General features: G+C 55.1%; 7 protein-coding genes across 8 annotated transcripts; 4 read left to right on the top strand and 3 right to left on the bottom strand.

Annotated features, from left to right (window-relative positions):
• The first annotated feature begins 218 nt into the window (after positions 1 to 218).
• LOC141751765 (adenylate cyclase type 10-like) lies at positions 219 to 8,068 on the top strand. The gene is made up of 9 exons (XM_074609130.1): positions 219 to 267; positions 1,737 to 1,890; positions 2,597 to 2,789; positions 3,326 to 3,412; positions 3,849 to 4,132; positions 4,745 to 4,881; positions 5,562 to 5,687; positions 6,738 to 6,992; positions 7,638 to 8,068. Exons 2-9 carry the CDS (start codon positions 1,826 to 1,828, stop codon positions 8,066 to 8,068), a joined length of 1,578 nt encoding a protein of 525 aa, XP_074465231.1. The 5' UTR covers positions 219 to 267; positions 1,737 to 1,825.
• A 5-nt stretch (positions 8,069 to 8,073) lies between these two features.
• LOC141751637 (adenylate cyclase type 10-like) lies at positions 8,074 to 11,197 on the top strand. Of its 2 annotated transcripts, XR_012590041.1 has the most exons (6): positions 8,074 to 8,972; positions 9,366 to 9,464; positions 9,623 to 9,798; positions 10,409 to 10,631; positions 10,745 to 10,966; positions 11,072 to 11,197. XR_012590041.1 is itself a non-coding variant. In XM_074608773.1 (5 exons), exons 1-5 carry the CDS (start codon positions 8,697 to 8,699, stop codon positions 10,760 to 10,762), a joined length of 792 nt encoding a protein of 263 aa, XP_074464874.1. In that variant the 5' UTR covers positions 8,074 to 8,696; the 3' UTR covers positions 10,763 to 11,195. The 2 variants fall into 2 exon arrangements, 1 of the variants encoding a protein (XP_074464874.1); XM_074608773.1 differs by having other exon boundaries at positions 10,745 to 11,195.
• Positions 11,198 to 18,135: 6,938 nt separating this feature from the next.
• On the top strand, positions 18,136 to 37,521 carry LOC141751764 (adenylate cyclase type 10-like). The gene is made up of 27 exons (XM_074609129.1): positions 18,136 to 18,164; positions 18,643 to 18,731; positions 19,261 to 19,449; positions 20,583 to 20,687; positions 21,573 to 21,611; positions 22,013 to 22,156; positions 22,482 to 22,687; positions 23,127 to 23,220; positions 23,527 to 23,615; positions 24,185 to 24,376; positions 24,490 to 24,611; positions 25,203 to 25,279; positions 25,350 to 25,539; positions 26,373 to 26,425; positions 27,895 to 28,048; positions 28,755 to 28,947; positions 29,484 to 29,570; positions 30,004 to 30,287; positions 30,900 to 31,036; positions 31,717 to 31,842; positions 32,888 to 33,142; positions 33,788 to 34,402; positions 34,888 to 35,123; positions 35,517 to 35,615; positions 35,774 to 35,949; positions 36,560 to 36,782; positions 36,896 to 37,521. Exons 1-27 carry the CDS (start codon positions 18,136 to 18,138, stop codon positions 36,911 to 36,913), a joined length of 4,221 nt encoding a protein of 1,406 aa, XP_074465230.1. The 3' UTR covers positions 36,914 to 37,521.
• Positions 37,522 to 48,849: 11,328 nt separating this feature from the next.
• On the bottom strand, positions 48,850 to 53,374 carry LOC141751650 (adenylate cyclase type 10-like). Its single transcript, XM_074608786.1, has 3 exons — positions 52,833 to 53,374; positions 52,499 to 52,674; positions 48,850 to 51,888 (listed from the first exon to the last, which is right to left on the bottom strand). The coding sequence occupies exons 1-3, from the start codon at positions 53,010 to 53,012 to the stop codon at positions 51,588 to 51,590; spliced, it is 657 nt and encodes a 218-aa protein (XP_074464887.1). The 5' UTR covers positions 53,013 to 53,374; the 3' UTR covers positions 48,850 to 51,587.
• Positions 53,375 to 53,487: 113 nt separating this feature from the next.
• Positions 53,488 to 62,770, bottom strand: LOC141751763 (adenylate cyclase type 10-like). Its single transcript, XM_074609128.1, has 11 exons — positions 62,712 to 62,770; positions 62,432 to 62,621; positions 62,016 to 62,068; positions 60,393 to 60,546; positions 59,494 to 59,686; positions 58,872 to 58,958; positions 58,152 to 58,435; positions 57,403 to 57,539; positions 55,306 to 56,722; positions 54,322 to 54,660; positions 53,488 to 54,085 (listed from the first exon to the last, which is right to left on the bottom strand). Exons 1-9 carry the CDS (start codon positions 62,755 to 62,757, stop codon positions 56,271 to 56,273), a joined length of 1,596 nt encoding a protein of 531 aa, XP_074465229.1. The 5' UTR covers positions 62,758 to 62,770; the 3' UTR covers positions 53,488 to 54,085; positions 54,322 to 54,660; positions 55,306 to 56,270.
• A 569-nt stretch (positions 62,771 to 63,339) lies between these two features.
• LOC141751762 (adenylate cyclase type 10-like) lies at positions 63,340 to 77,355 on the bottom strand. The gene is made up of 10 exons (XM_074609127.1): positions 77,329 to 77,355; positions 74,576 to 74,683; positions 72,599 to 72,749; positions 66,344 to 66,382; positions 65,799 to 65,942; positions 65,268 to 65,473; positions 64,735 to 64,828; positions 64,340 to 64,428; positions 63,579 to 63,770; positions 63,340 to 63,465 (listed from the first exon to the last, which is right to left on the bottom strand). Exons 1-10 carry the CDS (start codon positions 77,353 to 77,355, stop codon positions 63,340 to 63,342), a joined length of 1,176 nt encoding a protein of 391 aa, XP_074465228.1.
• A 43,820-nt stretch (positions 77,356 to 121,175) lies between these two features.
• LOC141751761 (adenylate cyclase type 10-like) lies at positions 121,176 to 134,492 on the top strand. The gene is made up of 15 exons (XM_074609125.1): positions 121,176 to 121,704; positions 122,030 to 122,235; positions 122,675 to 122,768; positions 123,075 to 123,163; positions 123,733 to 123,924; positions 124,038 to 124,159; positions 125,925 to 125,977; positions 127,447 to 127,600; positions 128,307 to 128,499; positions 129,036 to 129,122; positions 129,559 to 129,842; positions 130,455 to 130,591; positions 131,272 to 131,397; positions 132,441 to 132,695; positions 133,341 to 134,492. The coding sequence occupies exons 2-15, from the start codon at positions 122,047 to 122,049 to the stop codon at positions 133,973 to 133,975; spliced, it is 2,610 nt and encodes an 869-aa protein (XP_074465226.1). The 5' UTR covers positions 121,176 to 121,704; positions 122,030 to 122,046; the 3' UTR covers positions 133,976 to 134,492.
• Positions 134,493 to 136,905: the final 2,413 nt, after the last annotated feature.

Here is a 136,905-nt window from a genome sequence, read left to right as displayed (position 1 = left end):
CCCACCGTGGCCGCTGGGCTTCTTTACGCTTGAAGCTGTCGTAGCGTGTCAGCTTGAACTTTGGCTGGGAAAGCGTGCAGGGGATAACAGCCTGCTCCAGAGAAAAGCCGGTACCCGAGGAGCACCTCCTTCCCTACCACGCCAGGCTGCTTCTCTAGGTCCCCTGGCTTCTCACCGTCTCATTGACTTGTGTTGTCTTTTCCCCTGCTTCTAGCATCTTTGGCGTGGGTCTTACCAAGAAGAGGTCGGAGTACGTCCCCTTGCTGGGTAGGTGGAGAACGCCTTGCTCTTCTGAAGCCCAGGTTCTTCCCCTTGGTAACTTTTAGTGCCTTGCTGGGAAGGGAGAGGCTTTTACCAGGGATGGTGTTGCCTGCAGCAGCCCTAAGAAAGCGCCGCCTGTCTTGGTCTCTGCTTGCTTGATATCTTTGGGTGGAAAACGAGGTGGGGCGCCTGCTGCTCCCTGCTGTCTTCCAGACCTGGTAGGAAGGTTGCTTTCAACTGTGGAGCTGCTCACAGCCTGGGGGCTAAACTGATCCCTGTCTTTGGGGTCAGGAAAGAGATTTCCTTCTGCCAAATCGATGGAGAGTTTTGACGGTGGGTTCTCCTCCTTGTACTCCTCAGAGCTGCTTTCTTGGCAGCATCTGGGCGAAGACACGGCAATGTCAGGAGGCAGGGGATGCCTGTATTCACTCGGGGTCTTGCCGAATGTTTTGGGCCCTGTTGTGGGTTAACCCCGCTTGGCAGCTCAGCCCCACAGAGCCACTCGCTCCCCACAGTGGGATGGGGAAGAGAATCGGAAGGGTTAAAGTGAGAGCACTGGTGCGCTGAGACACAGACAGCTTAATAGGGAAAGCAAAAGCTGCACACACGCCCAAAGCAAAATCAGGCATTCATTCACTGCTTCCCATGGGCGGGCAGGCGTCTTGCCATTTCGAGGAAAGCAAGGTTTCATCACGTGTGACAGTGACTTGGGAAGACAAATGCCATCACTCCGAACGTCCCCCCTTCCTCCTTTCCGCCGGATTTTCTTGCTGAGCACGGCGTTGTATGGTCTGGAATAGGCCTTTGGGCAGTTGGGGTCAGCTGTGGTGGCTGTGGCGGCTGTGCCGCCTCCCAGCTTCTTGTGCACCCCCAGACTGTTCGCCAGCGGGGCAGCATGAGCAATGGAAAAGGCCTCGACGCTGCGCAGGCGCTCTTCAGCCATAACTAAAACATGGTTGTGTTATCAACAGCGGTGTTTGGTCACAAATACAAAACATAGACCTGTACAGGCTATTGCTGAATAAAATTAACTGTAGCCCGGACCAAACCAGAACGGGACTGACGACGCTGCCTTAGCTACTGGGAGGTGCTGTGCAGCTCACGGCACAGCGAGGAGATGCTTTGAGTCTGTTTGGGACGCAGCTGCCTGAACCGGCTGCAGTCATCCCTTACAGTCTCGTGCTGGATCGCTGCGGGGAGTCGCATGGGGCCGTCAGAATCTCCGTGCCTGTGGGATAGGGGAGAGGGCGAGGGGGCTGCGCTGCGGGGCAGGCAAGCAGGTGGCCCCGTGACTGCTCTGAGGAAGGCAGAGGTGCCCAAGCGTGGACGAGCAGGTGGGAAGGAGGCCTGGGTGCCGGCAGGCTGGCCGATGTGGTAGCGGGGAGGGAAGCTGCGGTGGAGGGTGCCCGCAAAAGGGACGGCTCTTTGCTTTTCAGCACGCCCCCAGCAGCTCGTTCTCTGGTTTGTCTTCGCAGGTCGGAAGCAGGAGACTGACCTCTTTGTCAGCTGCTTGAACGCCTATAGGGATTCAGGCCAAAGGAACATCCTGGCGGTTGAGGGCACGATGGGCTGTGGAAAGAGCCACTTACTTGCTGAACTGGCCTCTCTAGGCCAGGATGCTGGCCACAGGTACAGGTTTTCCACCTGTAGCTTTGGGACACTGCCCCTGCCCATCCCCTGACAGCCGTGGAACGCTCCAGCCCCTCTGCCAGGGTACCTGGCCCTTGGACTGCAGCCTCCCGACAGAGCCTCCTGGAGACACTGCCTGGGAGCACCTGCGTGCTCCGCTCCCGCCTCTGCCTCTTTGGGGAGTTGGAGGTGGCTTCTGGAGCCACGGCCTTTCCTCCTTCACCCCTGGGTCAGGCGCAGATAGAAGGAAAGAGCCCAAGCTCAGTGCTTTTCATCCCACTCCAGACCCCAGAGACAGCAGGGCTGCCTGTCTCAGAAGCCCTGCTCGCCCTCGGCGTGTTTCCCAGGAGGAGCACGGGGGCCTGTGCTCTGGCAGGCAGACCGATAAGGTCTGGAGCCCAAAGGCAAACCCACCACTTGCTCCATTCTTGCCTCTCAGCCCCGTGAGTTCCTCTGCAGGGGGCACGTAGGGAGACCTAGGCCGGCGCTGCAGAGACACAGGCTCTGGACCCGGCTCTCCCGCTGGCTTGGCAGCAACTGCCCCTCTGTGCCCTTTCTCGTACGAGGAGGGAAAAGCTTGGCCTTCTGTGGGAAGCGCTTGGAGATGGGGGGCTGAAGAGCTCCCCCCAAAGGGCACCTCCGCCCCTCTTGTCTTAGAAGGCTGGGGCTGTGGGGAATCTCAGTGCCTTTTGCTTTTGCACCGCAGGGTGGTTGCCCTGGAACTGCTGGAGATCGACACGAGGCAGCCCTTCTCTGCCATCCACATGCTGATGGCCAGGGCCCTGGGCCTCCAGGACTGTGAATCGCGCGGCGACAGGCAGCGCGTGCTGAAGACAAAGCTGCAAGGGACAATCGAAGAGAGCAGCTACTGCCTCCTCAATGACATTTTCGGTGTCAAGGTGAGAGCCAGAGGCCCCTGTGGACGTTGAGAAGGCCTTCTCCTGAGCTTGTCTGGGTCTGACCTTGAGTGGGCACGCTGCTGGGAGTGCCTTAGCTCCGGGGTGGGCATTGCGGGGGTCACAGTGTGCATTTGCCATGCCTGGGCCCGGGGGGCTCCCTGTCTGTGGGGCTGGTGTCCTGCGCCGCATCCGCAGTGCCCGGTGCCTTGTTCGGCACCCTGGAAGTGGCACTGGAGAGAGGCTGTTCCTGACCTCGTGCCGAGGTCACCGCTGTGCGAGGGGTCTGCCCCAGCCAGCCCACGATTCCCACAGCCAGAGAACCGGCTCAGCCCAAGCCCCAGCTCTGCAGAGACCCTCAGCAGAGGGCCTTTGCTTTAGGCTCTGGGTGGAGTCCCCGCTGCGGCTCCCTGCCCCTGTGCTGGGCAGAGGTGAGGTGCTGAGGCTGTCAGAGACGGTGGGCTCTGCGGTCTTGCGTGCTGGGTAGGTGTGCCGAGCCCCGGAGCCGTGTTTCTCCCTGACTCTGCTTTTCTGGCCAGTTCCCCATTTCGGACAATGTTCGCGAGATGGATGAAACTCAAAGACAACTGGAATTGCACTCGACTCGGGTGAAAGTGCTGGAGAAGGTGAGCATTTCTCCTTCCTTCCCCCTGGGTCAGAGAAGGAAAAACCCTGCCGTCTGCGGGCTCTGTACCACTGAGGTGTGAGCAGGCAGGATGACTGCGCACCTGGGTCATGGCCTGTCAGAGCCCGAGAAAGCCCTCGCCCCCCCACTTCCCCCCGCAGCCCCACAAACACACCCGAGGACTTTCCTCCCGTAAAGTGTGCCCTGGAGGAGGAACAATGTCTTCTGGGTTCCCTTGCCCGAGCTCCCTCCTTCTGCAGGGCAAGTGATGTTAGGTATGACCCTCCAGTCTCAAAGAGTCAGTAAGCTTCCGAGCGGGAAAGTGGCTGGGGAGAGACTTCAGAGCATCCTCTCAAGAGACGGAGGCTAAATCTCGTCCCCTGCAAGACAGCTGAGAATCCACTGGATTCCCCTCAGAGCAACCTGCTTTTTTTCAGACCCTTACAGGAGATTTTGGCATATTTGTCATCGACAATGCCCATTTCATCGACCCTGACTCCTGGTTCATCATGTCACCCGTGCTCCAGAAGGTCTCCCTCTTCATGGTCATGAGCTTAGCCCCAGGCTACGAGATAACCGAGAGCTTTCGCAAAGCCGCAGCAGACAACGCCACGTCCCAGAAAATCACTTATCTTCATCTGGACAAGCTGAAAGCTTCAGTTGTGATGCAGAAAGTCTGCAAGGACCTCGGAGTGGTCAGCATCCCCAGGGATCTGGTGAGGTAAGTTGGAGGCAGGGGAGCTCTTCCTGAGGGCCTGAACCTCTGCTGACCGTGGTAGGGAATCAGGCCCCCAGGCAAGGGAGCGCAGGGCCGCTAGAAGCATCCCGGACTCTAGCGAGTGCCAGGCGTGGGCGGCTTGTTATGCCTCACCCTGGTGGGTGCGCGCTGAGAGCGGGCAACTCCCGAGACACCCAGCCTGGGAGGTGTCAGCCTTGGCTGCCGCACAGGGAGGAAGGGAGGAAGAGTCCTGAGCCCAGCTGTGTCTGGGTGTGAACAGAAAAGGCCTTGGTCTGGGTGGCTGGGCTGTGGGGGAGATTCCCCGGGGCAGAGGTCCATCCTCTCCAGGCTCCTGAGGAGAAGAAAGGCAGGGCTCGCTGCTCTGCGCTTTGGGCATTGTCCGCAATTCTTTTCCCGTGGACTTCGGCAAAGGCTGGAGGGTTCAGGGGGCACAAAATCCCAAGGCAGTGGGAGGACGATCCCTTTCCAAAGTGAGGCGTAGCTGTGATGAAGATGCTGGCTACCCTGGTATGCCTGAGTGACTGGCCGCCCAGCTGAACTGTGTTTCACCTTACTTTCCTTGTGCTGGTCCCCGACGGGTCTGCTCCTGTGCAGGTTCCTGATCCGAACCAGCTCAGGGATCCCATATTACTGCGAGGAGCTGCTGCGCTGCCTTCGTGCCAACGACATGCTCCAGTTCTGCACCCGGAGGCAGTCTGGAAAAGCAAAGGACAACTGGGAGAGCCTGATCAGTAAGCACCTTGGCTGCGACTAGCGAGTTGCTGTGGCGTGTTCTCCACAGCAGAGTCTTGCCCCGTTGTTCCCCCATGGCTCTGGGCAGAGTCAGATCTTGGTCTGGCGGAGGTGTGGGCTCCTGTGCGCCTTGCTGTTGGGACAGGCAAAGCAGGGGCAGTGAGTTCTGGTGGCTCGGAGGGACCTACATTCTTGGGGCGGGGGTTGTGGGGCTAAAACACAGGGGAAATCCTTCCGAAGCACATGTGCTTGTGGTGTTTCTTAGGCATTCCAATGGGCATGCAGTTTAGCTTGGCCAAAGGCTAGCTCACTTGAGAACAAACCCCAGCTTGAGGTGAGGGACGAGCCCAGGAAACTTGAATGCCAAACCATAAATCCCCACAAGAGTGCCGGTAACGGAAGAAAACGGTGGTAATGCCATCCGAGAGAGCAATGCCAGCCAGAGTGCCGCGGCCTTGGGAAGAGCCAGGACTGAGGCCACGTCTTGCATTAGCACCAGCAGTTTCCCTGGCTGGGAACTGGTGGGAACTGTTTTGCTCTGCTTCATGACCACCACATTCAGGGCAGGCACTGGACCATGTCAGGGGCGACTTGTCCCATCCCAAGTGAATCGTGAAGCGCTCGCGAGCTGCGAGTCGCTTTGCGAACTGCCTTATCGGTGCTCTCTTGCTCCGCCCAGCATCTGCAGCCGAGGCTTCATCCCTCGCAGCAACCTGGAGCTCCGAGGCGCGGAATGACGGGAGGGTCTGCCTCCTCAGGCCAGGCGTGACCCTGGAGAACACCGCGCTGCCCATCCCCTTGAAAGGTAAGGAGCCGAGCGCCGCTCTGCCGGCTGTCGGCTGTGCTGGGGCTCCTTCCCGGGGCACGGGCTGGAGGGAGGCCGGGCATCCGTGTGCTGCAGAGTCACCCTCTCAGCGTGGGGGCTCTGCTGGGAAGGCGGCTCCGGTCCCACCAGAAACAGGCCTGGGGCTGCAGGCAGCCGCTTTCCCCTCCTGTGAGCCTGCTGGCTGCTCTCCGTCAGCAGGTAGGAGAGAAAAGGTTATCCGTGCAACACTGAAATGGCTCCCTTTTCTCACCAAAACAAATACTTTGCTGGGAAAAGGCTTTGACTTGCCTCTGTCCCAACTTTGACGCAGCATCTGTGTTGCTGTTCTCTTTTTAAGTTCCCCAGCTAATGCTGGTCTCAAGGCACTTAATCCAAACCAAATCCTTCTCTTTTTTCTTCTTTTTTTTCGTTTTGTTTTGGTTTTTTGTTTTCTGCGGATCGGCATGGAAATCCTCCTGTAGCCAGGGGAGCTGGATGGGGGAGCTTTCAATGAGTGTCCCTCCTCTCTGGCCATAGACATTTGTTATGAACTGTGAAGAGACATCATGCTAAAGTATTCCTGCTGTGAAGTGGCTTTGTCCAAAAAAAAAAAAAAAAAAAAAGAAAACCAAGAGAAAGGAATAGTATTGTCTGGCCAAGTTAAGGCAAGCGTTGTGGGGAGCTCTGTGTCCACCTGTGATGTGGGGAAAAGTGGGGAAAGTTCTCTGTGTGTGCTGTTGGGCAAAAGCCTACTCCAGATCTGGTAGGGCACATCATGGGATGCGCATACCTGCTGGGTCCTGCCCTCCCTGCCCTCGGTGGGGGAGCATTTGTTTGAGCATCTGGCTTTTCCCCAGGCCTCATGGCCTGCGATTCCATCAGGAGCGGAGCCAGTTTGAAGATGCCTACCCTGGGTTGCGATTGCCCAGTAGGTGCAGCCGCAAGGAGAGGAGGCCAAAGTCTACCCCATCTCATGGGTTGAAACTTTCCAGCCTCTCCAGCCTCAGCATGGGGAAGAGGCAAGAGAGACGTGTTGTTTCTTCTTGACAGAGATTGCGCTGACTCAGCTGGATCGGATGCAGCCGCTGACGCGGATGGTTGTGAAGTTTGCAGCCATCATCGGGCCGGTGTTTACCACCCAGCTCCTGTTGCACATCCTTCCCACTGGCCTCAGGACCCATATGAATTCCTTGTTGGACGAGCTGGTGAGCGACAACATCCTGAGGTGGCTGAAAAACACAGAGGTGCCAGAAGATGTGCAAGATCCTACCGAGGGGCCAGCCACCTCTTCGCAGGTGGAGAGCAGTAAGTGGTAGCGGGCAGGTGGACAAGGGAGCTCCCAGCTGTGTCCCGGCAGGGCTCCCCAGGGCATGGTGCGCTTCCCCTGCTGTGAGGGGTGGCTGGGGCTCAGGCAGGCACGGCTCTTTGCGATGGGTTGTTCAAAGACCTTACGGGTCAGTCTCAAAGCCCGCTAGCTTTGCGCTGGAGGGAGGTTCCCACCAAGTGCCATCCCGAGTGCTGCTTGTAGCGCAGGCACGGGAGGGCGTGTGGAGCCCCTGACATCCTCTCCCAGCCACCTGATCAAAGATGCTCTCCAGGTTGCCCCGGGGCCCTTGACGGGCTTTTATTCAGCTTTGACTCCCCTGTGGCGCAGGAGGAAGCTCAGGAGGCTGGGGACTGCCTTGCCAAGAGCAGGGAGAAAGTGCTGGACGGGGCTTGCTTGGGCTGGTGGTGACATGCCCAGCTCCTGCCTGGAGCGCAGCTGAGCGCTGTGTCCGCGGGGCTGGGCTAGCGTCAGCAAGGCAAGCTGGGCCCTTTTGCCCCGTGCTGCAAGGCTCGGTGTGCAGCAGTGCTGGTTGGCTGGCAAGGGTGCACGCCAAGGCATGACTCTCGTGCCCCGGCTGCGACGGCCCTGAGCTGGGGCTGATGCCGAGGCCCTTTGCCTTGCAGGTGTGCAGAGGCCCTCTCCCAGCACGAGGACCGAGGAGCAGCAGCCTGGCGTCTTGGCCTTCTGCGTCCCGCTGCTGCAGAAGGCTGCGTATGAGCTGTGGCCCGAGAGGCAGCGAGTCGCCTTGCACGGCAAGTGTGCCGCCTTCCTGGAGCAGCACGCGCACAAATGCAGGAGCTGCGGCCAAGGGGAGTTTGTCGCCTTCCACCACTTCGCCGTCACCAGCAGCCAGGACGGAGGCAGCTGTCGGGACCCTGCCGACGGAGGCGACTCATGCAGCTGGGAGGCCTTGGTGCTGGCTGGAGAAGAGCTGAAGCAGGATAGGACCCACGCCACTGGGGGTACGCTGTGCACCGTGCTCCACAGCCCGGGCCCTCCAGGAGCCCAGGGGTGTATGCTGGGGATCGGCTGGGAGGAGGTCTGCCGGGGATGAGCCCAGGAGCTGAGGACAACCACCGCAGACTTTGCTCAGCGTGTCGGCACCCTCGCAAGGGTCCTTGAAGCCCAGTGGGAGAGCGAGAGCAGCTCTTCCCCTGGGGCAGGCGAGGAGGTGTCTAACCCCCTGTTTTCTTTGCAGATGCCGCAGAGCAGCAGGCTTTCACGGAGGCGGAAACCGGGTGAGCAGACAAGGGTTTGATTCTCTGTAAAGGCAGGGGCCTCAGGGGTCTCCAGAGGAGACCAAGGAAGCGCTGGCATTTGCCTGCCGGTTGTGACTCTAGCTTAAGGAAGAGGCTTTCTGTGAGGTGGGAGCTGGGAAGAGATGGCCACGGAGGTGAGACAGTGCTGGAGGAAGCCCGTGGGCTCCTAGTGATGGTCACACTACGCTGGAGCAGGCCTTGCTTTCCAGTTCCTCGAGAGGAGCGCTACAAAATCTGCAGGCGAAAAGCCACCACAAGGGAGCCGGGTGGTTTGCCTGGGGGAGGTGACAGAAAGCCCAGCTTGTCTTCTTCTCCCTGGCTACAAAGCAGCTGTAGGAGTCATGCCTGCCCGTGGGCTCGCGCTCCCTTTTGAACAAAGGGCTTTTGATGGCCTCTCTGTGGGGCAAAAGACCAGTGTAGGTGATGCCTGTGCATTCTTTGCTCTCTTCTTCCCCTGGGAACGGTGCTCTGACTAGTGTGGCGGAGCGGCTTCTGCCAGAGGGCGAACAGACAACTGAGCTGCCCGACGAGACCGACAGGCAGCACAACGGCACACACTGGTGTGAATGCCGAGCCATCGTGGAATCGGTGCTTGTGCCTTTGGCTCGCCACTACGTGGCAATGGGCGATGCCGACCGAGCCTTTTACTACCTTCTGGAGTGTGCTGCTGCCTACCTGCACGTCTCCAACAGCTACATGGTGAGTTGCCTCGCTCGCCAGCGCCCACCGTGCACGGAGTCCTCTCAGTCAGCTGGCTCTGGGCAGGACAACTTCACCGCTGCAATAGGGCATGCCTTGACGGGGCCTTGGAAGGGACATGCTGGGGTCAGAGCCTGACTTCTTCCTCCGGCTTGCCTCTTCTGTGGACGGAGACACAGGCCACCGTGCCCATAGCAGGAGGGGAATTAGCAGGGAGGGGATCTGAAGGAGCACTGGTGCCTGTGCTCTGAGCCGGCGTGACTGTGTTGGGGCGGGCATCAGCAGGGGGAGAAACGGGCCCTCTTAAGACAGATGCCAGAGGCAACAGGGGAGGACGAGGCCGGCCATGGGCTCTGCATCACGCTCGCCTGCTCTCTCTGTGCTTGCGCAAAGGCCCTCATGAAGCTGAACGAAGCGGAGGTCCTGAGGAAGATGAAAGCCACTGCGATAGCCTGCTTTGAAGAGGCCACCTTCTTCAGCCTCAAAGGGGAGGTAAAGAGATGGGGAGGTCTGGAGGGATGTCCTGGGGGATGGAGCTGGATGCTTTCCCCGGCTGCAGGGGCTATCCCTGGCATCACAAGCCACCGGCAGACTCCGGCAGTCTCTTGGCCGACTCGAGCAGATCAGGGTGTTTCCCTTTTCCTCTGCAGGTTTGCTGGTGTATGCAACGCCTTCAGCTGGCAGAGAAAATGATGAGGGAGGCTTTGAGCTTGCTCAGAAGGAACTTCCCCGAGACCTTCCTTGGCGCCTTTGTCAAGGCTCAGGTGGAAAAGTTGCCTTGTGTCGCTTACGTGAGAAGAGCAGCCTGCCTTCTGCAGAAGGGCCGGTAAGGAGCAGAACTGAGAACCCAGGGGAGGAAGAGCCATTTCCTACCTGGTCCCAGACCTGCCTGGGCTTGAGGCCACACGTGACCTGACGCACGGCCCTTACAGGACCGAGGGGTTAAGGAGCGATGTGCGGGTGGAATGGGGAACGACAGAGCCCCACACTCCCTCCCCCCTGCACGCTCCTTCCCCCCTGGGTAAAAAGCAGCTCACAGCCGGGGCTGTGCCTGCCGGCACGCGTCGACAGCGGCAGGGCCTTGGTGGTGGCTGGGGACAGAGAGCTGCAAACAGGGAGTAGAGGCTGACGAGGGGCAGGGGAAGGAGCAGTGGGTGGGGGTGAGGTGTGAGAGCGAGGAAGCTCAGAGGGCGATAACCCTTTTCTTGCCGGTTCCCAGCTTTGCTTGGGCCCCCGGGCGCTGTAGCGCCAACGCGCCCTCTCGAGCGGTCAGCTTCCCCTGGCGGCACTGCTTTGTTTGCCCCCTTCCTCTCCATCAGCTCCCTTTCCTCCCAGGAGGTGCGACTGGCTTGTCCGCCGCCCTGCTTTCCCCCAGCCCTGTCTGATTTAGCGCTGTACAGCGAGAGCCTCTGGGCCCAGCAGTTTCTCTCGTGCAGCAGGATGAAGAGGCTGGCCTGGCTGCTGCAGCAGAGCTGCTGCCTTTCCTTACTGGAGCGCCTCTTCAGCCTGGAGGGCACTTCCAGCGGACGGAGGTTCTCCCGCCTGGCAGCGCGCATGAAGGCCAACACGGACAGGGCGTTGGACTCCTGTTGGACAGCAGAACTCCCGCCACGCACAGACTTAGGACACAGACAGATGCCAGCACAGACGCAGACACAGGTACAATTGGGCACACAGGCACCGTACAGAGACCTTCACAGACGCCGGCACCAATACAGGCAGGGACACCCGTACTGATACCATCAGAGATACCACCGCCCATTCCGTTGCAGGTGCAGATGCCGTTGTAGAGGCCGTGGCAGACACAGATACCGCTGCAGACGCCCTTGCAGAAACCAGGTAGTCTTTCAGATGCAACTGCAGACGGAGATGCCATGGGAGAGACAGATGCCACACCAGATACCCTTTCGTGCGCCACTGCAGATGTAGACAAAACCGGAGTGCAGAGAGCATTGCAGATGCCCTTGCAGACAGAGGGAGCGTTGCTGATGCAGGTACCATTTCAGAGGAAGGCATCTTTGGGGATGCCGGTGCGGATGCAGATAAAATTGAAGATGGAAACGCAGATGGAGACCACGTTGCAGGTGCTGTCGTTGCAGGTGCTGTTGCAGGTGCAGTTAGCGTGGCAGATGGTTTTCTTAAACAGGGACCATTCAGGACAACTTTACCGACTTCTTCTGTCACCAGAGCTGTATATTTGTTTTCCAAATAAAATGGTTCTTATGAAAACTCAGGAGTTCTGTTCTCCGCCATACAACTCTGCAATGACCAAGTCAAGTGGTATCGCCAGAGCGTTTCAATCTACTAGACTTCAGGAGACATTGATTAGCATTTGTAAAGCAACTTGACAGTGTTTTGGAGGGCTACAAAAGTAGAATTTGTAATGGCATGTTGCAGTTCCTTCTTTGTTGGATGGAGGAGTCAATATTAGTACAATTAGCCACTTCCCATCGCAAGCAGTTTTGAAAGAATCCAGCGTGTTTTGAAAGAATCGGGGAAGGAAGGCACTTCCTTGTGTTTCAAGCCTCTTCTGTCAAGGTACATTGGTACTGAAGTTCAAAAATAAGCACACATATTATGTGAGTTATCTCTGAAATAAGTCCGTTCACTGACAGAGAGCCGCCACAGTTTCTATTGTAATTTCACCAAAGACACCAAAGAGTAAGACATTTGTCAATGTCAGGCAGAGTTTGCCTTTGGTGAAGCCGTGTTGGCTGTCACCAATCACCTCCCTATTTCCCATGTGCCTTAGTAGCGTTTCCAGGAGGATCTGCTCCATGACCTTGCCAGGCACAGAGGTGAGACTGACCGGCCTGTAGTTCCCTGGGTCTTCCTTTTTTCCCTTTTTGAAAATGGGCGTTCTGTTTCCCCTTTTCCAATCAGCAGGAACTTCACCAGGCTGCCACGACTTCTCAAATATAATGGAAAGAGGCTTGGCGACTTCATCTGACAGCTCCCTCAGGACCCGTGGATGGATTTCATCTGGTCCCGTGGACTTATGCACCTTCAGGTTCCTCAGATGGTCCTGAACCCGATCTTCTCCTACAGTGGGCGCTTCTTCATTCTCATAGACCCTGCTTTTGCATCCTGCAACTTGGGTGGTGTGGGTGGAGCCCTTGCTGGTGAAGGCCGAGGCGAGAAAGTCATTCAGCATCTCAGCCTTCTCCGTGTCCTGGGTGACCAGGTCTCCTGTGTGCTTCCTGAGAGGGCCCACACCTTCCCTAGTCTTGCCTGTACCCGTGACGTACTCATAGGAGTTTTTCTTGTTATCCTTGATGCCCCTAGCCAGATTTAACCAGGCTGGGAAGTTTTCAAGTGACGTCCCTGACCCCGGCCCCGGGGAGGCAGCATACCTCCCTGTCAAGAGGGTCTGCGCGGCATATTGGGCCTACTACTATAACCCGCCTCTTCTCCCTTGCAGAGGCAGTTTTTAAACTGGGGGTAGGCCTTGCTGGTCCCGGCATCTCTTCTGGTGTAGCCAGACCATCTTCCATGCCATCCATGGGCTGGCCTCCCTCCTCAAGAGCCTCATACCTGTTGTGCAGAGGCACCTGGTTGGGGGATGTGGGCAAGGAGGGAGTTCGCTTCCCTCCCCTCGTAGGGACTAGCCTCCATTCACTGGCCTCCTTTTGGCCACTGCCTTCAGTGGCAGGGCGAAGGGACCAGATCTCCTTCAGCTCGGGGTTTTTTTGGGGGCTCTTCTGGTTTTTGACTCAGGGACCCGGTCAGAGTCTGCTTCCACCAATCCATTCCTTTCTCACTCTCCCTGATGCTCCGCAGCCCTTCTGTTTCCTCTTTCAGCTCTGCTGCCAGGCTGAGCAGATCATCCCCCTGGTGGCACCTCACGCAGCTGTCACCTCTTCTACCACCCACCAGCCCTGGGAGATTAAGGCACTCTCTGCAGCCGGCGACCTGGGGGGCTGCGTGCTTCCAGGGGAGCTCAGTTGGTACGGCCACGTCTGCTCTGGCAGGTGCAGCAGATGCGGGAAGCTGCGTCCTTCAGTTGGAGACCATGGCTGACCTTCCCCCCCGAGCGTCCTGCGCCCTTCCACGCGAACTGATGCGCCATGCCCTGCCTGCCCGCCCTGTTCACCGCACTCCCTTGGGCCGCCTTTGAAGGGGCTGGGGGCTGGCCGCTGCTGCTGCAGGCTCACTTGCCTCAGCCAGTGACCGTTGGTGGCGGTTACGCCTCCTTTAAACCTGCCGCGGCTGCTGCAGGCTCCGCCCCGGCCTCGTCAGACGCTCTCGCATCAGCTGTCAGCTGCGGGCTCCCTGCGGGTCCCTGCCACTGCCCGGTCTTCTCCCGGCCTCAGAAAAACTCGGAAAAAGCCCCTTTTCGCCACCGTTGCCCGGCTCTGCTGCCGACGTGCCAGCACCGGAGCTGTTTGCCTCGGCGAGTGACCTGTGCTTGTAGGTTTGCTGGCTTAAACCCTGTTTTTCATTTTACTGAGCCTCCACTGCACCAAGTGAAATTAAATTTCCAGTCTTTCAAGTACTCTTGAGCGTCTCCCTGTGAAGCTGTGAAAGTTACTGCATTGCTCAAAGCAATGATGAGAAGCTCTCTGTGGTTCCAATTTGTAGCTACCACATGCTTGGTGACTTGACATTTCAAAAAATGGGTCTCAGCTGACCCATCCCCACCTGTTTGGCTTCTGAAGGAAAAACACTCATTTTTTAAAAACGCGACATGACGAGGAGAGTATCTTCTCCGTTGTTTTTGGTCCTAGATACAAACATTGGGCTTTTTGTCCTCGAGGTGAGACTGACCCGGAACATCCCACACAGAATCTCAAATACAAGGTTGCCGACTTCACGCCAAAGGCAATTAGCAAGAAAGAAATACAGTCTCCTCTGTTGACATTCGGGGACAGGTAGAGGAGAGTACTTCATTACTTACCAATGAAGTAATGAAGGAAAAAAACCCAAGGAACACAACACGCGTATTTATGCATGTATCATCACATACTCATCCTTCAGCCCTCGGGTTTGGGCTTTCTGATTCTCGGCACAGTGCTGGATGGTTTGTTTGCCGCACACTACGTTCTCCTCCTCCACAGGAATTCGTAGTTAGTACCAACCGTTTCATTACAGAACCAGAGCACAACACAGAGGGCAGTCAATAAGTAGCGGGTTTTGGTTTGTTACTTAGGATCATAGGTAAGGCATTCTTACCCATGGTAAGAATATAATAAGGTATAAAGAAGAGAACGGTATAACTTCCAAGAGAAATTATGATCTACCAAGGTATAGATATATATACATAGAAAAGTATATATATATCTCAATTAATGTGGAAACATTCTTTGTTTTTATGGGACTGTTGAATTGGGTCTCTAAAGAGTCTCTTCTATCCCTACGGGACAGGAGAACAGCATGAAAGGAATAGGTTAGGGAAAACTGTTTGGGTTTTTCCTGCCTCAGGCAAGGGCAAACCCATTCGTGGGACTGTTTTTGCTCAAGGACCTGGAGGTACTTGGTGGGTGATGCTGGAGAATGGGGAAGCTCAATGTGTACCCCAAGGAAATTCGACCCTGGGTGAGAAGACTTAATTCCGAGCTGTATGATATTAACCGTTATATGATGCTAACAGTGTTCTAGAAGTGTTCTTCAGGATAACACAGTAGTGATGAAACCTGAATGTTGTGGTTTGGCCTCAGACGGCAACAAAGAACCATGTGCCGCTCGCTCGGGCCTTCCCAATACAGGACTCTTGGGTTGAGACAAAGGCAGTTTAACAGAACGGCAAAGGGAACAAGCAAACAACAACAATCACACGGACAGAGGAATATACAAACACGATCACGGAACCGCCGCTCCCCGCCGCTCCCCGACCGGACCCGGGACGCCCCAGCCTGCTCCGAACGGTGACTTCCTACCCCCTCCCCGGGCAGCTCAGGGTGGGCATGGCTCACATGGCATGGAATACCAGGAAAAATTAACCCTATCCCCGCCGGAACCAGGACATTATCCACCCCTTATTCCATACCATCTATGCCATGCCCGGATCTTACAGGTTCCAATGAATTGCCACCACTTTCCCCTGTCATATATATATATACACACATATATATTCATGCGGATATAATGCCCTTAGTTTATGGGCCATCCCTCCAAAGCGTCCGTTGAGTTCTTTTAATCCATGGCTTTGGGCTCCACCTGTTAGAACAGTCTCTCAGGGCAGGTGAGATGCTGGGTGGTGCTGGTCTGTTGCATGCTGTATTTTCGGAGGTTGTGACTGGTGCACCCGGTGTGGCTCATGCACACAATCCGTGGGCTGAAGATGTAGATCTTGAGGAAGTTGCTGGGCGCCAGCTGCTGAGGTCAGTTCTTATCCCATCACCCCTGTGCCTTACTTGTAGTACAACTGATAGCAATTATAGTAATGAGCACATACAGTGAGAGTGTTACTTAGCAATTAACAGCACACAATTTGATTCATTGGCTATTCTCATCCAAAATCAGATCCCCATGAGGTATACGTCGGACTTCCCCATGCTGCCACATCACGCACCAAGTGCACCCAGGTCCTTGGGCAAAAGCAATCCCACGGATGGGTTTGCCTTTGCCCGAGGCAGGACTAACCCAGACTGTCTTCCCTAGCGTATTCTTCATGTGCACTACGGGGACTTCATCCCCTTCTACGGTACGTGGAAGTTTTGATTGGGCAGGGCCAGCCCCATTGGTAGATCCCCTGGTGTTAACTAGCCAGGTAGCTTTTGCTAGATGTGTATCCCAATGTTTTAAAGTCCCACCACCTATTGCTCTCGGTGTAGTTTTTAACGATCCATTGTATCATTCTAGCTTCCCGGCGGCTGGTGCGTGACAGGGGATGTGATATACCCACTCAATGCCATGCTCTTTGGCCCAGGTGTCTATGAGGCTGTTTCGGAAATGAGTCCCGTTGTCCGACTCAATTCTCTCTGGGGTACCATGTCACCACAGGACTTGCTTAGAAGAGCAAAAGGTGGTGGGCTGGCTGCCTGCAAAAGCAGCCCCACAGCCACAGCCTTCTGCGTGGAGGCAAGGGGGAGGAGTGGGAAAGGCTGCTCCACAACTTTTCAGCCCCCTGCCCTGAAAGCAAGGCTCTCGTGTGCAGGTGAAGGGGCTGGTGGAGTTCCTCTTAGAAAACCACTGGGGCCAAGATGTCTGGCCTTTCCAGTCCCTCAGCTGAGGAGTCGCCAGCAGCCAGGGACACATCCAGAGGTAGGAGGAGGGACTGAGGGTTCTCACAGCCAGAGCAGAAAGCTGGTGGAGGGCTTTGGGTGGGTTTTGCTTTAGGTGTTGTCCACTTCCCACAAGTCACTTGGCTACACAAGTTTTTGCTTTCCAGATTTGCCTTTGGAAGAGCAACGTGGCCCTGCTGGGGAAGGTGATGTAGAGCACCAGGCCAAAGCCTTCCTGGACGCACCACCCTCTCTGCTCGTCCTCCAGAAAGCAGCAGGGGTAGATGCGGTGAGAGGACGGGAAATGGCAAAGGTAGGGCAGGTCCACAAACCCTGGGACAAGGCGTCTCATCTAGGAGGAGGTTCCCGATGAGTTCAAGGAGCTGCTCTGCCTCTTCCTGATATTTTTGCTCTGTTGGATTTAGGTAGGGCGTCCCTTGCCACCTGCTAACGCCAACATTTCTGCTTTAGGCACCCGCCGCTTTGCCTCCAACTGCCCCAGAGACCACGGAAGATGCCCCAGGATGCGCACAAGAACTAAAGAGCCTTTCCCAGGAAAGATGGTTAAAGGAGTCAGCTTTGCTTCCATCAAGACGTGATGAATCCAGTTGATCCTGCCTTTACCTATCTAAACCCACTGGGGGATGGAAAGCTTTGCAGGCTCCCTCCAGGAAACTGAAAACCCAAAAGGAAGAGAGAAGAGGCCTGGGATGAGGAGAGGGAACGCTGGCAAGAAGAGGAAAGAAGGAAGAGTGCAAAAGATGGGGACGGAAAAAGAGGAGGGAGAAGCCCAGGTGTGTCCCAGGCTCTGCTACCCATCTTTCCCAGCCGGGGAAACTGCTCTAAGGCAGTCCAAGGGGCTGGCAAGGGAGGGCAAGGGACGGTGCTGCGCAGGGTTTGGGAAGAACTCCACGGCAGCTCCCCAGGGGCTCCCCATGGAGCCCTGCTGCGTGGCACAGGGGCACTGAGCACCTCTGCACACGCAGGGGCCTCTAAGGGCATTTCCATGGGGGATACGGTGCCAGAGCCATCCCCTCGGCAATGCCCGCAAGAGCTCTCTCTTCTGGGCTACAAACTACTCCTTGTCAACTCTGTTTCCCAAAGAAAGGGCAACCAAGTCCTGCCTTTGTGGGTTCATCAGTGCTTTCCGACTCTCGTTGTAGATGCCCATTTCCTTTCAGGAGCCGAACCCCTGCCATTCCTGGGCTCCCGCACCTCATGTCTGTCCACAATAAAAGGCTGTTTTCTCCCATCTGACTGCGCCTCTCGTCAGCTGTTCTGGAGTGAGAGCTCTTGTTTTGCGATGGTGCTTGTAAGCATCTGCTCTGCAACCGATTTGAGCAAAAGAGAGTAAAATCCTGTTCCCACTTGTAACCCTTGTGCTGCGTGTCCTTGCAAGTGGTTTTGGAGATGAAAAATCCATGGCATTTCAGGCTCATCATGATTTGACTCATTGGAAAGGAAGGAGAAGGGAAGGAAAAGGGGAAGGGGAAACAAAAGGGGAAGGAAAAAGGGAAGTAAAATGAGAAAGCAAAGGGGAGGGAAGGGAAGGAAAAGGTTGGACTGCTGTGCTGTGCTCCCATTGGTCGAATGTGGAGATTGACAGTGGCAGCGGGCCAATGGAGCGGTGCAACCCAAGAAGGAGGGGGCGGGCGATGGGGCAGCGGTGGCCAATGGGCGCCCGTCGTGGGCGGGCCGGCCCGGGGGAAAATGGCAGCCGGCTGGAAAGGGGAGCGGGGCGGTCGGGGCGGAAAGCAGGGCCCGGCGGGGGTGGGTGGTTGGGCCGGGCCCGGCCCGCGGGGCCGCTGCGAGCACGTGGTGAGGCAGCTGGAGCATGTGAAGGTGAGTGGGCGGCCCCGAGGGGTGGTGGAGGGGCCGGTAGGGCCCTGAGTGGGGCTGGGAGGGCTGAGGGGGGGCATTGACGGGTGGGAGGGGGGTGTCTGGGCCCGGCTCCCCGCAGGGTGCCTTGGTCCTGGGGGGTTTGGGGTGCGGTGCCGGCGATGGCGGAGAAATGGAGCCCGTCAGGGTGGTAAGAAAGCGATGCTCGGGCCGTGCTGGTGCCGCCCCGGAGGGACGCGGGGCCGGGCCCTCCGCAGTTTGCCAGCGCTCCCCGCAAAGTGTCGGTGGGGCCCTGGGTGTGCCGGGCTGTGGGGTGTCTGCTGTCCCTCAGCGTCGCCCAGGGGGGCTGCAGAGGGGGGCGAAGCAGAGAGGGGAAGCAGAGAGGGGGAGCCGGTTTGTGGCCTGACCCGGAGAGTGGGACTCCTGCTGCTGGGGCTGGCAAAGGGGCTGGCGTGGCTGGTTTTGGGGCTGAGAAAGAGAGGGAGTTGTGTGGCTTTGGGCTGAGGAAGAGGGCTGGAGATGAAATCCGCGCCAGGCCCCTTCTCTCTGCGCGGAGGATCTGTCCCAGCCCCGCTCCGGAGGGGCAGAGGTGAGGTGGGGGTCCCCCATCTCATCCCCCTTGGCTGGGTGTGACAAACAGGCTCATTTCTCCTCTCTTCTTTTCCCAGCGTCACCTTCTGCGGCACGGCAAGAAAACCCTGCATGGCTGATTCCGCTCACTGCTCAGGTAGTCGCATGCCTGGGGCGAGACACGTTGGTGAGTTCAGGGTCGCTACAGATCTTCCCCGTCAAAGCCGCAGAAAAGGCAAATTTGCTGCCAGTGCAGAAAAGCTGATGAGGAGTTTTGTGCTTGTTTTTGTGCGGCTATGTAGTCGTTTGAGGACCAAAGGCCTCCAAGAGAAGCGTTATAAAAACAGGTGTTTTTATTAATACTAAAGTGAGAAGTGTAGAGTAACGCGAGGAATGAGTGCATTTTTTATTAGCGTCGACAGCTCTAGATTCGCCAATAACAGCACTTCAAAAGCGCTCGTGTCCAGGGCGCTCTGAAAACCATTAACTAATTAATCCGGTGCCAAAGGCTGAGAAATCATTTCAGGAGCTCAAGTCTTGGGATGTTTAATGAAGTGAGATGGAGCCTTTCAAGTGGCGGTAACGTGATGCTGCTGGAGAAGTTGTTAGAGGAGAGCAATTAGTGCTTTCCTGGGAAATACGGGCCGTATTTATTACAGCACCTCACGTACGCATGCGTCTGTCCTGCCGCAGCTGTTCCCCCTGTCCTGCCGCAGCTGTTCCCCACTCGCCTTCCTCACTTCCTCTTCCTCACACTTTCAGGCACGTCAACATCGGCAACCAATTCCAAGCGGAGCTTCCCGACCTCCAGGACCCAGCCCGTTTGGAAGAGGAGGAAGAGGGAGCGTCGCTGGTCTGGAAACCCTGGGGCGACATCGAAACCAACCCGGAGACGCAGGAGAAAGGTTTTTCTAACGCTTCTCTTCCACTTTCACCCCACCCAGGGATATGATGGGTTGAAAATTCCACCTTTTTGGGATTCTCTCCCTCCTTTTCTTGCCCGCCTTCATGTTCGAGGGAAGGAGATGGCTGGGTTTTGGTGGGAGAGTGACTAAAGAATAACGGGCGATGCTCTCGGCAGCATCTTCCATGAAAAACAGGCGTTTGGAGCTGTCCCACCTCATCTGCGGCACCCTCGGGAGAGGGGAGTTTTCAAGTGCCTCAAGTCCTCATCTCTACACCTGGGAAGGCTTAAAAGCACCGAGACCGCTAATCCCACATAGGCTAGCTGGCTATGAAGTACATATTTTCCCAAATTCAGACAAGAGAGTTCTAGAAGTGCAGTTTTCCCCAGCATTACAAGAGAAGTTAGTGCTGTGTCGCTCACAGCAGGACACCGGATAATGGCGGTGACAGACGGAAGATGTCACTGCGAGCCAATTGTGATGCGTGAGGTGAGTTGCCGGGCAAGCGATGACCTGCAGAGGAGGCCACCGCCTGGTGACTGTGACCACCCCGGGAAGGCGGAGGGCTAGTCGCCCCGCACAGAGGCCCCGGGCTCAGTGTGCAGCTTGCACTGTGCAGTGAGGTCCTCGTCCTCCTCCCGGCTGGGCACGGCCGTCTTCTCCTGAGGTACCCCGTGTGCCACAGGGCGCTGACGATGGCTTCTGCCTGGGAGAGGAATCGTCACTACGGGGACCTGCAGAAAGCAGTCGCTTTCCTCCCCTCGCTCCTTGCTGATAGCTCCCTCAGGAGCAACGACACCGCTCAGAGTGTCCACGGAGTGCTGCTCTTTGCGGATATCTCAGGTGGGGGGAGCAGGGAGGAGCAGCCACGGACATGAGCCATGTGGGGACACAGCAGGCCCTTTGGAGCCCCTCAGACAGAGTGGTCATCTTGTCACTGCTGAGGTCTTCTGCTGGGATGCCCACAGAGAGCAGGATGGGTGACCTTGGGCGGTCCATCACGGCTGCCACCAGTGCGGAGCTGGCACGGGAAGGTGTCCCCTACAGGCTCTCGGGCCGGGCATCGCGGAAACTGCTGCCAGGTCTTTTGGCCCACATGGGCATTTCCTGATTTCTGGATGTCCCTGTTCCAGGTTTCACTGCGTTGACCGAGAAATTCGTGCAGAGGAGCGGCGTGGACAGAGGCACTGATGAGCTGGCGCAAACGCTCAATGAGTACCTGTGCGACATTTTGGAGGGTAGGAGCCGTGCTGCAGGACTGTGTGGCATCGGGCCGTGATGGTGGAGGGTGGAGGCAGCCTGGTCCTGCCTCCTTGGAAGGGCTGGGGCTTTCTGTGAGGAACAGCGAGCGCAGCCAGGGTCTGCTGGCGGGTCAGCACCAGCGCGGGTCCTTTCTGCTCCCCGCTGCGGCCGAGGAGGCACCCACTTTCTCAGCAGCCACCTCGGTGCCTCTGGCGTGAACAGCCGTCTCAGTGCTGCGTCAGGGCCCAGAGCAGGCTGAGGGCATCCAGCAAGTGCGCCAGGGTCTGGAGCGTCTGTGCTATGAGGAAAGTCTGAGAGAGCTGGGCCTGGTTTGCCTGGAGAAGAGAAGGCTTGCGGGGGGGACCTTAGAAACGTGCCTACAACCTGAAGAGAGGGTGCAAAGAGGACAGAGCCAGGTTCTCCCCAGTGGTGCCCAGAGTGGAACAGGAGGTTCCCTCTGTGCATCAGGAAACACTTTTCGACTGTGAGGGTGACTGAGCACTGGCAGAGGTTGCCCAGGGAGCTTGTGAAGTCTCCCTCCTTAGAGCTATTCGGAAACCATCAGCCACCGTCCTGGTCAGCTGGCTCTGTGCAGCCGGGCTTGAGCAGCGGGGTTGGACCAGATGGACCCCAGAGGTACCTTCCAGCCTTCACCTTTCTGAGGTCTGGTGGCATCTGGAGGCCCTGCCTCCCTGCCTGCTGTGCGGGTACAAGGGCTGTGACCACCGTGAGCCTGGGAGAGAGGCCGGAGCGGTGCTTTCCTGAGCTGTGCCCCACAGTGCACCCTTGCCCCGGTGCTCCCCCCAGGCAGAGGGCCTTGCTCGGTGGCTTCTGGAAGAAGGTGTCCACATGACTCTGCCTTTTCTTCCCTCTGTCCACAGAGTTCCTGATTTTTGGAGGAGACATCTTGAAGTTTGCTGGTAGGTTCTCGGGGCGATGACCTCGGGCACTGAGCTGTAGCATTTAACTCCCGTGGCGGCCGTTTGCTCTGCGCTCCTTCTCAAGAGGCTCTGTGCAGCGCCTTGAGCCAGCTCTTTGGCCACGCACGCACCCCTCCAGCAGTGCCCTCTCTCCAGTGCTGCAGCTGCAGAGGAGCGCTCGGGACAGGGGGTGTCACCGCTGCCAGCCGTCTGCTGCTGTGGCTGGCCCGGGATAGGAGAGGTGTCCCGGTGCCCAGGACACGGTCCTCCAGGACGATGGCCTCCCACAAGCCCATCTTCCTCCGCACGGCAGCTGGTTTCTGCTGTCTCTGCAGAACCAGACCGTAGGTCGGGGAGAGTCAGGTCTCGGCAGAGCCTTTACCTTCCCTCCCTTTCCCCAGGAGATGCTGTGCTGGTGCTGTGGAGAACACCACCCCAGGAGGTGGCCAGGACCATCAGCCTGGTGCTGCACTGTAGCCAGCAGATCCAGAAGAAGTACGGAAGACGTGACACAGATGTGGGGCAGAAGATCCAACTGAAGATAGGTACGGGCGCTGTGCCAGACGCAGCTGTGTGGCACTCTGCCATGCCACAGGGTGCTTCTGGTTTGCTGGGCTTCTGGGGCAGGCAGCTGGGGATGACGCCTGGCGCACTCAACACATTCTCAATGTCAACTCGGTTCGTCTATTTCTAGACGCCTGTTTTAGGGACTAGTGTCAGCGTCTCCCCGAGGAGGAGGGAGGATGCTTTACCCCTCCGTAACGCCCCTCTCCCCGCTGGGCTTCAGAGGAGCTTCTGAGCAGCCGAGATGCTGGGGGCTGTGGAGTTCCAAATGTTCCCTGTGTCAGTTCTGCTTCTCCTTCTCCCCAGGGATCTCTGCAGGGACCATGAGCCTCCCGGTTTTCGGAGATGAGAGCTGGCAACACTTCTGCATTTTTGGCCCGTGCCTGGCTGAAGTTCGTGACGCTGAAGAGGTTGCGGGTGCAGGTGAAGTTGTCCTCTCGGCCACCTGCTGGGAGCTCTGTGAGCAGCACCGGCTGAGGATCAAGCATCTCGCAGGCACAAGAGCTGTGCAGGCAGGTGGATGGGTTGGCCTCGAGAGCCATTCTGAGGGCCTGGGCCTGGCCATGAAGGAGGGAGGTGTTGGAAGGCTGAGGAGATGAATGTGGAGAGAGTTGTAGGTGGGAAAGCGGGCAGGCAGGGGAAGGTCTTGTCCTTCCATCTCAAGGGTAACCGTGGGCTGGGCTTTCTTGCTTTGAGGGGTCAGGAGGCGCTGGGAGGGTTTGAGCCCCAGCAGCAATGTCCTCTGTGGGCCATGGAGCTGTGGTTGCTTGGAGATGGGCATGCTTGGAGAATGGCTGTCCAGCTCCGGTGCTTCTGAGGAAGCACTGCTGTCCCATCCAGCCAGGTGGGCTACTTCTCCCCTTCTCTGGGCAGTGACGGTGGAGGGCAGGCTCTGTCCCCTGGGAGTCCTGGGGAGGCCAGTGGCAGTGCTTTCATTCTGTGTGTCTTCAGGTGACGGGCATGGATCCGATGCCTTGGTCCGAATGCCAAGACGCCTTACGCAAGCTCGTACAAGACCCAGTGAGACACCGCTCAAAAAGGGAAGGTGAGTGCCCACTTCCCCTTGCTCTGTGATTGTCCCGAAAGGTGGGGCTTTGCTGCTTCAGGGGCCAGAGAGGAACCACCTCCTCCCTCTTCCCTCTGTCCGTTAGCACTCAGGCTGTTGGGCCTCCCAGGGCGGTGGCTGCTGCCGCCTCCTCCTTCCAGGGGAGAGCTCTGCCCTCAGCATCTGGAGGTGGCAACATGAGCAAGCGCAGAAGACTCTTTCTCCCCCGGTTCCAGGGCCAGGCCCTGCTTTGCAACGGCTCGTAGTCCCATCCACCCAGCGACCACCTGCCTTTTCTCTCCTCAGGTGCCATGAGGCCTACTCTTCTCTTGCCCAGTGACCTGAACGCCAAGGATGTGCTTAGGAAGTACATACCAGTCGCTGCTCTCGGGAAGGTACGGCAAGGCCACCGCTGCTGGGGGCTGCATTTTCGGAGGGCAGAAGAAGTGGTGCCTTGCAGAGATGGAGCTCTTACGGGAACAGACCAATCAAAGAAAATGCGCCCTGCGATGACAACGCAGGGAAACTGAGCCCAGGGGCACCGGTGCCGCACCATTGTCTGCGTTGTCCTCAGAGAGACATGGGTGGCAGGAGGAGGACTCCTGTCCCTCTGTCTTTTCCGTGGCTATGGTTCTGGGTGTGCCGCGGACACGACGGTGGGATAAAGGGGAGATTCCCCTGAAGTCCCTGGAGCATCCCTGAGGGTCTCCCCTCATGTCCGTACCGGTCCCCAGATGGCGTGTTAGCGGAGCAGCCTTCTCTCCTTTGTCATTTGTGTTATGACTCGGCGTCTGCCTGCCGCAGGCTGGGCGGCCTGCCCGCCCTTTTGCACCGAGAGGAGGATTTATCCCTTCCTCTGCTATTACCCGCTATCGCCAGCACGCCTGCGCTCCCTCGGTACTGGTGTGGGCAGTAAGAGCCCGGGAGAGCAGGCTGGTGAAGCCGTCGTGCTCTTGTCTTCCAGCTCGATGCAGGACTGCCCATGGATCTCCTCTCTGAGCTACGGCCAGTCACCTGCATCTTTGTCCAGCTGCAGCTTGCTGCAGGTACCAGCTCGGTGCATCTCAGCACCGTCCTCAAGGAGGCCAGCAGGGTGATGCTAGAAATCCTCTCTCCTCACAAGGGCCACATCAACAAAGTCCTCCTGTGTGATAAAGTGAGTGGGGGGGAACGGTGGCCTCCCCCAGCGCCAGAGGGTGGGCAGTGAGCGCGAGGGAGAGACTCCCTCTTAGGCGCTGTAGCAACATGTTCCACATCTGTCCTGGGCAGGGCTGCACGTTCCTCTGCGTGCTGGGACTCCCTGGAAACAAGCTGCCCTGCGAGAGCCTTCACGCCCTGCAGAGTGCTCTGGAGATCTTCAACTCGTGCTCCACCATGCTCGAGGAAAGAGAGTGAGTGTGTGGCGGGGGTCGGCGGGGTGCATGCTGCCTGGGACGGCGCAAGGGGGCTTCACAGAAAGAGATGTGCCTTCTAGCTTGCTCTCCCTTGTCCCTGGCAGGAAGGAGGCAGTGCCCTGAGAGGTGCAGGCAACCCCTGGGCTCAGCCCACGGCAGCCAGACGGAGTCCCTCCAAGCACACTCTGCTGGCCACCGCGCTGGAAAGAGCCCTCGTGAGGGCCAGAGGCCGCTGCGGCCAGAGGCAGGCCCTTCTGGGCCACTGCCCCATGAACGGGGATGGGGCCCAGCCACCTGATCCCAAGTGGCTGTCATCGCCAGGCGGTGACATGGCGGGCGCCTTCTTCCCTCTCTCTTTGCTCACAAGAGGGCTGTGGCCCTGCACGTGCTCTGCCCCTGCCCCTTGTCCCTTGCAACCTGCAGATGTTGCACCCCTGAGCTCTCCACGTCCCCGAGACCCACGCTGGCAGGGCAGCACAGCCGGTGGCCCAGGCTGGCACCGAGGGGAGGTGTGGGAAGGGATGAAGCCAGGCGGGCAGGACTGCGCCTGGGGCGCTGCTCAAGCCCTGCTGTTTCTCTGTGTGCCAGGACAATGTCTGTGGCAGTTACCAGAGGGACGATGTTCTGCGGAGTCACTGGCCACCCGCTGAGACACGAATACACAGGTATTGGCCTGGAAGGGTGCCGCGGGGCTGGCGGCACGGGCCACACCGACGCGTGCTCTCTCTCTGGCAGTCTTTGGCCAGAAGGTGAACTTGGCTGCCCGGATGATGGTGCACTACCCTGGGCTGGTGTCCTGTGATGCAGTGACCTACGCCGCCTCCCGGCTGCCCGCTTCCTACTTCAAGGAGCTGCCGGAGAGAGAGATGAAAGGCCTCAGGCAGCCTGGCCCTGTCTATCAATACGTGGGGGTCACCGAGGAGAGGTGAGTGTCCTCTGAGACGGTCGGAAGCCCTGGCATGGCAGGCTTTTTGCCCCTCTCCCCTGCTGTCTCCAGCTGCTGAGAGAGCGGGAGTGAAACCAGAGGGATGGGGAAGGTTTGTCTGTCTTGGTAGACACAACCTGGCCTTGTGGGCTGGGTCTAAAGGGCTTTGGGCTGTGCTTTCCCTGCTGTGCTTGCTCCACCACGTGCCCTGGGAATGCTGACCCAAGGAGTTTTCTGTCCCAGCTGCTCCGAGCAGGAAGCTTTGGGCCAGTCTGGTCCCCATGGGGAAACGTGGACCATCGGGACACTCTTCCTCAGGTCTTCCTGCAGAAATCTCAGCTCTTCTGGGCCAGGATTTCACCTTCCCTTTAGAGGACGGTTTGATGGTTACCACTGCCGTCTCTTTGAGACTGCGGGAAGACTTGAGCCAAAGGTGCCAGGTGCTTGGCATCCCAAGCCCTTCAGGGACACAAGTCCCCCTTTCAAAGACGCTTGGTGTTCTTGGCCAAAGTGGTAAAGCTGTCTCCCAGCCAACAGCACGCCCTGGCTTCTTTCACATGTCTTCTCCTGTTTCTCTGGGTTTGGCCTCTGGGGATGGACTCTTGATATGTTCTCCTGTCCCACCGTGGCCGCTGGGCTTCTTTACGCTTGAAGCTGTCGTAGCGTGTCAGCTTGAACTTTGGCTGGGAAAGCGTGCAGGGGATAACAGCCTGCTCCAGAGAAAAGCCGGTACCCGAGGAGCACCTCCTTCCCTACCACGCCAGGCTGCTTCTCTAGGTCCCCTGGCTTCTCACCATCTCATTGACTTGTGTTGTCTTTTCCCCTGCTTCTAGCATCTTTGGCGTGGGTCTTACCAAGAAGAGGTCGGAGTACGTCCCCTTGCTGGGTAGGTGGAGAACGCCTTGCTCTTCTGAAGCCCAGGTTCTTCCCCTTGGTAACTTTTAGTGCCTTGCTGGGAAGGGAGAGGCTTTTACCAGGGATGGTGTTGCCTGCAGCAGCCCTAAGAAAGCGCCGCCTGTCTTGGTCTCTGCTTGCTTGATATCTTTGGGTGGAAAACGAGGTGGGGCGCCTGCTGCTCCCTGCTGTCTTCCAGACCTGGTAGGAAGGTTGCTTTCAACTGTGGAGCTGCTCACAGCCTGGGGGCTAAACTGATCCCTGTCTTTGGGGTCAGGAAAGAGATTTCCTTCTGCCAAATCGATGGAGAGTTTTGACGGTGGGTTCTCCTCCTTGTACTCCTCAGAGCTGCTTTCTTGGCAGCATCTGGGCGAAGACACGGCAGTGTCAGGAGGCAGGGGATGCCTGTATTCACTCGGGGTCTTGCCGAATGTTTTGGGCCCTGTTGTGGGTTAACCCCGCTTGGCAGCTCAGCCCCACAGAGCCACTCGCACCCCACAGTGGGATGGGTTAGAGAATCGGAAGGGTTAAAGGGAGAGCACTGGTGCGCTGAGACACAGACAGCTTAATAGGGAAAGCAAAAGCTGCACACACGCCCAAAGCAAAATCAGGCATTCATTCACTGCTTCCCATGGGCGGGCAGGCGTCTTGCCATTTCGAGGAAAGCAAGGTTTCATCACGTGTGACGGTGACTTGGGAAGACAAATGCCATCACTCCGAACGTCCCCCCTTCCTCCTTTCCGCCGGATTTTCTTGCTGAGCACGGTGTTGTATGGTCTGGAATAGGCCTTTGGGCAGTTGGGGTCAGCTGTGGCAGCTGTGGCGGCTGTGCCGCCTCCCAGCTTCTTGTGCACCCCCAGACTGTTCGCCAGCAGGGCAGCGCGAGCAATGGAAAAGGCCTCGACGCTGCGCAGGCGCTCTTCAGCCATAACTAAAACCTGGTTGTGTTATCAACAGCGGTGTTTGGTCACAAATACAAAACATAGACCTGTACAGGCTATTGCTGAATAAAATTAACTGTAGCCCGGACCAAACCAGAACGGGACTGACGACGCTGCCTTAGCTACTGGGAGGTGCTGTGCAGCTCACGGCACAGCGAGGAGATGCTTTGAGTCTGTTTGGGACGCAGCTGCCTGAACCGGCTGCAGTCATCCCTTACAGTCTCGTGCTGGATCGCTGCGGGGAGTCGCATGGGGCCGTCAGAATCTCCGTGCCTGTGGGATAGGGGAGAGGGCGAGGGGGCTGCGCTGCGGGGCAGGCAAGCAGGTGGCCCCGTGACTGCTCTGAGGAAGGCAGAGGTGCCCAAGCGTGGACGAGCAGGTGGGAAGGAGGCCTGGGTGCCGGCAGGCTGGCCGATGTGGTAGCGGGGAGGGAAGCTGCGGTGGAGGGTGCCCGCAAAAGGGACGGCTCTTTGCTTTTCAGCACGCCCCCAGCAGCTCGTTCTCTGGTTTGTCTTCGCAGGTCGGAAGCAGGAGACTGACCTCTTTGTCAGCTGCTTGAACGCCTATAGGGATTCAGGCCAAAGGAACATCCTGGCGGTTGAGGGCACGATGGGCTGTGGAAAGAGCCACTTACTTGCTGAACTGGCCTCTCTAGGCCAGGATGCTGGCCACAGGTACAGGTTTTCCACCTGTAGCTTTGGGACGCTGCCCCTGCCCATCCCCTGACAGCCGTGGAACGCTCCAGCCCCTCTGCCAGGGTACCTGGCCCTTGGACTGCAGCCTCCCGACAGAGCCTCCTGGAGACACTGCCTGGGAGCACCTGCGTGCTCCGCTCCCGCCTCTGCCTCTTTGGGGAGTTGGAGGTGGCTTCTGGAGCCACGGCCTTTCCTCCTTCACCCCTGGGTCAGGCGCAGATAGAAGGAAAGAGCCCAAGCTCAGTGCTTTTCATCCCACTCCAGACCCCAGAGACAGCAGGGCTGCCTGTCTCAGAAGCCCTGCTCGCCCTCGGCGTGTTTCCCAGGAGGAGCACGGGGGCCTGTGCTCTGGCAGGCAGACCGATAAGGTCTGGAGCCCAAAGGCAAACCCACCACTTGCTCCATTCTTGCCTCTCAGCCCCGTGAGTTCCTCTGCAGGGGGCACGTAGGGAGACCTAGGCCGGCGCTGCAGAGACACAGGCTCTGGACCCGGCTCTCCCGCTGGCTTGGCAGCAACTGCCCCTCTGTGCCCTTTCTCGTACGAGGAGGGAAAAGCTTGGCCTTCTGTGGGAAGCGCTTGGAGATGGGGGGCTGAAGAGCTCCCCCCAAAGGGCACCTCCGCCCCTCTTGTCTTAGAAGGCTGGGGCTGTGGGGAATCTCAGTGCCTTTTGCTTTTGCACCGCAGGGTGGTTGCCCTGGAACTGCTGGAGATCGACACGAGGCAGCCCTTCTCTGCCATCCGCATGCTGATGGCCAGGGCCCTGGGCCTCCAGGACTGTGAATCGCGCGGCGACAGGCAGCGCGTGCTGAAGACAAAGCTGCAAGGGACAATCGAAGAGAGCAGCTACTGCCTCCTCAATGACATTTTCGGTGTCAAGGTGAGAGCCAGAGGCCCCTGTGGATGTTGAGAAGGCCTTCTCCTGAGCTTGTCTGGGTCTGACCTTGAGTGGGCACGCTGCTGGGAGTGCCTTAGCTCCGGGGTGGGCATTGCGGGGGTCACAGTGTGCATTTGCCATGCCTGGGCCCGGGGGGCTCCCTGTCTGTGGGGCTGGTGTCCTGCGCCGCATCCGCAGTGCCCGGTGCCTTGTTCGGCACCCTGGAAGTGGCACTGGAGAGAGGCTGTTCCTGACCTCGTGCCGAGGTCACCGCTGTGCGAGGGGTCTGCCCCAGCCAGCCCACAATTCCCACAGCCAGAGAACCGGCTCAGCCCAAGCCCCAGCTCTGCAGAGACCCTCAGCAGAGGGCCTTTGCTTTAGGCTCTGGGTGGAGTCCCCGCTGCGGCTCCCTGCCCCTGTGCTGGGCAGAGGTGAGGTGCTGAGGCTGTCAGAGACGGTGGGCTCTGCGGTCTTGTGTGCTGGGTAGGTGTGCCGAGCCCCGGAGCCGTGTTTCTCCCTGACTCTGCTTTTCTGGCCAGTTCCCCATTTCGGACAATGTTCGCGAGATGGATGAAACTCAAAGAAGACTGGAATTGCACTCGACTCGGGTGAAAGTGCTGGAGAAGGTGAGCATTTCTCCTTCCTTCCCCCTGGGTCAGAGAAGGAAAAACCCTGCCGTCTGCGGGCTCTGTACCACTGAGGTGTGAGCAGGCGGGATGACTGCGCACCTGGGTCATGGCCCGTCAGAGCCCGAGAAAGCCCTCGCCCCCCCACTTCCCCCCGCAGCCCCACAAACACACCCGAGGACTTTCCTCCCGTAAAGTGTGCCCTGGAGGAGGAGCAATGTCTTCTGGGTTCCCTTGCCCGAGCTCCCTCCTGCAGGGCAAGTGATGTTAGGTATGACCCTCCAGTCTCAAAGAGTCAGTAAGCTTCCGAGCGGGAAAGTGGCTGGGGAGAGACTTCAGAGCATCCTCTCAAGAGACGGAGGCTAAATCTCGTCCCCTGCAAGACAGCTGAGAATCCACTGGATTCCCCTCAGAGCAACCTGCTTTTTTTCAGACCCTTACAGGAGATTTTGGCATATTTGTCATCGACAATGCCCATTTCATCGACCCTGACTCCTGGTTCATCATGTCACCCGTGCTCCAGAAGGTCTCCCTCTTCATGGTCATGAGCTTAGCCCCAGGCTACGAGATAACCGAGAGCTTTCGCAAAGCCGCAGCAGACAACGCCACGTCCCAGAAAATCACTTATCTTCATCTGGACAAGCTGAAAGCTTCAGTTGTGATGCAGAAAGTCTGCAAGGACCTCGGAGTGGTCAGCATCCCCAGGGATCTGGTGAGGTAAGTTGGAGGCAGGGGAGCTCTTCCTGAGGGCCTGAACCTCTGCTGACCGTGGTAGGGAATCAGGCCCCCAGGCAAGGGAGCGCAGGGCCGCTAGAAGCATCCCGGACTCTAGCAAGTGCCAGGCGTGGGCGGCTTGTTATGCCTCACCCTGGTGGGTGTGCGCTGAGAGCGGGCAACTCCCGAGACACCCAGCCTGGGAGGTGTCAGCCTTGGCTGCCGCACAGGGAGGAAGGGAGGAAGAGTCCTGAGCCCAGCTGTGTCTGGGTGTGAACAGAAAAGGCCTTGGTCTGGGTGGCTGGGCTGTGGGGGAGATTCCCCGGGGCAGAAGTCCATCCTCTCCAGGCTCCTGAGGAGAAGAAAGGCAGGGCTCGCTGCTCTGCGCTTTGGGCATTGTCCGCAATTCTTTTCCCGTGGACTTCGGCAAAGGCTGGAGGGTTCAGGGGGCACAAAATCCCAAGGCAGTGGGAGGACGATCCCTTTCCAAAGTGAGGCGTAGCTGTGATGAAGATGCTGGCTACCCTGGTATGCCTGAGTGACTGGCCGCCCAGCTGAACTGTGTTTCACCTTACTTTCCTTGTGCTGGTCCCCGACGGGTCTGCTCCTGTGCAGGTTCCTGATCCGAACCAGCTCAGGGATCCCATATTACTGCGAGGAGCTGCTGCGCTGCCTTCGTGCCAACGACATGCTCCAGTTCTGCACCCGGAGGCAGTCTGGAAAAGCAAAGGACAACTGGGAGAGCCTGATCAGTAAGCACCTTGGCTGCGACTAGCGAGTTGCTGTGGCGTGTTCTCCACAGCAGAGTCTTGCCCCGTTGTTCCCCCATGGCTCTGGGCAGAGTCAGATCTTGGTCTGGCGGAGGTGTGGGCTCCTGTGCGCCTTGCTGTTGGGACAGGCAAAGCAGGGGCAGTGAGTTCTGGTGGCTCGGAGGGACCTACATTCTTGGGGCGGGGGTTGTGGGGCTAAAACACAGGGGAAATCCTTCCGAAGCACATGTGCTTGTGGTGTTTCTTAGGCATTCCAATGGGCATGCAGTTTAGCTTGGCCAAAGGCTAGCTCACTTGAGAACAAACCCCAGCTTGAGGTGAGGGACGAGCCCAGGAAACTTGAATGCCAAACCATAAATCCCCACAAGAGTGCCGGTAACGGAAGAAAACGGTGGTAATGCCATCCGAGAGAGCAATGCCAGCCAGAGTGCCGCGGCCTTGGGAAGAGCCAGGACTGAGGCCACGTCTTGCATTAGCACCAGCAGTTTCCCTGGCTGGGAACTGGTGGGAACTGTTTTGCTCTGCTTCATGACCACCACATTCAGGGCAGGCACTGGACCATGTCAGGGGCGACTTGTCCCATCCCAAGTGAATCGTGAAGCGCTCGCGAGCTGCGAGTCGCTTTGCGAACTGCCTTATCGGTGCTCTCTTGCTCCGCCCAGCATCTGCAGCCGAGGCTTCATCCCTCGCGGCAACCTGGAGCTCCGAGGCGCAGAATGACGGGAGGGTCTGCCTCCTCAGGCCAGGCGTGACCCTGGAGAACACCGCGCTGCCCATCCCCTTGAAAGGTAAGGAGCCGAGCGCCGCTCTGCCGGCTGTCGGCTGTGCTGGGGCTCCTTCCCGGGGCAGGGGCTGGAGGGAGGCCGGGCATCCGTGTGCTGCAGAGTCACCCTCTCAGCGTGGGGGCTCTGCTGGGAAGGCGGCTCCGGTCCCACCAGAAACAGGCCTGGGGCTGCAGGCAGCCGCTTTCCCCTCCTGTGAGCCTGCTGGCTGCTCTCCGTCAGCAGGTAGGAGAGAAAAGGTTATCCGTGCAACACTGAAATGGCTCCCTTTTCTCACCAAAACAAATACTTTGCTGGGAAAAGGCTTTGACTTGCCTCTGTCCCAACTTTGACGCAGCATCTGTATTGCTGTTCTCTTTTTAAGTTCCCCAGCTAATGCTGGTCTCAAGGCACTTAATCCAAACCAAATCCTTCTCTTTTTTCTTCTTTTTTTTCGTTTTGTTTTGGTTTTTTGTTTTCTGCGGATCGGCATGGAAATCCTCCTGTAGCCAGGGGAGCTGGATGGGGGAGCTTTCAATGAGTGTCCCTCCTCTCTGGCCATAGACATTTGTTATGAATTGTGAAGAGACATCATGCTAAAGTATTCCTGCTGTGAAGTGGCTTTGTCAAAAAAAAAAAAAAAAAAAAAAAAAAAGAAAACCAAGAGAAAGGAATAGTATTGTCTGGCCAAGTTAAGGCAAGCGTTGTGGGGAGCTCTGTGTCCACCTGTGATGTGGGGAAAGTTCTCTGTGTGTGCTGTTGGGCAAAAGCCTACTCCAGATCTGGTAGGGCACATCATGGGATGCGCATACCTGCTGGGTCCTGCCCTCCCTGCCCTCGGTGGGGGAGCATTTGTTTGAGCATCTGGCTTTTCCCCAGGCCTCATGGCCTGCGATTCCATCAGGAGCGGAGCCAGTTTGAAGATGCCTACCCTGGGTTGCGATTGCCCAGTAGGTGCAGCCGCAAGGAGAGGAGGCCAAAGTCTACCCCATCTCATGGGTTGAAACTTTCCAGCCTCTCCAGCCTCAGCATGGGGAAGAGGCAAGAGAGACGTGTTGTTTCTTCTTGACAGAGATTGCGCTGACTCAGCTGGATCGGATGCAGCCGCTGACGCGGATGGTTGTGAAGTTTGCAGCCATCATCGGGCCGGTGTTTACCACCCAGCTCCTGTTGCACATCCTTCCCACTGGCCTCAGGACCCATATGAATTCCTTGTTGGACGAGCTGGTGAGCGACAACATCCTGAGGTGGCTGAAAAACACAGAGGTGCCAGAAGATGTGCAAGATCCTACCGAGGGGCCAGCCACCTCTTCGCAGGTGGAGAGCAGTAAGTGGTAGCGGGCAGGTGGACAAGGGAGCTCCCAGCTGTGTCCCGGCAGGGCTCCCCAGGGCATGGTGCGCTTCCCCTGCTGTGAGGGGTGGCTGGGGCTCAGGCAGGCACGGCTCTTTGCGATGGGTTGTTCAAAGACCTTACGGGTCAGTCTCAAAGCCCGCTAGCTTTGCGCTGGAGGGAGGTTCCCACCAAGTGCCATCCCGAGTGCTGCTCGTAGCGCAGGCACGGGAGGGCGTGTGGAGCCCCTGACATCCTCTCCCAGCCACCTGATCAAAGATGCTCTCCAGGTTGCCCCGGGGCCCTTGACGGGCTTTTATTCAGCTTTGACTCCCCTGTGGCGCAGGAGGAAGCTCAGGAGGCTGGGGACTGCCTTGCCAAGAGCAGGGAGAAAGTGCTGGACGGGGCTTGCTTGGGCTGGTGGTGACATGCCCAGCTCCTGCCTGGAGCGCAGCTGAGCGCTGTGTCCGCGGGGCTGGGCTAGCGTCAGCAAGGCAAGCTGGGCCCTTTTGCCCCGTGCTGCAAGGCTCGGTGTGCAGCAGTGCTGGTTGGCTGGCAAGGGTGCACGCCAAGGCATGACTCTCGTGCCCCGGCTGCGACGGCCCTGAGCTGGGGCTGATGCCGAGGCCCTTTGCCTTGCAGGTGTGCAGAGGCCCTCTCCCAGCACGAGGACCGAGGAGCAGCAGCCTGGCGTCTTGGCCTTCTGCGTCCCGCTGCTGCAGAAGGCTGCGTACGAGCTGTGGCCCGGGAGGCAGCGAGTCACCTTGCACGGCAAGTGTGCCGCCTTCCTGGAGCAGCACGCGCACAAATGCAGGAGCTGCGGCCAAGGGGAGTTTGTCGCCTTCCACCACTTCGCCGTCACCAGCAGCCAGGACGGAGGCAGCTGTCGGGACCCTGCCGACGGAGGCGACTCATGCAGCTGGGAGGCCTTGGTGCTGGCTGGAGAAGAGCTGAAGCAGGATAGGACCCACGCCACTGGGGGTACGCTGTGCACCGTGCTCCACAGCCCGGGCCCTCCAGGAGCCCAGGGGTGTATGCTGGGGATCGGCTGGGAGGAGGTCTGCCGGGGACGAGCCCAGGAGCTGAGGACAACCACCGCAGACTTTGCTCAGCGTGTCGGCACCCTCGCAAGGGTCCTTGAAGCCCAGTGGGAGAGCGAGAGCAGCTCTTCCCCTGGGGCAGGCGAGGAGGTGTCTAACCCCCTGTTTTCTTTGCAGATGCCGCAGAGCAGCAGGCTTTCACGGAGGCGGAAACCGGGTGAGCAGACAAGGGTTTGATTCTCTGTAAAGGCAGGGGCCTCAGGGGTCTCCAGAGGAGACCAAGGAAGCGCTGGCATTTGCCTGCCGGTTGTGACTCTAGCTTAAGGAAGAGGCTTTCTGTGAGGTGGGAGCTGGGAAGAGATGGCCACGGAGGTGAGACAGTGCTGGAGGAAGCCCGTGGGCTCCTAGTGATGGTCACACTACGCTGGAGCAGGCCTTGCTTTCCAGTTCCTCGAGAGGAGCGCTACAAAATCTGCAGGCGAAAAGCCACCACAAGGGAGCCGGGTGGTTTGCCTGGGGGAGGTGACAGAAAGCCCAGCTTGTCGTCTTCTCCCTGGCTACAAAGCAGCTGTAGGAGTCATGCCTGCCCGTGGGCTCGCGCTCCCTTTTGAACAAAGGGCTTTTGATGGCCTCTCTGTGGGGCAAAAGACCAGTGTAGGTGATGCCTGTGCATTCTTTGCTCTCTTCTTCCCCTGGGGACAGGTCCTCTGACTAGTGTGGCGGAGCGGCTTCTGCCAGAGGGCGAACAGACAACTGAGCTGCCCGACGAGACCGACAGGCAGCACAACGGCACACACTGGTGTGAATGCCGAGCCATCGTGGAATCGGTGCTTGTGCCTTTGGCTCGCCACTACGTGGCAATGGGCGATGCCGACCGAGCCTTTTACTACCTTCTGGAGTGTGCTGCTGCCTACCTGCACGTCTCCAACAGCTACATGGTGAGTTGCCTCGCTCGCCAGCGCCCATCGTGCACGGAGTCCTCTCAGTCAGCTGGCTCTGGGCAGGACAACTTCACCGCTGCAATAGGGCATGCCTTGACGGGGCCTTGGAAGGGACATGCTGGGGTCAGAGCCTGACTTCTTCCTCCGGCTTGCCTCTTCTGTGGACGGAGACACAGGCCACCGTGCCCATAGCAGGAGGGGAATTAGCAGGGAGGGGATCTGAAGGAGCACTGGTGCCTGTGCTCTGAGCCGGCGTGACTGTGTTGGGGCGGGCATCAGCAGGGGGAGAAACGGGCCCTCTTAAGACAGATGCCAGAGGCAACAGGGGAGGACGAGGCCGGCCATGGGCTCTGCATCACGCTCGCCTGCTCTCTCTGTGCTTGCGCAAAGGCCCTCATGAAGCTGAACGAAGCGGAGGTCCTGAGGAAGATGAAAGCCACTGTGATAGCCTGCTTTGAAGAGGCCACCTTCTTCAGCCTCAAAGGGGAGGTAAAGAGATGGGGAGGTCTGGAGGGATGTCCTGGGGGATGGAGCTGGATGCTTTCCCCGGCTGCAGGGGCTATCCCTGGCATCACAAGCCACCGGCAGACTCCGGCAGTCTCTTGGCCGACTCGAGCAGATCAGGGTGTTTCCCTTTTCCTCTGCAGGTTTGCTGGTGTATGCAACGCCTTCAGCTGGCAGAGAAAATGATGAGGGAGGCTTTGAGCTTGCTCAGAAGGAACTTCCCCGAGACCTTCCTTGGCGCCTTTGTCAAGGCTCAGGTGGAAAAGTTGCCTTGTGTCGCTTACGTGAGAAGAGCAGCCTGCCTTCTGCAGAAGGGCCGGTAAGGAGCAGAACTGAGAACCTAGGGGAGGAAGAGCCATTTCCTACCTGGTCCCAGACCTGCCTGGGCTTGAGGCCACACGTGACCTGACGCACGGCCCTTACAGGACCGAGGGGTTAAGGAGCGATGTGCGGGTGGAATGGGGAACGACAGAGCCCCACACTCCCTCCCCCCTGCACGCTCCTTCCCCCCTGGGTAAAAAGCAGCTCACAGCCGGGGCTGTGCCTGCCGGCACGCGTCGACGGCGGCAGGGCCTTGGTGGTGGCTGGGGACAGAGAGCTGCAAACAGGGAGTAGAGGCTGACGAGGGGCAGGGGAAGGAGCAGTGGGTGGGGGTGAGGTGTGAGAGTGAGGAAGCTCAGAGGGCGATAACCCTTTTCTTGCCGGTTCCCAGCTTTGCTTGGGCCCCCGGGCGCTGTAGCGCCAACGCGCCCTCTCGAGCGGTCAGCTTCCCCTGGCGGCACTGCTTTGTTTGCCCCCTTCCTCTCCATCAGCTCCCTTTCCTCCCAGGAGGTGCGACTGGCTTGTCCGCCGCCCTGCTTTCCCCCAGCCCTGTCTGATTTAGCGCTGTACAGCGAGAGCCTCTGGGCCCAGCAGTTTCTCTCGTGCAGCAGGATGAAGAGGCTGGCCTGGCTGCTGCAGCAGAGCTGCTGCCTTTCCTTACTGGAGCGCCTCTTCAGCCTGGAGGGCACTTCCAGCGGACGGAGGTTCTCCCGCCTGGCAGCGCGCATGAAGGCCAACACGGACAGGGCGTTGGACTCCTGTTGGACAGCAGAACTCCCGCCACGCACAGACTTAGGACACAGACAGATGCCAGCACAGACGCAGACACAGGTACAATTGGGCACACAGGCACCGTACAGAGACCTTCACAGACGCCGGCACCAATACAGGCAGGGACACCCGTACTGATACCATCAGAGATACCACCGCCCATTCCGTTGCAGGTGCAGATGCCGTTGTAGAGGCCGTGGCAGACACAGATACCGCTGCAGACGCCCTTGCAGAAACCAGGTAGTCTTTCAGATGCAACTGCAGACGGAGATGCCATGGGAGAGACAGATGCCACACCAGATACCCTTTCGTGCGCCACTGCAGATGTAGACAAAACCGGAGTGCAGAGAGCATTGCAGATGCCCTTGCAGACAGAGGGAGCGTTGCTGATGCAGGTACCATTTCAGAGGAAGGCATCTTTGGGGATGCCGGTGCGGATGCAGATAAAATTGAAGATGGAAACGCAGATGGAGACCACGTTGCAGGTGCTGTCGTTGCAGGTGCTGTTGCAGGTGCAGTTAGCGTGGCAGATGGTTTTCTTAAACAGGGACCATTCAGGACAACTTTACCGACTTCTTCTGTCACCAGAGCTGTATATTTGTTTTCCAAATAAAATGGTTCTTATGAAAACTCTGGAGTTCTGTTCTCCGCCATACAACTCTGCAATGACCAAGTCAAGTGGTATCGCCAGAGCGTTTCAATCTACTAGACTTCAGGAGACATTGATTAGCATTTGTAAAGCAACTTGACAGTGTTCTGGAGGGCTACAAAAGTAGAATTTGTAATGGCATGTTGCAGTTCCTTCTTTGTTGGATGGAGGAGTCAATATTAGTACAATTAGCCACTTCCCATCGCAAGCAGTTTTGAAAGAATCCAGCGTGTTTTGAAAGAATCGGGGAAGGCAGGCACTTCCTTGTGTTTCAAGCCTCTTCTGTCAAGGTACATTGGTACTGAAGTTCAAAAATAAGCACACATATTATGTGAGTTATCTCTGAAATAAGTCCGTTCACTGACAGAGAGCCGCCACAGTTTCTATTGTAATTTCACCAAAGACACCAAAGAGTAAGACATTTGCCAATGTCAGGCAGAGTTTGCCTTTGGTGAAGCCGTGTTGGCTGTCACCAATCACCTCCCTATTTCCCATGTGCCTTAGTAGCGTTTCCAGGAGGATCTGCTCCATGACCTTGCCAGGCACAGAGGTGAGACTGACCGGCCTGTAGTTCCCTGGGTCTTCCTTTTTTCCCTTTTTGAAAATGGGCGTTCTGTTTCCCCTTTTCCAATCAGCAGGAACTTCACCAGGCTGCCACGACTTCTCAAATATAATGGAAAGAGGCTTGGCGACTTCATCTGACAGCTCCCTCAGGACCCGTGGATGGATTTCATCTGGTCCCGTGGACTTATGCACCTTCAGGTTCCTCAGATGGTCCTGAACCCGATCTTCTCCTACAGTGGGCGCTTCTTCATTCTCATAGACCCTGCTTTTGCATCCTGCAACTTGGGTGGTGTGGGTGGAGCCCTTGCTGGTGAAGGCCGAGGCGAGAAAGTCATTCAGCATCTCAGCCTTCTCCGTGTCCTGGGTGACCAGGTCTCCTGTGTCCTTCCTGAGAGGGCCCACACCTTCCCTAGTCTTGCCTGTACCCGTGACGTACTCATAGGAGTTTTTCTTGTTATCCTTGATGCCCCTAGCCAGATTTAACCAGGCTGGGAAGTTTTCAAGTGACGTCCCTGACCCCGGCCCCGGGGAGGCAGCATACCTCCCTGTCAAGAGGGTCTGCGCGGCATATTGGGCCTACTACTATAACCCGCCTCTTCTCCCTTGCAGAGGCAGTTTTTAAACTGGGGGTAGGCCTTGCTGGTCCCGGCATCTCTTCTGGTGTAGCCAAACCATCTTCCATGCCATCCATGGGCTGGCCTCCCTCCTCAAGAGCCTCATACCTGTTGTGCAGAGGCACCTGGTTGGGGGATGTGGGCAAGGAGGGAGTTCGCTTCCCTCCCCTCGTAGGGACTAGCCTCCATTCACTGGCCTCCTTTTGGCCACTGCCTTCAGTGGCAGGGCGAAGGGACCAGATCTCCTTCAGCTCGGGGTTTTTTTGGGGGCTCTTCTGGTTTTTGACTCAGGGACCCGGTCAGAGTCTGCTTCCACCAATCCATTCCTTTCTCACTCTCCCTGATGCTCCGCAGCCCTTCTGTTTCCTCTTTCAGCTCTGCTGCCAGGCTGAGCAGATCATCCCCCTGGTGGCACCTCACGCAGCTGTCACCTCTTCTACCACCCACCAGCCCTGGGAGATTAAGGCACTCTCTGCAGCCGGCGACCTGGGGGGCTGCGTGCTTCCAGGGGAGCTCAGTTGGTACGGCCACGTCTGCTCTGGCAGGTGCAGCAGATGCGGGAAGCTGCGTCCTTCAGTTGGAGACCATGGCTGACCTTCCCCCCCGAGCGTCCTGCGCCCTTCCACGCGAACTGACGCACCATGCCCTGCCTGCCCGCCCTGTTCACCGCACTCCCTTGGGCCGCCTTTGAAGGGGCTGGGGGCTGGCCGCTGCTGCTGCAGGCTCACTTGCCTCAGCCAGTGACCGTTGGTGGCGGTTACGCCTCCTTTAAACCTGCCGCGGCTGCTGCAGGCTCCGCCCCGGCCTCGTCAGACGCTCTCGCATCAGCTGTCAGCTGCGGGCTCCCTGCGGGTCCCTGCCACTGCCCGGTCTTCTCCCGGCCTCAGAAAAACTCGGAAAAAGCCCCTTTTCGCCACCGTTGCCCGGCTCTGCTGCCGACGTGCCAGCACCGGAGCTGTTTGCCTCGGCGAGTGACCTGTGCTTGTAGATTTGCTGGCTTAAACCCTGTTTTTCATTTTACTGAGCCTCCACTGCACCAAGTGAAATTAAATTTCCAGTCTTTCAAGTACTCTTGAGCGTCTCCCTGTGAAGCTGTGAAAGTTACTGCATTGCTCAAAGCAATGATGAGAAGCTCTCTGTGGTTCCAATTTGTAGCTACCACATGCTTGGTGACTTGACATTTCAAAAAATGGGTCTCAGCTGACCCATCCCCACCTGTTTGGCTTCTGAAGGAAAAACACTCATTTTTTAAAAACGCGACATGACGAGGAGAGTATCTTCTCCGTTGTTTTTGGTCCTAGATACAAACATTGGGCTTTTTGTCCTCGAGGTGAGACTGACCCGGAACATCCCACACAGAATCTCAAATACAAGGTTGCCGACTTCACGCCAAAGGCAATTAGCAAGAAAGAAATACAGTCTCCTCTGTTGACATTCGGGGACAGGTAGAGGAGAGTACTTCATTACTTACCAATGAAGTAATGAAGGAAAAAAACCCAAGGAACACAACACGCGTATTTATGCATGTATCATCACATACTCATCCTTCAGCCCTCGGGTTTGGGCTTTCTGATTCTCGGCACAGTGCTGGATGGTTTGTTTGCCGCACACTACGTTCTCCTCCTCCACAGGAATTCGTAGTTAGTACCAACCGTTTCATTACAGAACCAGAGCACAACACAGAGGGCAGTCAATAAGTAGCGGGTTTTGGTTTGTTACTTAGGATCATAGGTAAGGCATTCTTACCCATGGTAAGAATATAATAAGGTATAAAGAAGAGAACGGTATAACTTCCAAGAGAAATTATGATCTACCAAGGTATAGATATATATACATAGAAAAGTATATATATATCTCAATTAATGTGGAAACATTCTTTGTTTTTATGGGACTGTTGAATTGGGTCTCTAAAGAGTCTCTTCTATCCCTACGGGACAGGAGAACAGCATGAAAGGAATAGGTTAGGGAAAACTGTTTGGGTTTTTCCTGCCTCAGGCAAGGGCAAACCCATTCGTGGGACTGTTTTTGCTCAAGGACCTGGAGGTACTTGGTGGGTGATGCTGGAGAATGGGGAAGCTCAATGTGTACCCCAAGGAAATTCGACCCTGGGTGAGAAGACTTAATTCCGAGCTGTATGATATTAACCGTTATATGATGCTAACAGTGTTCTAGAAGTGTTCTTCAGGATAACACAGTAGTGATGAAACCTGAATGTTGTGGTTTGGCCTCAGACGGCAACAAAGAACCATGTGCCGCTCGCTCGGGCCTTCCCAATACAGGACTCTTGGGTTGAGACAAAGGCAGTTTAACAGAACGGCAAAGGGAACAAGCAAACAACAACAATCACACGGACAGAGGAATATACAAACACGATCACGGAACCGCCGCTCCCCGCCGCTCCCCGACCGGACCCGGGATGCCCCAGCCTGCTCCGAACGGTGACTTCCTACCCCTCCCCGGGCAGCTCAGGGTGGGCATGGCTCACATGGCATGGAATACCAGGAAAAATTAACCCTATCCCCGCCGGAACCAGGACATTATCCACCCCTTATTCCATACCATCTATGCCATGCCCGGATCTTACAGGTTCCAATGAATTGCCACCACTTTCCCCTGTCATATATATATATACACACATATATATTCATGCGGATATAATGCCCTTAGTTTATGGGCCATCCCTCCAAAGCGTCCGTTGAGTTCTTTTAATCCATGGCTTTGGGCTCCACCTGTTAGAACAGTCTCTCAGGGCAGGTGAGATGCTGGGTGGTGCTGGTCTGTTGCATGCTGTATTTTCGGAGGTTGTGACTGGTGCACCCGGTGTGGCTCATGCACACAATCCGTGGGCTGAAGATGTAGATCTTGAGGAAGTTGCTGGGCGCCAGCTGCTGAGGTCAGTTCTTATCCCATCACCCCTGTGCCTTACTCATAGTACAACTGATAGCAATTATAGTAATGAGCACATACAGTGAGAGTGTTACTTAGCAATTAACAGCACACAATTTGATTCATTGGCTATTCTCACCCAAAATCAGATCCCCATGAGGTATACGTCGGACTTCCCCATGCTGCCACATCACGCACCAAGTGCACCCAGGTCCTTGGGCAAAAGCAATCCCACGGATGGGTTTGCCTTTGCCCGAGGCAGGACTAACCCAGACTGTCTTCCCTAGCGTATTCTTCATGTGCACTACGGGGACTTCATCCCCTTCTACGGTACGTGGAAGTTTTGATTGGGCAGGGCCAGCCCCATTGGTAGATCCCCTGGTGTTAACTAGCCAGGTAGCTTTTGCTAGATGTGTATCCCAATGTTTTAAAGTCCCACCACCCATTGCTCTCGGTGTAGTTTTTAACGATCCATTGTATCGTTCTAGCTTCCCGGCGGCTGGTGCGTGACAGGGGATGTGATATACCCACTCAATGCCATGCTCTTTGGCCCAGGTGTCTATGAGGCTGTTTCGGAAATGAGTCCCGTTGTCCGACTCGATTCTCTCTGGGGTACCATGTCACCACAGGACTTGCTTTTCAAGGCCCAGGATAGTGTTCCGGGCAGTGGCATGGGGCACAGGGTATGTTTCCAGCCATCCAGTGGTTGCTTCCACCATTGTGAGCACATAGCTTATTTGTTAGCTAGGCCTCTTCTAACTCTCTGAAATTAACAACACGTTGTGTCTGAAACGGTTCGTTCAGAGTGATAAGACAGTTTGTGCCACAGAATGGTGTGCACAGAGACTCTTGATTATACTTATTGCTATAACAACCAAGGTCAGCCGGCTGCAGAGTGTGCCTTCGCCTCTCGGGGCTGGTGGGTGGTAGAAGAGGTGACAGCTGTGTGAGATGCCACCAGGGGGATGATCTACTCAGCCTCAGTGCTTATTTTCAAACTTCAGTACCAATGTACCTTGAGAGAAGAGGCTTGAAACAGTGCCTTCCTTCCCCGATTATCTCCCCGATTATGCAGCACCCTCAGGGGGAAGAGATGGAAACCAGACCGGCAGACACTGCGGCTACTGCAACCCCTGTGACAGCCACTTCGACTACTCCAACCCCCGTAGCAGCCACTGCCACTGAACCAGGGAATGAACCCGTGCCAGTATCAGTTGCCCCCATACAGAAGAAGTACACGAAGAAATCAGTTCGCTTAGTAAGAGATGATGATGAACCAGGGTCATCACGAGAGCAGGAGGAAGAGGCAGAACCAGAGATAATTATTCGATCCCTATCCTTGAGTGATCTGCAGGATATGCAAAAAAATTTTAGCCAACTTTCAGGTGAGCACATTTTCACCTGGCTGCTCCGGTGCTGGGATAACGGGGCCAGTAGCCTGGAATTAGAGAGTAGGGAGGCCAGGCAGCTGGGATCCCTGTCTAGGGAAGGCAGCATTGACAAGGTAATTGGGAAAAAGACCCAAGCCCTCAGCCTCTGGAAACGACTCCTGTCAGGTGTGAGGGAGAGGTACTCCTTCACTGAAGATGTTGTATGTCAACCAAGCAAGTGGACTACCATGGAAACAGGTATCCAGTAACTGAGAGAATTAGCCGTGCGGGAGATGATTTATTATGACTTGGACAATGCAGACTTACCCACAGACCCTGATGAGGTGCAATGCACAAGGCCCATGTGGCAGAAGTTTGTACGGAGTGCACCATCATCATATGCCAACTCACTGGCAGTAATGGAATGGAAAGGTGAAGAGCGACCAACGGTGGATGAGGTGGCTGGCCGGCTCCGGCAATATGAAGAAAGTCTCTCTTCCCCCCTTGTCTCAGCTGTGGAGAAACTGTCGCGGAAGGTCCAGCAACTTGAAGAGAATATCTCCTACTCCCCACCTGTACAGGCCAGTGTCTCAGCTATTAGAAGCAGGCATTTCCCCACTCAAGAGAGAGAGTACAGAGGGTACACACCACGAGGCACCCTGTGGTTCTACCTGCGTGACCACGGAGAGGACATGAGGAAGTGGGATGGACAACCTACTTCGATCCTGCGGACATGGGTAGAGGAGTTGCAAGGAAGGACAACCACAAAAGGGGATCCCTCCAGGAAAAGTGCGGTCCCAGTTTCCAGTGGGACGTTCCCCAGACAGAGCAGAAGGCCTGATGTTGCTTCTGATCCTCTTGAAGGAAGTTCCAAGTCATTTATGCAAGAAGTGAGTAATGGATACTATGACCAGTATTAGAGGGGCCCTGCCTCCGGCCAGGTGGAGGAAAGGGACAACCGGGTTTATTGGACGGTGTGGATTCGATGGCCTGGCACATCAGACCCACAGGAGTATAAGGCTCTAGTGGACACGGGTGCAGAGTGTACTTTAATACCATCAAGCTATAGAGGGGCAGAACCCATTTGTATTTCTGGGGTGACAGGGGGATCCCAAGAGTTGACTGTACTGGAGGCGGAAGTGAGCCTAACTGGGAATGAGTGGCAAAAACATCCCATTGTGCCTGGCCCAGAGGCTCCATGCATCCTTGGTATAGATTACCTCAGGAGAGGGTATTTTAAGGACCCAAAAGGGTACCGTTGGGCCTTTGGCATAGCTGCCTTGGAGACGGAGGAAGTTAAACAGTTGTCTACCTTGCCTGGTCTCTCGGAGGATTCTTCTGTTGTGGGGTTGTTGAGGGTCAAAGAACAACAGGTGCCGATTGCTACCGCAACGGTGCATTGGCGGCAATATCGCATTAACCGAGACTCTCTGATTCCCATCCATAAGCTGATTCGTCAACTAGAGGTTCAAGGAGTGATCAGCAAGACTCGCTCACCCTTTAACAGTCCCATGTGGCCGGTGAGAAAATCTAATGGAGAGTGGAGGCTAACTGTAGACTATCGTGGTCTGAATGAAGTCACACCACCGCTGAGTGCTGCCGTGCCGGACATGGTACAACTCCAGTACAAACTGGAGTCCAAGGCAGCCAAGCGGTATGCTACGACTGATATAGTGAATGCATTCTTCTCAATCCCTTTGGCAGCAGAGTGCAGGCCACAGTTTGCTTTCACTTGGAGGGGCGTCCAATACACCTGGAATCGACTGCCCCAGGGGTGGAAACACAGCCCCACCATTTGCCATGGGCTGATCCAGACTGCTCTGGAACAGGGTGAAGCTCCAGAACATCTGCAGTACATTGATGACATCATTGTATGGGGAAACACAGCAGAAGAAGTTTTTGAGAAAGGGGGTAAAATAGTCTGAATCCTCCTGAAAGCTGGTTTTGCCATAACACGAAGTAAGGTCAAGGGACCTGCGCAGGAGATCCAGTTTTTAGGAATAAAATGGCAAGATGGACGCCGTCAGATCCCAATGGATGTGATCAACAAAATAGCAGCTATGTCTCCACCAACTAGTAAAAAGGAAACACAAGCTTTCTTAGGCATTGTGGGTTTTTGGAGAATGCATATCCCAGATTACAGTCTAATTGTGAGCCCTCTGTATCAAGTAACGCGGAAGAAGAATGACTTTAAATGGGGTCCTGAGCAATGACAAGCTTTTGAACAAATCAAACAGGAAATAGTCCATGCAGTGGCCCTGGGGCCAGTCCGGGCAGGACAAGATGTTAAAAATGTGCTCTACACCGCAGCCGGGGAGAACGGCCCTACCTGGAGCCTCTGGCAGAAAGCACCAGGGGAGACCCGAGGTCAGCCCCTGGGGTTTTGGAGTTGGGGATACAGAGGATCCAAAGCCTGCTACACTCCAACAGAAAAAGAGATATTGGCAGCATATGAAGGGGTTCGAGCTGCTTCGGAAGTGGTTGGCACAGAAGCGCAGCTCCTCCCAGCACCTCGACTGCCGGTGCTGCGCTGGGTGTTCAAAGAAAGGGTCCCCACCACACATCATGCAACTGATGCTACATGGAGTAAGTGGACTGCACTGGTCACACAGCGAACTCGAATGGGAAACCCCAGTCGCCCAGGAATTCTGGAAGTGACCATGGACTGGCCAGAAGGCAAGGATTTCGGAATGTCACCAGAGGAGGAGGTGACGCGTGCAGAAGAGTCCCCACCATATAATAAACTGCCAGAAAATGAGAAGAAATATGCCCTGTTCACTGACGGGTCCTGCCGGATTGTGGGAAAGCATCGAAAGTGGAAGGCTGCTGTGTGGAGTCTTACACGAAAAGTTGCAGAAGCCAGTGAAGGAGAGGGTGAATCGAGCCAGTTTGCAGAGGTGAAAGCCATTCAGCTGGCTTTGGACATTGCCGAGCGAGAAAAATGGCCAGTACTTTATCTCTACACTGACTCATGGATGGTGGCAAATGCTCTGTGGGGGTGGTTACAGCAGTGGAAGGCAACTGGCGGCACAGAGGCAAACCCATCTGGGCTGCTGACCTATGGCAAGATATTTCTGCCCGGATAGAGAATCTGGTTGTGAAAGTACGCCATGTAGATGCCCACGTACCGAAGAATCGGGCCACGGAGGAACATCAGAACAACCAGCAGGTGGATCGGGCTGCTAGGATTGAAGTGTCTCAGGTGGATCTGGACTGGCAACATAAGGGTGAACTATTCACAGCTCGATGGGCCCATGACTCCTCAGGCCATCAAGGAAGAGACGCGACATACAGATGGGATCGTGACCAAGGGGTGGACTTGACCATGGACACTATTGCACAGGTCATCCGTGAATGTGAGACATGCGCTGCAATCAAGCAAGTGGAGCGTTTGAAGCCTTTTTGGTATAGAGGACGATGGCTGAAATATAAATATGGGGAGGCCTGGCAGATTGATTATATCACACTGCCACAAACCCGTCAAGGCAAGTGCCATGTGCTCACAATGGTGGAAGCAACCACTGGATGGCTGGAAACATACCCTGTGCCCCATGCCACTGCCCGGAACACTATCCTGGGCCTTGAAAAGCAAGTCCTGTGGTGACATGGTACCCCAGAGAGAATCGAGTCGGACAACGGGACTCATTTCCGAAACAGCCTCATAGACACCTGGGCCAAAGAGCATGGCATTGAGTGGGTATATCACATCCCCTGTCACGCACCAGCCGCCGGGAAGCTAGAACGATACAATGGATCGTTAAAAACTACACCGAGAGCAATGGGTGGTGGGACTTTAAAACATTGGGATACACATCTAGCAAAAGCTACCTGGCTAGTTAACACCAGGGGATCTACCAATGGGGCTGGCCCTGCCCAATCAAAACTTCCACGTACCGTAGAAGGGGATGAAGTCCCCGTAGTGCACATGAAGAATACGCTAGGGAAGACAGTCTGGGTTAGTCCTGCCTCGGGCAAAGGCAAACCCATCCGTGGGATTGCTTTTGCCCAAGGACCTGGGTGCACTTGGTGCGTGATGTGGCAGCATGGGGAAGTCCGACGTATACCTCATGGGGATCTGATTTTGGGTGAGAATAGCCAATGAATCAAATTGTGTGCTGTTAATTGCTAAGTAACACTCTCACTGTATGTGCTCATTACTATAATTGCTATCAGTTGTACTACGAGTAAGGCACAGGGGTGATGGGATAAGAACTGACCTCAGCAGCTGGCGCCCAGCAACTTCCTCAAGATCTACGTCTTCAGCCCACGGATTGTGTGCATGAGCCACACCGGGTGCACCAGTCACAACCTCCGAAAATACAGCATGCAACAGACCAGCACCACCCAGCATCTCACCTGCCCTGAGAGACTGTTCTAACAGGTGGAGCCCAAAGCCATGGATTAAAAGAACTCAACGGACGCTTTGGAGGGATGGCCCATAAACTAAGGGCATTATATCCGCATGAATATATATGTGTGTATATATATATATGACAGGGGAAAGTGGTGGCAATTCATTGGAACCTGTAAGATCCGGGCATGGCATAGATGGTATGGAATAAGGGGTGGATAATGTCCTAGTTCCGGCGGGGATAGGGTTAATTTTTCCTGGTATTCCATGCCATGTGAGCCATGCCCACCCTGAGCTGCCCGGGGAGGGGGCAGGAAGTCACCGTTCGGAGCAGGCTGGGGCGTCCCGGGTCCGGTCGGGTAGCGGCGGGGAGCGGCGGTTCCGTGATCGTGTTTGTATATTCCTCTGTCCGTGTGATTGTTGTTGTTTGCTTGTTCCCTTTGCCGTTCTGTTAAACTGCCTTTGTCTCAACCCAAGAGTCCTGTATTGGGAAGGCCCGAGCGAGCGGCACATGGTTCTTTGTTGCCGTCTGAGGCCAAACCACAACATTCAGGTTTCATCACTACTGTGTTATCCTGAAGAACACTTCTAGAACACTGTTAGCATCATATAACGGTTAATATCATACAGCTCGGAATTAAGTCTTCTCACCCAGGGTCGAATTTCCTTGGGGTACACATTGAGCTTCCCCATTCTCCAGCATCACCCACCAAGTACCTCCAGGTCCTTGAGCAAAAACAGTCCCACGAATGGGTTTGCCCTTGCCTGAGGCAGGAAAAACCCAAACAGTTTTCCCTAACCTATTCCTTTCATGCTGTTCTCCTGTCCCGTAGGGATAGAAGAGACTCTTTAGAGACCCAATTCAACAGTCCCATAAAAACAAAGAATGTTTCCACATTAATTGAGATATATATATACTTTTCTATGTATATATATCTATACCTTGGTAGATCATAATTTCTCTTGGAAGTTATACCGTTCTCTTCTTTATACCTTATTATATTCTTACCATGGGTAAGAATGCCTTACCTATGATCCTAAGTAACAAACCAAAACCCGCTACTTATTGACTGCCCTCTGTGTTGTGCTCTGGTTCTGTAATGAAACGGTTGGTACTAACTACGAATTCCTGTGGAGGAGGAGAACGTAGTGTGCGGCAAACAAACCATCCAGCACTGTGCCGAGAATCAGAAAGCCCAGACCCGAGGGCTGAAGGATGAGTATGTGATGATACATGCATAAATACGCGTGTTGTGTTCCTTGGGTTTTTTTTCTTCATTACTTCATTGGTAAGTAATGAAGTACTCTCCTCTACCTGTCCCTGAATGTCAACAGAGGAGACTGTATTTCTTTCTTGCTAATTGCCTTTGGCGTGAAGTCGGCAACCTTGTATTTGAGATTCTGTGTGGGATGTTCCGGGTCAGTCTCACCTCGAGGACAAAAAGCCCAATGTTTGTATCTAGGACCAAAAACAACGGAGAAGATACTCTCCTCGTCATGTCGCGTTTTTAAAAAATGAGTGTTTTTCCTTCAGAAGCCAAACAGGTGGGGATGGGTCAGCTGAGACCCATTTTTTGAAATGTCAAGTCACCAAGCATGTGGTAGCTACAAATTGGAACCACAGAGAGCTTCTCATCATTGCTTTGAGCAATGCAGTAACTTTCACAGCTTCACAGGGAGACGCTCAAGAGTACTTGAAATACTGGAAATTTAATTTCACTTGGTGCAGTGGAGGCTCAGTAAAATGAAAAACAGGGTTTAAGCCAGCAAACCTACAAGCACAGGTCACTCGCCGAGGCAAACAGCTCCGGTGCTGGCACGTCGGCAGCAGAGCCGGGCAACGGTGGCGAAAAGGGGCTTTTTCCGAGTTTTTCTGAGGCCGGGAGAAGACCGGGCAGTGGCAGGGACCCGCAGGGAGCCCGCAGCTGACAGCTGATGCGAGAGCGTCTGACGAGGCCGGGGCGGAGCCTGCAGCAGCCGCGGCAGGTTTAAAGGAGGCGTAACCGCCACCAACGGTCACTGGCTGAGGCAAGTGAGCCTGCAGCAGCAGCGGCCAGCCCCCAGCCCCTTCAAAGGCGGCCCAAGGGAGTGCGGTGAACAGGGCGGGCAGGCAGGGCATGGCGCGTCAGTTCGCGTGGAAGGGCGCAGGACGCTCGGGGGGGAAGGTCAGCCATGGTCTCCAACTGAAGGACGCAGCTTCCCGCATCTGCTGCACCTGCCAGAGCAGACGTGGCCGTACCAACTGAGCTCCCCTGGAAGCACGCAGCCCCCCAGGTCGCCGGCTGCAGAGAGTGCCTTAATCTCCCAGGGCTGGTGGGTGGTAGAAGAGGTGACAGCTGCGTGAGGTGCCACCAGGGGGATGATCTGCTCAGCCTGGCAGCAGAGCTGAAAGAGGAAACAGAAGGGCTGCGGAGCATCAGGGAGAGCGAGAAAGGAATGGATTGGTGGAAGCAGACTCTGACCTCCCTGAGTCAAAAACCAGAAGAGCCCCCAAAAAAACCCCGAGCTGAAGGAGATCTGGTCCCTTCGCCCTGCCACTGAAGGCAGTGGCCAAAAGGAGGCCAGTGAATGGAGGCTAGTCCCTACGAGGGGAGGGAAGCGAACTCCCTCCTTGCCCACATCCCCCAACCAGGTGCCTCTGCACAACAGGTATGAGGCTCTTGAGGAGGGAGGCCAGCCCATGGATGGCATGGAAGATGGTTTGGCTACACCAGAAGAGATGCCGGGACCAGCAAGGCCTACCCCCAGTTTAAAAACTGCCTCTGCAAGGGAGAAGAGGCGGGTTATAGTAGTAGGCCCAATATGCCGCGCAGACCCTCTTGACAGGGAGGTATGCTGCCTCCCCGGGGCCGGGGTCAGGGACGTCACTTGAAAACTTCCCAGCCTGGTTAAATCTGGCTAGGGGCATCAAGGATAACAAGAAAAACTCCTATGAGTACGTCACGGGTACAGGCAAGACTAGGGAAGGTGTGGGCCCTCTCAGGAAGCACACAGGAGACCTGGTCACCCAGGACACGGAGAAGGCTGAGATGCTGAATGACTTTCTCGCCTCGGCCTTCACCAGCAAGGGCTCCACCCACACCACCCAAGTTGCAGGATGCAAAAGCAGGGTCTATGAGAATGAAGAAGTGCCCACTGTAGGAGAAGATCAGGTTCAGGACCATCTGAGGAACCTGAAGGTGCATAAGTCCACGGGACCAGATGAAATCCATCCACGGGTCCTGAGGGAGCTGTCAGATGAAGTCGGCAAGCCTCTTTCCATTATATTTGAGAAGTCGTGGCAGCCTGGTGAAGTTCCTGCTGATTGGAAAAGGGGAAACAGAACGCCCATTTTCAAAAAGGGAAAAAAGGAAGACCCAGGGAACTACAGGCCGGTCAGTCTCACCTCTGTGCCTGGCAAGGTCATGGAGCAGATCCTCCTGGAAACGCTACTGAGGCACATGGGAAATAGGGAGGTGATTGGTGACAGCCAACACGGCTTCACCAAAGGCAAACTCTGCCTGACATTGACAAATGTCTTACTCTTTGGTGTCTTTGGTGAAATTACAATAGAAACTGTGGCGGCTCTCTGTCAGTGAACGGACTTATTTCAGAGATAACTCACATAATATGTGTGCTTATTTTTGAACTTCAGTACCAATGTACCTTGACAGAAGAGGCTTGAAACACAAGGAAGTGCCTTCCTTCCCCGATTCTTTCAAAACACGCTGGATTCTTTCAAAACTGCTTGCCATGGGAAGTGGCTAATTGTACTAATATTGACTCCTCCATCCAACAAAGAAGGAACTGCAACATGCCATTACAAATTCTACTTTTGTAGCCCTCCAGAACACTGTCAAGTTGCTTTACAAATGCTAATCAATGTCTCCTGAAGTCTAGTAGATTGAAACGCTCTGGCGATACCACTTGACTTGGTCATTGCAGAGTTGTATGGCGGAGAACAGAACTCCAGAGTTTTCATAAGAACCATTTTATTTGGAAAACAAATATACAGCTCTGGTGACAGAAGAAGTCGGTAAAGTTGTCCTGAATGGTCCCTGTTTAAGAAAACCATCTGCCACGCTAACTGCACCTGCAACAGCACCTGCAACGTGGTCTCCATCTGCGTTTCCATCTTCAATTTTATCTGCATCCGCACCGGCATCCCCAAAGATGCCTTCCTCTGAAATGGTACCTGCATCAGCAACGCTCCCTCTGTCTGCAAGGGCATCTGCAATGCTCTCTGCACTCCGGTTTTGTCTACATCTGCAGTGGCGCACGAAAGGGTATCTGGTGTGGCATCTGTCTCTCCCATGGCATCTCCGTCTGCAGTTGCATCTGAAAGACTACCTGGTTTCTGCAAGGGCGTCTGCAGCAGTATCTGTGTCTGCCACGGCCTCTACAACGGCATCTGCACCTGCAACGGAATGGGCGGTGGTATCTCTGATGGTATCAGTACGGGTGTCCCTGCCTGTATTGGTGCCGGCGTCTGTGAAGGTCTCTGTACGGTGCCTGTGTGCCCAATTGTACCTGTGTCTGCGTCTGTGCTGGCATCTGTCTGTGTCCTAAGTCTGTGCGTGGCGGGAGTTCTGCTGTCCAACAGGAGTCCAACGCCCTGTCCGTGTTGGCCTTCATGCGCGCTGCCAGGCGGGAGAACCTCCGTCCGCTGGAAGTGCCCTCCAGGCTGAAGAGGCGCTCCAGTAAGGAAAGGCAGCAGCTCTGCTGCAGCAGCCAGGCCAGCCTCTTCATCCTGCTGCACGAGAGAAACTGCTGGGCCCAGAGGCTCTCGCTGTACAGCGCTAAATCAGACAGGGCTGGGGGAAAGCAGGGCGGCGGACAAGCCAGTCGCACCTCCTGGGAGGAAAGGGAGCTGATGGAGAGGAAGGGGGCAAACAAAGCAGTGCCGCCAGGGGAAGCTGACCGCTCGAGAGGGCGCGTTGGCGCTACAGCGCCCGGGGGCCCAAGCAAAGCTGGGAACCGGCAAGAAAAGGGTTATCGCCCTCTGAGCTTCCTCGCTCTCACACCTCACCCCCACCCACTGCTCCTTCCCCTGCCCCTCGTCAGCCTCTACTCCCTGTTTGCAGCTCTCTGTCCCCAGCCACCACCAAGGCCCTGCCGCCGTCGACGCGTGCCGGCAGGCACAGCCCCGGCTGTGAGCTGCTTTTTACCCAGGGGGGAAGGAGCGTGCAGGGGGGAGGGAGTGTGGGGCTCTGTCGTTCCCCATTCCACCCGCACATCGCTCCTTAACCCCTCGGTCCTGTAAGGGCCGTGCGTCAGGTCACGTGTGGCCTCAAGCCCAGGCAGGTCTGGGACCAGGTAGGAAATGGCTCTTCCTCCCCTGGGTTCTCAGTTCTGCTCCTTACCGGCCCTTCTGCAGAAGGCAGGCTGCTCTTCTCACGTAAGCGACACAAGGCAACTTTTCCACCTGAGCCTTGACAAAGGCGCCAAGGAAGGTCTCGGGGAAGTTCCTTCTGAGCAAGCTCAAAGCCTCCCTCATCATTTTCTCTGCCAGCTGAAGGCGTTGCATACACCAGCAAACCTGCAGAGGAAAAGGGAAACACCCTGATCTGCTCGAGTCGGCCAAGAGACTGCCGGAGTCTGCCGGTGGCTTGTGATGCCAGGGATAGCCCCTGCAGCCGGGGAAAGCATCCAGCTGCATCCCCCAGGACATCCCTCCAGACCTCCCCATCTCTTTACCTCCCCTTTGAGGCTGAAGAAGGTGGCCTCTTCAAAGCAGGCTATCGCAGTGGCTTTCATCTTCCTCAGGACCTCCGCTTCGTTCAGCTTCATGAGGGCCTTTGCGCAAGCACAGAGAGAGCAGGCGAGCGTGATGCAGAGCCCATGGCCGGCCTCGTCCTCCCCTGTTGCCTCTGGCATCTGTCTTAAGAGGGCCCGTTTCTCCCCCTGCTGATGCCCGCCCCAACACAGTCACGCCGGCTCAGAGCACAGGCACCAGTGCTCCTTCAGATCCCCTCCCTGCTAATTCCCCTCCTGCTATGGGCACGGTGGCCTGTGTCTCCGTCCACAGAAGAGGCAAGCCGGAGGAAGAAGTCAGGCTCTGACCCCAGCATGTCCCTTCCAAGGCCCCGTCAAGGCATGCCCTATTGCAGCGGTGAAGTTGTCCTGCCCAGAGCCAGCTGACTGAGAGGACTCCGTGCACGGTGGGCACTGGCGAGCGAGGCAACTCACCATGTAGCTGTTGGAGACGTGCAGGTAGGCAGCAGCACACTCCAGAAGGTAGTAAAAGGCTCGGTCGGCATCGCCCATTGCCACGTAGTGGCGAGCCAAAGGCACAAGCACCGATTCCACGATGGCTTGGCATTCACACCAGTGTGTGCCGTTGTGCTGCCTGTCGGTCTCGTCGGGCAGCTCAGTTGTCTGTTCGCCCTCTGGCAGAAGCCGCTCCGCCACACTAGTCAGAGGACCTGTCCCCAGGGGAAGAAGAGAGCAAAGAATGCACAGGCATCACCTACACTGGTCTTTTGCCCCACAGAGAGGCCATCAAAAGCCCTTTGTTCAAAAGGGAGCGCGAGCCCACGGGCAGGCATGACTCCTACAGCTGCTTTGTAGCCAGGGAGAAGAAGACAAGCTGGGCTTTCTGTCACCTCCCCCAGGCAAACCACCCGGCTCCCTTGTGGTGGCTTTTCGCCTGCAGATTTTGTAGCGCTCCTCTCGAGGAACTGGAAAGCAAGGCCTGCTCCAGCGTAGTGTGACCATCACTAGGAGCCCACGGGCTTCCTCCAGCACTGTCTCACCTCCGTGGCCATCTCTTCCCAGCTCCCACCTCACAGAAAGCCTCTTCCTTAAGCTAGAGTCACAACCGGCAGGCAAATGCCAGCGCTTCCTTGGTCTCCTCTGGAGACCCCTGAGGCCCCTGCCTTTACAGAGAATCAAACCCTTGTCTGCTCACCCGGTTTCCGCCTCCGTGAAAGCCTGCTGCTCTGCGGCATCTGCAAAGAAAACAGGGGGTTAGACACCTCCTCGCCTGCCCCAGGGGAAGAGCTGCTCTCGCTCTCCCACTGGGCTTCAAGGACCCTTGCGAGGGTGCCGACACGCTGAGCAAAGTCTGCGGTGGTTGTCCTCAGCTCCTGGGCTCATCCCCGGCAGACCTCCTCCCAGCCGATCCCCAGCATACACCCCTGGGCTCCTGGAGGGCCCGGGCTGTGGAGCACGGTGCACAGCGTACCCCCAGTGGCGTGGGTCCTGTCCTGCTTCAGCTCTTCTCCAGCCAGCACCAAGGCCTCCCAGCTGCATGAGTCGCCTCCGTCGGCAGGGTCCCGACAGCTGCCTCCGTCCTGGCTGCTGGTGACGGCGAAGTGGTGGAAGGCGACAAACTCCCCTTGGCCGCAGCTCTTGCATTTGTGCGCGTGCTACTCCAGGAAGGCGGCACACTTGCCTCGCAAGGCGACTCGCTGCCTCTCGGGCCACAGCTCGTACGCAGCCTTCTGCAGCAGCGGGACGCAGAAGGCCAAGACGCCAGGCTGCTGCTCCTCGGTCCTCGTGCTGGGAGAGGGCCTCTGCACACCTGCAAGGCAAAGGGCCTCGGCATCAGCCCCAGCTCAGGGCCGTCGCAGCCGGGGCACGAGAGTCATGCCTTGGCGTGCACCCTTGCCAGCCAACCAGCACTGCTGCATACCGAGCCTTGCAGCACGGGGCAAAAGGGCCCAGCTTGCCTTGCTGACGCTAGCCCAGCCCCGCGGACACAGCGCTCAGCTGCGCTCCAGGCAGGAGCTGGGCATGTCACCACCAGCCCAAGCAAGCCCCGTCCAGCACTTTCTCCCTGCTCTTGGCAAGGCAGTCCCCAGCCTCCTGAGCTTCCTCCTGCGCCACAGGGGAGTCAAAGCTGAATAAAAGCCCGTCAAGGGCCCCGGGGCAACCTGGAGAGCATCTTTGATCAGGTGGCTGGGAGAGGATGTCAGGGGCTCCACACGCCCTCCCGTGCCTGTGCTACGAGCAGCACTCGGGATGGCACTTGGTGGGAACCTCCCTCCAGCGCAAAGCTAGCGGGCTTTGAGACTGACCCGTAAGGTCTTTGAACAACCCATCGCAAAGAGCCGTGCCTGCCTGAGCCCCAGCCACCCCTCACAGCAGGGGAAGCGCACCATGCCCTGGGGAGCCCTGCCGGGACACAGCTGGGAGCTCCCTTGTCCACCTGCCCGCTACCACTTACTGCTCTCCACCTGCGAAGAGGTGGCTGGCCCCTCGGTAGGATCTTGCACATCTTCTGGCACCTCTGTGTTTTTCAGCCACCTCAGGATGTTGTCGCTCACCAGCTCGTCCAACGAGGAATTCATATGGGTCCTGAGGCCAGTGGGAAGGATGTGCAACAGGAGCTGGGTGGTAAACACCGGCCCGATGATGGCTGCAAACTTCACAACCATCCGCGTCAGCAGCTGCATCCGATCCAGCTGAGTCAGCGCAATCTCTGTCAAGAAGAAACAACACGTCTCTCTTGCCTCTTCCCCATGCTGAGGCTGGAGAGGCTGGAAAGTTTCAACCCATGAGATGGGGTAGACTTTGGCCTCCTCTCCTTGCGGCTGCACCTACTGGGCAATCGCAACCCAGGGTAGGCATCTTCAAACTGGCTCCGCTCCTGATGGAATCGCAGGCCATGAGGCCTGGGGAAAAGCCAGATGCTCAAACAAATGCTCCCCCACCGAGGGCAGGGAGGGCAGGACCCAGCAGGTATGCGCATCCCATGATGTGCCCTACCAGATCTGGAGTAGGCTTTTGCCCAACAGCGCACACAGAGAACTTTCCCCACATCACAGGTGGACACAGAGCTCCCCACAACGCTTGCCTTAACTTGGCCAGACAATACTATTCCTTTCTCTTGGTTTTTTTTTTTTTTTTTTTTTTGGACAAAGCCACTTCACAGCAGGAATACTTTAGCATGATGTCTCTTCACAATTCATAACAAATGTCTATGGCCAGAGAGGAGGGACACTCATTGAAAGCTCCCCCATCCAGCTCCCCTGGCTACAGGAGGATTTCCATGCCGATCCGCAGAAAACAAAAAACCAAAACAAAACGAAAAAAAAGAAGAAAAAAGAGAAGGATTTGGTTTGGATTAAGTGCCTTGAGACCAGCATTAGCTGGGGAACTTAAAAAGAGAACAGCAATACAGATGCTGCGTCAAAGTTGGGACAGAGGCAAGTCAAAGCCTTTTCCCAGCAAAGTATTTGTTTTGGTGAGAAAAGGGAGCCATTTCAGTGTTGCACGGATAACCTTTTCTCTCCTACCTGCTGACGGAGAGCAGCCAGCAGGCTCACAGGAGGGGAAAGCGGCTGCCTGCAGCCCCAGGCCTGTTTCTGGTGGGACCGGAGCCGCCTTCCCAGCAGAGCCCCCACGCTGAGAGGGTGACTCTGCAGCACACGGATGCCCGGCCTCCCTCCAGCCCCTGCCCCGGGAAGGAGCCCCAGCACAGCCGACAGCCGGCAGAGCGGCGCTCGGCTCCTTACCTTTCAAGGGGATGGGCAGCGCGGTGTTCTCCAGGGTCACGCCTGGCCTGAGGAGGCAGACCCTCCCGTCATTCTGCGCCTCGGAGCTCCAGGTTGCCGCGAGGGATGAAGCCTCGGCTGCAGATGCTGGGCGGAGCAAGAGAGCACCGATAAGGCAGTTCGCAAAGCGACTCGCAGCTCGCGAGCGCTTCACGATTCACTTGGGATGGGACAAGTCGCCCCTGACATGGTCCAGTGCCTGCCCTGAATGTGGTGGTCATGAAGCAGAGCAAAACAGTTCCCACCAGTTCCCAGCCAGGGAAACTGCTGGTGCTAATGCAAGACGTGGCCTCAGTCCTGGCTCTTCCCAAGGCCGCGGCACTCTGGCTGGCATTGCTCTCTCGGATGGCATTACCACCGTTTTCTTCCGTTACCGGCACTCTTGTGGGGATTTATGGTTTGGCATTCAAGTTTCCTGGGCTCGTCCCTCACCTCAAGCTGGGGTTTGTTCTCAAGTGAGCTAGCCTTTGGCCAAGCTAAACTGCATGCCCATTGGAATGCCTAAGAAACACCACAAGCACATGTGCTTCGGAAGGATTTCCCCTGTGTTTTAGCCCCACAACCCCCGCCCCAAGAATGTAGGTCCCTCCGAGCCACCAGAACTCACTGCCCCTGCTTTGCCTGTCCCAACAGCAAGGCGCACAGGAGCCCACACCTCCGCCAGACCAAGATCCGACTCTGCCCAGAGCCATGGGGGAACAACGGGGCAAGACTCTGCTGTGGAGAACACGCCACAGCAACTCGCTAGTCGCAGCCAAGGTGCTTACTGATCAGGCTCTCCCAGTTGTCCTTTGCTTTTCCAGACTGCCTCCGGGTGCAGAACTGGAGCATGTCGTTGGCACGAAGGCAGCGCAGCAGCTCCTCGCAGTAATATGGGATCCCTGAGCTGGTTCGGATCAGGAACCTGCACAGGAGCAGACCCGTCGGGGACCAGCACAAGGAAAGTAAGGTGAAACACAGTTCAGCTGGGCGGCCAGTCACTCAGGCATACCAGGGTAGCCAGCATCTTCATCACAGCTACGCCTCACTTTGGAAAGGGATCGTCCTCCCACTGCCTTGGGATTTTGTGCCCCCTGAACCCTCCAGCCTTTGCCGAAGTCCACGGGAAAAGAATTGCGGACAATGCCCAAAGCGCAGAGCAGCGAGCCCTGCCTTTCTTCTCCTCAGGAGCCTGGAGAGGATGGACCTCTGCCCCGGGGAATCTCCCCAACAGCCCAGCCACCCAGACCAAGGCCTTTTCTGTTCACACCCAGACACAGCTGGGCTCAGGACTCTTCCTCCCTTCCTCCCTGTGCAGCAGCCAAGGCTGACACCTCCCAGGCTGGGTGTCTCGGGAGTTGCCCGCTCTCAGCGCACACCCACCAGGGTGAGGCATAACAAGCCGCCCACGCCTGGCACTCGCTAGAGTCCGGGATGCTTCTAGCGGCCCTGCGCTCCCTTGCCTGGGGGCCTGATTCCCTACCACGGTCAGCAGAGGTTCAGGCCCTCAGGAAGAGCTCCCCTGCCTCCAACTTACCTCACCAGATCCCTGGGGATGCTGACCACTCCGAGGTCCTTGCAGACTTTCTGCATCACAACTGAAGCTTTCAGCTTGTCCAGATGAAGATAAGTGATTTTCTGGGACGTGGCGTTGTCTGCTGCGGCTTTGCGAAAGCTCTCGGTTATCTCGTAGCCTGGGGCTAAGCTCATGACCATGAAGAGGGAGACCTTCTGGAGCACGGGTGACATGATGAACCAGGAGTCAGGGTCGATGAAATGGGCATTGTCGATGACAAATATGCCAAAATCTCCTGTAAGGGTCTGAAAAAAAGCAGGTTGCTCTGAGGGGAATCCAGTGGATTCTCAGCTGTCTTGCAGGGGACGAGATTTAGCCTCCGTCTCTTGAGAGGATGCTCTGAAGTCTCTCCCCAGCCACTTTCCCGCTCGGAAGCTTACTGACTCTTTGAGACTGGAGGGTCATACCTAACATCACTTGCCCTGCAGAAGGAGGGAGCTCGGGCAAGGGAACCCAGAAGACATTGTTCCTCCTCCAGGGCACACTTTACGGGAGGAAAGTCCTCGGGTGTGTTTGTGGGGCTGCGGGGGGAAGTGGGGGGGCGAGGGCTTTCTCGGGCTCTGACGGGCCATGACCCAGGTGCGCAGTCATCCCGCCTGCTCACACCTCAGTGGTACAGAGCCCGCAGACGGCAGGGTTTTTCCTTCTCTGACCCAGGGGGAAGGAAGGAGAAATGCTCACCTTCTCCAGCACTTTCACCCGAGTCGAGTGCAATTCCAGTCTTCTTTGAGTTTCATCCATCTCGCGAACATTGTCCGAAATGGGGAACTGGCCAGAAAAGCAGAGTCAGGGAGAAACACGGCTCCGGGGCTCGGCACACCTACCCAGCACGCAAGACCGCAGAGCCCACCGTCTCTGACAGCCTCAGCACCTCACCTCTGCCCAGCACAGGGGCAGGGAGCCGCAGCGGGGACTCCACCCAGAGCCTAAAGCAAAGGCCCTCTGCTGAGGGTCTCTGCAGAGCTGGGGCTTGGGCTGAGCCGGTTCTCTGGCTGTGGGAATCGTGGGCTGGCTGGGGCAGACCCCTCGCACAGCGGTGACCTCGGCACGAGGTCAGGAACAGCCTCTCTCCAGTGCCACTTCCAGGGTGCCGAACAAGGCACCGGGCACTGCGGATGCGGCGCAGGACACCAGCCCCACAGACAGGGAGCCCCCTGGGCCCAGGCATGGCAAATGCACACTGTGACCCCCGCAATGCCCACCCCGGAGCTAAGGCACTCCCAGCAGCGTGCCCACTCAAGGTCAGACCCAGACAAGCTCAGGAGAGGCCTTCTTAACGTCCACAGGGGCCTCTGGCTCTCACCTTGACACCGAAAATGTCATTGAGGAGGCAGTAGCTGCTCTCTTCGATTGTCCCTTGCAGCTTTGTCTTCAGCACGCGCTGCCTGTCGCCGCGCGATTCACAGTCCTGGAGGCCCAGGGCCCTGGCCATCAGCATGCGGATGGCAGAGAAGGGCTGCCTCGTGTCGATCTCCAGCAGTTCCAGGGCAACCACCCTGCGGTGCAAAAGCAAAAGGCACTGAGATTCCCCACAGCCCCAGCCTTCTAAGACAAGAGGGGCGGAGGTGCCCTTTGGGGGGAGCTCTTCAGCCCCCCATCTCCAAGCGCTTCCCACAGAAGGCCAAGCTTTTCCCTCCTCGTACGAGAAAGGGCACAGAGGGGCAGTTGCTGCCAAGCCAGCGGGAGAGCCGGGTCCAGAGCCTGTGTCTCTGCAGCGCCGGCCTAGGTCTCCCTACGTGCCCCCTGCAGAGGAACTCACGGGGCTGAGAGGCAAGAATGGAGCAAGTGGTGGGTTTGCCTTTGGGCTCCAGACCTTATCGGTCTGCCTGCCAGAGCACAGGCCCCCGTGCTCCTCCTGGGAAACACGCCGAGGGCGAGCAGGGCTTCTGAGACAGGCAGCCCTGCTGTCTCTGGGGTCTGGAGTGGGATGAAAAGCACTGAGCTTGGGCTCTTTCCTTCTATCTGCGCCTGACCCAGGGGTGAAGGAGGAAAGGCCGTGGCTCCAGAAGCCACCTCCAACTCCCCAAAGAGGCAGAGGCGGGAGCGGAGCACGCAGGTGCTCCCAGGCAGTGTCTCCAGGAGGCTCTGTCGGGAGGCTGCAGTCCAAGGGCCAGGTACCCTGGCAGAGGGGCTGGAGCGTTCCACGGCTGTCAGGGGATGGGCAGGGGCAGCGTCCCAAAGCTACAGGTGGAAAACCTGTACCTGTGGCCAGCATCCTGGCCTAGAGAGGCCAGTTCAGCAAGTAAGTGGCTCTTTCCACAGCCCATCGTGCCCTCAACCGCCAGGATGTTCCTTTGGCCTGAATCCCTATAGGCGTTCAAGCAGCTGACAAAGAGGTCAGTCTCCTGCTTCCGACCTGCGAAGACAAACCAGAGAACGAGCTGCTGGGGGCGTGCTGAAAAGCAAAGAGCCGTCCCTTTTGCGGGCACCCTCCACCGCAGCTTCCCTCCCCGCTACCACATCGGCCAGCCTGCCGGCACCCAGGCCTCCTTCCCACCTGCTCGTCCACGCTTGGGCACCTCTGCCTTCCTCAGAGCAGTCACGGGGCCACCTGCTTGCCTGCCCCGCAGCGCAGCCCCCTCGCCCTCTCCCCTATCCCACAGGCACGGAGATTCTGCCGGCCCCATGCGACTCCCCGCAGCGATCCAGCACGAGACTGTAAGGGATGACTGCAGCCGGTTCAGGCAGCTGCATCCCAAACAGACTCAAAGCATCTCCTCGCTGTGCCGTGAGCTGCACAGCACCTCCCAGTAGCTAAGGCAGCGTCGTCAGTCCCGTTCTGGTTTGGTCCGGGCTACAGTTAATTTTATTCAGCAATAGCCTGTACAGGTCTATGTTTTGTATTTGTGACCAAACATCGCTGTTGATAACACAACCAGGTTTTAGTTATGGCTGAAGAGCGCCTGCGCAGCGTCGAGGCCTTTTCCATTGCTCGCGCTGCCCCGCTGGCAAACAGTCTGGGGGTGCACAAGAAGCTGGGAGGCGGCACAGCCGCCACAGCCACCACAGCTGACCCCAACTGCCCAAAGGCCTATTCCAGACCATACAACGCCGTGCTCAGCAAGAAAATCCGGCGGAAAGGAGGAAGGGGGGACGTTCGGAGTGATGGCATTTGTCTTCCCAAGTCACCGTCACACGTGATGAAACCTTGCTTTCCTCGAAATGGCAAGACGCCTGCCCGCCCATGGGAAGCAGTGAATGAATGCCTGATTTTGCTTTGGGCGTGTGTGCAGCTTTTGCTTTCCCTATTAAGCTGTCTGTGTCTCAGCGCACCAGTGCTCTCACTTTAACCCTTCCGATTCTCTAACCCATCCCACTGTGGGGAGCGAGTGGCTCTGTGGGGCTGAGCTGCCAAGCGGGGTTAACCCACAACAGGGCCCAAAACATTCGGCAAGACCCCGAGTGAATACAGGCATCCCCTGCCTCCTGACATTGCCATGTCTTCGCCCAGATGCTGCCAAGAAAGCAGCTCTGAGGAGTACAAGGAGGAGAACCCACCGTCAAAACTCTCCATCGATTTGGCAGAAGGAAATCTCTTTCCTGACCCCAAAGACAGGGATCAGTTTAGCCCCCAGGCTGTGAGCAGCTCCACAGTTGAAAGCAACCTTCCTACCAGGTCTGGAAGACAGCAGGGAGCAGCAGGCGCCCCACCTCGTTTTCCACCCAAAGATATCAAGCAAGCAGAGACCAAGACAGGCGGCGCTTTCTTAGGGCTGCTGCAGGCAACACCATCCCTGGTAAAAGCCTCTCCCTTCCCAGCAAGGCACTAAAAGTTACCAAGGGGAAGAACCTGGGCTTCAGAAGAGCAAGGCGTTCTCCACCTACCCAGCAAGGGGACGTACTCCGACCTCTTCCTGGTAAGACCCACGCCAAAGATGCTAGAAGCAGGGGAAAAGACAACACAAGTCAATGAGACGGTGAGAAGCCAGGGGACCTAGAGAAGCAGCCTGGCGTGGTAGGGAAGGAGGTGCTCCTCGGGTACCGGCTTTTCTCTGGAGCAGGCTGTTATCCCCTGCACTCTTTCCCAGCCAAAGTTCAAGCTGACATGCTACGACAGCTTCAAGCGTAAAGAAGCCCAGCGGCCACGGTGGGACAGGAGAACATATCAAGAGTCCATCCCCAGAGGCCAAACCCAGAGAAACAGGAGAAGACTCCCGCTCTCTCAGCAGCTGGAGACAGCAGGGGAGAGGGGCAAAAAGCCTGCCACACCAGGGCTTCCGACCGTCTCAGAGGACACTCACCTCTCCTCGGTGACCCCCACGTATTGATAGACAGGGCCAGGCTGCCTGAGGCCTTTCATCTCTCTCTCCGGCAGCTCCTTGAAGTAGGAAGCGGGCAGCCGGGAGGCGGCGTAGGTCACTGCATCACAGGACACCAGCCCAGGGTAGTGCACCATCATCCGGGCAGCCAAGTTCACCTTCTGGCCAAGGACTGCCAGAGAGAGAGCACGCGTTAGAGAGAGAGAGCATGCATCGGTGTGGCCCGTGCCGCCAGCCCCGCGGCACCCTTCCAGGCCAATACCTGTGTATTCGTGTCTCAGCGGGTGGCCAGTGACTCCGCAGAACATCGTCCCTCTGGTAACTGCCACAGACATTGTCCTGGCACACAGAGAAACAGCAGGGCTTGAGCAGCGCCCCAGGCGCAGTCCTGCCCGCCTGGCTTCATCCCTTCCCACACCTCCCCTCGGTGCCAGCCTGGGCCACCGGCTGTGCTGCCCTGCCAGCGTGGGTCTCGGGGACGTGGAGAGCTCAAGGGTGCAACATCTGCAGGTTGCAAGGGACAAGGGGCAGGGGCAGAGCACGTGCAGGGCCACAGCCCTCTTGTGAGCAAAGAGAGAGGGAAGAAGGTGCCCGCCATGTCACCGCCTGGCGATGACAGCCACTTGGGATCAGGTGGCTGGGCCCCATCCCCGTTCATGGGGCAGTGGCCCAGAAGGGCCTGCCTCTGGCCGCAGCGGCCTCTGGCCCTCACGAGGGCTCTTTCCAGCGCGGTGGCCAGCAGAGTGTGCTTGGAGTTGCCTGCACCTCTCAGGGCACTGCCTCCTTCCTGCCAGGGACAAGGGAGAGCAAGCTAGAAGGCACATCTCTTTCTGTGAAGCCCCCTTGCGCCGTCCCAGGCAGCATGCACCCCGCCGACCCCCGCCACACACTCACTCTCTTTCCTCGAGCATGGTGGAGCACGAGTCGAAGATCTCCAGAGCACTCTGCAGGGCGTGAAGGCTCTCGCAGGGCAGCTTGTTTCCAGGGAGTCCCAGCACGCAGAGGAACGTGCAGCCCTGCCCAGGACAGATGTGGAACATGTTGCTACAGCGCCTAAGAGGGAGTCTCTCCCTCGCGCTCACTGCCCACCCTCTGGCGCTGGGGGAGGCCACCGTTCCCCCCCACTCACTTTATCACACAGGAGGACTTTGTTGATGTGGCCCTTGTGAGGAGAGAGGATTTCTAGCATCACCCTGCTGGCCTCCTTGAGGACGGTGCTGAGATGCACCGAGCTGGTACCTGCAGCAAGCTGCAGCTGGACAAAGATGCAGGTGACTGGCCGTAGCTCAGAGAGGAGATCCATGGGCAGTCCTGCATCGAGCTGGAAGACAAGAGCACGACGGCTTCACCAGCCTGCTCTCCCGGGCTCTTACTGCCCACACCAGTACCGAGGGAGCGCAGGCGTGCTGGCGATAGCGGGTAATAGCAGAGGAAGGGATAAATCCTCCTCTCGGTGCAAAAGGGCGGGCAGGCCGCCCAGCCTGCGGCAGGCAGACGCCGAGTCATAACACAAATGACAAAGGAGAGAAGGCTGCTCCGCTAACACGCCATCTGGGGACCGGTACGGACATGAGGGGAGACCCTCAGGGATGCTCCAGGGACTTCAGGGGAATCTCCCCTTTATCCCACCGTCGTGTCCGCGGCACACCCAGAACCATAGCCACGGAAAAGACAGAGGGACAGGAGTCCTCCTCCTGCCACCCATGTCTCTCTGAGGACAACGCAGACAATGGTGCGGCACCGGTGCCCCTGGGCTCAGTTTCCCTGCGTTGTCATCGCAGGGCGCATTTTCTTTGATTGGTCTGTTCCCGTAAGAGCTCCATCTCTGCAAGGCACCACTTCTTCTGCCCTCCGAAAATGCAGCCCCCAGCAGCGGTGGCCTTGCCGTACCTTCCCGAGAGCAGCGACTGGTATGTACTTCCTAAGCACATCCTTGGCGTTCAGGTCACTGGGCAAGAGAAGAGTAGGCCTCATGGCACCTGAGGAGAGAAAAGGCAGGTGGTCGCTGGGTGGATGGGACTACGAGCCGTTGCAAAGCAGGGCCTGGCCCTGGAACCGGGGGAGAAAGAGTCTTCTGCGCTTGCTCATGTTGCCACCTCCAGATGCTGAGGGCAGAGCTCTCCCCTGGAAGGAGGAGGCGGCAGCAGCCACCGCCCTGGGAGGCCCAACAGCCTGAGTGCTAACGGACAGAGGGAAGAGGGAGGAGGTGGTTCCTCTCTGGCCCCTGAAGCAGCAAAGCCCCACCTTTCGGGACAATCACAGAGCAAGGGGAAGTGGGCACTCACCTTCCCTTTTTGAGCGGTGTCTCACTGGGTCTTGTACGAGCTTGCGTAAGGCGTCTTGGCATTCGGACCAAGGCATCGGATCCACGCCCGTCACCTGAAGACACACAGAATGAAAGCACTGCCACTGGCCTCCCCAGGACTCCCAGGGGACAGAGCCTGCCCTCCACCGTTACTGCCCAGAGAAGGGGAGAAGTAGCCCACCTGGCTGGATGGGACAGCAGTGCTTCCTCAGAAGCACCGGAGCTGGACAGCCATTCTCCAAGCATGCCCATCTCCAAGCAACCACAGCTCCATGGCCCACAGAGGACATTGCTGCTGGGGCTCAAACCCTCCCAGCGCCTCCTGACCCCTCAAAGCAAGAAAGCCCAGCCCACGGTTACCCTTGAGATGGAAGGACAAGACCTTCCCCTGCCTGCCCGCTTTCCCACCTACAACTCTCTCCACATTCATCTCCTCAGCCTTCCAACACCTCCCTCCTTCATGGCCAGGCCCAGGCCCTCAGAATGGCTCTCGAGGCCAACCCATCCACCTGCCTGCACAGCTCTTGTGCCTGCGAGATGCTTGATCCTCAGCCGGTGCTGCTCACAGAGCTCCCAGCAGGTGGCCGAGAGGACAACTTCACCTGCACCCGCAACCTCTTTGGCGTCACGAACTTCAGCCAGGCACGGGCCAAAAATGCAGAAGTGTTGCCAGCTCTCATCTCCGAAAACCGGGAGGCTCATGGTCCCTGCAGAGATCCCTGGGGAGAAGGAGAAGCAGAACTGACACAGGGAACATTTGGAACTCCACAGCCCCCAGCATCTCGGCTGCTCAGAAGCTCCTCTGAAGCCCAGCGGGGAGAGGGGCGTTACAGAGGGGTGGAGCATCCTCCCTCCTCCTCGGGGAGACGCTGACACTAGTCCCTAAAGCAGGCGTCTAGAAATAGACGAACCGAGTTGATATTGAGAATGTGTTGAGTGCGCCAGGCGTCATCCCCAGCTGCCTGCCCCAGAAGCCCAGCAGACCAGAAGCACCCTGTGGCATGGCAGAGTGCCACACAGCTGCGTCTGGCACAGCGCCCGTACCTATCTTCAGTTGGATCTTCTGCCCCACATCTGTGTCACGTCTTCCGTACTTCTTCTGGATCTGCTGGCTACAGTGCAGCACCAGGCTGATGGTCCTGGCCACCTCCTGGGGTGGTGTTCTCCACAGCACCAGCACAGCATCTCCTGGGGAAAGGGAGGGAAGGTAAAGGCTCTGCCGAGACCTGACTCTCCCCGACCTACGGTCTGGTTCTGCAGAGACAGCAGAAACCAGCTGCCGTGCGGAGGAAGATGGGCTTGTGGGAGGCCATCGTCCTGGAGGACTGTGTCCTGGGCACCGGGACACCTCTCCTATCCCGGGCCAGCCACAGCAGCAGACGGCTGGCAGCGGTGACACCCCCTGTCCCGAGCGCTCCTCTGCAGCTGCAGCACTGGAGAGAGGGCACTGCTGGAGGGGTGCGTGCGTGGCCAAAGAGCTGGCTCAAGGCGCTGCACAGAGCCTCTTGAGAAGGAGCGCAGAGCAAACGGCCGCCACGGGAGTTAAATGCTACAGCTCAGTGCCCGAGGTCATCGCCCCAAGAACCTACCAGCAAACTTCAAGATGTCTCCTCCAAAAATCAGGAACTCTGTGGACAGAGGGAAGAAAAGGCAGAGTCATGTGGACTTCCAGAAGCCACCGAGCAAGGCCCTCTGCCTGGGGGGAGCACCGGGGCAAGGGTGCACTGTGGGGCACAGCTCAGGAAAGCACCGCTCCGGCCTCTCTCCCAGGCTCATGGTGGTCACAGCCCTTGTACCCCGCACAGCAGGCAGGGAGGCAGGGCCTCCAGATGCCACCAGACCTCAGAAAGGTGAAGGCTGGAAGGTACCTCTGGGGTCCATCTGGTCCAACCCCGCTGCTCAAGCCCGGCTGCACAGAGCCAGCTGACCAGGACGGTGGCTGATGGTTTCCGAATAGCTCTAAGGAGGGAGACTTCACAAGCTCCCTGGGCAACCTCTGCCAGTGCTCAGTCACCCTCACAGTCGAAAAGTGTTTCCTGATGCACAGAGGGAACCTCCTGTTCCACTCTGGGCACCACTGGGGAGAACCTGGCTCTGTCCTCTTTGGACCCTCTCTTCAGGTTGTAGGCACGTTTCTAAGGTCCCCCCCGCAAGCCTTCTCTTCTCCAGGCAAACCAGGCCCAGCTCGCTCAGACTTTCCTCATAGCACAGACGCTCCAGACCCTGGAGCACTTGCTGGATGCCCTCAGCCTGCTCTGGGCCCTGACGCAGCACTGAGACGGCTGTTCACGCCAGAGGCACCGAGGTGGCTGCTGAGAAAGTGGGTGCCTCCTCGGCCGCAGCGGGGAGCAGAAAGGACCCGCGCTGGTGCTGACCTGCCAGCAGACCCTGGCTGCGCTCGCTGTTCCTCACAGAAAGCCCCAGCCCTTCCAAGGAGGCAGGACCAGGCTGCCTCCACCCTCCACCATCACGGCCCGATGCCACACAGTCCTGCAGCACGGCTCCTACCCTCCAAAATGTTGCACAGGTACTCATTGAGCGTTTGCGCCAGCTCATCAGTGCCTCTGTCCACGCCGCTCCTCTGCACGAATTTCTCGGTCAACGCAGTGAAACCTGGAACAGGGACATCCAGAAATCAGGAAATGCCCATGTGGGCCAAAAGACCTGGCAGCAGTTTCCGCGATGCCCGGCCCGAGAGCCTGTAGGGGACACCTTCCCGTGCCAGCTCCGCACTGGTGGCAGCCGTGATGGACCGCCCAAGGTCACCCATCCTGCTCTCTGTGGGCATCCCAGCAGAAGACCTCAGCAGTGACAAGATGACCACTCTGTCTGAGGGGCTCCAAAGGGCCTGCTGTGTCCCCACATGGCTCATGTCCGTGGCTGCTCCTCCCTGCTCCCCCCACCTGAGATATCCGCAAAGAGCAGCACTCCGTGGACACTCTGAGCGGTGTCGTTGCTCCTGAGGGAGCTATCAGCAAGGAGCGAGGGGAGGAAAGCGACTGCTTTCTGCAGGTCCCTGTAGTGACGATTCCTCTCCCAGGCAGAAGCCATCGTCAGCGCCCTGTGGCACACGGGGTACCTCAGGAGAAGACGGCCGTGCCCAGCCGGGAGGAGGACGAGGACCTCACTGCACAGTGCAAGCTGCACACTGAGCCCGGGGCCTCTGTGTGGGGCGACTAGCCCTCCGCCTTCCCGGGGTGGTCACAGTCACCAGGCGGTGGCCTCCTCTGCAGGTCATCGCTTGCCCGGCAACTCACCTCACGCATCACAATCGGCTCGCAGTGACATCTTCCGTCTGTCACCGCCATTACCCGGTGTCCTGCTGTGAGCGACACAGCACTAACTTCTCTTGTAATGCTGGGGAAAACTGCACTTCTAGAACTCTCTTGTCTGAATTTGGGAAAATATGTACTTCATAGCCAGCTAGCCTATGTGGGATCAGCGGTCTCGGTGCTTTTAAGCCTTCCCAGGTGTAGAGATGAGGACTTGAGGCACTTGACGCAGGCTGGCCCACAGCATTAGTTCATACCACGAAATAATTTCATACCATGAAATAATTTCATCCTTAGAGAGAGAGCTTTTTATTTTCGTCTCCTTCTAGATACAGAAATTAATATTATTTTTCAATAGCTATCAAAAGAAGAGCTTGTTCTCTATTTCAGTGCCTCACACCCAGAGTTACAGGTTTGAACGTTTTTTAAACACTGCGACCCCCGCCCAACTTCCAGACATTTTGGGGCCGTGACCCACCTCTTTTGGGGGGAACTCAGCATAACCCGCACTTCCCCCCTCGCCTGCTCCTCCGCCGTGTGGGCCGGGGGACGGAGAGACAGGGAGAGACGAGGTGGGCGGAGGGGGAATGGTGGGGGTGGCAGAGCCGGCAGTACCTGGCCATCCCGGCCACCGCCGTCTCGCCCCAGCAGGCCTTTGCCGCCGGCCAGAGCGGCCTGGAGCATCGGCGAGCCGTCCTGGCGCCGGAGAACATGGGCCACATTCTCTCGGCACTCGCTTTCCCACCCCGCCTCCAGAGCCAAACTGCTCAAAACTCATCCCTTTCTATGGAATTTAAAAAATCACTCAGCGCTGCAACATCCCACTTCTTTTTCTTTGTTGAAAAGGAAACAGCCCCCAGGTTTTCTGCTGAAAAACTCCCAGTCCTCCCAGCTGGCAGGGCTGCCGCTGACTCCAGCCTTACTGGGAGGCCCGTCTTCGTTTCCGGAAGGCAGCCGGTTTCCCTTTGGAATCGTTAAGGGCTAGATAAAAACGTTCCTTTGAGGTTTATTTTGAAAAATACAAGCCTTGAGAAGCCCAAGGAGAATGTTCCCACACGCCTTCTGCTTTGGGGACAGGAGTTTATCGAGGCCCAGACCTGAGGATTGGTCCTTTCAAGAGAAAAACAGAACCAAAATATAGATTATTTTTCTTTCCACTGGACATGAATATTCAGCAAAAATTAAACAAAGTCATCAAAATCTGGTGACTCGGAAACAAAAAAAATCAGCCTTTTTTATAATGTTGGGAGAGACAAGATGCCTTTCTTTCCATTTCCTTCCTTCAGCTAATCAAACCCTCCATGTTCCCTCCCAAATGCCATGTTAATTTATGCAAATAAGCACCAATTAATAAAATAAACATGCAACGGGTGCTTTAAATACGACCGAGATGCCTTGCCCAGAGCAAGGACTAGTCCCTGCAGAGAGCGAGCAACCAGTGCTCCCCCAAACTGACCGTCGAGTCACAAGGTCTCTCTTGTGTCTAGAGATCCAGCCGTGGTTGCTACCCGGTCGAAGGCTGCTGTTAAAAAAACTGTGGGCACCCAGACAGAGGCCCCACGCAAACATATGGGCAGCCAGGCCTCTGGCTGCAAAGAGTGCCGGAGCCTGGCACTCGCCATGGAGGGCAGCAGAGACAACACTTGTGTAAGACGTGAACAGGTAAATGATCTGCTCATTCTGGTGGCTGAGCTGAAGGAAGAAGTGGAGAGGTTGAGGAGTATGAGAGAATGCGAGAGGGAGAGTGACTGGTGGACCCGCTCCCGGAGAGAAAGGGAAGAGGGTGAGGCCCCACACAAGTCAGAGGACCCCCTCCCCTCTCGTCACCAGGCAATAGGAGGGGATCGCAGAGACGAGGGGGAATGGAAACCGGTCCCTGCGCGGGGAAGCAGGAGAATGCCCTCCCGGCCCCTCCCACCTTCCCAGTTACCTTTGCAGAACAGATATGAAGCCCTGCAGGAGGAACTGGCTGTTGGAGAGGAGGATGATACACCCAGGCCAGGAACGTCAGAAAGACCAAGTCGCCATGGACCCAGCATCACAGTTGGCTCCAAAAGGAAAAGCAGACGGGTCATTGTGGTGGGTGACTCTCTATTGAGGGGGGTGGAGGGGCCAACATGCCGTCCAGACCCACTTCACAGGGAAGTCTGCTGCCTCCCTGGGGCACGGGTCAGGGATGCGTTAGGCAAACTTCCGGCCCTAGTAAACTCCTCTGACTACTACCCCCTCTTAGTATTTCAGGTGGGTAGTGACGAAGTGGGTAGGAGGAGCCCAAAATCGATTAAAAGAGATTTTAGAGCCTTGGGGCGACGGCTTAAGGGGTCAGGAACACAAGTTGTATTCTCCTCTATCCCTTCAGTGGCAATCATGAATGAGGAAATTAACAGGAAGAGGCAACAGGTCAACTCGCGGCTCCGGGACTGGTGTTACTGGCAGGGCTTTGGGTTTTTTGATCACAGGCTGCTATATGAGTCACCTGGCCTGCTGGTGGCAGGTGGGACGCACCTGTCCCAGAAGGGGAAAAGAATTTTGGGGCAGGAGTTAGCAAGGCTCATTGACAGGGCTTTAAACTAGATATGAGGGGGGAAGGGGAGACAACTGGGCCTGTCAGGAATAAATCCAAGGGAGGCATGCCAGGGCTTGAAGGATGGTGGGCTAGCGAGGACTCTCACTCTGACATTTCATTGGAGAGAAGGGATAGACGCTTAGAAATCATGGAAGCACCTGAAAGGGGTCTGGTGGGAAATGGGGCCCACACTCGCAAAAAGGTGCTGGTGCATCTATACCAATGCACGCAGTATGCGCAACAAACAGGGGGAGCTTGAAGCCATGATGCACCAGGGAAACTATGACACGGTGGCTATCACAGAAACGTGGTGGGATGCCTCACATGACTGGAGTGCCACAATCGATGGCTACAAGCTCTTCAGGAGGGACAGACAGGAAAGGAGAGGTGGAGGAGTGGCCCTGTATATTAGAGAATGCTACGAGAGCTCAGAAATCGAGTATAGTGATGACGGGGTGGAGAGCGTTTGGATTAGGTTAAGGGCCGATAAAGCTGCTATCGCTGTGCGAGTCTGCTATAGACCTCCCAACCAAAGCAGTGAGGCGGACGAAGCTTTCTATAAGCAGCTGGGGGAAATCTCGCGATCACTTGCCGTTGTTCTTGTGGGGGACTTTGACCTCCCGGATATCTGCTGGGAATACAGCACAGCTGAGAGGGAACAATCCAGGAGGCTCCCGGAATGTGTGGAAGATAACTTCCTCACACAGCTGGTAAGTGAGCCCACCAGGGAAGGTGCCCTCCTGGACCTGCTTCTTGTGAAGAGGGAAGAACTTGTAGGGGAAGTAAAGGTTGGTGGCCGTCTAGGGCACAGTGATCGTGAGATGATCGAGTTTCTGATTCTTGAGGAAACAAGGCGAGGGGTTAGTAAAACTGCCACCTTAGACTTCCGGAGGGCAAATTTTGACCTGTTCAGAAGACTGCTGGACAAAGTCCCTTGGGAGGCTGCCCTGAAGGATATAGGAGCCCAGGAAGGCCGGACGTACTTCAAGAGAGAAGTCTTAAAGGCACAGGAGGAGGCTGTCCCTGTGTGCCGAAAAACAAGTAGGCGGGGAAGGAGACGGGCCTGGCTAAATAGGGACCTTTGGCCGGACCTCAAGAACAAAAGGAGAGTCTATGACCTCTGGAAGAGGGGGCAGGTCTCTCATGAAGACTGTAAAGATATAGCGAAGCTATGCAGGGAGAAAATTAGGAGAGCCAAAGCGCAGCTCGAGCTCAACCTAGCTACAGCTGTTAAGGATAACAAAAAATGTTTCTATAAATTCATTAACAACGAAGGGAGGATTAGGGAAAATCTCCCTCCCTTACTGGATGCAGAGGGAAACATAGTCACAAAGGCTGAGGAAAAGGCTGAGGTGCTCAATGCCTACTTTGCCTCAGTCTTTAGCAGTGGAACTAACTGTTCCCTGGGCACCCAGCCTCGTGAGCTGGGAGACAGGGAGGGGAACGAGGCCATCGCAATGAAAGAGGAAGTGATCTACGACCTGCTACGCCGCTTGGATGCGCACAAGTCTATGGGACCGGACGGGTTACATCCAAGAGTGCTGAAAGAGCTGGCAGACGTGCTCGCCAAGCCACTTTCCGTGATCTACCTGAAGTCATGGCTGACTGGGGAGGTCCCAATGTGTGGGAGGATTTTTAGTACAAAGGGGTCATCCTGTGAACACTCCAAGCACCGAAGAATTGTTAACAACTGTGTAGGCCTTGTAAGTTTGAAGGTTATGTGAAAACATTGTAGCGGTGTTAGAAATGCTGAGACAAACAAGATATGAGAAAGTGTGCTGAACTCAGCGTGCAAAATGCAGAACTTCGCCCAGGATATAGGAGGGGTGATTGTTCGCGTGGACAGATGTTTTAAGGCAATTATAATATGTTGCTTACTGCATGTACAGCTCATGCAACCAATCAGCAAATTGTCGGCGCGTGATGCGGAATCAGAATGTCTATAATAACTGAGCTATCTGTGCAATAAAGTGGCATTAACCTGATCATATTGGTCGTGGTGTTACTGTCCGAGCCTTCTGCGTCGACAAGTGGCGCCCGAACAGGGACCCTCAGATCGGTGTTGGGATCAGCGAATACCCGATGAGCAACCAACGGACGGAGGGGGCAGAAGAAGCCGGTCGATAGGTGAGTGCTGCCCCGGCACTCGGGAAGACGCTAGCGCATCAAGTTAGGGAATCTCACTCTGGCCAAGCGAGCGGCCGGGGAGGAGATGTGGTCTATGCACTCCAAAGAAGAAGAGGCGGTAGTTAAGCTCCTCCAACATATACTCTCTACGAGAGGACTGAAGTATGATACGCCTACCTTGAAGGCGCTCTTAGCATGGGCGCGGGATAAAGGACTTATCCCCACTGTTGCTGCCGCTTTTGCTCAAGATACGTGGGCTAAAATAGGAGCGGTGTTGTGGGATGAAGTAAGTAAAGGATCCAAGGAGGCACAGAAACTCTCCACCGTGTGGAGGTTAGTATCAGAGACTTTGAAAACAATGCAGGCAGAACGTGCTGCGGCCGCCTCTGCCTTTGCAGCATTAACACCCAGAGTTAAGGATGTTTCCCCCACGAGCCTTTCTTTTGGGGGATCGCCAGAAGCTGTCGTCCCTCAACCCCGGGGCTGCAGAATAACACCGGGGAATGTAGTGAGTCATGCCGTTACTGCCCCGAGCCAGCCTACTCCCGCTACAGACCCTCTTGAGATGCCTGTTTATGAAAGTGGAAAAGAGGAAGAAACTACGTTTCCTCCTCTCCCTCCCAAAGACACTGTTGTCGAAAGTACCGAAGGAGACCGCCCTGAGGATTCCAGGGATCAGCCAACGCCGTACCCTCCTCTGCCGCCCTCTACTCCGCCATCACCTGGCAGCAGCACTAGAGTACCACCTGGTGGACTGACAGACCTTCAGTTCTGGGAGTTGTTAAAAAAGTTGGAAGCGTTGGAAGCTCGTCTAGACGATCAATCCAGTTCACGAGCTCCTCCAGCTTACCCTGCTCCTTTGCCACTGCCTCATCATGCCTTGTCGTGGCCGCCATTGTCGGGATTTGAGGGGCATGGGGGAGCGGTAGGAGGGGAGGAAGGATTGAAAAACCGATGGAGGGGAGAAATTAGAGACGCGGCAATTGAGGGCGTGTTTCTTGAGCCTATGGCGTTTCCGGTGTTTGCTAATGCTGGGGGTGGAAAGGATTGGGAACCGTTTGATTGGAAATTGTTAAAGGAGGCGAAACAGGCTGTTAGTTAATATGGACTAGGCTCTCCCTATACTAGGGCTATAGTGGAGCATTTATTTACTGCAAATTTACTCACACCACATGATTCAAAGCAGATTTCTCAAATGTTGCTCACCCCTTCTCAGCAGTTGCAGTTTTTCAGTGTGTGGCAGAACCTATGTGATCAGGCTGCTGCCACCCGGCGTCCTCAAGGTGATCCTTTGTATGGGGTACAGACACAGATGTTAATGGGGACGGGACCTTACGTTCGAACTGACTGGCAAGCTAATTTTGCTGTGGAGGTTTTGCAACTCAGTCAACAGCTAGCTCACAGGGCTTTGTTGGGGATTAGAGGGGAAAAAAACCCTCCTGCTTTTACAAATGTTCGCCGAGGACCTACGGAGCCTTGTTCTGGGTTTGTTGATAGATTGCATGCAGCTATTTCTGCTCACCCTGACCTTGATGAGACCATGAAAGCTAAGTTTTTAGACTTACTTGCTTTTGATAATGCGAACGATAAAACCAAGAAAGCTCTTGGTACCCTACCTCGAGGCAGTACCACTGCTCAGCTGCTGGAAACAGCAGAACGGGTGCTTTCCCAAGAACAGGCTACGGTTATGGCTGCTGCTGTTGGAGCAGCGGTACGTCCGTTGGTGCAACAGCAATCAAAAGGAAAATGTAATAATAATGATAAGAAATGTTATAATTGCGGAAAATCAGGTCATTTTCGTAAAGAGTGCAGAAACGCAAGTAAGGGACAAGCGAGCGGGCAAGTAAGCTCCCCACGTCAGAGTGGAGGTAGATGGTGTGTGAATTGTCGAAGCGCCACCCATAATTCTGCGGAGTGTAGGCGATCGGGAAACCGGGTACCAAGCGCGATGCATCCTCCTCGCACTATGACACAAGTACAGGAGGCGGTATAGGGTGCCTGGACCGTTGCGCCACCGCCACTGCAGGAAGCGTGGGAATGGACCTGGCAACAGCAGTAGATACCACTTTAGTCACAACGGCGGTCACTCTAATTGATTCAGATCAACGAGGACCGCTGGGCCATGGACTGAGTGCTCTGTTAATTGGGCGCTCCTCCGTGTCCCGTCAGGGCATTTTTATTGTACCGAGCCTTATCGATGCTGATTATACAGGGATTATAAAGATTATGGTATATACGCTGACCCCCCCGATTACCATTCCTCAGGGGTCAAAAATTGCACAATTGATATTATTTCGATTAATGGTCCCGAGGTCGCTGCCAAAACAGAGGGGTGCCGGAGGTTTTGGCTCAACAGGGTCTCCTGATGTCTTATTAGCTATTGATATTGCACGAGGCAAGCCTGAAGAAAAGGTGGTTGTGACGCATCCTTCAGGAACGTCTATTACCCTGACTATGTTGATAGACACAGGTGCTGATGTTACGATTGTGCCTATTTCTAGCTGGCCATCAGCGTGGCCCCTTGCTCCTGCTGCGACGAGTGTAGTCGGGGTAGGGGGTCCACAAAGGACAATGATCAGCCAAACTTTAGTTTCTTTTACATTTATGGATGGAACCGTAGTCTCAGTCAAGACATACGTGATGCAGCTACCTGTCACCTCGATAGGTAGAGATGTGCTTTCTCAGCTTGGGGCTCGACTTGTGACATGGCCTTTTTAGGAGCGGTCACGGTCGAGCAGCCAACATTGAAGCTCACCTGGACCACTACAAGTCCTGTGTGGGTGGACCAGTGGCCTCTAAAAGAGGATCGGCTGCATATTGTTCAAATGTTAGTACAGGAACAGTTGGAGGCAGGTCATATTGTACCCTCAACGAGCCCTTGGAATACCCCTATTTTTACTATTCCAAAAAAAATCAGGAAAATGGCGCCTATTACACGATCTCCGAGCCATTAATGCGGTAATGCAGGAAATGGGGGCATTACAGCCAGGTTTACTATCACCTGCGATGATACCAAAAGAATGGAACTTGTTTATTGTAGATTTAAAAGCTCCTCTGATGCCATTGCTAGGCACCTCTACACAGGCTGAAGTTTGTCGGCAACTCTCACCAACTCAAGAAAAGGCTTTAGATTTCATTGTTCAAAAAATCATGACTGGGTGCGTGCAACGCTTAACAGGAGTTCCCCTACAATTGATTGTGATAAATTCTGGGTCTGGCAGAGAACATTTGATAGGTTTGTTAGTACAACAGGTCAATTGTACGGTGTCTATAATAGAATGGGGTTTTCTATCTTACCAACCTAAGAATACTGTCTGCACTCGTATATAAATGTTTGCAAACCTTATTATAAAGGGCAGACGTCGTATCGTTGACTTAACTGGACATGAGCCAGAGGTTATATATGTTCCGATTACCCAGAGTTATCTGGATTGGCTTCTCTCTTCCTCAGAGGTTTTACAATATGCATTAACGGATTTTTCCGGACAGATAACTAATGCCTACCCACCAATGAAACTTTTGCCATTAATTCGAAATCAAACTTTTGAAGAGACTCCACGACGTTCGAATTCTCCGGTGTCTGGACTCACGGTATTTACAGATGCCGGAAAGAAATCAAAAAGGGCGGTGGTTACCTGGTGCCTTAACGGACAATGGCACTCCAAAGTACTAAATGGTGTTTTACAAGATTCTTTACAGACTTTAGAACTACGGGCAGTGGTGTGGGCTTTTCAAAACTGGCAGAATGAACCGATTAATGTTGTTTCAGAGTCTATGTATGTGGTCGGTACTGTTATGAGACTGGAACGATCGATGCTTCGATCTCTTCGAAATTCTGTCTTATATCAGTTATTGTTACAATTGTTACATTTGTTAAATCAGAGAACGTATCCTTATTTTATAGTGCACATACGTAGCCATCAGCCTGATTATGGCCTGGCCATTGGTAATAATCGTGCTGACCATTTGGTTGCAGCAACCTGGGAGAACTGTCAAACCAACTTATTTGAACAAGCTCGAGTGTCTCATGAATTTTTTCATCAATTGGCTAGAGTATTAGCAAGGCAGTTTAATTTACCTATTTCTGAGACATGTGGTATTGTGCAATCCTGTCCGGATTGCCAAGGGACTGGTTTTGGGCTTGGCCTAGGCGTGAACCCACGTGGGTTGCATTCCTTGCAATTATGGCAAATGGATGTTACCCATGTTCCTGAATTTGGAGGGCTCAAATATGTCCATGTAAGCATTGACACCTATTCGCATGCCATCTGGGCCACAGCACAAACTGGAGAAATGGCCAAACATGTTATTAAGCATATGTGTGCAGCTATAGCAGTTTTGGGGGTACCCCAGGAAATTAAAACCGATAACGGACCTGCCTATGTTTCTCAACGATTTGCTAAATTCTGTACTCTATGGGGTATACGTAAACATACTGGAATTCCTCATTCTCCCACGGGACAGGCCATAGTCGAGCGTGCACACACTACGCTGAAGGCGCTTTTGCAAAAACAAAAAGGGGGAGAAATTACCTCTTCTTCTGCAGAACGCCTTGCAAAAGCTTTAGATGTATTGAACTGTTTGCGGTTAACTGGAGAACGTGACTCACCTCCAATAGTGATTCATCACATGTCATTACGGTCTGGTTTGCAAGCAACCACACCAGGACGGGTACAGTATAAGGACTGGCAATCAGGGCAATGGAAGGGTCCAGTGGAGATAAAAATGATTGGTCGCAGATATGCTTGTGTTTTGACAGATCAAGGTCCAAGATGGGTACCAGCACGTTGGATTAAGCCGTGGAGGGAACCTAAAATGCAAGAGAGTGGAACGCGAGACGGTGATATGACCACGTGAACTCACCACTCTGGCTCTCGCAGGCTTGGCAACTGTCATATGTCCAGCTTGTAGAGAGTGTGAACCGTGGGTTCTTTGCGAGTGTAATGAGTGCAAGAAACAGCTCTATCAACGTGCCGGATTAGCAGGGTTTTGGTGTTCGGCTTGCCTGGAAGTTCAGTATGCAAGGATACAACAGGCTGTTCGTATAGCCATTTTAACAGGGCATGACGTCGACGAGAATCATAATCGTCGGTTAGCTTGGGAAACACATTGTTGTGTGAGAGCAATTTGGAAGTATCAGGATAACTATGATCCTTTAGTAGTCAAGTGTAGCAAAGACGTTTTAATACCCCGCATTTGGAAGGTAAAACCGGAAGAGTGGGAGAAAACGAAGAAAAAGTGTGCAAGGCGATTTGGTTGGAAGCAAAAGGGAAAACCATAATGGCAACATGGGTTGGATAATTGGGATAATGATTATTGGTTTAGTGGGACCGGGAGTGGAAGGTATTACAAACATATCCCCTAGGCAGAACGTATGGGTAACATGGGCAAATCAGACAGGCAACTCGGCCTTTTGCTTATCCATGGCCACTCCATCAGATCCTTTCCGAACATGTTTGATTGGTTTTCCATTCCTGCGATTGGAGGATTTTGAAGGCTATGTATCCCAAGTCAATTTAACAAATAGTTTGCTGTTAGAATCAGAGCAGGTTAACGTCACTTGTAACCTGTTGTGAGGATCTGCAGACAGCTATTGGTGTCCAGAAGGAGTAGGACCCCTATTTCAAGGTCATCTCATTAATCATTTAAACCGATCATTTCCTCTCCCTTTGCAGGAATTGGATCTTTTGGGGTCACTTCCAGCAGTGGGACATCATGCTGGAAATAATACTGGCAGGCATATTGGCAACTTTAGCTTAGGATGTATCGAATTGGGAGGGCAAAATCCAGTATTATGTAGAGGTTATGGGTTTAATATGACAGGTGCTCTCACTGGTATGCAAAATGTTACTCCCACTGTTTCATTTATTAAGAGTAATTATTGTCAAAACGGAGGTGCTGACCTAGGACTGTCGTGTGGAGGGATTTGGAATAATGCATCTTTTCCTAAGCTACTTCCACCTGGGTATTTTTTGATATGTGGTGACCGAGCTTGGGGAGGCATCCCTAGTCGTTCAGTAGGAGGACCGTGTTATTTAGGCGGACTTACCTTGTTTGCTCCTGACAGGATTAGTCTTATTAGTCTTAGGAACCAGTCACGGCGATCGCGACGAATGATTACCGATTTTACCCCTGAGTGCAGTGACCGCATCGAGTTTTGGCATCGCCCGTCAAAAATTTTTGCAGGCTTTTTAGCTCCAGGTGTGGCTGCAGCCAAGGCTTTAACGGATCTAGAAAAGCTAGCCTGTTGGAGTATAAAACAGTTTAACCTGACTTCTGAGATGATTTCTGCTTTATTAACAGATGCTGATAGTATACGACATGCTGTGCTGCAGAATCGTGCTGCTATTGATTTTTTGTTAGCACAAGGCCATGGTTGTGAGGATTTTGAAGGGATGTGTTGTATGAATTTGTCTGATCGCTCACGCTCCATTCATGACCACTTAGCCCAGTTAGAGTACAATATGCATAAGCTCACTCAGGGTCATTCGTGGTTGGAGCAATTGTTTAATTCTTGGGGACTGGCTGGCTGGGTACAAGATTTCTTGAAACAGGGCCTTGTAATTTTGATTGTTGTAATAATATTGCTGATCATTTTACCTTGTTTGTTTTCTTGTCGACAAAGATCTTTAGAAGTGTCTATAGAAAAAATGTTTTCAGGTGCTTGGATTGTTCAAAAACAAAAAGGGGGATCTGTGGGAGGATTTTTAGTACAAAGGGGTCATCCTGTGAACACTCCAAGCACCGAAGAATTGTTAACAACTGTGTAGGCCTTGTAAGTTTGAAGGTTATGTGAAAACATTGTAGCGGTGTTAGAAATGCTGAGACAAACAAGATATGAGAAAGTGTGCTGAACTCAGCGTGCGAAATGCAGAACTTCGCCCAGGATATAGGAGGGGTGATTGTTCGCGTGGACAGATGTTTTAAGCCAATTATAATACGTTGCTTACTGCATGTACAGCTCATGCAACCAATCAGCAAATTGTCGGCGCGTGATGCGGAATCAGAACATCTGTAATTACTGAGCTATCTGTGCAATAAAGTGGCATTAACCTGATCATATTGGTCGTTGTGTTATTGTCCGAGCCTTCCGCGTCGACACCAATGGACTGGAGGGTGGCAAATGTAGCGCCCATCTACAAAAAAGGCAGAAAGGAGGATCCGGGAAACTATAGGCCTGTCAGTCTGACCTTGGTAGCAGGGAAGGTCATGGAGCAGATCATCTTGAGTGCCATTACAACTCATCTAATGGACAAGCAGGGGATCAGGCCTAGTCAGCATGGGTTTAGGAAAGGCAGGACCTGCCTGACAAACCTGATCTCCTTCTATGACAAGATGACCCGATTATTGGATGAGGAAAAGGCTGTGGACATTGTCTACCTAAACTTTCGAAAAGCATTTGACACTGTCCCCCATAGAAATGTCATGGAAAAACTGGCGGCTCATGGCCTGGATGAGCATACGATCTGCTGGATCAAGCACTGGCTGGATGGGCGGTCCCAAAGAGTGGTGGTCAATGGAGTTAAATCCAGCTGGCGGCCGGTCACAAGTGGTGTCCCTCGGGGCTCAGTGTTGGGACCGTTTCTGCTCAACGTCTTTATTGATGACCTTGATAAGGACATAGAGTGTATCATCAGCAAGTTTGCCGCTGACACGAAGCTAAGCGGGAGTGTTGATCTACATGAGGATAGGGAGGCTCTACAGAGAGACTTGGGTAGATTGGACCGATGGGCCAATGCTAACGGTATGAGCTTCAACAAGGCCAAGTGCCGGGTCCTGCACTTGGGCCACAACAACCCCATGCATCGCTACAGGCTTGGGGAAGTGTGGCTGGAGAGCTGCCTGGCAGAAAAGGACCTGGGGGTTCTAATTGACAAGCGGCTGAACATGAGCCAGCAGTGTGCCCAGGTGGCCAAGAGGGCCAATGGCATCCTGGCTTGTATTAGAAATAGTGTGAGCAGCAGAAGGAGGGAGGTGATTGTCCCCCTGTACTCAGCACTGGTGAGGCCGCACCTTGAGTATTGTGTCCAGTTCTGGGCACCTCAATACAAGGGAGATATCGAGGTGCTGGAGCGAGGGCAGAGGAGGGCAACGAAGCTGGTGAAGGGCCTGGAGAATAAATCTGATGAGGGCGATTGAAGGAGCTGGGACTGTTTAGTTTGAGGAAGAGGAGCCTGAGGGGAGACCTCATCGCTCTCTACAACTGCTTGAAAGGCCATTGCAGAGAGGTTGGTGCTGGTCTCTTCTCACAGGTAATTAGCAATAGAACAAGAGGGAATGGCTTCAAGCTGCAACAGGGTAGGTTTAGGCTGGATATAAGGAAAAAATTCTTCACGGAAAGAGTGGTCAGACACTGGAATAGGCTGCCCAGGGAGGTGGTGGAGTCACCATCCCTGGATGTGTTTAAGGCTCGTTTAGATGTGGTGTTAAGGGATATGGTGTAAGGGAGAACTTTGTAGAGTGGAGATGATGGTTGGATTCAATGATCCCAAGGGTCTTTTCCAACCTAAATGATTCTATGATTCTATTCTATGACCCGGGGGTTTGGGGGGGACACGGGTGTTTGGGGAGTCGCGTTTTGGGGGGACGCAGGGGGTTGGGGACAGGGGTGGTTGGGGGGACTGAGGTGTTCAGGGGGGACTCAGGAGGTTTGGGAGGACCGAGGAGATCGGTGAGTTGGATTGTGGTCCCTCACGCACCATCCCCCACCCATCTCCACGCCGTACACCCCACCTCTGCCCCCGCGCCCCCCCCAATCTTCCAGCCCCCCACAAACCCTCGTGCAAGACCTCACGTGAATCTTCATGTGAGTCTCTGTGCGAGCCCTCGTGCAAACACCCTCGTGCACTACCACCCGTCCCCTCCGCACTCCCCCACCCCCAAGCCCAACCCTCGACCCCTCCCCAAAACCCCAACCACCCCCAGGGACCCTTGTGTGAATCCTTGTGGAAATCCTCGTGTGAATCCTCGTTCAGGACCCCCGCACGCACACCCCCCGGCACTCCCCCTCCCTCCAAATCCCCCTTCAACCCCCTCCTTCATCCCCCAAATCACTGCTCCCCCCCAGCACCCTACAACAAGCCCTCGTGGAAGTCCTTGTTGAAGGCCTCGTGCAAAAATGCCTTGCACAACATCCATTCCCTTCCCCACCCCCAAATACCCCCTCAAACCCATCCCCCACCCACAAATCCCCCCACAAATCCTTGTGCAAACCCTTGTGTGAATCCTTGTGTGAGGCCTCGTGCGAATCCTCCTGCAAAATCCCCTCATGGGCCACCGTCCATCCCACTCCCCCCTCCCCCACGCCCTAAGTCCCCCCTCAACCCCCTCCCCAGCCCCTACAAACCCTCGTGCGAATCTTTGTGCGAGCCCCCTCCTGCCTCACCCCCAGCTCCCACACCCCTCCCCCACCCCCAAAGCCACCCCACCCCGTCCCAATCCCCTCTAAGCCCCTCCCCCAACCCCCCCAGTCCCCTAGGAACCGCCATGTGAGTCCTTGTGCGAGGCCTCGAGCAGAATCCCAATCCCACGCCACCAGTCCTGCTACGAACCCTAGTGCAGGGTCTCGTGCGAGCCCCCCCGTACCCCACGTCCTACCCCTCCCACCCCAAATCTCCCCTTCCACCCTCTCCCCCACCCTTGAAACACCCCCAGCCCTACAAACCCTACAAACTCTTGTGCGAGTCCATGTGCAAAATACCCTAAATGCCACCATCCCCCATCCCCCCTCCCCAGCCTCTGAACCCCCCCAAACCCTTGTGCAAACCCACCACCCACACCCCCCAAATTCCATCCAAAAACCTGCCCCAGCCTCCTACAAACCCTCGTGAAAATCCTCCTGCGACCCCCTCATGTGCCAACCCCCAACCTCTGCCCCCACCCCCCGAATCCACAGTGAACCCCCTGCCCCACCCCTTCAAGCGCCTTACAAAGCCTCGTACAAATCCTCGTGCAAACGCTCATCTACCATCAGACACCCCCTCCCCCACCCCCTCAAAATCCCCCTCAAATCCCTCCCTCACCCCTCAACCCCCCCAGCCCCCATGAACTCTTGTGCAAACACTCGTGTGAGACCCCTGCCCTACCCCCCAATCTTCCAGCTCCCCACAAAACCTTGTGCAAACCCTCGTGCGAACCCTTGTGCAAGCCCCTCCTGTGCCACCCTCCCCAAATCCCCCCTCACCCCCTCCCCCCCCACCACGAACACTTGTGCAAACCCTCGTGCAAACGCTCCTGGGAATGCTCCCCCGGCCTCTCAACCCGCCCGAACCTTCGTGTGAACTCACCACCCCCCTCACACGTGTCCCCCCTCAACCCCCTCCCCCACCCTCTACAAACACTTGTGTGAATCCTGCAAGGGCTTGTGTGAATCCTCGTGCGAGCCCCCCTCACGCACTTCCCCCCCCTACTCACCCCCACCCCCCGCCCCCTCCCAACCCCCCAAACCCCTCCCCCACCCCATCAAGTGCCCCCTCAGCCCCCGACGCACCCTCGTGCAAACCTTTGTGCAATACCCACCACGCATCAACGCCCACCCCACCCTGTGCCCCGATCCCCCTCCACCCACCTCCCCCGCCCCCTCATTTCCCCCCAGCCCCTGAAGAGCCCTCGAACAAACCCTGGTGTGAGGCCTGGTGCAAATCCTCGTGCCAAGTCCTGGTGTAAGAAAGGCAGGTATTGCTTTTGCAGAGGAGAAAAGCCGTTGCCATCAGAGGTGACACGATAAGGGAATGACTAAGACAAAGAGGCTCCAGCAAAGGCTTGTAGAACATCTCTTATCACACAGACAGAAGGACAAACTCATTCCTACTGCATTAGTGTCTAGAAGGGCAGTCAAACATTTAACCAGGGCTAATGACATTGAGCAAGTTTTTTGTTACCAAAGAGGAAGGAAATAAACTAGTCAGATAATCCCTCTGGGTGTAGCATAGAGGGAAGTAAACAGAGGCAGGACACCCGGGAAGAATTTTAGGCGCCTTGGACAGACTGTGAACCCTGCAGTACCCAACCAAGGGGAAACAGGGGAGGGAAAAATTCGGCCGGGATTAGGAAATAAAAAGGTGTGTTTCAAGAACTGAAAGTGTGCCTACTTGCTAGGTCACCCGCTCTTGCAAGAACGTGAATAAAAACGTGCTTCACAGAGGATTCTGCCTGAGCCTATTTCATTCGGACCGGAACTTATTTCTCACAATCTGGGGGCTCATCCGGGAGCAGAAGTCATCTTCTTGGGAGTCCCTGTCGCCGAAGGATGGGAAGACGCGCCCCGTTGATTTCAATGGTCTCAGGGATCGTCGGCGGGGATTCCGGGAGGAATCGACTAAGATCTCAAGACCCAGTTGGACGGCAGACTCTGTGAAGCACAGGGGGAAAAGGGATAGGTGCAGTAGGCACAGAGAGTATGACCATGACCAGGCAACTCCGTGCACGGACCAAGGTAAGGAAAATCGGACTGTTAAAGTATTGCCTTGGTGGTCGGGACATTCTAAGAGACTTGTGTGTGAGTGACTGAGACATACTGCGGTACGAAGCGGGTGTGGAATCCGGATCCGCGGTTCTGTAGTCCCGCGAGGGGCGCAGCCGGAGAAGGACGAAGCGAAAGGAAGGGGTGTAAGAAAAGTCTCTGTTCAGAATGGGAAATAAGGGTTCTAGGCCTAGGGATGAAAAAGGGGATACTAAGAAAGACCCCGGGAACATTCCCCCAGACAGTCCGTTAGGGGAGAATGTTGAGGTTTCAAAATGATTCTTCTTGCACAAGGGATAAAGATAAAAAGAAAATGATTTGTTCTGTTTGGACCGCATCCTGGAGGGGCCAGGGGTGGATGGGGGGGCCGTGGACATCCTGGGAAGGGTCTCAGGGTGTCCTAGGGGTCCTGTGTCTGTCTTAGAGGATCCCAGAGGTGTCCCAGGGGGGACATGTTTGCATTTGCATTTGAATTTGTTTGGACCAAAGAACCCATAAGATCTCCTAGTGTATTTTGGCCCAAATTTGGATCTGATGAAGACTGGGTCTGTCAGACTTTAAACATGTATGTGAATAATAAGGAATAATAAGGAATTAGAAGAAGGTGAATATGCTTTTTGCTGGGTCAAGATGAATAGATTCAGGATTCGGGGACGCCCAAATCCATTTTATATGTTCCCAGCCCAGACTGTCGAGGATGTTTCAATCGACAAAGAAATTGAATCCCTGAAGTGGGACCCCTTAGACTATTACTTGGGGGCGAGGAAGAGGGGTGAATAACAGGGGACGAGGACTGCCCCAACCACTCCTACCAGCAGCTCGGGGTTCACCGGCAGGGTGTTATCATTGTGGGAAAATAGGCCATTTGAGGCAGGAGTGCCCTGACTTGAGAAGGGAGGAACGAGTGTTGTCGTTGATGGATTTTGATTATGTAGCATAGGGAAGTCAGGGGTTCCCCAGCTCGAGGTCCCACCGGGAACCCTTGATAAATTTAAAGGTGGGACCTCGGGAAGAGGAAGCCGTCGTCTTAGTCGATACTGGAGCTTCTAGAACTTCTTTGAATTTTATACCCCAAGGGGCAAAATTGTCTAATCAATGCATAGTTGTGTCAGGAATAAAGGGTGAAGGTCTCTCAGTGTAGGTAGTTAGGGTCTGGCGGCCGGAAGATATCGCGCTGTACGGAAAGATAAAGCCCCTCCCCCAATGGCGGTTAGTTGATGATGTAAGCAGACGGAAGTGACGTTGTAAACTCGAGCTATATAAGGCTGTGCCACGTGCTAATAAACGCCATTTGCCGTCCACCACATTGGTGTCTGCGAGTCGATGGACCGAGCGGCCTGTGATTGGTCGCCGTACCGTTCCTGAACCAGGTCGCCACGCCTACCCCAGGCAACAAGTGGTGCCGAAACCCGGGAATCGTCACCTGGATTCGGGTGAACGGCGGCCGGAGCGGCTGGACCAGCCCGGCGGGGGAGGTCAGGGGAGGACGCTCCCAGACCAGGACCAACAAGGAGGATGGAAGCCCTTGTGAAGGTCGTATCCCAAGTATATAAACAGTGGGGGATTGATTGTAAGCCCAAAGATTTTACCCTTGCAGTTGCGAGGCTTTTACAGATTGGGGTCATTGACCAGCCGGTGGATATTCTCCACCCAGAAGTGTGGGATAAATGTACTAAAGCGTTAGCTGAGGAGACGATGTCTTCGGGTTGTGGGAAAAATCTTAAGTCATGGGGAAAAGTCGTACAGGCTTTGCAGAAGGCCATACAGGAGCAGGATACCTGGAGGGCGGCAAGGGACTGTTTGATGGTTACCCCGAAATTGGGAGTCGGGGCAGCCACACAGACTCCGCGCCCCCCGGACGACGGTAATCCTGCTGAGCCCACGGACTCGCGGGAGGGCGGTACGCCCCCCCAATCCCCGAACCCCGTCCCGCTCGCGGAGGGACAAAATCAAACGAAGCCCTTCTGGGGCGAATTAGCCGAGGAGGCCAGGGGTGCCGCAGGGAAATCAGAGTCTGAGGACCCCTGGGCGAGACCACCCCCCTATGCGCCCCAAGACGGCCCCGGCCGAAGAAGGGAAAGGCGGGGCGAAGATGCCCCCGGCGGGAACAGGGAGGAAGCGTTAAAACCTACAGGTGCTCACGGACAAAGGAAGGGGGAGAATGAGAAAGAGGCAAGCGGCGGGGGCGATCGGGGGGAGGAGGGGAGCGCGAGCGGGGGGCGGAAAGCCAATCAGAGTGGTCATCTGCACAAATGCCCTCACAGAGCAAACACCCCCCCGGGCAGAAGGCGAGGTGAGCTAAGGGGGAGGGAATGGTCCGCCCGCAAGGTAAATGGGCGGGGCCAGAGCCCAACTAAAAAGCACTGGAACCCGGAAGTGAGCAGTCAGTCGAGCTCCGACTCCGGGTCAGACACTACCTGGAACGAGTGGCGCGCAATCGATTCAGGTTCAGAGGAGGAGGAAATAGGGGTAGACAGAGTCAAAAGCCACAATATCCCAATTCACAATGAAGAGAAAACGCGAAGGGGAAAAATTCCCCTCACGGATTGGAGAAAAATAAAGATCGCATGCGCCGATTGGGCCCCATCGGCCACGCTAGCGTTCCCGGTCCGGGTGGCGGACGGGGAACAAAGGGTCCACTCGCCAATAAATCCTAAGGATATACAAGCGATTGTTAAAGCAATTGCAGACAAAGGGTTTAATTCTGCCATGGTTTCCACCCTCATAGACGGAGTTTTCGGGGGGGACGACATGCTCCCGTTCGATATAAAACAAGCTTGTAGATTGATCTTTGACGGAGCAGGGATGATTGTTTTTAAACAAGAATGGGAGGACAACTGTACGAAGCAACTAGCCCAAATAACCGGAGCAGACCACCCACTACACGGCTCCAGCCTGCAGCGGCTAATGGGTACAGACCCTACAATGGTTACCCCCCAGGCGCAAGCTCAAGGCATGCGGGCCCATGAAGTTACGGCAACCACTCGTGCAGCCAGAGAAGCTATTCGTGTAGCCTCTAGAATTGTCGCCAAGCCATCGCCATGGTCCACAATAAAACAAAATGAAAGTGAGAGCTTTACGCAATTCGTAGACCGCCTTCAGGCAGCAGTCGACTCCTCGACCCTGCCCGCGGAAGCGAAAGGCCCGGTCGTTGCAGACTGCTTACGTCAGCAGTGTAATTCGAAAACCAAAGACATTTTACGATCTCTACCACCGGGGTCAACTATCGCAGACATGATTAGGCATGTCGTGAATGAAGAGCATTTAGCCCCGATTCAAGTGGCTGTTCGCACCGCAATAACTGATCTGATGGCATGTTTTAAATGTGGCCAAGCGGGCCACGTTGTGGCAAACTGCCCTCGGTTGGGGGACCCGCCAACAGCGCTCCCCCCACACCAGAATCGATCTAGAGGGCCATGTTGGTCTTGTGGAAAGAAAGGACATTTCGCTAAGGAATGTAGAACTAAAATTCAGGGAAACGGGATGGGGAGAGGGCATCTGGGCCGCACACAGCCTTCTCCCACACAGCTCTCGCGGCCCAGTCATACCAACCTTGGGTGGGGCGAGGCGCTTTCGAACCCGTTGCCCCCTCGAGAAGTGACCAGCTTTATGGCCCAACCGATAGTCCAACTGAGTCAGCCCTTATCTCAGGGACAGCAAGGACCACCCCTTGGGGGCGAGACCTTGGGGTGGCCCTGGCAATAAAGTGTGACAACCCACCGGTGGTGTGGGGGATCTGTTCTCTCTATAATATCCCCAGTGGCACCACCATTAAGGTCCCCTTTTTGATTGACACCGGAGCAGATGTTACAGTTCTTCCCGAGTCGAGCTGGCCCCCAGGTTGGAAATTGGAAGACGCCCCCATGGTGGGCGGAGTTGGGGGATTAACCCAAGCTCGGAAGAGCGCCCAATTAATAGCAATTACGCTTCACACTGAAAAGGGACCGGAGAAAACCATCAACCTTTTCCCATATGTCATGCCAGGAGTCCCACCACTATTGGGAAGGGACGCTCTAGCCCTATTAAATGCCAGGGTGACAAATTTACCTTAAGGGCCACTGCCGTACACCCATTTCCACCAATCAGACTGACGTGGAAATCGTCCGATCCAGTGTGGGTCGAGCAGTGGCCCCTGTCGAAGCCTCGAATGGATGCTCTTCTCGAGCTAGTTGATCGAGAGCTACAACGAGGTCACATAGAGCCTTCTACTAGCCCATGGAACACCCCAGTTTTTGTAATACCCAAGCGGAACGGTGAGGGGTTTCGCCTCCTCCATGACCTACGTGAAGTAAACAAAAGAATCCAACCAATGGGTCCTGTCCAAACGCTGTTGCCCATGAACTCTATGATACCGGAAGGGCAACCTTACGCTGTCCTCGATATTAAAGACTGTTTCTTTTCAATACCTCTGCATGAGGAGGATAAGGAACGGTTTGCCTTTTCCGTCGTGTTTCCAAATAGCCAACGCCCCAACCTACGCTTCCAGTGGAAAGTGCTGCCACAAGGAATGATTAACTCACCTACTATCTGTCAAATCACGGTGGATCAGGCGTTGGCACCGGTCCGACGCAGTGACCCGACTGCGACTATCATTCAATATATGGATGATATTTTGATCGCCGCGCCATCAGGGAGCCAGGTGGACCAGCTGGTGCTAACGGTTTCAGAGACTCTCAAAACAAGCGGGTTTGAGATCGCGAGCGCAAAAATTAAAAAAGGACCATGTGTTAGCTTTTTGGGAGTGGGGATCACAAGCTCCTACGTGACCCCCCCCCAAATGAAAATCCGTCGAAACATCAAAACGCTTCATGACATACAACAGCTAGTAGGGTCCTTGCAATGGCTCCGCAATATTGTCCTGATCCCTCCAGAAACCATGGCCCCCCTATACGATCTTTTAAAAGGACAGCACCCGTGGGAACCAAAAACTCTAACGCCGGAAGCACTGACTTCTCTTGACTTTATCGAGCGTCAGGTATCGTCAAGCTCACTCGCCAGATGGAACCCGGCTGTACCACTCGATCTGTACGTGCATTTCACAAAAGGGGGGGGAGTAGGGGCACTGGCCCAGGGCCCCCCTGAAAAAGCTCAACCGATACAATGGGTAGTCCTGGGAAAACCGTCACGTGCATTCTCCCCGGGAGTCGAGTGCCTTGGTAACCTCATCATGAAAGGCAGAAAACTCGCCCTAAGACATCTAGGCATTGAACCTGCCAGAATATACCTACCCTTCCGCAAACGGCTCCCAACGCAATCAGTGGCAATGTCAGAATATCTAGCTATAGCCCTCATCGGATTTGGTGGGGAAGTCCAGTATGCCACAAGGCCCCCTTGGACTCAATTGCTGGCGATTGTCGATATCGACCTTCCACAGAAGATCATGGACCGGCCCCAGTCGGGACCAACGGTCTTCACAGACGCATCCTCAGCGACCTCAACCGCGGCAGCAGTATGGCAATCGGGAGGAGAATGGCACTGCATTAAAATGACCGATTGTGCGCTTTCAGTCCAACAGCTGGAAGCGGCGGCCGTAGTACTAGCGTGCGGACTGTTTCCAACGGAACATCTCAATATAGTAACTGATTCAATGTTCGTGGCCAAACTTTGCTTAGCCATGTCAGGGCCCGGTGTGTCAACATCTACAGTAGCTCTAATGCTAGAAGAGGCGCTTTTTTCCCGAAAAGGTACCATATCGGTCATCCACATCAACAGCCACACCCCAGTTAAAGGGTTTTTCCAAACCGGTAACGACAAAGCCGATGCCGCTGCTAAAGGATTATGGACACTAAGAGATGCCCGCCAACTACACGAATCTCTCCACATTGGAGCTAAAGCGCTAGCAAAGAGATGTGGGATTTCAGCCACTGACGCGAAACACATAGTAGCTACGTGTCCCCACTGCCAAAAAGTACCACTGTGGTCCAGTGGAGTTAACCCCAGAGGTCTCAAAGCCTCCGAGGTGTGGCAGACGGATTTTACGCTCTGTCAGTTGCTGAAACCTCGAGCGTGGCTAGCGGTAACCGTAGACACATATAGCGGGGTGATCGTAGCTACCCAACACCTTAAGACCGACTCCAAAGCAACTATCCAACATTGGCTGACAGCCATGGCGTGGCTCGGCGTCCCTAATCAAATCAAAACAGACAATGGTCCGAACTTTGTATCTAAGTCAGTCCAAGCGTTCGCTCTGAAATGGGGTATTACTTTATTACGTGGCATCCCGTATAATAGCACAGGACAAGCCATAGTAGAACGAGCGAACCAAACTCTGAAATCTAAATTGGAGGTACTAGCAAAAACAGAAGGTTTTACCAACACTGTTCCCTCAGGAGACCAGGCGCGCTTGCTAGCGACTGCGTTATTGGCACTAAACCAGTTTCCCAGAGGAGAGGAGATGAACAGTCCCGCCCAAAAACATTGGGCCACTCGAGCATTAGAAGAAGGCCCGTTGGTCATAGTTAGAAATGAGCTGGGAGACTGGGAACAAGGGTGGAAATTAGTCCTGACAGGCCGAGGGTATGCTGCAGTCAGAAAAGACGGCAGAATTAAATGGTGTCCGCTTAAGTCTATTAAACCGGACCTTCAGAATAAGACTAACGTAATTAATGAAAACTGTGAGTTTCTGTTTACAGGACCGGATCATCGGACACCCCCGTAACCCGTATACCCCAGTGGCAAAAGAAGTTGACAAGCCAGCAGGCGCCCTATCTAAGCCTGGGAGCCCCGCATTGGCAGAAACCAAGCGACGACTGCGATGCCTTTGTGTGATTTTGATTTTAGACCTTGTCACCATAGGACAGGTAAAATCAGGTCACCTTCACCACCAGCCATTTAAATGGTCCTTCCTTCGACTAGAGGACCACCAAGTTATCGCAACCCAAATAACATCAGGTGCGCCCAGTTTTAATGCCTCTCTGTGCCAGCTTGTCCCGAGAGACCGATGTTGGGAATACCTAGGATTCTATATGTGTCCTAGCTCGAATCCTGGGAAGGGGTATTGTAACTACCCTAATCAATACTATTGTAGCCGTTGGGGATGTGAGACCATAGCCCCTGCTTGGATACCGGGTAGCGGTAGAGACAGATACCTAAAAGTCCAGTGGGGTCCATATGGGTGCATTCCACCACAGGCATGGCAAGGACGTGGAAATTGCCGATACCTCTTCTTAAATGTTACTGAGCCCCAAGAGGATAGTTGGTTACTTGGGAGAATTTGGGGAATAAGGTACGCAGAACCAGGAACAGACGAGGGTGGCTTAATCCTCATAAAAAAGGAGGTTGTCCCGAACGATCCACTGCCGGTAGGCCCCAGCCAAGCGTTTGTTAATGAAGTAGTTCTGACCACCCCCAGTCAAGATTACATGACTAAAAAGACCAACAACCAGGAAACATCAACAGGAAAATATACTACCACACCGGTAGCGCCCCTCTGGAAAATGATGCAAGCTAGCTACCGAGTATTGAACAAAACTAACCCTAACCTTACGGAACATTGCTGGTTGTGTTACGGACTAAAGCCACCTTTTTATGAGGCTGTAGGGGTAAGGGACATACCTATACAGGTAAATGGTACAAATCCGGCCCAGTGCATATGGGACACAGAAAAGCAAGGCATTACATTGACACAGGTGGTGGGAAGTGGCGTGTGTGTAGGCAAAGTCCCAAAGCACAAAGAACACCTATGTATTAATAAGACACAACTTAAGACCCCAGCAAAGTGGTTAATACCGGCCCAAAATGCCAAGTGGGTTTGTTCTACTATTGGAGTTACACCTTGTCTGTCGCTGGAAAAGTTTAACGAATCTTCAGAGTATTGTGTCCAGGTATCTATAGTCCCTAAGATCTTTTACCATTCCGACGACTTTGTCTACGACTCGCACATCACCCCAGAACATCATCTGTCAAAACGGGAGCCCTTTACAGCAATAACGGTAGCTACTCTAATGCTCATAGGAGGTGTGGGACTAGGTACAGGAGCAGCATCCTTGGTGCAACAGAGTAAAGAATTTAATGCCTTGAGGGTGGCAGTAGACGAGGACTTGGCTAGAATTGAACAATCAATAACTGCATTAGAACAATCAATTAGATCATTATCTGAAGTTGTGTTACAAAATCGAAGAGGATTAGACCTGATGTTTTTACAACAAGGGGGGGGGTGCGCTGCACTGAAAGAAGAGTGCTGTGTGTATGCGGACCACACCGGAATAGCGAGAGACACTATGGCCAAACTGCGAGAAGGATTAGAAAAACGGAAAAAGGAACGAGAGGCACAACAAAACTGGTTCGAATCATGGTTTAACCATTCACCATGGTTAACCACCCTGATATCTACCTTGATAGGGCCGATCGCAATGATCATAATAGCACTGATCTTCGGACCCTGTATACTAAATAGGCTCGTGTCGTTTGTCAAAAGCCGGCTAGAGAAGGTTAACATTCTGTTAGTAGAACGCCGACAACTGCTTTAAGAATGTGTTTACATTGTGTTACTGCCAATTATCCCCCGTTACCTCAAGTTACGCCCTGTTATTACCAGTTACCCCCTAAGTTCCACCTGTTCACTGTGCCTTATGTTTTTTATTCGAGTTTTCTATTTTTCTATTTTAGCTAGTTTGGTTATCCATAGGGAGGGGGGAAATGTAGGTAGTTAGGGTCTGGCGGCCGGAAGATATCGCGCTGTACGGAAAGATAAAGCCCCTCCCCCAATGGCGGTTAGTTGATGATGTAAGCAGACGGAAGTGACGTTGTAAACTCGAGCTATATAAGGCTGTGCCACGTGCTAATAAACGCCATTTGCCGTCCACCACATTGGTGTCTGCGAGTCGATGGACCGAGCGGCCTGTGATTGGTCGCCGTACCGTTCCTGAACCAGGTCGCCACGCCTACCCCAGGCAACATCTCAGTCCCTGTTTTTGAACCCATGATTGTGGGAAGCGAAACTGAAAAAGTGATGGGAACTCTGCTATACATACTGGAAGCTGGGAGTAACCTCCTAGGTAGGGATCTTATCACTGGTTTAGAATTAAAGATAGAAACTTTAAGAGAACAGATAATGGTATCTGTGAAGTTGCTAACAGAACAGGATGAGCAAAAGATAAGTCCCGAGGTATGGGTGAGTGAAGGGAACCGAGGAGGGTTAAAAATAGAACCCCTCAGGGTAAAACTCATTCTGCATTCAAATGTGATTCGACAAAAGCAGTACCCAATTCCCCTTGAGGGCAGGCGAGGGCTGCAACCAGTAATACAAGCACTAGCCAAAGATGGGTTAATAGAACCCTGTATGTCCCCTTTTAACACTCCGATCCTGCCAGTACGAAAAACGGATGGTTCATATGGCTTAGCGCAAGACTTGAGAAAGATTAATGAAATAGTGCAGGCACGACATCCGGTGGTCCCGAATCCCTATACGCTAATGAGTAAAATTCCTCATCATCATAAATGGTTTAGTGTAGTGGATTTAAAAGATGCTTTTTGGGCTTGTCCTCTAGATGAAGGGAGCAGAGATCTATTTGCATTTGAATGGGAAGATCCAGATACAGGGAGAAAGCAACAATATGGATGGACAGTGCTACCACAGGGATTTACAGAATCTCCTAATTTGTTTGGGCAAGTGTTAGAACAAGTGCTTGAACAATTCAAACATCCATCGGGAATAGCCCTGCTTCAGTATGTGGATGATTTGTTAATCTCGGGAGAAGAAGAAAACAAAGTAAAAGAAGCTACCAATGAGTTATTAGATTTTTTAGGTCAGCAGGGGTTAAGAGTCTCAAAACCAAAATTACAGTATGTAGAATCAGAAGTGAAATATTTAGGACATTTGATTGGTGAAGGAAGCCACAAGATAAATCCTGAAAGGATTAAAGGAATAGTGGAATTACCCTTGCCTGAGACCAAAAAGGAATTGAGAAAGTTTTTAGGATTAACTGGGTACTGCAGGCTGTGGATAGAAGGGTATGCACAAAGGACTAAAGGACTGTATTCTAAATTATTAGTAGATGAACCAAATATATTAAGATGGACAGAGGAAGAGAAAAATTTGATATGCGAATTAAAGCAAAGCCTAATAACTGCTCCAGTTTTAGCTTTACCATCCTTGGAGAAACCATTTCAGTTGTTTGTGACTGTAGAAAAAGGGGCTGCACTGGGAATATTAACTCAAGAACGGGGGGATAAACGACAGCCAGTAGCATATTTGTCAAAGCTTCTAGACCCAGTTTCTCGAGGATGGCCCGAATGTGTGCGGGCAGGAGCCGCTACTGCTTTATTAGTAGAAGAAAGCAGGAAGCTTACCTTTGGGGGAATGATAGAAGTTAGCACCCCCCACCAAGTCAAAACCATTTTAGCCCAAACTGTGGGAAAATGGCTAACTGATTCAAGAATACTGAAGTATGAAGGAATTTTAATTGAAAAGGATGATTTGATTTTAACTACCAGCCCTTGCCTTAACCCAGCGAGCTTTTTGTGAAAAAAAAAAGAGGCAAAGGATGAAGAACTTACACACGAATGCATAGATGTAATTGAGTACCGGACTAGGATACGACCTGACTTAAGGGAAGAACCCCTATCTGGGGGTCTTCATTTGTTCGTAGACGGTTCTTCAAGAGTGAAAGAAGGAAAGAGGTGTAATGGATATGGGGTGGTGCATGGAGTGAGTTAACCGTGGAATTTGGATAATGAGGTGAAGTCTCTGTGCTCAAAGAGAAATTAAGACTGACTGGCTTTGCTATCTCTTGTGCAGCCCAGGGGAGTGAAGGCCTGTCCAGCTATCACAGGATACATAAATGGTAGTCTTGGGGAGCCAGGACAGCCCTGCTTTTCGTCAGCAGAGACAGTAAAATCAAGATAACAGAGCCACCCCTGGCCCCACTACGAACCCTCGTGCAAACACCTACCATCATCCACCCCATCCCGCAACCCCCAAATTCCCCTCAAATCCCTCCCCCAACCCCCCATCCCCCATGAACCCTTGTGCAAACACTCGTGTGAGCCCCCTCCCCAGCCCAACACTCCCAGCCCCTGACTCTTTGCACGAGGGTTTGCACGAACCCTGATGTGAATCCTCGTGTGAGTCTCCTCACCCACCCCACCCCCAAATCCTCTGCAATTCCCCCCTGAAACCCCTCCCCCACCCTTTCAAACCCCCTGCGAACCCTCGTGCAAATCCTCCTGCAAAAGCTCCTCATGTGCCACCCCCTCCCCACCTCCAAAATCCCAAATCCCCCTTCAAACCCCTCCCCCACCCTTCAATCTCCCAGCCCCCCACAAACCCTTGTGCAAGCCCTTGTGCAAGGTCTCGTGCGAATCCTTGAGTGAATCTTTGTGCGAGCCCTTGGCACAACACCCCCGTGCACCGGCACCCGTCCCCCTCTGCACTCCCCACCCGTCCAGCCCCCCCTCAACCCCTCCCCAACCACCCCCCAGCCCCCTACCACGAGCCCTCCTGGAAATCCTCGTTCCAACCCTTGTGAAAAAAGCCCTCACAGGACACCTTCCCCCCTCCCCTTCTCCCAAATCCCCACTAAACCCCCTCCCCCACCACCCCAACCCCCTCCTACAAACCCTCCTGTAAATCCTTGTGCGAACTCCTGTGCAAGTCCTCGTGAAGGCCCTTCATGTGCCACCCCCAAATCCCCCCTTTTCCCACACCTCCAACCTCCCCCACCTGTACGAGCCCCTGTGCAAACCCTCGTGCAAATGCTCGCGTACCACCCTCCACTCCCTCCCCAACCCCTAAATCCCGCCTAACCCCTCCCCAGCCCCCTGCAAATCCTTGTGCAAATCCTCGTGTGAGCCCCCTTGTTCCCAACCCCCAGCTCCCCCACCCCGAAATCCTGTATCTCTCCAACCTGCGACCCCCCCAGCCCCCTACAAACTCTTGTGCGAGTTGTCGTGCAAGACCTTGCACAAATTCTCATGCGAATCCTTGGGGAAGTCCCCTCATGTCCTGCCGTCCACCCCCATTCCCACCCCCAGAGCCCCCTTAACCCCTCTACCACATCCCCCCACCCCCCATGAATCCTCGTGCAAATCCTTGTGCGAGCCCCCTCCTGTGCCACCACTCACCTGTCCCCCCTCTTCCTCCCCTCGAACCCACCCTCAAACCTCTCCCCCACACCCCCTGAAAAACCCTCATGCGAACCCCCATGCAAAACCTGCTCGTACGCTCTCCACACCCCTCCCCCACCCCTAAAATCCCCCCCAAACCCCTACCCACCCCCAAAACCCCCTCATTCCTCTACGAACCCTTGTTTGAAGCCTCATGCGAATCCTTGTGCAAAACGCCCTAAAGTCTCACCACCCCCGTCCCCCCTCCCCAGCCTCTCAACCCCCCCAAACCCTTGTTTGAACCCACCACCCCCCCCCCCATTCCCCAAATCCCCCCAAAGCCCCTCCCCCACCTCCAACCCCCCCGACCCCCTACAGACCCTTCTGTGAACCCTCCTGCAAATCCTTGTGCGAGCCCCCTCATGTGCCAACACCTGACCTCTCCCCCTCCCCACCCCCAAATCCCCCGTGAAACCCCTCCCCCACCCCTTCAAGCCCCCTGTGAAGCCTTGTGAGAACCCTCCTGCAAACCCTCACGTACCATCATCCACCCCTTCCCCCACCCTCAAATCCCTGCCAGCCCCTCCCCCCCTCCACCTCCCCATGAACCCTCCTGCAAACCCCTGGCCCAGCCCCCAGCCCCCAGCCCACCAGCCTCCCTGCCCCCTCCCCCCACAGCCCCTCGCCCAACCCCCATCAACCCTCGTGCAAACCATGGTGGAAGGCCTTGTGTGAACCCCCGCACACCATCATCCGCAGCCCTGCCCCTTCCCCCCACCCTCCAAATCGCCCTCAAACCCCTCCCCCAGCCCCCTGCAAGGCCTCGTGCGAATCCTCGTGTGAATCTTTGTGCAAATCCTCATGTGTAAATCGTAGTGCACCACAGCCTGTCCTCCTCTAAGGTCACGCCCCCCAAAACCCCCCCAACTCCTCCCCAAACCCCCCTGTCACCACGCACAACCCCCCACCCCACTCCCCAAATCCCCCCTCAACCCCCTCTCCCACCACCCCCACATGCCCACTCCCGTCCCCCCAGCCCCCTGCAACAAGTCATCGTGGAGATCCTCGTGTAAACCCTCGTGCAAAACCCCCTCGTATGACCCCCCTGTAATAAATAAAATCATGTTTGTTAATCAAATCAGGCTTTCTTAAAGGCTGGTGAAAAATTACAATGTTTTGACCCTTCACATACTTAAATCACAGGCATCCGCTGTGCTATCTGGTGCGCTTTGACACCTCAACACCTAAATCACAGGCATCTGGTGTGCTTTAACACTTCAAAGGGAAGAGCTAAGTTGTGCGATAAGCTGAAAAGAGTCACCCAAAGGACACCGATAAAGATGAGGAGCCTTCAGCCTCACGACCACCAGGAGGCGGACAAGACCGACCCCCTAGCAACACGTCGCTCAGACACAGAATATACCAGGATTGACACATATACGGGAACCACCAGAAGAGTATAGAATCAGCTACTTTCGGGAAGTGGGTGCGCACCGTTGGCGGAGCAAAGACTCCCCGGCCGCCCAGCGCTGTTTTGCTTGCTGCCGCTTGCTTAATAAACTAATTTGATTAATTGGACTGGTTCCTGTCAATTATTGGGCCACAATCTATAACATGGGGGTTGGGCGAGGGGCTGTGGGGGGAGGGGGCAGGGAGGCTGGTGGGGTGGGGGCTGGGCCAGGGGTTTGCAGGAGGGTTCATGGGGAGGTGGAGGGGGGAGGGGCTGGCAGGGATTTGAGGGTGGGGGAAGGGGTGGATGATGGTACGTGAGGGTTTGCAGGAGGGTTCTCACAAGGCTTCACAGGGGGCTTGAAGGGGTGGGGGAGGGGTTTCACGGGGGATTTGGGGGTGGGGAGGGGGAGAGGTCAGGTGTTGGCACATGAGGGGGCTCGCACAAGGATTTGCAGGAGGGTTCACAGAAGGGTCTGTAGGGGGTCGGGGGGGTTGGAGGTGGGGGAGGGGCTTTGGGGGGATTTGGGGAATGGGGGGGTGGGTGGTGGGTTCAAACAAGGGTTTGGGGGGGTTGAGAGGCTGGGGAGGGGGGACGGGGGTGGTGAGACTTTAGGGCGTTTTGCACAAGGATTCGCATGAGGCTTCAAACAAGGGTTCGTAGAGGAATGAGGGGGTTTTGGGGGTGGGTAGGGGTTTGGGGGGGATTTTAGGGGTGGGGGAGGGGTGTGGAGAGTGTACGAGCAGGTTTTGCATGGGGGTTCGCATGAGGGTTTTTCAGGGGGTGTGGGGGAGAGGTTTGAGGGTGGGTTCGAGGGGAGGAAGAGGGGGGACAGGTGAGTGGTGGCACAGGAGGGGGCTCGCACAAGGATTTGCACGAGGATTCATGGGGGGTGGGGGGATGTGGTAGAGGGGTTAAGGGGGCTCCGGGGGTGGGAATGGGGGTGGACGGCAGGACATGAGGGGACTTCCCCAAGGATTCGCATGAGAATTTGTGCAAGGTCTTGCACGACAACTCGCACAAGAGTTTGTAGGGGGCTGGGGGGGTCGCAGGTTGGAGAGATACAGGATTTCGGGGTGGGGGAGCTGGGGGTTGGGAACAAGGGGGCTCACACGAGGATTTGCACAAGGATTTGCAGGGGGCTGGGGAGGGGTTAGGCGGGATTTAGGGGTTGGGGAGGGAGTGGAGGGTGGTACGCGAGCATTTGCACGAGGGTTTGCACAGGGGCTCGTACAGGTGGGGGAGGTTGGAGGTGTGGGAAAAGGGGGGATTTGGGGGTGGCACATGAAGGGCCTTCACGAGGACTTGCACAGGAGTTCGCACAAGGATTTACAGGAGGGTTTGTAGGAGGGGGTTGGGGTGGTGGGGGAGGGGGTTTAGTGGGGATTTGGGAGAAGGGGAGGGGGGAAGGTGTCCTGTGAGGGCTTTTTTCACACGGGTTGGAACGAGGATTTCCAGGAGGGCTCGTGGTAGGGGGCTGGGGGGTGGTTGGGGAGGGGTTGAGGGGGGGCTGGACGGGTGGGGAGTGCAGAGGGGGACGGGTGCCGGTGCACGGGGGTGTTGTGCCAAGGGCTCGCACAAAGATTCACTCAAGGATTCGCACGAGACCTTGCACAAGGGCTTGCACAAGGGTTTGTGGGGGGCTGGGAGATTGAAGGGTGGGGGAGGGGTTTGAAGGGGGATTTGGGATTTTGGAGGTGGGGAGGGGGTGGCACATGAGGAGCTTTTGCAGGAGGATTTGCAGGAGGGTTCGCAGGGGGTTTGAAAGGGTGGGGGAGGGGTTTCAGGGGGGAATTGCAGAGGATTTGGGGGTGGGGTGGGTGAGGAGACTCACACGAGGATTCAGATCAGGGTTCGTGCAAACCCTCGTGCAAAGAGTCAGGGGCTGGGAGTGTTGGGCTGGGGAGGGGGCTCACACGAGTGTTTGCACAAGGGTTCATGGGGGATGGGGGGTTGGGGGAGGGATTTGAGGGGAATTTGGGGGTTGCGGGATGGGGTGGATGATGGTAGGTGTTTGCACGAGGGTTCGTAGTGGGGCCAGGGGTGGCTCTGTTATCTTGATTTTACTGTCTCTGCTGACGAAAAGCAGGGCTGTCCTGGCTCCCCAAGACTACCATTTATGTATCCTGTGATAGCTGGACAGGCCTTCACTCCCCTGGGCTGCACAAGAGATAGCAAAGCCAGTCAGTCTTAATTTCTCTTTGAGCACAGAGACTTCACCTCATTATCCAAATTCCACGGTTAACTCACTCCATGCACCACCCCATATCCATTACACCTCTTTCCTTCTTTCACTCTTGAAGAACCGTCTACGAACAAATGAAGACCCCCAGATAGGGGTTCTTCCCTTAAGTCAGGTCGTATCCTAGTCCGGTACTCAATTACATCTATGCATTCGTGTGTAAGTTCTTCATCCTTTGCCTCTTTTTTTTTCACAAAAAGCTCGCTGGGTTAAGGCAAGGGCTGGTAGTTAAAATCAAATCATCCTTTTCAATTAAAATTCCTTCATACTTCAGTATTCTTGAATCAGTTAGCCATTTTCCCACAGTTTGGGCTAAAATGGTTTTGACTTGGTGGGGGGTGCTAACTTCTATCATTCCCCCAAAGGTAAGCTTCCTGCTTTCTTCTACTAATAAAGCAGTAGCGGCTCCTGCCCGCACACATTCGGGCCATCCTCGAGAAACTGGGTCTAGAAGCTTTGACAAATATGCTACTGGCTGTCGTTTATCCCCCCGTTCTTGAGTTAATATTCCCAGTGCAGCCCCTTTTTCTACAGTCACAAACAACTGAAATGGTTTCTCCAAGGATGGTAAAGCTAAAACTGGAGCAGTTATTAGGCTTTGCTTTAATTCACATATCAAATTTTTCTCTTCCTCTGTCCATCTTAATATATTTGGTTCATCTACTAATAATTTAGAATACAGTCCTTTAGTCCTTTGTGCATACCCTTCTATCCACAGCCTGCAGTACCCAGTTAATCCTAAAAACTTTCTCAATTCCTTTTTGGTCTCAGGCAAGGGTAATTCCACTATTCCTTTAATCCTTTCAGGATTTATCTTGTGGCTTCCTTCACCAATCAAATGTCCTAAATATTTCACTTCTGATTCTACATACTGTAATTTTGGTTTTGAGACTCTTAACCCCTGCTGACCTAAAAAATCTAATAACTCATTGGTAGCTTCTTTTACTTTGTTTTCTTCTTCTCCCGAGATTAACAAATCATCCACATACTGAAGCAGGGCTATTCCCGATGGATGTTTGAATTGTTCAAGCACTTGTTCTAACACTTGCCCAAACAAATTAGGAGATTCTGTAAATCCCTGTGGTAGCACTGTCCATCCATATTGTTGCTTTCTCCCTGTATCTGGATCTTCCCATTCAAATGCAAATAGATCTCTGCTCCCTTCATCTAGAGGACAAGCCCAAAAAGCATCTTTTAAATCCACTACACTAAACCATTTATGATGATGAGGAATTTTACTCATTAGCGTATAGGGATTCGGGACCACCGGATGTCGTGCCTGCACTATTTCATTAATCTTTCTCAAGTCTTGCGCTAAGCCATATGAACCATCCGTTTTTCGTACTGGCAGGATCGGAGTGTTAAAAGGGGACATACAGGGTTCTATTAACCCATCTTTGGCTAGTGCTTGTATTACTGGTTGCAGCCCTCGCCTGCCCTCAAGGGGAATTGGGTACTGCTTTTGTCGAATCACATTTGAATGCAGAATGAGTTTTACCCTGAGGGGTTCTATTTTTAACCCTCCTCGGTTCCCTTCACTCACCCATACCTCGGGACTTATCTTTTGCTCATCCTGTTCTGTTAGCAACTTCACAGATACCATTATCTGTTCTCTTAAAGTTTCTATCTTTAATTCTAAACCAGTGATAAGATCCCTACCTAGGAGGTTACTCCCAGCTTCCAGTATGTATAGCAGAGTTCCCATCACTTTTTCAGTTTCGCTTCCCACAATCATGGGTTCAAAAACAGGGACTGAGAGACCTTCACCCTTTATTCCTGACACAACTATGCATTGATTAGACAATTTTGCCCCTTGGGGTATAAAATTCAAAGAAGTTCTAGAAGCTCCAGTATCGACTAAGACGACGGCTTCCTCTTCCCGAGGTCCCACCTTTAAATTTATCAAGGGTTCATGGTGGGACCTCGAGCTGGGGAACCCCTGACTTCCCTATGCTACATAATCAAAATCCATCAACGACAACACTCGTTCCTCCCTTCTCAAGTCAGGGCACTCCTGCCTCAAATGGCCTATTTTCCCACAATGATAACACCCTGCCGGTGAACCCCGAGCTGCTGGTAGGAGTGGTTGGGGCAGTCCTCGTCCCCTGTTATTCACCCCTCTTCCTCGCCCCCAAGTAATAGTCTAAGGGGTCCCACTTCGGGGTTTCAATTTCTTTGTCGATTGAAACATCATCGACAGTCTGGGCTGGGAACATATAAAATGGATTTGGGCGTCCCCGAATCCTGAATCTATTCATCTTGACCCAGCAAAAAGCATATTCACCTTCTTCTAATTCCTTATTATTCCTTATTATTCACATACATGTTTAAAGTCTGACAGACCCAGTCTTCATCAGATCCAAATTTGGGCCAAAATACACTAGGAGATCTTATGGGTTCTTTGGTCCAAACAAATTCAAATGCAAATGCAAACATGTCCCCCCTGGGACACCTCTGGGATCCTCTAAGACAGACACAGGACCCCTAGGACACCCTGAGACCCTTCCCAGGATGTCCACGGCCCCCCCATCCACCCCTGGCCCCTCCAGGATGCGGTCCAAACAGAACAAATCATTTTCTTTTTATCTTTATCCCTTGTGCAAGAAGAATCATTTTGAAACCTCAACATTCTCCCCTAAAGGACTGTCTGGGGGAATGTTCCCGGGGTCTTTCTTAGTATCCCCTTTTTCATCCCTAGGCCTAGAACCCTTATTTCCCATTCTGAACAGAGACTTTTCTTACACCCCTTCCTTTCGCTTCGTCCTTCTCCGGCTGCGCCCCTCACGGGACTACAGAACCGCGGATCCGGATTCCACACCCGCTTCGTACCGCAGTATGTCTCAGTCACTCACACACAAGTCTCTTAGAATGTCCCGACCACCAAGGCAATACTTTAACAGTCCGATTTTCCTTACCTTGGTCCGTGCACGGAGTTGCCTGGTCATGGTCATACTCTCTGTGCCTACTGCACCTATCCCTTTTCCCCCTGTGCTTCACAGAGTCTGCCGTCCAACTGGGTCTTGAGATCTTAGTCGATTCCTCCCGGAATCCCCGCCGACGATCCCTGAGACCATTGAAATCAACGGGGCGCGTCTTCCCATCCTTCGGCGACAGGGACTCCCAAGAAGATGACTTCTGCTCCCGGATGAGCCCCCAGATTGTGAGAAATAAGTTCCGGTCCGAATGAAATAGGCTCAGGCAGAATCCTCTGTGAAGCACGTTTTTATTCACGTTCTTGCAAGAGCGGGTGACCTAGCAAGTAGGCACACTTTCAGTTCTTGAAACACACCTTTTTATTTCCTAATCCCGGCCGAATTTTTCCCTCCCCTGTTTCCCCTTGGTTGGGTACTGCAGGGTTCACAGTCTGTCCAAGGCGCCTAAAATTCTTCCCGGGTGTCCTGCCTCTGTTTACTTCCCTCTATGCTACACCCAGAGGGATTATCTGACTAGTTTATTTCCTTCCTCTTTGGTAACAAAAAACTTGCTCAATGTCATTAGCCCTGGTTAAATGTTTGACTGCCCTTCTAGACACTAATGCAGTAGGAATGAGTTTGTCCTTCTGTCTGTGTGATAAGAGATGTTCTACAAGCCTTTGCTGGAGCCTCTTTGTCTTAGTCATTCCCTTATCGTGTCACCTCTGATGGCAACGGCTTTTCTCCTCTGCAAAAGCAATACCTGCCTTTCTTACACCAGGACTTGGCACGAGGATTTGCACCAGGCCTCACACCAGGGTTTGTTCGAGGGCTCTTCAGGGGCTGGGGGGAAATGAGGGGGCGGGGGAGGTGGGTGGAGGGGGATCGGGGCACAGGGTGGGGTGGGCGTTGATGCGTGGTGGGTATTGCACAAAGGTTTGCACGAGGGTGCGTCGGGGGCTGAGGGGGCACTTGATGGGGTGGGGGAGGGGTTTGGGGGGTTGGGAGGGGGCGGGGGTGAGTAGGGGGGGGAAGTGCGTGAGGGGGGCTCGCACGAGGATTCACACAAGCCCTTGCAGGATTCACACAAGTGTTTGTAGAGGGTGGGGGAGGGGGTTGAGGGGGGACACGTGTGAGGGGGGTGGTGAGTTCACACGAAGGTTCGGGCGGGTTGAGAGGCCGGGGGAACATTCCCAGGAGCGTTTGCACGAGGGTTTGCACAAGTGTTCGTGGTGGGGGGGGAGGGGGTGAGGGGGGATTTGGGGAGGGTGGCACAGGAGGGGCTTGCACAAGGGTTCGCACGAGGGTTTGCACAAGGTTTTGTGGGGAGCTGGAAGATTGGGCGGTAGGGCAGGGGTCTCACACGAGTGTTTGCACAAGAGTTCATGGGGGCTGGGGGGGTTGAGGGGTGAGGGAGGGATTTGAGGGGGATTTTGAGGGGGTGGGGGAGGGGGTGTCTGATGGTAGATGAGCGTTTGCACGAGGATTTGTACGAGGCTTTGTAAGGCGCTTGAAGGGGTGGGGCAGGGGGTTCACTGTGGATTCGGGGGGTGGGGGCAGAGGTTGGGGGTTGGCACATGAGGGGGTCGCAGGAGGATTTTCACGAGGGTTTGTAGGAGGCTGGGGCAGGTTTTTGGATGGAATTTGGGGGGTGTGGGTGGTGGGTTTGCACAAGGGTTTGGGGGGGTTCAGAGGCTGGGGAGGGGGGATGGGGGATGGTGGCATTTAGGGTATTTTGCACATGGACTCGCACAAGAGTTTGTAGGGTTTGTAGGGCTGGGGGTGTTTCAAGGGTGGGGGAGAGGGTGGAAGGGGAGATTTGGGGTGGGAGGGGTAGGACGTGGGGTACGGGGGGGCTCGCACGAGACCCTGCACTAGGGTTCGTAGCAGGACTGGTGGCGTGGGATTGGGATTCTGCTCGAGGCCTCGCACAAGGACTCACATGGCGGTTCCTAGGGGACTGGGGGGGTTGGGGGAGGGGCTTAGAGGGGATTGGGACGGGGTGGGGTGGCTTTGGGGGTGGGGGAGGGGTGTGGGAGCTGGGGGTGAGGCAGGAGGGGGCTCGCACAAAGATTCGCACGAGGGTTTGTAGGGGCTGGGGAGGGGGTTGAGGGGGGACTTAGGGCGTGGGGGAGGGGGGAGTGGGATGGACGGTGGCCCATGAGGGGATTTTGCAGGAGGATTCGCACGAGGCCTCACACAAGGATTCACACAAGGGTTTGCACAAGGATTTGTGGGGGGATTTGTGGGTGGGGGATGGGTTTGAGGGGGTATTTGGGGGTGGGGAAGGGAATGGATGTTGTGCAAGGCATTTTTGCACGAGGCCTTCAACAAGGACTTCCACGAGGGCTTGTTGTAGGGTGCTGGGGGGGAGCAGTGATTTGGGGGATGAAGGAGGGGGTTGAAGGGGGATTTGGAGGGAGGGGGAGTGCCGGGGGGTGTGCGTGCGGGGGTCCTGAACGAGGATTCACACGAGGATTTCCACAAGGATTCACACAAGGGTCCCTGGGGGTGGTTAGGGTTTTGGGGAGGGGTCGAGGGTTGGGCTTGGGGGTGGGGGAGTGCGGAGGGGACGGGTGGTAGTGCACGAGGGTGTTTGCACGAGGGCTCGCACAGAGACTCACATGAAGATTCACGTGAGGTCTTGCACGAGGGTTTGTGGGGGGCTGGAAGATTGGGGGGGGCGCGGGGGCAGAGGTGGGGTGTACGGCGTGGAGATGGGTGGGGGATGGTGCGTGAGGGGCCACAATCCAACTCACCGATCTCCTCGGTCCTCCCAAACCTCCTGAGTCCCCCCTGAACACCTCAGTCCCCCCAACCACCCCTGTCCCCAACCCCCTGCGTCCCCCCAAAACGCGACTCCCCAAACACCCGTGTCCCCCCCAAACCCCCGGGTCATAGAATAGAATCATAGAATCATTTAGGTTGGAAAAGACCCTTGGGATCATTGAATCCAACCATCATCTCCACTCTACAAAGTTCTCCCTTACACCATATCCCTTAACACCACATCTAAACGAGCCTTAAACACATCCAGGGATGGTGACTCCACCACCTCCCTGGGCAGCCTATTCCAGTGTCTGACCACTCTTTCCGTGAAGAATTTTTTCCTTATATCCAGCCTAAACCTACCCTGTTGCAGCTTGAAGCCATTCCCTCTTGTTCTATTGCTAATTACCTGTGAGAAGAGACCAGCACCAACCTCTCTGCAATGGCCTTTCAAGCAGTTGTAGAGAGCGATGAGGTCTCCCCTCAGGCTCCTCTTCCTCAAACTAAACAGTCCCAGCTCCTTCAATCGCCCTCATCAGATTTATTCTCCAGGCCCTTCACCAGCTTCGTTGCCCTCCTCTGCCCTCGCTCCAGCACCTCGATATCTCCCTTGTATTGAGGTGCCCAGAACTGGACACAATACTCAAGGTGCGGCCTCACCAGTGCTGAGTACAGGGGGACAATCACCTCCCTCCTTCTGCTGCTCACACTATTTCTAATACAAGCCAGGATGCCATTGGCCCTCTTGGCCACCTGGGCACACTGCTGGCTCATGTTCAGCCGCTTGTCAATTAGAACCCCCAGGTCCTTTTCTGCCAGGCAGCTCTCCAGCCACACTTCCCCAAGCCTGTAGCGATGCATGGGGTTGTTGTGGCCCAAGTGCAGGACCCGGCACTTGGCCTTGTTGAAGCTCATACCGTTAGCATTGGCCCATCGGTCCAATCTACCCAAGTCTCTCTGTAGAGCCTCCCTATCCTCATGTAGATCAACACTCCCGCTTAGCTTCGTGTCAGCGGCAAACTTGCTGATGATACACTCTATGTCCTTATCAAGGTCATCAATAAAGACGTTGAGCAGAAACGGTCCCAACACTGAGCCCCGAGGGACACCACTTGTGACCGGCCGCCAGCTGGATTTAACTCCATTGACCACCACTCTTTGGGACCGCCCATCCAGCCAGTGCTTGATCCAGCAGATCGTATGCTCATCCAGGCCATGAGCCGCCAGTTTTTCCATGAGATTTCTATGGGGGACAGTGTCAAATGCTTTTCGAAAGTTTAGGTAGACAATGTCCACAGCCTTTTCCTCATCCAATAATCGGGTCATCTTGTCATAGAAGGAGATCAGGTTTGTCAGGCAGGTCCTGCCTTTCCTAAACCCATGCTGACTAGGCCTGATCCCCTGCTTGTCCATTAGATGAGTTGTAATGGCACTCAAGATGATCTGCTCCATGACCTTCCCTGCTACCAAGGTCAGACTGACAGGCCTATAGTTTCCCGGATCCTCCTTTCTGCCTTTTTTGTAGATGGGCGCTACATTTGCCACCCTCCAGTCCATTGGTGTCGACGCGGAAGGCTCGGACAATAACACAACGACCAATATGATCAGGTTAATGCCACTTTATTGCACAGATAGCTCAGTAATTACAGATGTTCTGATTCCGCATCACGTGCCGACAATTTGCTGATTGGTTGCATGAGCTGTACATGCAGTAAGCAACGTATTATAATTGGCTTAAAACATCTGTCCACGCGAACAATCACCCCTCCTATATCCTGGGCGAAGTTCTGCATTTCGCACGCTGAGTTCAGCACACTTTCTCATATCTTGTTTGTCTCAGCATTTCTAACACCGCTACAATGTTTTCACATAACCTTCAAACTTACAAGGCCTACACAGTTGTTAACAATTCTTCGGTGCTTGGAGTGTTCACAGGATGACCCCTTTGTACTAAAAATCCTCCCACAGATCCCCCTTTTTGTTTTTGAACAATCCAAGCACCTGAAAACATTTTTTCTATAGACACTTCTAAAGATCTTTGTCGACAAGAAAACAAACAAGGTAAAATGATCAGCAATATTATTACAACAATCAAAATTACAAGGCCCTGTTTCAAGAAATCTTGTACCCAGCCAGCCAGTCCCCAAGAATTAAACAATTGCTCCAACCACGAATGACCCTGAGTGAGCTTATGCATATTGTGCTCTAACTGGGCTAAGTGGTCATGAATGGAGCGTGAGCGATCAGACAAATTCATACAACACATCCCTTCAAAATCCTCACAACCATGGCCTTGTGCTAACAAAAAATCAATAGCAGCACGATTCTGCAGCACAGCATGTCGTATACTATCAGCATCTGTTAATAAAGCAGAAATCATCTCAGAAGTCAGGTTAAACTGTTTTATACTCCAACAGGCTAGCTTTTCTAGATCCGTTAAAGCCTTGGCTGCAGCCACACCTGGAGCTAAAAAGCCTGCAAAAATTTTTGACGGGCGATGCCAAAACTCGATGCGGTCACTGCACTCAGGGGTAAAATCGGTAATCGTTCGTCGCGATCGCCGTGACTGGTTCCTAAGACTAATAAGACTAATCCTGTCAGGAGCAAACAAGGTAAGTCCGCCTAAATAACACGGTCCTCCTACTGAACGACTAGGGATGCCTCCCCAAGCTCGGTCACCACATATCAAAAAATACCCAGGTGGAAGTAGCTTAGGAAAAGATGCATTATTCCAAATCCCTCCACACGACAGTCCTAGGTCAGCACCTCCGTTTTGACAATAATTACTCTTAATAAATGAAACAGTGGGAGTAACATTTTGCATACCAGTGAGAGCACCTGTCATATTAAACCCATAACCTCTACATAATACTGGATTTTGCCCTCCCAATTCGATACATCCTAAGCTAAAGTTGCCAATATGCCTGCCAGTATTATTTCCAGCATGATGTCCCACTGCTGGAAGTGACCCCAAAAGATCCAATTCCTGCAAAGGGAGAGGAAATGATCGGTTTAAATGATTAATGAGATGACCTTGAAATAGGGGTCCTACTCCTTCTGGACACCAATAGCTGTCTGCAGATCCTCACAACAGGTTACAAGTGACGTTAACCTGCTCTGATTCTAACAGCAAACTATTTGTTAAATTGACTTGGGATACATAGCCTTCAAAATCCTCCAATCGCAGGAATGGAAAACCAATCAAACATGTTCGGAAAGGATCTGATGGAGTGGCCATGGATAAGCAAAAGGCCGAGTTGCCTGTCTGATTTGCCCATGTTACCCATACGTTCTGCCTAGGGGATATGTTTGTAATACCTTCCACTCCCGGTCCCACTAAACCAATAATCATTATCCCAATTATCCAACCCATGTTGCCATTATGGTTTTCCCTTTTGCTTCCAACCAAATCGCCTTGCACACTTTTTCTTCGTTTTCTCCCACTCTTCCGGTTTTACCTTCCAAATGCGGGGTATTAAAACGTCTTTGCTACACTTGACTACTAAAGGATCATAGTTATCCTGATACTTCCAAATTGCTCTCACACAACAATGTGTTTCCCAAGCTAACCGACGATTATGATTCTCGTCGACGTCATGCCCTGTTAAAATGGCTATACGAACAGCCTGTTGTATCCTTGCATACTGAACTTCCAGGCAAGCCGAACACCAAAACCCTGCTAATCCGGCACGTTGATAGAGCTGTTTCTTGCACTCATTACACTCGCAAAGAACCCACGGTTCACACTCTCTACAAGCTGCACATATGACAGTTGCCAAGCCTGCGAGAGCCAGAGTGGTGAGTTCACGTGGTCATATCACCGTCTCGCGTTCCACTCTCTTGCATTTTAGGTTCCCTCCACGGCTTAATCCAACGTGCTGGTACCCATCTTGGACCTTGATCTGTCAAAACACAAGCATATCTGCGACCAATCATTTTTATCTCCACTGGACCCTTCCATTGCCCTGATTGCCAGTCCTTATACTGTACCCGTCCTGGTGTGGTTGCTTGCAAACCAGACCGTAATGACATGTGATGAATCACTATTGGAGGTGAGTCACGTTCTCCAGTTAACCGCAAACAGTTCAATACATCTAAAGCTTTTGCAAGGCGTTCTGCAGAAGAAGAGGTAATTTCTCCCCCTTTTTGTTTTTGCAAAAGCGCCTTCAGCGTAGTGTGTGCACGCTCGACTATGGCCTGTCCCGTGGGAGAATGAGGAATTCCAGTATGTTTACGTATACCCCATAGAGTACAGAATTTAGCAAATCGTTGAGAAACATAGGCAGGTCCGTTATCGGTTTTAATTTCCTGGGGTACCCCCAAAACTGCTATAGCTGCACACATATGCTTAATAACATGTTTGGCCATTTCTCCAGTTTGTGCTGTGGCCCAGATGGCGTGCGAATAGGTGTCAATGCTTACATGGACATATTTGAGCCCTCCAAATTCAGGAACATGGGTAACATCCATTTGCCATAATTGCAAGGAATGCAACCCACGTGGGTTCACGCCTAGGCCAAGCCCAAAACCAGTCCCTTGGCAATCCGGACAGGATTGCACAATACCACATGTCTCAGAAATAGGTAAATTAAACTGCCTTGCTAATACTCTAGCCAATTGATGAAAAAATTCATGAGACACTCGAGCTTGTTCAAATAAGTTGGTTTGACGGTTCTCCCAGGTTGCTGCAACCAAATGGTCAGCACGATTATTACCAATGGCCAGGCCATAATCAGGCTGATGGCTACGTATGTGCACTATAAAATAAGGATACGTTCTCTGATTTAACAAATGTAACAATTGTAACAATAACTGATATAAGACAGAATTTCGAAGAGATCGAAGCATCGATCGTTCCAGTCTCATAACAGTACCGACCACATACATAGACTCTGAAACAACATTAATCGGTTCATTCTGCCAGTTTTGAAAAGCCCACACCACTGCCCGTAGTTCTAAAGTCTGTAAAGAATCTTGTAAAACACCATTTAGTACTTTGGAGTGCCATTGTCCGTTAAGGCACCAGGTAACCACCGCCCTTTTTGATTTCTTTCCGGCATCTGTAAATACCGTGAGTCCAGACACCGGAGAATTCGAACGTCGTGGAGTCTCTTCAAAAGTTTGATTTCGAATTAATGGCAAAAGTTTCATTGGTGGGTAGGCATTAGTTATCTGTCCGGAAAAATCCGTTAATGCATATTGTAAAACCTCTGAGGAAGAGAGAAGCCAATCCAGATAACTCTGGGTAATCGGAACATATATAACCTCTGGCTCATGTCCAGTTAAGTCAACGATACGACGTCTGCCCTTTATAATAAGGTTTGCAAACATTTATATACGAGTGCAGACAGTATTCTTAGGTTGGTAAGATAGAAAACCCCATTCTATTATAGACACCGTACAATTGACCTGTTGTACTAACAAACCTATCAAATGTTCTCTGCCAGACCCAGAATTTATCACAATCAATTGTAGGGGAACTCCTGTTAAGCGTTGCACGCACCCAGTCATGATTTTTTGAACAATGAAATCTAAAGCCTTTTCTTGAGTTGGTGAGAGTTGCCGACAAACTTCAGCCTGTGTAGAGGTGCCTAGCAATGACATCAGAGGAGCCAGGTCATCACTGGTGATACCGGATACGGATCGCCCCCATTGAATATCTCCTATTAATTTCTGTACATCCGTTAAAGTTTTAATTTTGGTCGTTAGCTGAATCTTTTGAGGCTTAACAGTACTTTGAGTAATAATCCAACACAAATAGTGCCATGGTGCATTCTTTTGTACCTTTTCAGGAGCAATTTTCAGACCCTTTTGCTCTATGGTTTCAGTTAACTCCTTCAAGGTTGCTTCAACATCCAAATTTGGGCCTGCCACTAAAATATCGTCCATATAATGATATACAAGCAAAAATGGATTATTTTCCCTAAACAGACGTAAGGCCCAGGCCACAAACATTTGACACAAGGTGGGAGAATTCTTCATTCCTTGTGGCAGAACAACCCAATGATACCGCTTAGCTGGTTCTTTCTTATTTGTTGATGGCACGGAAGAGGCAAATTTTTCTGCATCTTCCGGATGCAACGGTATAGTAAAGAAACAGTCTTTTAAATCTACAATAAACAAGTTCCATTCTTTTGGTATCATCGCAGGTGATAGTAAACCTGGCTGTAATGCCCCCATTTCCTGCATTACCGCATTAATGGCTCGGAGATCGTGTAATAGGCGCCATTTTCCTGATTTTTTTTGGAATAGTAAAAATAGGGGTATTCCAAGGGCTCGTTGAGGGTACAATATGACCTGCCTCCAACTGTTCCTGTACTAACATTTGAACAATATGCAGCCGATCCTCTTTTAGAGGCCACTGGTCCACCCACACAGGACTTGTAGTGGTCCAGGTGAGCTTCAATGTTGGCTGCTCGACCGTGACCGCTCCTAAAAAGGCCATGTCACAAGTCGAGCCCCAAGCTGAGAAAGCACATCTCTACCTATCGAGGTGACAGGTAGCTGCATCACGTATGTCTTGACTGAGACTACGGTTCCATCCATAAATGTAAAAGAAACTAAAGTTTGGCTGATCATTGTCCTTTGTGGACCCCCTACCCCGACTACACTCGTCGCAGCAGGAGCAAGGGGCCACGCTGATGGCCAGCTAGAAATAGGCACAATCGTAACATCAGCACCTGTGTCTATCAACATAGTCAGGGTAATAGACGTTCCTGAAGGATGCGTCACAACCACCTTTTCTTCAGGCTTGCCTCGTGCAATATCAATAGCTAATAAGACATCAGGAGACCCTGTTGAGCCAAAACCTCCGGCACCCCTCTGTTTTGGCAGCGACCTCGGGACCATTAATCGAAATAATATCAATTGTGCAATTTTTGACCCCTGAGGAATGGTAATCGGGGGGGTCAGCGTATATACCATAATCTTTATAATCCCTGTATAATCAGCATCGATAAGGCTCGGTACAATAAAAATGCCCTGACGGGACACGGAGGAGCGCCCAATTAACAGAGCACTCAGTCCATGGCCCAGCGGTCCTCGTTGATCTGAATCAATTAGAGTGACCGCCGTTGTGACTAAAGTGGTATCTACTGCTGTTGCCAGGTCCATTCCCACGCTTCCTGCAGTGGCGGTGGCGCAACGGTCCAGGCACCCTATACCGCCTCCTGTACTTGTGTCATAGTGCGAGGAGGATGCATCGCGCTTGGTACCCGGTTTCCCGATCGCCTACACTCCGCAGAATTATGGGTGGCGCTTCGACAATTCACACACCATCTACCTCCACTCTGACGTGGGGAGCTTACTTGCCCACTCGCTTGTCCCTTACTTGCGTTTCTGCACTCTTTACGAAAATGACCTGATTTTCCGCAATTATAACATTTCTTATCATTATTATTACATTTTCCTTTTGATTGCTGTTGCACCAACGGACGTACCGCTGCTCCAACAGCAGCAGCCATAACCGTAGCCTGTTCTTGGGAAAGCACCCGTTCTGCTGTTTCCAGCAGCTGAGCAGTGGTACTGCCTCGAGGTAGGGTACCAAGAGCTTTCTTGGTTTTATCGTTCGCATTATCAAAAGCAAGTAAGTCTAAAAACTTAGCTTTCATGGTCTCATCAAGGTCAGGGTGAGCAGAAATAGCTGCATGCAATCTATCAACAAACCCAGAACAAGGCTCCGTAGGTCCTCGGCGAACATTTGTAAAAGCAGGAGGGTTTTTTTCCCCTCTAATCCCCAACAAAGCCCTGTGAGCTAGCTGTTGACTGAGTTGCAAAACCTCCACAGCAAAATTAGCTTGCCAGTCAGTTCGAACGTAAGGTCCCGTCCCCATTAACATCTGTGTCTGTACCCCATACAAAGGATCACCTTGAGGACGCCGGGTGGCAGCAGCCTGATCACATAGGTTCTGCCACACACTGAAAAACTGCAACTGCTGAGAAGGGGTGAGCAACATTTGAGAAATCTGCTTTGAATCATGTGGTGTGAGTAAATTTGCAGTAAATAAATGCTCCACTATAGCCCTAGTATAGGGAGAGCCTAGTCCATATTAACTAACAGCCTGTTTCGCCTCCTTTAACAATTTCCAATCAAACGGTTCCCAATCCTTTCCACCCCCAGCATTAGCAAACACCGGAAACGCCATAGGCTCAAGAAACACGCCCTCAATTGCCGCGTCTCTAATTTCTCCCCTCCATCGGTTTTTCAATCCTTCCTCCCCTCCTACCGCTCCCCCATGCCCCTCAAATCCCGACAATGGCGGCCACGACAAGGCATGATGAGGCAGTGGCAAAGGAGCAGGGTAAGCTGGAGGAGCTCGTGAACTGGATTGATCGTCTAGACGAGCTTCCAACGCTTCCAACTTTTTTAACAACTCCCAGAACTGAAGGTCTGTCAGTCCACCAGGTGGTACTCTAGTGCTGCTGCCAGGTGATGGCGGAGTAGAGGGCGGCAGAGGAGGGTACGGCGTTGGCTGATCCCTGGAATCCTCAGGGCGGTCTCCTTCGGTACTTTCGACAACAGTGTCTTTGGGAGGGGGAGGAGGAAACGTAGTTTCTTCCTCTTTTCCACTTTCATAAACAGGCATCTCAAGAGGGTCTGTAGCGGGAGTAGGCTGGCTCGGGGCAGTAACGGCATGACTCACTACATTCCCCGGTGTTATTCTGCAGCCCCGGGGTTGAGGGACGACAGCTTCTGGCGATCCCCCAAAAGAAAGGCTCGTGGGGGAAACATCCTTAACTCTGGGTGTTAATGCTGCAAAGGCAGAGGCGGCCGCAGCACGTTCTGCCTGCATTGTTTTCAAAGTCTCTGATACTAACCTCCACACGGTGGAGAGTTTCTGTGCCTCCTTGGATCCTTTACTTACTTCATCCCACAACACCGCTCCTATTTTAGCCCACGTATCTTGAGCAAAAGCGGCAGCAACAGTGGGGATAAGTCCTTTATCCCGCGCCCATGCTAAGAGCGCCTTCAAGGTAGGCGTATCATACTTCAGTCCTCTCGTAGAGAGTATATGTTGGAGGAGCTTAACTACCGCCTCTTCTTCTTTGGAGTGCATAGACCACATCTCCTCCCCGGCCGCTCGCTTGGCCAGAGTGAGATTCCCTAACTTGATGCGCTAGCGTCTTCCCGAGTGCCGGGGCAGCACTCACCTATCGACCGGCTTCTTCTGCCCCCTCCGTCCGTTGGTTGCTCATCGGGTATTCGCTGATCCCAACACCGATCTGAGGGTCCCTGTTCGGGCGCCACTTGTCGACGCAGAAGGCTCGGACAGTAACACCACGACCAATATGATCAGGTTAATGCCACTTTATTGCACAGATAGCTCAGTTATTATAGACATTCTGATTCCGCATCACGCGCCGACAATTTGCTGATTGGTTGCATGAGCTGTACATGCAGTAAGCAACATATTATAATTGCCTTAAAACATCTGTCCACGCGAACAATCACCCCTCCTATATCCTGGGCGAAGTTCTGCATTTTGCACGCTGAGTTCAGCACACTTTCTCATATCTTGTTTGTCTCAGCATTTCTAACACCGCTACAATGTTTTCACATAACCTTCAAACTTACAAGGCCTACACAGTTGTTAACAATTCTTCGGTGCTTGGAGTGTTCACAGGATGACCCCTTTGTACTAAAAATCCTCCCACACATTGGGACCTCCCCAGTCAGCCATGACTTCAGGTAGATCACGGAAAGTGGCTTGGCGAGCACGTCTGCCAGCTCTTTCAGCACTCTTGGATATAACCCATCCGGTCCCATAGACTTGTGCGCATCCAAGCGGCGTAGCAGGTCGTAGATCACTTCCTCTTTCATTGCGATGGCCTCGTGCAGCTTCCCCTCCCTGTCTCCCAGCTCACGAGGCTGGGTGCCCAGGGAACAGTTAGTTCCACTGCTAAAGACTGAGGCAAAGTAGGCATTGAGCACCTCAGCCTTTTCCTCAGCCTTTGTGACTATGTTTCCCTCTGCATCCAGTAAGGGAGGGAGATTTTCCCTAATCCTCCCTTCGTTGTTAATGAATTTATAGAAACATTTTTTGTTATCCTTAACAGCTGTAGCTAGGTTGAGCTCGAGCTGCGCTTTGGCTCTCCTAATTTTCTCCCTGCATAGCTTCGCTATATCCTTACAGTCTTCATGAGAGACCTGCCCCCTCTTCCAGAGGTCATAGACTCTCCTTTTGTTCTTGAGGTCCAGCCAAAGGTCCCTATTTAGCCAGGCCCGTCTCCTTCCCCGCCTACTTGTTTTTCGGCACACAGGGACAGCCTCCTCCTGTGCCTTTAAGACTTCTCTCTTGAAGTACGTCCGGCCTTCCTGGGCTCCTATATCCTTCAGGGCAGCCTCCCCAAGGGACTTTGTCCAGCAGTCTTCTGAACAGGTCAAAATTTGCCCTCCGGAAGTCTAAGGTGGCAGTTTTACTAACCCCTCGCCTTGTTTCCTCAAGAATCAGAAACTCGATCATCTCACGATCACTGTGCCCTAGACGGCCACCAACCTTTACTTCCCCTACAAGTTCTTCCCTCTTCACAAGAAGCAGGTCCAGGAGGGCACCTTCCCTGGTGGGCTCACCTACCAGCTGTGTGAGGAAGTTATCTTCCACACATTCCGGGAGCCTCCTGGATTGTTCCCTCTCAGCTGTGCTGTATTCCCAGCAGATATCCGGGAGGTCAAAGTCCCCCACAAGAACAACGGCAAGTGATCGCGAGATTGCCCCCAGCTGCTTATAGAAAGCTTCGTCCGCCTCACTGCTTTGGTTGGGAGGTCTATAGCAGACTCGCACAGCGATAGCAGCTTTATCGGCCCTTAACCTAATCCAAACGCTCTCCACCCCGTCATCACTATACTCGATTTCTGAGCTCTCGTAGCATTCTCTAATATACAGGGCCACTCCTCCACCTCTCCTTTCCTGTCTGTCCCTCCTGAAGAGCTTGTAGCCATCGATTGTGGCACTCCAGTCATGTGAGGCATCCCACCACGTTTCTGTGATAGCCACTGTGTCATAGTTTCCCTGGTGCATCATGGCTTCAAGCTCCCCCTGTTTGTTGCGCATACTGCGTGCATTGGTATAGATGCACTTCAGATGTGCTAATGACTCCAGCACCTTTTTGCGAGTGTGGGCCCCATTTCCCACCAGACCCCTTTCAGGTGCTTCCATGATTTCTAAGCGTCTATCCCTTCTCTCCAATGAAATGTCAGAGTGAGAGTCCTCGCTAGCCCACCATCCTTCAAGCCCTGGCATGCCTCCCTTGGATTTATTCCTGACAGGCCCAGTTGTCTCCCCTTCCCCCCTCATATCTAGTTTAAAGCCCTGTCAATGAGCCTTGCTAACTCCTGCCCCAAAATTCTTTTCCCCTTCTGGGACAGGTGCGTCCCACCTGCCACCAGCAGGCCAGGTGACTCATATAGCAGCCTGTGATCAAAAAACCCAAAGCCCTGCCAGTAACACCAGTCCTGGAGCCGCGAGTTGACCTGTTGCCTCTTCCTGTTAATTTCCTCATTCATGATTGCCACTGAAGGGATAGAGGAGAATACAACTTGTGTTCCTGACCCCTTAAGCCGTCGCCCCAAGGCTCTAAAATCTCTTTTAATCGATTTTGGGCTCCTCCTACCCACTTCGTCACTACCCACCTGAAATACTAAGAGGGGGTAGTAGTCAGAGGAGTTTACTAGGGCCGGAAGTTTGCCTAACGCATCCCTGACCCGTGCCCCAGGGAGGCAGCAGACTTCCCTGTGAAGTGGGTCTGGACGGCATGTTGGCCCCTCCACCCCCCTCAATAGAGAGTCACCCACCACAATGACCCGTCTGCTTTTCCTTTTGGAGCCAACTGTGATGCTGGGTCCATGGCGACTTGGTCTTTCTGACGTTCCTGGCCTGGGTGTATCATCCTCCTCTCCAACAGCCAGTTCCTCCTGCAGGGCTTCATATCTGTTCTGCAAAGGTAACTGGGAAGGTGGGAGGGGCCGGGAGGGCATTCTCCTGCTTCCCCGCGCAGGGACCGGTTTCCATTCCCCCTCGTCTCTGCGATCCCCTCCTATTGCCTGGTGACGAGAAGGGAGGGGGTCCTCTGACTTGTGTGGGGCCTCACCCTCTTCCCTTTCTCTCCGGGAGCGGGTCCACCAGTCACTCTCCCTCTCGCATTCTCTCATACTCCTCAACCTCTCCACTTCTTCCTTCAGCTCAGCCACCAGAATGAGCAGATCATTTACCTGTTCACGTCTTACACAAGTGTTGTCTCTGCTGCCCTCCATGGCGAGTGCCAGGCTCCGGCACTCTTTGCAGCCAGAGGCCTGGCTGCCCATATGTTTGCGTGGGGCCTCTGTCTGGGTGCCCACAGTTTTTTTAACAGCAGCCTTCGACCGGGTAGCAACCACGGCTGGATCTCTAGACACAAGAGAGACCTTGTGACTCGACGGTCAGTTTGGGGGAGCACTGGTTGCTCGCTCTCTGCAGGGACTAGTCCTTGCTCTGGGCAAGGCATCTCGGTCGTATTTAAAGCACCCGTTGCATGTTTATTTTATTAATTGGTGCTTATTTGCATAAATTAACATGGCATTTGGGAGGGAACATGGAGGGTTTGATTAGCTGAAGGAAGGAAATGGAAAGAAAGGCATCTTGTCTCTCCCAACATTATAAAAAAGGCTGATTTTTTTTGTTTCCGAGTCACCAGATTTTGATGACTTTGTTTAATTTTTGCTGAATATTCATGTCCAGTGGAAAGAAAAATAATCTATATTTTGGTTCTGTTTTTCTCTTGAAAGGACCAATCCTCAGGTCTGGGCCTCGATAAACTCCTGTCCCCAAAGCAGAAGGCGTGTGGGAACATTCTCCTTGGGCTTCTCAAGGCTTGTATTTTTCAAAATAAACCTCAAAGGAACGTTTTTATCTAGCCCTTAACGATTCCAAAGGGAAACCGGCTGCCTTCCGGAAACGAAGATGGGCCTCCCAGTAAGGCTGGAGTCAGCGGCAGCCCTGCCAGCTGGGAGGACTGGGAGTTTTTCAGCAGAAAACCTGGGGGCTGTTTCCTTTTCAACAAAGAAAAAGAAGTGGGATGTTGCAGCGCTGAGTGATTTTTTAAATTCCATAGAAAGGGATGAGTTTTGAGCAGTTTGGCTCTGGAGGCGGGGTGGGAAAGCGAGTGCCGAGAGAATGTGGCCCATGTTCTCCGGCGCCAGGACGGCTCGCCGATGCTCCAGGCCGCTCTGGCCGGCGGCAAAGGCCTGCTGGGGCGAGACGGCGGTGGCCGGGATGGCCAGGTACTGCCGGCTCTGCCACCCCCACCATTCCCCCTCCGCCCACCTCGTCTCTCCCTGTCTCTCCGTCCCCCGGCCCACACGGCGGAGGAGCAGGCGAGGGGGGAAGTGCGGGTTATGCTGAGTTCCCCCCAAAAGAGGTGGGTCACGGCCCCAAAATGTCTGGAAGTTGGGCGGGGGTCGCAGTGTTTAAAAAACGTTCAAACCTGTAACTCTGGGTGTGAGGCACTGAAATAGAGAACAAGCTCTTCTTTTGATAGCTATTGAAAAATAATATTAATTTCTGTATCTAGAAGGAGACGAAAATAAAAAGCTCTCTCTCTAAGGATGAAATTATTTCATGATATGAAATTATTTCGTGGTATGAACTAATGCTGTGGGCCAGCCTGCGTCAAGTGCCTCAAGTCCTCATCTCTACACCTGGGAAGGCTTAAAAGCACCGAGACCGCTAATCCCACATAGGCTAGCTGGCTATGAAGTACATATTTTCCCAAATTCAGACAAGAGAGTTCTAGAAGTGCAGTTTTCCCCAGCATTACAAGAGAAGTTAGTGCTGTGTCGCTCACAGCAGGACACCGGGTAATGGCGGTGACAGACGGAAGATGTCACTGCGAGCCGATTGTGATGCGTGAGGTGAGTTGCCGGGCAAGCGATGACCTGCAGAGGAGGCCACCGCCTGGTGACTGTGACCACCCCGGGAAGGCGGAGGGCTAGTCGCCCCGCACAGAGGCCCTGGGCTCAGTGTGCAGCTTGCACTGTGCAGTGAGGTCCTCGTCCTCCTCCCGGCTGGGCACGGCCATCTTCTCCTGAGGTACCCCGTGTGCCACAGGGCGCTGACGATGGCTTCTGCCTGGGAGAGGAATCGTCACTACGGGGACCTGCAGAAAGCAGTCGCTTTCCTCCCCTCGCTCCTTGCTGATAGCTCCCTCAGGAGCAACGACACCGCTCAGAGTGTCCACGGAGTGCTGCTCTTTGCGGATATCTCAGGTGGGGGGAGCAGGGAGGAGCAGCCACGGACATGAGCCATGTGGGGACACAGCAGGCCCTTTGGAGCCCCTCAGACAGAGTGGTCATCTTGTCACTGCTGAGGTCTTCTGCTGGGATGCCCACAGAGAGCGGGATGGGTGACCTTGGGCGGTCCATCACGGCTGCCACCAGTGCGGAGCTGGCACGGGAAGGTGTCCCCTACAGGCTCTCGGGCCGGGCATCGCGGAAACTGCTGCCAGGTCTTTTGGCCCACATGGGCATTTCCTGATTTCTGGATGTCCCTGTTCCAGGTTTCACTGCGTTGACCGAGAAATTCGTGCAGAGGAGCGGCGTGGACAGAGGCACTGATGAGCTGGCGCAAACGCTCAATGAGTACCTGTGCAACATTTTGGAGGGTAGGAGCCGTGCTGCAGGACTGTGTGGCATCGGGCCGTGATGGTGGAGGGTGGAGGCAGCCTGGTCCTGCCTCCTTGGAAGGGCTGGGGCTTTCTGTGAGGAACAGCGAGCGCAGCCAGGGTCTGCTGGCGGGTCAGCACCAGCGCGGGTCCTTTCTGCTCCCCGCTGCGGCCGAGGAGGCACCCACTTTCTCAGCAGCCACCTCGGTGCCTCTGGCGTGAACAGCCGTCTCAGTGCTGCGTCAGGGCCCAGAGCAGGCTGAGGGCATCCAGCAAGTGCGCCAGGGTCTGGAGCGTCTGTGCTATGAGGAAAGTCTGAGAGAGCTGGGCCTGGTTTGCCTGGAGAAGAGAAGGCTTGCGGGGGGGACCTTAGAAACGTGCCTACAACCTGAAGAGAGGGTGCAAAGAGGACAGAGCCAGGTTCTCCCCAGTGGTGCCCAGAGTGGAACAGGAGGTTCCCTCTGTGCATCAGGAAACACTTTTCGACTGTGAGGGTGACTGAGCACTGGCAGAGGTTGCCCAGGGAGCTTGTGAAGTCTCCCTCCTTAGAGCTATTCGGAAACCATCAGCCACCGTCCTGGTCAGCTGGCTCTGTGCAGCCGGGCTTGAGCAGCGGGGTTGGACCAGATGGACCCCAGAGGTACCTTCCAGCCTTCACCTTTCTGAGGTCTGGTGGCATCTGGAGGCCCTGCCTCCCTGCCTGCTGTGCGGGTACAAGGGCTGTGACCACCGTGAGCCTGGGAGAGAGGCCGGAGCGGTGCTTTCCTGAGCTGTGCCCCACAGTGCACCCTTGCCCCGGTGCTCCCCCCAGGCAGAGGGCCTTGCTCGGTGGCTTCTGGAAGAAGGTGTCCACATGACTCTGCCTTTTCTTCCCTCTGTCCACAGAGTTCCTGATTTTTGGAGGAGACATCTTGAAGTTTGCTGGTAGGTTCTTGGGGGGGCGATGACCTCGGGCACTGAGCTGTAGCATTTAACTCCCGTGGCGGCCGTTTGCTCTGCGCTCCTTCTCAAGAGGCTCTGTGCAGCGCCTTGAGCCAGCTCTTTGGCCACGCACGCACCCCTCCAGCAGTGCCCTCTCTCCAGTGCTGCAGCTGCAGAGGAGCGCTCGGGACAGGGGGTGTCACCGCTGCCAGCCGTCTGCTGCTGTGGCTGGCCCGGGATAGGAGAGGTGTCCCGGTGCCCAGGACACGGTCCTCCAGGACGATGGCCTCCCACAAGCCCATCTTCCTCCGCACGGCAGCTGGTTTCTGCTGTCTCTGCAGAACCAGACCGTAGGTCGGGGAGAGTCAGGTCTCGGCAGAGCCTTTACCTTCCCTCCCTTTCCCCAGGAGATGCTGTGCTGGTGCTGTGGAGAACACCACCCCAGGAGGTGGCCAGGACCATCAGCCTGGTGCTGCACTGTAGCCAGCAGATCCAGAAGAAGTACGGAAGACGTGACACAGATGTGGGGCAGAAGATCCAACTGAAGATAGGTACGGGCGCTGTGCCAGACGCAGCTGTGTGGCACTCTGCCATGCCACAGGGTGCTTCTGGTTTGCTGGGCTTCTGGGGCAGGCAGCTGGGGATGACGCCTGGCGCACTCAACACATTCTCAATGTCAACTCGGTTCGTCTATTTCTAGACGCCTGTTTTAGGGAATCGTGTCAGCGTCTCCCCGAGGAGGAGAGAGGATGCTTTACCCCTCCGTAACGCCCCTCTCCCCACTGGGCTTCAGAGGAGCTTCTGAGCAGCCGAGATGCTGGGGGCTGTGGAGTTCCAAATGTTCCCTGTGTCAGTTCTGCTTCTCCTTCTCCCCAGGGATCTCTGCAGGGACCATGAGCCTCCCGGTTTTCGGAGATGAGAGCTGGCAACACTTCTGCATTTTTGGCCCGTGCCTGGCTGAAGTTCGTGACGCCGAAGAGGTTGCGGGTGCAGGTGAAGTTGTCCTCTCGGCCACCTGCTGGGAGCTCTGTGAGCAGCACCGGCTGAGGATCAAGCATCTCGCAGGCACAAGAGCTGTGCAGGCAGGTGGATGGGTTGGCCTCGAGAGCCATTCTGAGGGCCTGGGCCTGGCCATGAAGGAGGGAGGTGTTGGAAGGCTGAGGAGATGAATGTGGAGAGAGTTGTAGGTGGGAAAGCGGGCAGGCAGGGGAAGGTCTTGTCCTTCCATCTCAAGGGTAACCGTGGGCTGGGCTTTCTTGCTTTGAGGGGTCAGGAGGCGCTGGGAGGGTTTGAGCCCCAGCAGCAATGTCCTCTGTGGGCCATGGAGCTGTGGTTGCTTGGAGATGGGCATGCTTGGAGAATGGCTGTCCAGCTCCGGTGCTTCTGAGGAAGCACTGCTGTCCCATCCAGCCAGGTGGGCTACTTCTCCCCTTCTCTGGGCAGTGACGGTGGAGGGCAGGCTCTGTCCCCTGGGAGTCCTGGGGAGGCCAGTGGCAGTGCTTTCATTCTGTGTGTCTTCAGGTGACGGGCATGGATCCGATGCCTTGGTCCGAATGCCAAGACGCCTTACGCAAGCTCGTACAAGACCCAGTGAGACACCGCTCAAAAAGGGAAGGTGAGTGCCCACTTCCCCTTGCTCTGTGATTGTCCCGAAAGGTGGGGCTTTGCTGCTTCAGGGACCAGAGAGGAACCACCTCCTCCCTCTTCCCTCTGTCCGTTAGCACTCAGGCTGTTGGGCCTCCCAGGGCGGTGGCTGCTGCCGCCTCCTCCTTCCAGGGGAGAGCTCTGCCCTCAGCATCTGGAGGTGGCAACATGAGCAAGCGCAGAAGACTCTTTCTCCCCCACTTCGAGGGCCAGGCCCTGCTTTGCAACAGCTCGTAGTCCCGTCCACCCAGCGACCACCTGCCTTTTCTCTCCTCAGGTGCCATGAGGCCTACTCTTCTCTTGCCCAGTGACCTGAACGCCAAGGATGTGCTTAGGAAGTACATACCAGTCGCTGCTCTCGGGAAGGTACGGCAAGGCCACCGCTGCTGGGGGCTGCATTTTCGGAGGGCAGAAGAAGTGGTGCCTTGCAGAGGTGGAGCTCTTACGGGAACAGACCAATCAAAGAAAATGCGCCCTGCGATGACAACGCAGGGAAACTGAGCCCAGGGGCACCGGTGCTGCACCATTGTCTGCGTTGTCCTCAGAGAGACATGGGTGGCAGGAGGAGGACTCCTGTCCCTCTGTCTTTTCCGTGGCTATGGTTCTGGGTGTGCCGCGGACACGACGGTGGGATAAAGGGGAGATTCCCCTGAAGTCCCTGGAGCATCCCTGAGGGTCTCCCCTCATGTCCGTACCGGTCCCCAGATGGCGTGTTAGCGGAGCAGCCTTCTCTCCTTTGTCATTTGTGTTATGACTCGGCGTCTGCCTGCCACAGGCTGGGCGGCCTGCCCGCCCTTTTGCACCGAGAGGAGGATTTATCCCTTCCTCTGCTATTACCCGCTATCGCCAGCACGCCTGCTCTCCCTCGGTACTGGTGTGGGCAGTAAGAGCCCGGGAGAGCAGGCTGGTGAAGCCGTCGTGCTCTTGTCTTCCAGCTCGATGCAGGACTGCCCATGGATCTCCTCTCTGAGCTACGGCCAGTCACCTGCATCTTTGTCCAGCTGCAGCTTGCTGCAGGTACCAGCTCGGTGCATCTCAGCACCGTCCTCAAGGAGGCCAGCAGGGTGATGCTAGAAATCCTCTCTCCTCACAAGGGCCACATCAACAAAGTCCTCCTGTGTGATAAAGTGAGTGGGGGGGAACGGTGGCCTCCCCCAGCGCCAGAGGGTGGGCAGTGAGCGCGAGGGAGAGACTCCCTCTTAGGCGCTGTAGCAACATGTTCCACATCTGTCCTGGGCAGGGCTGCACGTTCCTCTGCGTGCTGGGACTCCCTGGAAACAAGCTGCCCTGCGAGAGCCTTCACGCCCTGCAGAGTGCTCTGGAGATCTTCGACTCGTGCTCCACCATGCTCGAGGAAAGAGAGTGAGTGTGTGGCGGGGGTCGGCGGGGTGCATGCTGCCTGGGACGGCGCAAGGGGGCTTCACAGAAAGAGATGTGCCTTCTAGCTTGCTCTCCCTTGTCCCTGGCAGGAAGGAGGCAGTGCCCTGAGAGGTGCAGGCAACCCCTGGGCTCAGCCCACGGCAGCCAGACGGAGTCCCTCCAAGCACACTCTGCTGGCCACCGCGCTGGAAAGAGCCCTCGTGAGGGCCAGAGGCCGGCCCTTCTGGGCCACTGCCCCATGAACGGGGATGGGGCCCAGCCACCTGATCCCAAGTGGCTGTCATCGCCAGGCGGTGACATGGCGGGCGCCTTCTTCCCTCTCTCTTTGCTCACAAGAGGGCTGTGGCCCTGCACGTGCTCTGCCCCTGCCCCTTGTCCCTTGCAACCTGCAGATGTTGCACCCCTGAGCTCTCCACATCCCCGAGACCCACGCTGGCAGGGCAGCACAGCCGGTGGCCCAGGCTGGCACCGAGGGGAGGTGTGGGAAGGGATGAAGCCAGGCGGGCAGGACTGCGCCTGGGGCGCTGCTCAAGCCCTGCTGTTTCTCTGTGTGCCAGGACAATGTCTGTGGCAGTTACCAGAGGGACGATGTTCTGCGGAGTCACTGGCCACCCGCTGAGACACGAATACACAGGTATTGGCCTGGAAGGGTGCCGCGGGGCTGGCGGCACGGGCCACACCGACGCATGCTCTCTCTCTCTAACGCGTGCTCTCTCTCTGGCAGTCCTTGGCCAGAAGGTGAACTTGGCTGCCCGGATGATGGTGCACTACCCTGGGCTGGTGTCCTGTGATGCAGTGACCTACGCCGCCTCCCGGCTGCCCGCTTCCTACTTCAAGGAGCTGCCGGAGAGAGAGATGAAAGGCCTCAGGCAGCCTGGCCCTGTCTATCAATACGTGGGGGTCACCGAGGAGAGGTGAGTGTCCTCTGAGACGGTCGGAAGCCCTGGCATGGCAGGCTTTTTGCCCCTCTCCCCTGCTGTCTCCAGCTGCTGAGAGAGCGGGAGTGAAACCAGAGGGATGGGGAAGGTTTGTCTGTCTTGGTAGACACAACCTGGCCTTGTGGGCTGGGTCTAAAGGGCTTTGGGCTGTGCTTTCCCTGCTGTGCTTGCTCCACCACGTGCCCTGGGAATGCTGACCCAAGGAGTTTTCTGTCCCAGCTGCTCCGAGCAGGAAGCTTTGGGCCAGTCTGGTCCCCATGGGGAAACGTGGACCATCGGGACACTCTTCCTCAGGTCTTCCTGCAGAAATCTCAGCTCTTCTGGGCCAGGATTTCACCTTCCCTTTAGAGGACGGTTTGAAGGTTACCACTGCCGTCTCTTTGAGACTGCGGGAAGACTTGAGCCAAAGGTGCCAGGTGCTTGGCATCCCAAGCCCTTCAGGGACACAAGTCCCCCTTTCAAAGACGCTTGGTGTTCTTGGCCAAAGTGGTAAAGCTGTCTCCCAGCCAACAGCACGCCCTGGCTTCTTTCACGTGTCTTCTCCTGTTTCTCTGGGTTTGGCCTCTGGGGATGGACTCTTGATATGTTCTCCTGTCCCACCGTGGCCGCTGGGCTTCTTTACGCTTGAAGCTGTCGTAGCGTGTCAGCTTGAACTTTGGCTGGGAAAGCGTGCAGGGGATAACAGCCTGCTCCAGAGAAAAGCCGGTACCCGAGGAGCACCTCCTTCCCTACCACGCCAGGCTGCTTCTCTAGGTCCCCTGGCTTCTCACCGTCTCATTGACTTGTGTTGTCTTTTCCCCTGCTTCTAGCATCTTTGGCGTGGGTCTTACCAAGAAGAGGTCGGAGTACGTCCCCTTGCTGGGTAGGTGGAGAACGCCTTGCTCTTCTGAAGCCCAGGTTCTTCCCCTTGGTAACTTTTAGTGCCTTGCTGGGAAGGGAGAGGCTTTTACCAGGGATGGTGTTGCCTGCAGCAGCCCTAAGAAAGCGCCGCCTGTCTTGGTCTCTGCTTGCTTGATATCTTTGGGTGGAAAACGAGGTGGGGCGCCTGCTGCTCCCTGCTGTCTTCCAGACCTGGTAGGAAGGTTGCTTTCAACTGTGGAGCTGCTCACAGCCTGGGGGCTAAACTGATCCCTGTCTTTGGGGTCAGGAAAGAGATTTCCTTCTGCCAAATCGATGGAGAGTTTTGACGGTGGGTTCTCCTCCTTGTACTCCTCAGAGCTGCTTTCTTGGCAGCATCTGGGCGAAGACATGGCAATGTCAGGAGGCAGGGGATGCCTGTATTCACTCGGGGTCTTGCCGAATGTTTTGGGCCCTGTTGTGGGTTAACCCCGCTTGGCAGCTCAGCCCCACAGAGCCACTCGCTCCCCACAGTGGGATGGGTTAGAGAATCGGAAGGGTTAAAGTGAGAGCACTGGTGCGCTGAGACACAGACAGCTTAATAGGGAAAGCAAAAGCTGCACACACGCCCAAAGCAAAATCAGGCATTCATTCACTGCTTCCCATGGGCGGGCAGGCGTCTTGCCATTTCGAGGAAAGCAAGGTTTCATCACGTGTGACAGTGACTTGGGAAGACAAATGCCATCACTCCGAACGTCCCCCCTTCCTCCTTTCCGCCGGATTTTCTTGCTGAGCACGGCGTTGTATGGTCTGGAATAGGCCTTTGGGCAGTTGGGGTCAGCTGTGGCGGCTGTGGCGGCTGTGCCGCCTCCCAGCTTCTTGTGCACCCCCAGACTGTTCGCCAGCGGGGCAGCGTGAGCAATGGAAAAGGCCTCGACGCTGCGCAGGCGCTCTTCAGCCATAACTAAAACCTGGTTGTGTTATCAACAGCGGTGTTTGGTCACAAATACAAAACATAGACCTGTACAGGCTATTGCTGAATAAAATTAACTGTAGCCCGGACCAAACCAGAACGGGACTGACGACGCTGCCTTAGCTACTGGGAGGTGCTGTGCAGCTCACGGCACAGCGAGGAGATGCTTTGAGTCTGTTTGGGACGCAGCTGCCTGAACCGGCTGCAGTCATCCCTTACAGTCTCGTGCTGGATCGCTGCGGGGAGTCGCATGGGGCCGGCAGAATCTCCGTGCCTGTGGGATAGGGGAGAGGGCGAGGGGGCTGCGCTGCGGGGCAGGCAAGCAGGTGGCCCCGTGACTGCTCTGAGGAAGGCAGAGGTGCCCAAGCGTGGACGAGCAGGTGGGAAGGAGGCCTGGGTGCCGGCAGGCTGGCCGATGTGGTAGCGGGGAGGGAAGCTGCGGTGGAGGGTGCCCGCAAAAGGGACGGCTCTTTGCTTTTCAGCACGCCCCCAGCAGCTCGTTCTCTGGTTTGTCTTCGCAGGTCGGAAGCAGGAGACTGACCTCTTTGTCAGCTGCTTGAACGCCTATAGGGATTCAGGCCAAAGGAACATCCTGGCGGTTGAGGGCACGATGGGCTGTGGAAAGAGCCACTTACTTGCTGAACTGGCCTCTCTAGGCCAGGATGCTGGCCACAGGTACAGGTTTTCCACCTGTAGCTTTGGGACACTGCCCCTGCCCATCCCCTGACAGCCGTGGAACGCTCCAGCCCCTCTGCCAGGGTACCTGGCCCTTGGACTGCAGCCTCCCGACAGAGCCTCCTGGAGACACTGCCTGGGAGCACCTGCGTGCTCCGCTCCCGCCTCTGCCTCTTTGGGGAGTTGGAGGTGGCTTCTGGAGCCACGGCCTTTCCTCCTTCACCCCTGGGTCAGGCGCAGATAGAAGGAAAGAGCCCAAGCTCAGTGCTTTTCATCCCACTCCAGACCCCAGAGACAGCAGGGCTGCCTGTCTCAGAAGCCCTGCTCGCCCTCGGCGTGTTTCCCAGGAGGAGCACGGGGGCCTGTGCTCTGGCAGGCAGACCGATAAGGTCTGGAGCCCAAAGGCAAACCCACCACTTGCTCCATTCTTGCCTCTCAGCCCCGTGAGTTCCTCTGCAGGGGGCACGTAGGGAGACCTAGGCCGGCGCTGCAGAGACACAGGCTCTGGACCCGGCTCTCCCGCTGGCTTGGCAGCAACTGCCCCTCTGTGCCCTTTCTCGTACGAGGAGGGAAAAGCTTGGCCTTCTGTGGGAAGCGCTTGGAGATGGGGGGCTGAAGAGCTCCCCCCAAAGGGCACCTCCACCCCTCTTGTCTTAGAAGGCTGGGGCTGTGGGGAATCTCAGTGCCTTTTGCTTTTGCACCGCAGGGTGGTTGCCCTGGAACTGCTGGAGATCGACACGAGGCAGCCCTTCTCTGCCATCCACATGCTGATGGCCAGGGCCCTGGGCCTCCAGGACTGTGAATCGCGCGGCGACAGGCAGCGCGTGCTGAAGACAAAGCTGCAAGGGACAATCGAAGAGAGCAGCTACTGCCTCCTCAATGACATTTTCGGTGTCAAGGTGAGAGCCAGAGGCCCCTGTGGACGTTGAGAAGGCCTTCTCCTGAGCTTGTCTGGGTCTGACCTTGAGTGGGCACGCTGCTGGGAGTGCCTTAGCTCCGGGGTGGGCATTGCGGGGGTCACAGTGTGCATTTGCCATGCCTGGGCCCAGGGGGCTCCCTGTCTGTGGGGCTGGTGTCCTGCGCCGCATCCGCAGTGCCCGGTGCCTTGTTCGGCACCCTGGAAGTGGCACTGGAGAGAGGCTGTTCCTGACCTCGTGCCGAGGTCACCGCTGTGCGAGGGGTCTGCCCCAGCCAGCCCACGATTCCCACAGCCAGAGAACCGGCTCAGCCCAAGCCCCAGCTCTGCAGAGACCCTCAGCAGAGGGCCTTTGCTTTAGGCTCTGGGTGGAGTCCCCGCTGCGGCTCCCTGCCCCTGTGCTGGGCAGAGGTGAGGTGCTGAGGCTGTCAGAGACGGTGGGCTCTGCGGTCTTGCGTGCTGGGTAGGTGTGCCGAGCCCCGGAGCCGTGTTTCTCCCTGACTCTGCTTTTCTGGCCAGTTCCCCATTTCGGACAATGTTCGCGAGATGGATGAAACTCAAAGACAACTGGAATTGCACTCGACTCGGGTGAAAGTGCTGGAGAAGGTGAGCATTTCTCCTTCCTTCCCCCTGGGTCAGAGAAGGAAAAACCCTGCCGTCTGCGGGCTCTGTACCACTGAGGTGTGAGCAGGCAGGATGACTGCGCACCTGGGTCATGGCCCGTCAGAGCCCGAGAAAGCCCTCGCCCCCCGACTTCCCCCCGCAGCCCCACAAACACACCCGAGGACTTTCCTCCCGTAAAGTGTGCCCTGGAGGAGGAACAATGTCTTCTGGGTTCCCTTGCCCGAGCTCCCTCCTTCTGCAGGGCAAGTGATGTTAGGTATGACCCTCCAGTCTCAAAGAGTCAGTAAGCTTCCGAGCGGGAAAGTGGCTGGGGAGAGACTTCAGAGCATCCTCTCAAGAGACGGAGGCTAAATCTCGTCCCCTGCAAGACAGCTGAGAATCCACTGGATTCCCCTCAGAGCAACCTGCTTTTTTTCAGACCCTTACAGGAGATTTTGGCATATTTGTCATCGACAATGCCCATTTCATCGACCCTGACTCCTGGTTCATCATGTCACCCGTGCTCCAGAAGGTCTCCCTCTTCATGGTCATGAGCTTAGCCCCAGGCTACGAGATAACCGAGAGCTTTCGCAAAGCCGCAGCAGACAACGCCACGTCCCAGAAAATCACTTATCTTCATCTGGACAAGCTGAAAGCTTCAGTTGTGATGCAGAAAGTCTGCAAGGACCTCGGAGTGGTCAGCATCCCCAGGGATCTGGTGAGGTAAGTTGGAGGCAGGGGAGCTCTTCCTGAGGGCCTGAACCTCTGCTGACCGTGGTAGGGAATCAGGCCCCCAGGCAAGGGAGCGCAGGGCCACTAGAAGCATCCCGGACTCTAGCGAGTGCCAGGCGTGGGCGGCTTGTTATGCCTCACCCTGGTGGGTGCGCGCTGAGAGCGGGCAACTCCCGAGACACCCAGCCTGGGAGGTGTCAGCCTTGGCTGCCGCACAGGGAGGAAGGGAGGAAGAGTCCTGAGCCCAGCTGTGTCTGGGTGTGAACAGAAAAGGCCTTGGTCTGGGTGGCTGGGCTGTGGGGGAGATTCCCCGGGGCAGAGGTCCATCCTCTCCAGGCTCCTGAGGAGAAGAAAGGCAGGGCTCGCTGCTCTGCGCTTTGGGCATTGTCCGCAATTCTTTTCCCGTGGACTTCGGCAAAGGCTGGAGGGTTCAGGGGGCACAAAATCCCAAGGCAGTGGGAGGACGATCCCTTTCCAAAGTGAGGCGTAGCTGTGATGAAGATGCTGGCTACCCTGGTATGCCTGAGTGACTGGCCGCCCAGCTGAACTGTGTTTCACCTTACTTTCCTTGTGCTGGTCCCCGACGGGTCTGCTCCTGTGCAGGTTCCTGATCCGAACCAGCTCAGGGATCCCATATTACTGCGAGGAGCTGCTGCGCTGCCTTCGTGCCAACGACATGCTCCAGTTCTGCACCCGGAGGCAGTCTGGAAAAGCAAAGGACAACTGGGAGAGCCTGATCAGTAAGCACCTTGGCTGCGACTAGCGAGTTGCTGTGGCGTGTTCTCCACAGCAGAGTCTTGCCCCGTTGTTCCCCCATGGCTCTGGGCAGAGTCAGATCTTGGTCTGGCGGAGGTGTGGGCTCCTGTGCGCCTTGCTGTTGGGACAGGCAAAGCAGGGGCAGTGAGTTCTGGTGGCTCGGAGGGACCTACATTCTTGGGGCGGGGGTTGTGGGGCTAAAACACAGGGGAAATCCTTCCGAAGCACATGTGCTTGTGGTGTTTCTTAGGCATTCCAATGGGCATGCAGTTTAGCTTGGCCAAAGGCTAGCTCACTTGAGAACAAACCCCAGCTTGTGGTGAGGGACGAGCCCAGGAAACTTGAATGCCAAACCATAAATCCCCACAAGAGTGCCGGTAACGGAAGAAAACGGTGGTAATGCCATCCGAGAGAGCAATGCCAGCCAGAGTGCCGCGGCCTTGGGAAGAGCCAGGACTGAGGCCACGTCTTGCATTAGCACCAGCAGTTTCCCTGGCTGGGAACTGGTGGGAACTGTTTTGCTCTGCTTCATGACCACCACATTCAGGGCAGGCACTGGACCATGTCAGGGGCGACTTGTCCCATCCCAAGTGAATCGTGAAGCGCTCGCGAGCTGCGAGTCGCTTTGCGAACTGCCTTATCGGTGCTCTCTTGCTCCGCCCAGCATCTGCAGCCGAGGCTTCATCCCTCGCGGCAACCTGGAGCTCCGAGGCGCGGAATGACGGGAGGGTCTGCCTCCTCAGGCCAGGCGTGACCCTGGAGAACACCGCGCTGCCCATCCCCTTGAAAGGTAAGGAGCCGAGCGCCGCTCTGCCGGCTGTCGGCTGTGCTGGGGCTCCTTCCCGGGGCAGGGGCTGGAGGGAGGCCGGGCATCCGTGTGCTGCAGAGTCACCCTCTCAGCGTGGGGGCTCTGCTGGGAAGGCGGCTCCGGTCCCACCAGAAACAGGCCTGGGGCTGCAGGCAGCCGCTTTCCCCTCCTGTGAGCCTGCTGGCTGCTCTCCGTCTGCAGGTAGGAGAGAAAAGGTTATCCGTGCAACACTGAAATGGCTCCCTTTTCTCACCAAAACAAATACTTTGCTGGGAAAAGGCTTTGACTTGCCTCTGTCCCAACTTTGATGCAGCATCTGTGTTGCTGTTCTCTTTTTAAGTTCCCCAGCTAATGCTGGTCTCAAGGCACTTAATCCAAACCAAATCCTTCTCTTTTTTCTTCTTTTTTTTCGTTTTGTTTTGGTTTTTTGTTTTCTGCGGATCGGCATGGAAATCCTCCTGTAGCCAGGGGAGCTGGATGGGGGAGCTTTCAATGAGTGTCCCTCCTCTCTGGCCATAGACATTTGTTATGAATTGTGAAGAGACATCATGCTAAAGTATTCCTGCTGTGAAGTGGCTTTGTCCAAAAAAAAAAAAAAAAAAAAAAAAGAAAACCAAGAGAAAGGAATAGTATTGTCTGGCCAAGTTAAGGCAAGCGTTGTGGGGAGCTCTGTGTCCACCTGTGATGTGGGGAAAGTTCTCTGTGTGCGCTGTTGGGCAAAAGCCTACTCCAGATCTGGTAGGGCACATCATGGGATGCACATACCTGCTGGGTCCTGCCCTCCCTGCCCTCGGTGGGGGAGCATTTGTTTGAGCATCTGGCTTTTCCCCAGGCCTCATGGCCTGCGATTCCATCAGGAGCGGAGCCAGTTTGAAGATGCCTACCCTGGGTTGCGATTGCCCAGTAGGTGCAGCCGCAAGGAGAGGAGGCCAAAGTCTACCCCATCTCATGGGTTGAAACTTTCCAGCCTCTCCAGCCTCAGCATGGGGAAGAGGCAAGAGAGACGTGTTGTTTCTTCTTGACAGAGATTGCGCTGACTCAGCTGGATCGGATGCAGCCGCTGACGCGGATGGTTGTGAAGTTTGCAGCCATCATCGGGCCGGTGTTTACCACCCAGCTCCTGTTGCACATCCTTCCCACTGGCCTCAGGACCCATATGAATTCCTTGTTGGACGAGCTGGTGAGCGACAACATCCTGAGGTGGCTGAAAAACACAGAGGTGCCAGAAGATGTGCAAGATCCTACCGAGGGGCCAGCCACCTCTTCGCAGGTGGAGAGCAGTAAGTGGTAGCGGGCAGGTGGACAAGGGAGCTCCCAGCTGTGTCCCGGCAGGGCTCCCCAGGGCATGGTGCGCTTCCCCTGCTGTGAGGGGTGGCTGGGGCTCAGGCAGGCACGGCTCTTTGCGATGGGTTGTTCAAAGACCTTACGGGTCAGTCTCAAAGCCCGCTAGCTTTGCGCTGGAGGGAGGTTCCCACCAAGTGCCATCCCGAGTGCTGCTCGTAGCGCAGGCACGGGAGGGCGTGTGGAGCCCCTGACATCCTCTCCCAGCCACCTGATCAAAGATGCTCTCCAGGTTGCCCCGGGGCCCTTGACGGGCTTTTATTCAGCTTTGACTCCCCTGTGGCGCAGGAGGAAGCTCAGGAGGCTGGGGACTGCCTTGCCAAGAGCAGGGAGAAAGTGCTGGACGGGGCTTGCTTGGGCTGGTGGTGACATGCCCAGCTCCTGCCTGGAGCGCAGCTGAGCGCTGTGTCCGCGGGGCTGGGCTAGCGTCAGCAAGGCAAGCTGGGCCCTTTTGCCCCGTGCTGCAAGGCTCGGTGTGCAGCAGTGCTGGTTGGCTGGCAAGGGTGCACGCCAAGGCATGACTCTCGTGCCCCGGCTGCGACGGCCCTGAGCTGGGGCTGATGCCGAGGCCCTTTGCCTTGCAGGTGTGCAGAGGCCCTCTCCCAGCACGAGGACCGAGGAGCAGCAGCCTGGCGTCTTGGCCTTCTGCGTCCCGCTGCTGCAGAAGGCTGCGTACGAGCTGTGGCCCGAGAGGCAGCGAGTCGCCTTGCACGGCAAGTGTGCCGCCTTCCTGGAGCAGCACGCGCACAAATGCAGGAGCTGCGGCCAAGGGGAGTTTGTCGCCTTCCACCACTTCGCCGTCACCAGCAGCCAGGACGGAGGCAGCTGTCGGGACCCTGCCGACGGAGGCGACTCATGCAGCTGGGAGGCCTTGGTGCTGGCTGGAGAAGAGCTGAAGCAGGATAGGACCCACGCCACTGGGGGTACGCTGTGCACCGTGCTCCACAGCCCGGGCCCTCCAGGAGCCCAGGGGTGTATGCTGGGGATCGGCTGGGAGGAGGTCTGCCGGGGACGAGCCCAGGAGCTGAGGACAACCACCGCAGACTTTGCTCAGCGTGTCGGCACCCTCGCAAGGGTCCTTGAAGCCCAGTGGGAGAGCGAGAGCAGCTCTTCCCCTGGGGCAGGCGAGGAGGTGTCTAACCCCCTGTTTTCTTTGCAGATGCCGCAGAGCAGCAGGCTTTCACGGAGGCGGAAACCGGGTGAGCAGACAAGGGTTTGATTCTCTGTAAAGGCAGGGGCCTCAGGGGTCTCCAGAGGAGACCAAGGAAGCGCTGGCATTTGCCTGCCGGTTGTGACTCTAGCTTAAGGAAGAGGCTTTCTGTGAGGTGGGAGCTGGGAAGAGATGGCCACGGAGGTGAGACAGTGCTGGAGGAAGCCCGTGGGCTCCTAGTGATGGTCACACTACGCTGGAGCAGGCCTTGCTTTCCAGTTCCTCGAGAGGAGCGCTACAAAATCTGCAGGCGAAAAGCCACCACAAGGGAGCCAGGTGGTTTGCCTGGGGGAGGTGACAGAAAGCCCAGCTTGTCTTCTTCTCCCTGGCTACAAAGCAGCTGTAGGAGTCATGCCTGCCCGTGGGCTCGCGCTCCCTTTTGAACAAAGGGCTTTTGATGGCCTCTCTGTGGGGCAAAAGACCAGTGTAGGTGATGCCTGTGCATTCTTTGCTCTCTTCTTCCCCTGGGAACGGTGCTCTGACTAGTGTGGCGGAGCGGCTTCTGCCAGAGGGCAAACAGACAACTGAGCTGCCCGACGAGACCGACAGGCAGCACAACGGCACACACTGGTGTGAATGCCGAGCCATCGTGGAATCGGTGCTTGTGCCTTTGGCTCGCCACTACGTGGCAATGGGCGATGCCGACCGAGCCTTTTACTACCTTCTGGAGTGTGCTGCTGCCTACCTGCACGTCTCCAACAGCTACATGGTGAGTTGCCTCGCTCGCCAGCGCCCACCGTGCACGGAGTCCTCTCAGTCAGCTGGCTCTGGGCAGGACAACTTCACCGCTGCAATAGGGCATGCCTTGACGGGGCCTTGGAAGGGACATGCTGGGGTCAGAGCCTGACTTCTTCCTCCGGCTTGCCTCTTCTGTGGACGGAGACACAGGCCACCGTGCCCATAGCAGGAGGGGAATTAGCAGGGAGGGGATCTGAAGGAGCACTGGTGCCTGTACTCTGAGCCGGCGTGACTGTGTTGGGGCGGGCATCAGCAGGGGGAGAAACGGGCCCTCTTAAGACAGATGCCAGAGGCAACAGGGGAGGACGAGGCCGGCCATGGGCTCTGCATCACGCTCGCCTGCTCTCTCTGTGCTTGCGCAAAGGCCCTCATGAAGCTGAACGAAGCGGAGGTCCTGAGGAAGATGAAAGCCACTGCGATAGCCTGCTTTGAAGAGGCCACCTTCTTCAGCCTCAAAGGGGAGGTAAAGAGATGGGGAGGTCTGGAGGGATGTCCTGGGGGATGGAGCTGGATGCTTTCCCCGGCTGCAGGGGCTATCCCTGGCATCACAAGCCACCGGCAGACTCCGGCAGTCTCTTGGCCGACTCGAGCAGATCAGGGTGTTTCCCTTTTCCTCTGCAGGTTTGCTGGTGTATGCAACGCCTTCAGCTGGCAGAGAAAATGATGAGGGAGGCTTTGAGCTTGCTCAGAAGGAACTTCCCCGAGACCTTCCTTGGCGCCTTTGTCAAGGCTCAGGTGGAAAAGTTGCCTTGTGTCGCTTACGTGAGAAGAGCAGCCTGCCTTCTGCAGAAGGGCCGGTAAGGAGCAGAACTGAGAACCCAGGGGAGGAAGAGCCATTTCCTACCTGGTCCCAGACCTGCCTGGGCTTGAGGCCACACGTGACCTGACGCACGGCCCTTACAGGACCGAGGGGTTAAGGAGCGATGTGCGGGTGGAATGGGGAACGACAGAGCCCCACACTCCCTCCCCCCTGCACGCTCCTTCCTCCCTGGGTAAAAAGCAGCTCACAGCCGGGGCTGTGCCTGCCGGCACGCGTCGACAGCGGCAGGGCCTTGGTGGTGGCTGGGGACAGAGAGCTGCAAACAGGGAGTAGAGGCTGACGAGGGGCAGGGGAAGGAGCAGTGGGTGGGGGTGAGGTGTGAGAGCGAGGAAGCTCAGAGGGCGATAACCCTTTTCTTGCCGGTTCCCAGCTTTGCTTGGGCCCCCGGGCGCTGTAGCGCCAACGCGCCCTCTCGAGCGGTCAGCTTCCCCTGGCGGCACTGCTTTGTTTGCCCCCTTCCTCTCCATCAGCTCCCTTTCCTCCCAGGAGGTGCGACTGGCTTGTCCGCCGCCCTGCTTTCCCCCAGCCCTGTCTGATTTAGCGCTGTACAGCGAGAGCCTCTGGGCCCAGCAGTTTCTCTCGTGCAGCAGGATGAAGAGGCTGGCCTGGCTGCTGCAGCAGAGCTGCTGCCTTTCCTTACTGGAGCGCCTCTTCAGCCTGGAGGGCACTTCCAGCGGACGGAGGTTCTCCCGCCTGGCAGCGCGCATGAAGGCCAACACGGACAGGGCGTTGGACTCCTGTTGGACAGCAGAACTCCCGCCACGCACAGACTTAGGACACAGACAGATGCCAGCACAGACGCAGACACAGGTACAATTGGGCACACAGGCACCGTACAGAGACCTTCACAGACGCCGGCACCAATACAGGCAGGGACACCCGTACTGATACCATCAGAGATACCACCGCCCATTCCGTTGCAGGTGCAGATGCCGTTGTAGAGGCCGTGGCAGACACAGATACCACTGCAGACGCCCTTGCAGAAACCAGGTAGTCTTTCAGATGCAACTGCAGACGGAGATGCCATGGGAGAGACAGATGCCACACCAGATACCCTTTCGTGCGCCACTGCAGATGTAGACAAAACCGGAGTGCAGAGAGCATTGCAGATGCCCTTGCAGACAGAGGGAGCGTTGCTGATGCAGGTACCATTTCAGAGGAAGGCATCTTTGGGGATGCCGGTGCGGATGCAGATAAAATTGAAGATGGAAACGCAGATGGAGACCACGTTGCAGGTGCTGTCGTTGCAGGTGCTGTTGCAGGTGCAGTTAGCGTGGCAGATGGTTTTCTTAAACAGGGACCATTCAGGACAACTTTACCGACTTCTTCTGTCACCAGAGCTGTATATTTGTTTTCCAAATAAAATGGTTCTTATGAAAAC

Source organism: Larus michahellis, chromosome 15 (genome assembly GCF_964199755.1).
Source record: "Larus michahellis chromosome 15, bLarMic1.1, whole genome shotgun sequence".
NCBI lineage: Eukaryota > Metazoa > Chordata > Aves > Charadriiformes > Laridae > Larus > Larus michahellis.
Note: the sequence above shows the minus strand (reverse complement) of the source record. Positions and strands in the feature narration are given on the sequence as shown.

Bases quoted from the DNA above. Each gene is read 5' to 3' on its own strand.
- LOC141751765 (XM_074609130.1), top strand. From the start codon at position 1,826: ATGGGCTGTGGAAAGAGCCACTTACTTGCTGAACTGGCCTCTCTAGGC. The intron at 2,790-3,325 runs GTGAGAGCCAGA...TTTTCTGGCCAG, and splicing joins ATGACATTTTCGGTGTCAAG to TTCCCCATTTCGGACAATGT. The intron at 5,688-6,737 runs GTAAGGAGCCGA...TCTTCTTGACAG, and splicing joins GCTGCCCATCCCCTTGAAAG to AGATTGCGCTGACTCAGCTG.
- LOC141751637 (XM_074608773.1), top strand. From the start codon at position 8,697: ATGCCTGTGCATTCTTTGCTCTCTTCTTCCCCTGGGAACGGTGCTCTG. The intron at 9,465-9,622 runs GTAAAGAGATGG...TTTCCTCTGCAG, and splicing joins TCTTCAGCCTCAAAGGGGAG to GTTTGCTGGTGTATGCAACG. The intron at 9,799-10,408 runs GTAAGGAGCAGA...TCTCTCGTGCAG, and splicing joins TGCCTTCTGCAGAAGGGCCG to CAGGATGAAGAGGCTGGCCT.
- LOC141751764 (XM_074609129.1), top strand. From the start codon at position 18,136: ATGGCGGAGAAATGGAGCCCGTCAGGGTG. The intron at 24,612-25,202 runs GTGAGTGTGTGG...TCTGTGTGCCAG, and splicing joins ACCATGCTCGAGGAAAGAGA to GACAATGTCTGTGGCAGTTA. The intron at 35,616-35,773 runs GTAAAGAGATGG...TTTCCTCTGCAG, and splicing joins TCTTCAGCCTCAAAGGGGAG to GTTTGCTGGTGTATGCAACG.
- LOC141751650 (XM_074608786.1), bottom strand. From the start codon at position 53,012: ATGCCAGAGGCAACAGGGGAGGACGAGGCCGGCCATGGGCTCTGCATC. The intron at 52,675-52,832 runs GTAAAGAGATGG...TTTCCTCTGCAG, and splicing joins TCTTCAGCCTCAAAGGGGAG to GTTTGCTGGTGTATGCAACG. The intron at 51,889-52,498 runs GTAAGGAGCAGA...TCTCTCGTGCAG, and splicing joins TGCCTTCTGCAGAAGGGCCG to CAGGATGAAGAGGCTGGCCT.
- LOC141751763 (XM_074609128.1), bottom strand. From the start codon at position 62,757: ATGTTCTGCGGAGTCACTGGCCACCCGCTGAGACACGAATACACAG. The intron at 62,622-62,711 runs GTATTGGCCTGG...TCTCTCTGGCAG, and splicing joins GCTGAGACACGAATACACAG to TCCTTGGCCAGAAGGTGAAC. The intron at 58,436-58,871 runs GTGAGCATTTCT...GCTTTTTTTCAG, and splicing joins GGGTGAAAGTGCTGGAGAAG to ACCCTTACAGGAGATTTTGG.
- LOC141751762 (XM_074609127.1), bottom strand. From the start codon at position 77,355: ATGACATGTGATGAATCACTATTGGAG. The intron at 66,383-72,598 runs GTAACACCACGA...CTCTGTCCACAG, and splicing joins CGACGCAGAAGGCTCGGACA to AGTTCCTGATTTTTGGAGGA. The intron at 64,429-64,734 runs GTGAGTGCCCAC...TTCTCTCCTCAG, and splicing joins ACACCGCTCAAAAAGGGAAG to GTGCCATGAGGCCTACTCTT.
- LOC141751761 (XM_074609125.1), top strand. From the start codon at position 122,047: ATGAGCCTCCCGGTTTTCGGAGATGAGAGCTGGCAACACTTCTGCATT. The intron at 123,164-123,732 runs GTACGGCAAGGC...CTTGTCTTCCAG, and splicing joins CAGTCGCTGCTCTCGGGAAG to CTCGATGCAGGACTGCCCAT. The intron at 128,500-129,035 runs GTGAGAGCCAGA...TTTTCTGGCCAG, and splicing joins ATGACATTTTCGGTGTCAAG to TTCCCCATTTCGGACAATGT.